The sequence below is a fragment of the Microtus oregoni genome, unplaced genomic scaffold, assembly GCF_018167655.1.
Source record: "Microtus oregoni isolate MIOR12 unplaced genomic scaffold, Mior012 000028F_ref0000031, whole genome shotgun sequence".
NCBI classification, from domain to species: domain Eukaryota; kingdom Metazoa; phylum Chordata; class Mammalia; order Rodentia; family Cricetidae; genus Microtus; species Microtus oregoni.
This window is the reverse complement of record NW_024543087.1, coordinates 26,738,672-26,873,211: the sequence shown is the minus strand read 5'-3', so window position 1 is coordinate 26,873,211 and position 134,540 is coordinate 26,738,672. Positions and strand designations below refer to the sequence as shown.

The window sequence follows — 134,540 nt, the reverse complement described above, 5'->3', positions numbered from 1 at the left end:
AACACACAAAGCTTAATGGATAATTCTAGTAGCATCAACATCATTAGATAGGTAAGAAACCTTTTCTCCACCCTCATCAAAAGCAGTTAACCCAACAAGGGTCCATATTCCCTAAGCCTCCCCTATTCTGTCACATGACTCTGCCCAACCCTTAGACACTCCTGAGCTCTATTGGCCAATCACATGGCATGATAAAGTTGAGCTCCCACAAATAGGATGAGAAAGTTACTACCTGTGCTAGGATTTAAAGATAGAGACCATCTTGGTCAAGCATGCGTGCTAACTCAGTGTGGGTTCTAACAAGTCCTTTTTGCAAAAAGAAATCGCCTTGCTTGAGGTTCTTGCACTTTGAGTGCTCCTTTGTGCCATGCCGAAGTTACTCTTTCCAACAATATGAGGGCTTGTCCTGGATCTCAGATCCTCTGGGAGAGCGTTTGGACCCTGTCCCTTAGTGTCCCATGCCATGGGTGGCTCCCATGTGAATGACATTCTTTTAGATCAGTAATGATCCCAGCATTGAAAGTTTCTCTACAACAACTACAAAAAAGGGCCCCAAGAAAATACCTAGGAGACCAGGTAACTGTTGTGCACAAGGCCAAGAACAGCAAAGTTTTCCTTAGTTGTCTAGTCACCCTGGAGGTTGGAAGAGAGGGAATGAGGCGTGTCACTTACAGAAAGCAAATGTAGAATCCGGACTTAGCTCGGTCCCTGTCTTTGGTGACTTCCTGTAAGTTTGTTGCTCAGAGGTACCTAACACACAACTCCACCCCAGAAAGGAATTCATCAGAGATTGACTAAGTATTAGAAAGCAGAGTCAGAGAAACCTTCCCTATTGGGGATTGAGACTCTCTGATTGGTTAATGCTCATGGAACAAGGATGAGAAACAATGAAAAAGAGAAACAGGTTCTTTGGAATAAAGGGGAACCCATTCCTCTTTCTGGCCCAGAGGCTCCCTGACCCCGTTGACTATACACACCTCTCCTACTCTTAAGGAAAGACTGAGCAATGTGGAAGAGACCTCCTCCAAAACCCAAACTCAACACCCTATCTATCTCAACACCACTCTTGGGACACAGATTCTCTCTTCTTGCCTTCTCTGCGCAGTTCCCTTAGAGAACCGTGGACACTTACAGTAGGCTTAGAGAGAAAACAAACATGCCCTTGGTATGGTTAGGACCTACGCTGGGGTAGGCCATATGGTGCCCAGGCAGTTAACTTTCTAATTATGCAAAAGCACCACACAAGGCTACACAGTGTTTTAAATCAAGATTAACTACTTTTAACAAGTTGGTTTATAAGGGTCTAAAATTCCAGCCAACACAGAAGGTCATAGATAAGTCTGGTCTCAGCACAGGCCACAGTTGGGTAAGACAAAATGATACCAAGGTCACTTCCCCATCATCTTACTGTGTTCCCAGAGCAACAGCGCCACCTATGGGCATCGGGCTCACCTTCATCCCTCTCATTTCTTGAATGGACTCCCTTTCCTAGCAACTGCCTCTATGAACAAAGAGACCAAACCCCGATCCAGACGACATCACTTGGCATTCACTAGTTACAATGTGTGGCAAAAAAATATGTCCCTTTGTGGAGGTTGAAACCCTGGAATTCCTTCCTCTGTTTATTTGCTTTGTTCTTGTTCAAGTCAAAATGCCCAAGCCACATGGATTATCTCCTATTTCTATGCTAACCTAATGCAGGTGTTTGTTTTAAAGAAAATGGAGTAAGTGTCCATATTTAATCTGTGAGGTGGGTGAATCCCATAGGGACTTGTTTCCTGATGGGGTTGGGCTCTCTTATCATGGATCTGAGTTTATCACAATCAAAAGGTAACCACATTGCTTTGTCACCATCTTGACTAGGGACCTGGTCAAGGTGGAGACAGCCATGTGGCTTGGCTGCCATCTTGGCGAGTGATGTCATTGAGATGGCAATAACCATGTCATTTGACCTCCATCTAGCTAGTAGCATCATCAAGATGGGGATGAACAAAGACTTTGTCACTCACAAAACTCCCTGCTACCACTGAGCCCTCAGACAATCATCTCCATCCCCAGAATTTCTTGTCCCATGTCCCAGCCCACTTCTCCCAATTTTTTCCTTTTTTTTTTTTTTTTTTTTTTTACCTTCCTGGGTGTCTAATGGCATCATGGGACTAGGAGACCCAGAGGCGATGCCAGCAGGACCTCACTTGCAGGTGGCAACGTCGATGCATTTTTATGCCAGACTAGGAGGCAACACTAGACTTCCATAGTGAGCTGTTTGGTTTTTTCCGATTTTGACACATTATCGTGCATTGATACACTTACTGGTTTTTAGAGGGGACTTAAGAGTTCCCCTGCTATGTGCCTCCAACACTAGACAGCTTCCAAGGGACTGACCCGGAAATGACCGGACTTGGAAAGCTACTGTGGATTTGTGTCATCCCAGGAAGAACGTGGGAAAGCGCCAATCCTGACTGGCACCGAAAGGGTAGATCACCAGCTGCTAGACCAGCTGCCGCACATGGGCAAGACCACAGCTGGAGGAGCAGAGAATTGAGCCTGTTGAATGGGAGGCTGGAGATGCGGATGGACTGTGGTGGGTACTAAAGCCTGCTCTTTTTGTCCGGCATCTCCAAGCCTATTTTCCTGTGGAAAATTGGATAGTCTCTTCCTAGAGACACCTATGTTCCATGTTTGCTGTCTACTTTGCTCCTCCACACCAAGCCTTGGGCACCTCGCTTTTGTTTGGCCTTTCCACTTCCAATGACACAGACAGGCTACAGAAAACGCTGACGCCATCCCTTGCCAAGATGCCGTGTCACTGTTTTAACAGGGCCTCATTAGCTGAGCTCTGCTGGAGGTTGCAAACGTCAACTCCATGAGGTTTTTATTGACTATTTCTGCTTTTTCCCTGTCTTCCACTTGCACTCATACAAAACCAAAAGCGCATCATTCTCTGGACTGTGCAAGGCACAAAGAGATTTTTTTTTTTTTGACTCTCCTGTTTTAAAGTAGTATTGCACCCTCTAAGCTCTAAGCCAGTGGTTCTCCTAACACTGTGACTCTTTAATACAGTTTTTCATGTTGTGGTGATACCCACCCATCAAATCATTTTATTGCTACTTTATAACTGTAATTTTACTACTGTTATGAATCATAATATAAATGTTTTTGGAAATAGAAGGTTGCTGAAGGGGTCGTGACTGCAAAAGCCAACCAATTACCACCTTCATAAGACCAGCTGTGCCTGCCTATAAAACATCATTACAGCTGGCCTTGTTGATTATTGAGAAAGATGATGGTGCCTGATATATTTTTTTTTCCCAGAATGGAAAAAGAAGAGCACTGCAAAGATCTGAGCAAGTGACGTGAAGGTATATAAAAGATAAGACTCATGGATGATATCAAAACATCAAAGGTTGCCAGCAAAACTCTGCTTAAATGTATGTCTAATCAACATTTATTTTAAAGTGCTTATATTTTGGTCCAGCTTTACCTAAGTATTACACAGTAATTAAAAGTACCAGGCTGGTGTAATTGACCTTCTGATGTTCAATAGCCATATTTAGAGGCATTGAGAGGGGAGAATATTTTCCATTCATCTTCCAAGGTCAACTAGGGAACTGTGGAACATCTTTAAAATGCCCTGTAAATATTCAAGAAGTCCACAAAGACCCCATGTTGTAAGAGGCCGCTTGTTTGTTCCCGGCTGCTCAGCCCTGAAATAACTGCACAGAAACTGTATAATTAAATCACTGCTTTGCCCATTAGTTCTAGCTTCTTTGGCTAACTCCTACATCTTAATTTAACCCATGTCTATTAATCTGTGTATCACCACGTGGCTGTGACTTACTGGCAAGGGTTCTGGTTCATCTATTCCCAGCAGCGGCTACATGGCATCTCCTGACTCCGCCTTCTTTCTCCCAGCATTCAGTTTAGTTTTCCCCGCCTACCTCTATTTTGCCCTGTGCAGGCCTAAGACAATCCTTTATTAACCAATGGATTTCACAGCATACAGAGGGGAATCTCACATCAACGCCATCTCTAACCAAGTCTATAAAGTAGAGGGTCAACACAGAAGAAAATTTCCCTCCATCCCTTCAAGTGAAGCCACAGTCAGGCAAGGTCTTTGACTCATACTCATGTAGATAAAAGGAAGGCTGGAGGAGTCAGAGGTTCCTCTAAAGCCCAAGTGAGTCCTGAGGACCAGATCCTCAATTGGCCTTAACAGCAAAAAGAAAGAGATTTATTTTGGCCACCTGCAGGGTCCTAAAGACTCAGCAGGAAAATATAACCAAATGACTGAAATGACTGGTATGTTTTCTCCACACTCCCTCAAACATTAGGCTTACACGCCTGTGAAGTGTTATCTAAACCACTCCTCTTCACTAGTGAATTCCTTCTCTATCAGAAAAAAAAACGCTGCCCAGATGTGACTTCAGCCCTCGGCTCACTGCAGCAGCTTCCCACAGCCGGGAGAGACAGGCCCACTAATCGTTTTAACCTAAGAAGTAAATGAGAGCTAAGATTCTTTTCTCTTCCTATCTAGAATCCATCTGGGAGGGAACTCAAGGGATTTCTAGCCACTTCAAAAGCTACCTAAGGGCCTCAAAGCAGATCCGGGGCCCTCATGCTGGAGACCAGCCTTGGAGGTCAAAGGTGGGAGAACAAGAACTAGTAAGTGGAGGCTCGTGTGAACCCAACAGGAAATTCAAATGGGCTTTGAGTTAGACCTTTAATTGTATATAGCTCCTCGGGCGTCCCTGAAAATAGATTGTATGTTATGAAAGAAAGAACACTGAGACAATTTCGGACCACCAATCACCTCCCAGATCACAATATGGAGTCTTCTCATTAGTTATGAATGACTGCCCTTATCTTATGCTCATTTCAGGCTAGTTTTTTTTTCTGTCTTTAAATTAACCTGTTTTCTTTTGTGTTTTCCATCTGTTTTTTCTCAAGGTTTGTTACCTTTCTTTCTGTCTGTCTGTCTTACTTTCACTGCTTTTGTGTCTGTCTGGATGGAGGCTGCCTGACTTCTTGCCTCAGGCGTGTCCCCACTTTCTCCTCTTTCCTCTTTCTCCTCCTACTTATTCTCTCTGCCCACCAGCCCTGCCCATCCCTTCCCTGCCTAGCTATTAGCCATTCACCTTGTTTATTAGACTAATCAGGTGCCCTAGGTAGCCAAGGTGAAACAGACACAACACATCTTTCCATAATTAAACACACATCCTTACATCATTAAGGAAATGCAGCAGAAACAAATGTCATACATCCTTGCCCAGTTAAAACAGTATTCCACAACAGAGAATTTCATTTTAAAAATTACATTTATTATTATTATATTAATATTGTGTGTGTGTGTGTGTGTGTGTGTGTGTGCGCACGCGCGCGCGTGCGTGTAGGCCAGAGGGCAATTTTGTGGAGTCAGTTCTTTCCACCTTTTTGTGGATTCAAAGGATTTGAACTTGGGTCATTAGGACTGCTCAGCAAGCATCTTACCACTGAGCTATCTTGGTGGCTCAATATTGTTTTAAACACTAAATGAATTATTGAAGAAATCAATGTGGATTTTTTTAAAAAAAATATCCTAGAATAAAAGGAAAGTGGAAATTCAACATTTCCAAAAAAAATCATTGAAATGCAAATTTTTCTTTAGAACACGGTAGTATAAGGTTAAAATGGAAGCCTCAGGCTTGAAGAATATATTTTCTATTCGACAGACATGCATGATAGAGAACATACAAGGATTACTCAGAGCTCATTAGCATAGCAAATAACCCAATGAAATAGAAGGCACAGTTGAACAGATACTTCATCAAGGAAGACAAACAGATGGCAGAGAAGCACATGAAAAGGCACTTCCCTCATTAAACATTGATGAAATGCAAATTAGAACAATAATGAGATATTGCTGTCTACCTACCAGAACGGCTAAAATTAAACACGCCATTCATGCCAGTGCCAGTGAGATTATAAGTAAAGGGAACTCCCGCCCACTGATAATGGGATCTTAAAATGGGATAAACAGCCGGGAAAAGAGCCAGTTTCTTAGAAAGATAAACAAACGCCGAGGGTGATTGTTAAGCTGTATTTTCAACATGACTCAATCTCACATCACCTAGGAGATGTCAATGTCACCAACTAGGGACGAGTCTTCAACATATATGCTTCATCATGTCCTTTCATGGATCCAGGAATGAAAAAAGATACACACACACACACACACACACACACACACACACACTGAAATACTGGGATCAGAGGTCTGGGATCTTGGATGGAGAAAGCACAGCACTCCAGAAGTTCAGTGTGTTTATCATATGAACTAAGTTGAACAGTAAGACGGGGCTAATACATACAGCTGAACAAGGAGTGGGGCTGTGGCATTCAGAAAAGCAAGGAGGCAGGGTTTATGGTACACAGGTGGACCGGGACATAGGCTTAGCTACTCTTGGTAGGTGCTGTCTCTTTGAGGGTGGGCAGTCCTCAGGGTGTCAACATCCTTACTTTGCTCCTGTGCTAGCCTTTTCATCACTGTGACAAATACCCAAAAGATGCCATTTTTTAATAATTTATTTATTGGTTTTTCAAGAGGGGGCATTGCTAATTGGACTTGATGAGTTTAAATAAATAGATAAAATTATAAAAGGATATCAGGTTGGAAGCAGATATGGAGAGTAGTGGGTATGATCAACGGCATGCAGGCACACATGATTCTGGGGAAGTAGCTGAGATTCCTACACCTTGCAGGCAACAGGAAGTCAACTGAGACTCTGGAAACCTGAGTATAGGAAACCTCAAAACCCGCCCCCACAATGACACACTTCCTCTAACAAGGCCATACGTACTCCAACAAAGCTGCACCTCCTAAAAGTCCCTATGAGATTATGGGGGTAAATTACATTCAAACTACCCCAGAATGGTTACTCAAAAAACAACAGATGTTAGTGAGGACCTGAAGATGAGAGACCCCGTATACACTGTGGGATTGTAATCAGTCCAGCCACTGTGGCAGTCCACATGGAGGTTTCCCAGAACTCTACAGACAGAAGTACCATTCGATCCAGCTCTCCTATATACCCAGAGAATTCTAAACTACCCTATCTACCATATCACAGAGACACTTACATAGCTCATGTATTTGGGCAAAGTCCTGCTGTGCTTTCTGTTGCTGTGATTTAAAAAAAAAATGACTAAAACCAGTTAAAGCAGGAAAGGGTTTATTTCAGCTATAGCCCATCATAAAGGGAAGTCAAGGCAGGAACCAATGAAGAAAACAGCTCACTGGCTCACCATGGTTTGCTCAGCTTGCTTTTTTTTAAAATACAACTCAGGACTACGCGACCATGAGTGTCATTGCCCACAGTAGGGTGAACCCTCCCGTATCAATCATCAATCAAGAAATTACTTACGTCCACAGGCGTAATCTGATGGAAGCATTTTCTCAATTGATGTTTCCTCTTCCCAGATGACTCTAGCTTGTGTCAAATGGTTGAAAACAAACACACACACACACACACACACACACACACAAAACCCTAAGCTAGGCACACTAGCTGGGTTATGGGATAGTCTACATGCCCATGAAGGAAATGTGGTAGATACACCCAGAGTTTTATCTTAAAATAAATAAGAATGAAATTATGTCATTTCCAGGAAAATGAATGGAACTGGAGATGATCAGATTAAATGAAATAACCCAGACTCAGAAAGACAAATATATGTGTGTTCTCTCATGGCAAAGAATGGATTTAAAAAACAAAACATGGAAGTAGAAAGGGGACTGACTTCTGGGAAGAGGAGGGGGCCAGCAAGGCAGGGGTGAGGCAGCAAGACGGAGTTGTGGGGATCTGGACAAAGCACATGATGCTCACGTATATGCTAATAAATAAAAAAGAAAACAAAACAAACATAAAACGAACCTCAGAGAGTTTCCTTGTCCCTTCTGTTACGGAAGGACACGGCGAGGACACGTATGAAATTTCCAAAGAGTAAAAGTTTAAAAACAAACAGAAACTGTATTGAGATCCCTGACCTCACCCCAGTGAGGATGACTACCATCTAGAAAACACACGGTAGATACTAGTGAGGGCGTGGGGCAAGAAAGCCCGTTATACACTGTGGGGACGTAAATTAGTTCAGCCACCACAACGAACCTGCTAGCCACTTGATATTGGACTGCCCGGGCTACAAAACTGTGGAATAAATTGACTACAAGCCAACCAAGACATATATTTACTATTCTTGGTATTCTTATACCCTTATGCAGATCTGAATTTCTATCTTGTATTGTTTTCTTCCACCTAAGGACTCTATTGAATGTTTCTTGTATTGATTGGTTAAAAGAATGTCAGTGTGAGGTCCCGCAGTGCTGATAGCCCCTGTTTTCCCTCTCTCCTGCTTTAGACTTCACCAGTGCAGGACAGTGGGTCACAAATTCTCCTCGTGCGCTCACTGGGCTAGGCTGGGAAGGCCTTAAGCTTCGTTCTACTGCCCAGCCCAAGGACCCACCTCCATGTTCACCCTCCTTGGCATTGCAAAAGGAACCCTGTCCTCCCCCAACTCACCGCTTCATTTTCTGGTTTGGGGTTCACTCTTTAGGGTTCAGCAGTAGTGTTATGTAGCAGTTTCCTCCAGATTACAAAACCCCATCCTGCAGGGAAGCCCCTAAGAACAGAAGTCAAAGAACTTAAAATAGCTCCAGGAAGTCCCTGAAACTGACCACATTCACTAGGACCCTCCCTTCTGTGAGCACACAGTGAAGACTTCAGAGAGGACACACTGCCAAGACAGAGGAGTCCAGCTGCCTGGAAGGAGCAGAGACCAGCTGAGCTTCCTGGAAGAGCCTTAGACCCACTGAGTCACCTGCAAAGAAGACACACTCCAACCCGTTGAGCTGCCTGCAGGCTGTGCAGTGCACTCCAGGTTCCCAGACTTTGTGAGCTGTCACCATGCTGGGGTGGGCTTTGGTGATAAAGCTTTTTGAGTCATTTATGTCCTGTAAGTAACTGGAGTAAAACTCAATTGGTTCACGACGTTGGACTTTGTCTCTGTGCTTTGGTCTGTCGTAGGCTCTCTATCTGCGATGAGCAGATATGTATGTTGTGTCTGCCCAGGAAAAGTCCTGTCACGCAAGGGGAAGCCTTCCTCTCATTTCACATGGAAAGAATAGTAAAGGCTAAGCCGGGCAGTGGTGGCGTACACTTTTAATCCCAGCACTCAAGATGCCGAGGCAGGTGGATCTCTGAGTTCGAGAACAGCCTGGTCTACAGAGGGAGTTCCACGTAGAAATTCTGTCTTGGAAAAAAAAATAGTGAAGATCAAAGGTTAAGTGACATATCCAAGGTGACCCAGGAATTTGTTGATTGAAGTTATGTAAAATTGAAACCAACTGTAGTTTTCTGATCCCTTTGGAGGCGATTTGCCAGTACAGCCATCAGAAATCAGAATCATGAAGTCTATGAACTATGTGTCATGATTCTTTACAAGGGGACTCTGTGAGGGTCTCAGGTCCCCGACGCAGGCTAACTCTATGTGACTCTTGCTGCTCAGAGTGGCCATGACTCGTCATGGTAGTGGGCTTGCCAGCTTCCCAGACAGTATTGCCCAGGTGCCCAGCGCATGCTGAGGAGCAGTGCTGTCTTCACATCGAGTTTCTGCTAATGAATGGCGACAGCACCATCATGAATATTGATGGATTGAGACTCCAGCTCAGTCTGCACACGAAGCCAGGACTTTTGCCAAGGAAGGCAAAGAAGAATTCCCAATAAGCTGGATGCATTCAAACCCCTATGTAGACAAATAGGTGATTGATTCAGGGCATGGGGTACCTCTCTGTTGTCATGGTGACTCTCGGACGGGGAGTGGGGGGAGATTGTTCTTTAACAGCATCCCAGACATCAGGGCTTTGAAGTAATAGCCCTTTTAAAATGGAATCATATTAATAAGCTCTACCCAAATGCACATTGCTTCTTTTAGCTTAGATGCATTATTAACTTGGCTAGCAATAAGACTTCATAAACGCAAAGTGTCTATCTATCCAGTAAGAACACCGCTTCCAGTGTGGGATAGTAAAGATACGTGCCACTCACCAGCTCGGCGGTCCTTGTATGTAAAGAGAAACCAAGGAAAGCAGATGGGCATGAATCTCCCCTCGCTTTACAGGCATCTTTTGAGATTTCAGAGACCTCCCCTCTCCCTGAGGTGCTGTGGGGTATTCACCAGAGAAGACTGCTCAGACATGGGCTTAAGCCAATAGAAAATCTTTATTAGCCAGCCAGTGACAACACTGGGTGTGCAGGATCCCAGGGTAAGTCCTGAGCCTTCTCAGGGTGAGCTTTTAAGACAAAAGCCATGTTCTGGACTGACGTGCTTCAGGTGACAAGAACGGTTTGTTAGTCACAAGCAGAACAGAACTACAGAAGCCAAGAGCAACATTACTACATTTGCAGACTTCTCCCAGAACTACGAATTTTGGTGGATTAGGTCTTTGTTTTAGTTTTGGCAGGTGGTGCTGTCTACATGCGGGGTTTTACAGCCTGAATGGCACTTCCATCATGGAGTCAGTTGGGATGTCCAGACAGAGAGCCTGTTCTTCATTCTTGAGCAGAATCCCAAAAACTCCCTTAGAAGAGGCCCCCTTTACAGGGCCTGCCTTTGTGTCTCTGAGATGGATAGCATTGGAGCTGATAAGCCAAAATCTCTTATGTTTGATCTAAAGTCTCCCACAGCGGAGCCAAAGTCTAGCACACACTTCACAGGGAACAAGGCTTCTGGAGCAAGCTTCATATGTGCTGAATAGTTACTACACATTAGAAGGATCCATGAGCCGGGTGGTGGCACACACCTTTAATCCAGCACTCAGGAGGCAGAGGCAGGTGGATCTCTGTGAGTTCGAGGCCAGACTGGCCTACAAGAGCTAGTTCCAGTACAGGTTCCAAAGCTACAGAGAAACCCTGTCTCAGAAAAACCAAAAAAAAAAAAAAAAAAAAAAAAGAAAAAAAGAAAAGAAAAGAAAAGGGATTCATGAATACGTTGTTTTCAGAACAATGTGGTTGGGTCTCGGAAGGCAGGTCAGTTAGTAAAGTGCTTAACATGAGGGTGAAAGTTTGACCCCTAGGGGGCTGGAGAGATGGCTCAGAGGTAAAGAACACTGGCTACTCTTCCAGAGGTCCTGAGTTCAATTCCCAGCAACCACATGGTGGCTCACAACCATCTGTAATCAGATCTGGTGCCCTCTTCTGTACTGTAGGATACATGTTCTTTCTAGATTTCATTTCCCCACATCTGCCTCGCCTCTGAACTTCACCTCTGCTTTCCTTTTCCTGATGGACTTCCGGGTCCCAGAGGGAGCGGGGATGGGAGTAGGTGGGGGTAGGAGAGTGGAGGGTGGAGGGGCTGCTGTGCACTGAACATTTGTATCCTCCCCAAACCTGCCACTGGGAACTGAGCAGCCAGTGAGTCTAGAGCCCACATGAATGAAATAGAAGCCTGACTGGAGCTAAAGAAGAGAGTGAAGACATAGAGGAAGATGACTATATGACCAGGAAAGAGGCATTCCCAGACATCCAATCTCCTGAAGCCCGATGCTGGACTTTCTGGTTCCAAACTGTGACAAACAGACTTAGTTCTCATTGTTTATAAGCTAGACAGTATGTGACCATGTGTCATAGCAGCTCGAGGGACCAAGATTATGTGAAGAAACTCAGTTTATCTGAAGTCAAACTCTTAGGTTTGGGCGACGTTCCCAGAACTCTACGCTCCAATGGAGGAGACTCACGAAAAATGGCTCCTGATGTAGCTGGAGCTGTGCCAAGCCTGTGGCTGATTCAGGGACACGAGCCCAGACCAACTGACACACAGAAGAGGAAAAGTGGGCAGTGGAGAGCACCCGGGCTTCAGAGAGATGCTGCAGTGTGAGGAAGAACGGCCATGGGCTGAGCTCTTTCTGCTATGGGTCGGAAGTCATTACAGGACTCCCGGTTTTAGGCCAGGCTTCCTAAGAGGCTGGAGGAGAAAGGCTTCCGCTTCCTCCCTTATTGTCACTAGGGAAGGGGCTATCTGAGAAGGGCAAGACTCTCTGGCTGCGAGTCAGGCCCCACTGATGTGACTGTGGGTACAAAGGGCCAGCAGCTAAAATGCATCATTCTGAGTCAGAGGCCAAGTTACTTGACACTGAACGTGGACTGAGAAGGGACATTCAAGAAACATCCTGAGGCTGGAGACAGCCTGTGCCATGATCCGCATGGCAGCCACATAAAGACGTTCACGTGATTGACAGCTTGTTTATCCAGTGCTGGGGATTGAATCCAGAGTCTGGTACATGGAAAGTGTCGATCTGTGAGCCGTATCCTCAGTCCACAGTTAATGTTAGTGCACGTTCATATTTTTGCAGTTCACTGCAAGTTACACTTTTTCAGCGTTGAAAAAAAATTGAAATAGGAAAGAACTTAAGATGCATTTGACCCTGACCGGGAAATTACTCTAATCTGGGAGATCAAGCGTGATTAATTTTTCATACAACCTCACACAGATGGGTTGAACACAAAAGACCATTACCCAGTGGGAGACCAGCGGAACCTGCTGAGAAGCACGGATGCCAGGAGATGCTGCGCCCTTTACTGTCCCTGCTGGGCACTGATTTCCTGAACCACCGCCTGAACCCCTTTGTGCATCTGACCAAACTGAGTTCGGAGAGGCTGTATTAGCTGCTGTGCGCGCATCTGCTCCACAGTAGCCCCTGCTCAAAGGTGTCCATGGGCTCCTTCTGTCTTAAGCAGAGACCCCATGCTACCTTTGCTTTGGCCAAGCGGTTCTCAACCTGTGGGTTGCGACCCCTATAAGGGTTGAACAACCCTTACACAGGGGTCACCTGTCTGATATCCTGCATATCATATATTTACAATATAATTCATGACAGCAAAATTGAAGTTATGAAGTAGCGACGAAGATAACTCCATGGTTGGGTGGGGACGGCAGCACAACATGGGAAACTGTATCAAAGGGCTGAGGCAGTAGGAAGGTTGAGAACCACTGCCCTCGCTGGTCTCCAACAAAGCCTTCATTCTTCAGATCCCAGCCTACTCTATTCCTTCCTTCCTCCATGGAGCTCCGATTAGAACATCCAACCCATAATACTTTCCAGTACGGCTATATTTGCCGCTATCCATCTACCCGCCCACTTGCTCGTCTATCCAACCTCCCCCCACACACTTACCTGTCCCTTCATCCACCCACTCACCCATCCATCTACCCAACCAGTCATCCACCGTGCATTCAACCATCTGCCTCCGTTGCTTCATACACTGACTCACCTGGTCCTTCAGACGCTCACCCACCCCCTCACCTGGTTGTTCATCTACCCACCCACTCTCTTGTTGATTCATCCACCCACTCACCCATCCATCTGTCCAACCATTCACTCACCTGTCTATTCAACCATCCACCTGCCCGTCTCCCACTGTTCATTCATACACTCACCCACGCACTTGGTCACCCACCTACGCCTCCGCTCTCCTGTTCATCCACGCACCCACCCGTCCGTTCTCCCATCCCTTTACCCACCCACTTATTAGCACGTCAGTCTCCAGTCCGCTGTGTCACTCCTGAAGGTCAAGATCAGCTCGTTGTCCTCACTGCACTAGGAATAGCTTAACACCTCCTTGACTGTTGTCGACGCCCTGTGCCCTAAGACATCAAGACCTTTTATTTTCTCTGAAACTTAGAAATCCAGTTTGTAATAACTTAATCATGTTCAGTGAATCCCATTTGTGATCATCGAATCATGTTCAGTGTGATTTCTATCTTGTGAGGAGGAGAGGAGAGGGTCTACTCTGTTTGAGGTGCTTTAGATCAGTTATCCATTGTAAACTGTCTTTGAGATGGCTATACCCCCATTTAGCCATTAGAAAATTAGCATTTGAGGAAGTTAAGCAATGTGCCTAGGGTCACACAGCTAGTGAACGCTGGTCTAGGGAGTGAGGCCCAGCCTTGACAGTTTCAGTCATTTCCTTTTCTGCTCTGCAAAATGCTAGCAAAAGTCACTAGATGGCATTGTGAAGTAACCGCGGCCCTCGCTTCCTTGCAGGGATGCTTGTGGGACGCCGAGTCTACAATCCCCATATTCACCACGAGGGGGCAGGCGAGGGAAACAAATGGCTCAGTGCCATCAAAGACCAGAAAAGAGCCTCACTCACCTGAGGCTGAGAAAGAGCAGCCACTTTCTGATTTTGAACCCTATAGATTCCAGGAAAGGTTACTGAATTCTTCATTGCATATACTGAAGACACTGAACCTCAACCATAATTTCGGATCTTTCCCGTGATTAAGAATATCTGCATGGTTGGTAGAAAACACAGAGTTTATTTTCTAGATTGAGCAACAAAGGTCACCACAATCCATTATTTCCCGCTGGCCAGGTGTTCTACATGCATTGCCTCATTTCACCCTCGGGTTCTTCAGAGCTTCAGACCGTGAAGTAACTCGCTCACATTTACAGACAGAGCTAGGAAGTTGGTGCAATCTGCCTGACCTCAAACGAACTTAGGTTCTCTCCTGTCAAATGGGCTTAGTCAAGACAACCTGTCCCAGGTTGACCTTGTACAAGACTTGGCGAGTGGAGTGTTCATGGTGGAAGGCGGCATGTTGGCTCCGAGGTCTCGGGCGTACTGACTCATGCTGGATTGGCTGTAGTTGAACTGCCACGCAGGTCCCCACGCAGTGTTCCCTCTGCAGCACGGACAGCATCTTCATGGTGGCCTGCGTTTTCATGTCGATTTTCTACAGGGAAACAATAAGATCCATAAAGAGGGAATGGATTGGGTTGAGCTCTCCAAACTGCCTAATGCATGAACTATCCAAATTCATTCACTGCCTGTGATCGCGGATCAGTCCAGTGCTAGACACGGGAACACAGGTGACACAAATATCGGCACGCTATCTTGAGGTGGTCGCCGATTAGGGAAAGGATAGCGCCCTCACTGACCAGTGCCGTCTACCCACTCATTCTGTCACCCATGAATCCCTATCCGTCCAATCACCCGCCCTCCTGCTGTACATCTATCCATGGGTTGTTGAGGCCCCCCACTTCCTGTGGGGAGGTCTTTTCCTAGATCACACTGCTGATCACACTGGTCCTCTTTTCCATATCCCCTTCTCAACAGAGAGATCCTGTCGTGTGACAAAGCCTTTCTTGGGGAGATGCCATACGCACGTCTATTCACCTCAGATAGGGACCCCACGACAGACACATCCAAGTACAGACACCACCAAAGTCCAACTTGGTGAAGCAATGAGTTTTCCTGGGGTTACTTACCGGTGTGGGTGAAAGAACAGGAATAACTCAAAGTCAGCTTCATCGCCAAGGCCCACCCCAGCATGGGTGACACCTCACAGAGGCTGGGAACCTGGAGCACACTGAACAGCCTGCAGGCAGCTCAGCAGGTTGGAGGCTGTCCTCTCTAAGTGACTCCATTGGTCTAAATCTCTTCCAGGCAGCTCTGTAAGTTTTTGCTTCTTCAAGGCAGCTGGCCTGGTCTCAAGAGTCTCCTTCCTAGCTCAGCTAGCGGAGCGCTCAGCTTTTATCCCTTACTCTGTCAGGTTGGGGCCTAGTGAATCTGGTCAGTTTCCGGGACTTCCTGAAGCTGTTTTGAGCTGTTCACCTTCCCTCCTGAGGAACTTCCCTGAAGGACAGAATGTTTACATCGCTGAGGATGCAGTTACCCAACAGCTCCCTGTGGGAAGGAGACCACTGCATGGGACACACTTCCTAAAGGTTTCTCAGATGACACAGCAGAGCTCAGAGTGGGTGCTGTGTGCTTTGGGATTCTGTAAAACAAGTCACCAGGATGCCGGGGGATGCTTTCAGAGCTTTCCTGGCACTGAATTTTTAACTGTAGAACAAGCACATAATTCTCTCTTGCTATTAGATATTCAGAATGGTGATGGCAGAGCTCATTGTAAATTCTGCATTAGCCTGGCCCCCAAGGGGTCATGAGGAAAGGGTGGTGCTCTTGGCTGTGGAGGGACTAACTTGGCCCCGGTTCTTGTCTGCTGGCTTCTAATATCAACTGCAGAATGTCACTGATGTCAATTTTACAAAAATAAGGTTTTCAAGCACCAGAATCTTTGTGTAACCTTGTTAGCAGATACCCAACGATCAAAGTTGTTACTTAACTGGCAGTGACATATGCTTGCTTAATATCATCCTCTGAACTGAATACCAAATGACACAACCGAGTGTTCTACTTAGCAAAACAAGAGGAACAAAGCACAGAAGAAGGCAAGGGGCTTCAGATCTGGGGTACCTGGTCACCCTGCAGGCCTGGAGGCTGCTGGGTGTCAGGTCCAGAGGCAGCTAGTTCAGGCAGGCTGATGGAGAGAGGGCTGGGGGTGGGGCCACCCATTTGCAGGCCTGGCTAGTCAGAATGAAGCAAGGCCTTCAGAATGGGTAGGCATGGTGATTTGAATGTGAATGGCCTTAAAGACTCTTGCTTGAATACTTGGTCTCCAGCTGGCAGAGCTGTTTGGGAAGGGTTAGGAGGTGTGGCCTTGTTGGAGGAGGTGTGTCACTAGGGGGAAGGCTCAGAGGTTCCAAAAGCCACAGCATTCCCAGTTAGCTCTCTCTTCGCTGCCTGCCACTTCTGGATCAGGATGTGAGCTCCCAGCTACTGCTCCAGCACCACTCCTCCCTGCCTGCTCTCAGGCTCCTCATCATGATAGCCGGAGACTCACCTCCTGAAACAGTACGCCCCAGTCACTCTTTCTCCTCTAAGTTGCCTTGGTCATGGTGTTCTGGGCACAGTGATAGAAAAGCAAGTGAGACAGTCGTTAAGCAGTGGCAAACATGAGCCGCCCTTCCCATGGACTTTGTTTTGATTCAGGTTTTGACAAGCTGACAGTTTGACAAGTTGATGGCTGGCTTTGAGCACGACAGTGCCTTGCTGATGCTAATTGTTAGCTTCTGCAGATCAGTCTCGCGTACTGACTCAAGCTGGATTTGGTCTGATCGTCCGCCCTTGGGTAACTGTTTGTTCCAAATGGAGACATTTCCTCCTGGAGGAAGCTGAGATGCTCACACAAAGTTTACAAGACTTAGGAGCCCCTCCCTGAGGTTAGACAAGAAGTAAACAACTGTTGGAGGAGACACTTCGAGTTCTGCAGACAACTCCAGTCCTGTGACATTCGTGTAGCTATGGTAGGCTTTTATTTTGTTTATTTATTTATTTATTTTTATTTATTTATTTTTGAGACAGGATTTCTCTGTGTAACAGCCCTGGCTGTCCTGGAATTCTCTTTGTAGACAGGCTGGCCTTGAACTCATAGAGATCTGCTTACCTCTGCCTCCCAAATACTGGGATCAAATGTTGCACCACCGCCGGTTAAGATAGGCTTTTGACTAAAGCTACTTAAGTAGTCACCCACACTCCTGTGAGTAACCCCAATAAACTAGATTGGGGTCTAGTTTAACTACTTGGTCTGTTGTCGTCAGTTCCCTGTCTGGCATGAAGAGGCAGGTATCTGTTCCCCACTCTGCAGGAAAAGCAAGCGGCACCTGTTTGGTTCAGTTGTCTGGTACTATGAAGAGCTAGAAATCAAAATGGTTATATGATGTGAGTAAATAGAACAAAGTGGGTGCGGGGAGGCAAGCAGGAACTTCAGGAGGGACAGAAAGCTTGCAAGAGAAGCACGCGCCCCAGCACTTAGAGTAGCTGGCGAAGCGGCCGCCAGCATCTGTCAGAACCACTGCACACCGCTTCTTTTCTGCTTTTAAATTTATTCTTCTCTCATATATTACATTCTGACAGAAGTTTTCCCTCCTTCCTCTCCTCTCAGTCCCTTCCCTCACCTTCACCTCTTCCCCAGATCCACTCCTCTGTTTCCCTTCAGAAAAGAGCAGGCCTCCCAGGGCTATCCACTGATGATGGCCTAACAAGTTACAATACGGCTAGGCCCAAACCCTTATACCAAGGCTGGATGAGGCAAAAGAGCCAGAGACACCTCTGCTCCCACTGTTAGGAGTCCCACAAGAACCTCCCAAGCCTGCCATCCTTCCATGGTGTCTTTTGACTCCCTTAGTCAAAATATACTTTCTCTCTCCCTTCTTCCGAATGCTAGTTAGCTTTACTTTATATTTTCCAAACAATGACTGGACCACAGCATCAATTTGTGCTTCTTGTTTATAGACTGGGCATAGCAACTAAGGGTCAAGATTTAGTTGACTTCCCTGGGAAGGCTTTACCCTCTCCGAGAAGTGAAGGGGGAGGAGGTGAGGGAGAACTTTGATTGGAATGTAAAATAAAAATTAAAAAAAATTAAAAAGAAGTGAAGGGGTTACATCTACATTTCTGAAGAGACTCATGTTTTAAAGTATATAATTATCTGAATTCAGACTGAGCAGGAAACAACATAAAAATCATCAAGACTGAGACGTGTTAAACGTCTGTTGTCTGGAGCAATGACCAGAGGAACAGAGGGCATTGATCCAGAGTGGCCCCGCTGGGTTTGTGGGGAAGGGGTGGCAGGCCTTGTTCCATCATCAGCTGTTCTTTGCCCAGATTTTCTCATTAGCTGTGGGAATGTGCTTAAACCTCAAAACCCAGAACGGTTGACTGGCGATAGGAGAATGTCTGACTGCACTCCACCTGCCGGCCACTCCTGGAGTCTGGTTCATCAAGACTTCTGGAAACTCGGGGACTGACAGGTAGGCCAATGAACCATACAGCCTAGGGCAGCCTGCAAAGCCCAGAGGTCCAGGGGAGCTGGAGGGGAGATGGTTTAGGCTGTGGGAGAAATCTTTCTCTAGAGAAGGTGGAGCTGCCCTAACCCAAGCTCTGAAGAGGTCAGGCCGGTGAAGAGGTTGTTCTAGATGAGGCTAAGAGCATGTAGCAGAGGCAGGAACAGAAGGCAGAGTTTGCACACCAGAGGCTGCAGGAGCATGCAGAGGGGCTGGCTTCTGCAACACAAAGGTGCCCAGAGCATTGACTGGAGGGCAGATGGGTGGTTTCCCTACTCCCGCTGGGCAGCTTCCTCGTGGCTGTCTCCTCAAATCTCATCTCGGGTGGTTGTCAGGTGTCCTGACTTCTGCCCCATCCCTCTCCACCACAGGGTTGGGAGACCCAGTTTGGATGGTGATGCCTCAGATCCCCATGGTTCTTCTTGCTAGCTTCCTTTCTGTATCTGACTCTGAGCTTGGGAACAGGGATGGCCTCAGCCTGTGAGGTGGCTTCGTGCTTTCTCTCCAGGAAGACGAAACCTGTCAGAACTCAGATAAATAAGTGTTGGCTGACCTTCTCCATGGTGGCTTTTGCCCAGTGCTCAGCCTGTACAGTTAGTCCTGGTGGCCCTGATGATTTGCTCAGCATGGAGGTGGGTCCTTAAGAACAGGGAGGTCACCGTATTCATCCACAACGGGGTTTGTCACTCAGTGGGGATGGATGGATCCCTCACACTCATGCACACCCATGCCAATTGATAAAGACAGAGGGACCCAGGAGCTGCAAGCTCGGCTTGTCCTAAAGTACCAGGACTCAGGCTGTTTCGGATCTGCGTACTCCCCAGGCCTGGCTCAGGCCACAGGGACCACCCATCTCTGCCCTCAGGTGAGCCCCAGCACGGTTCAGTCTCTGAGGATATAGAGGGAGTAGATTCTTCTAGTCAAAGGAAGAGCAAGTTATGTGTGTTGGTGTGGGGGCGGCTTAATTGGGATTAGATTTACCAAGGGAACAAATAATGAATAATTCAAACACGCAGATGAGTTCAGGGCCAGACTGCACAGTCGGGCTTTCCAAACCCACCATGAGCGTGCCCACCAAGCTTCTCCCGAGGCCCCTGGGAGTCTCGGGGAGCCCCAGATGCCTGCTACAAGCTTCAGGACTCTTTGAAATTACCTGCTTCAACTTAAAAATTCATGGGAACTCTACACTGTACTTCTGGCCTCATTTCAATGTACCATTGGTGTGTTAAATTGCTTTCTGCTGAGACGCCTGGGTTTGCCTGGCTTCTGCATTCTGCTGCCAGGGGTGGGGGCAGGAGAATGCCGCTGTGTTGTTTTTCCTTGCCCTATCACCATCCCCCTTCTGGTTTCTGGCCTCAGTTTCCCTTTTGAGGAACTGGCTTTCTCCACTCTGTCCTCACCGACACTCATAATTTAGGTTCCTCTCCTCTGAGCACAGTGACACTTCTAGGAATGAGCACATGGTCTAGGCAGAGACTGTGAGCATCAACTGGGACTTGTATTGCTCCTGGAGAAAGAGAAGACCTATTCAGCTAAGACGCTGGCAACTTCAAGGCCTTCTGGTTAAGAAAAGCTGCCTGAGAATGAACTGACCCGGAGGAAGCTGAGCTGGAAGACAGAAAGAGGCAAAACCCCATGACACCAGCTTTCCCTGGGTTTCACTACACCTGGGGCCATAGCACTAAAAACAAAAACAGACACAAGACTGTATACGGTTTATTCTCCTGGGGACTGAGAGCATTCTGATAACTCACTAATGGACAGAGGCCCCCTGCTTGGAGCACACACTTAGTGGAAGGGGTCTGGGTGTTGCCCTGGGAGTTGGCAGGCTGGATTGGGGTGTTAGCTCGCTCCACTAGATGCTCCCCATCTCATGGTGTGGTTTTAGGGGTTGGGTTAGGTGATCTTCAGGGTCTCTTTCAGCTTTAAGACTCTCCGCCTGTAAGTTTTACAGCGACGTAAGGAAGGTTATGTTTCCTGTTGATGGGGAGCGAGATTCCAAGCTGCCAGTCTGCAGAGATCCCATAGGGCAGATGGGGGACTCTGCATGAGCACAGCAGCATGGTGACTTTGATACACAGCAGGTTTGGGTATGTCTATCCTCCAGTTCGCCTTCCTATGTCAGCCACTCAACGAGTCACGACGAGAATTTACTGATCACCTACTATGAGTCAGTGACACCTACCTCTGACAAAAACCTTCTTGTAGGGTAGAGAGAGTGACCCCCCAAGCCCATGCCAGACTTCCTGTCAAGTCCCAAACTGCCAGCTCTGAGGAAAAACACACATTCCTGCAACTTCCTCTCAGCAGCCGATGGCCCCATAAGCGGCGTTTCAAACTTTTATTGATGAATAAGCTATTCAGCGTCCAGTCGGTTCCCTTATAAACAGCACGCAGATGAACGCCAGCCTTTATGTGGCGGCTGCTGTAGATGTCTCATTTAAAACCTTAACAAGGCCGTGCCATGGCAACCGTAACACACACACTGCTAGAATTCAAATGGCTTATTATCAAGATAAACATTTATGATATTAAGGTATGTGATATTAGTGTCATATTTTCTGTGTGCTTACTTGTAGCATAGTTCAGCTTGGGGCCAGCACCATATTGAATTATTTAAAGCCATCTCTCCCAGGCTTATTAAAAAGTTCAGTAAAATATATATTAGTATATAAAAGTTTAATACAGAGTTCACATTGCAGTGTTTGCAGGCTCTTGGCCTTTGGAAGGGAAAGCCAGGGGCGGCGTAGCTGCAAGCAGACAATGTCTTGGAAAAGTCAAATGTGTGGGGAAGACACCAAGTGTCCTTTGTCAGGGCCTCAGCAATGACATCACCCATTCTATTTGTTATCAAATAAGAAGACCCTCAGGTCCTTCGGCCCGGTAATTGGGCTACGGAGCACAGGGACAGTGTAGGACAGTTGCCTTTGCTCTCTAGGACCCTGTGTGGGTTACTGCATCAGTTCCTGTTCTCATCTCAGTGACAGAGTACTAATAGGAACAATGCAATGGAGAAAAAGCTTAGTCTGGCTTTGTATTTCAGAGACTGAAGTCCTTCATGGAGGGGAATCTTCCACCATTAGAGACCAAGACTGTGAAGCCATGTAACGGAGAATGAGAAGGCAGCAAGAGCTAGTGGAGGAGTCTCCATCATGGCGGGCCATCGTAAGGTAGGAGAGCTCCAGCTAGAATCAAGTCCTGACCTTAATGACCTACTTCCACAAGCCAGGCCCCACCTCCTAGGAGCTACACAGCCTCCCTAGCACCAACAGTTTGGACAGAAACACTCAAACACGACCTTGGGGAGGGGGTTCAGATCCAACTCAGGAGAAAGTTCATCCGATGTATCTCACACTGCTGTCAACTCATTTCTCTTTTCTAAACAAAAATATTTATTTTTTTAATTTTAAATATTTATTTATTTTATGTAAGAGTTTTTGCCTGCATGTCTCTGTGTGTACCATGTGTGTGCAGTGCCTTTGTAGGCCAGAAGAGGGCATTGGCTCTCCTAGAATTGGTATTACAGATGATTGGGAGCTGATGGGAACTGAACTCAGGTCCTCTAAAAGAGCAGCCAGTGCTCTTAACCACTGAGTCATCTCTCCAGCCCCTCAATCCATTTCTTGAATGTTTATCTTTCTTCTCCAGATTATATTTCCCCGGGAGGGCCTGGGTAGAGCAGCAGTACATTTTTGTTGTTGTGCTGTTTTTTTTTTTGAAACAGGGTTTCTCTATGTAACCGCCCTAGCTGTCCTGGAACTAGCTCTGTAGACCAATGGCCTTGAACTCACAGAGAACCACCTGCCTCTGCCTCCAGAGTGCTGGGTTTAAAGGCGTGCACCACCACCACCAGGCAATGGTTTTAAACATCCTAGTCAAGTTAGGGACACCTGCTTTAGTCCTCCCAGATGTGAGCAATAGCCAAGTTCAAGTCACCTCCCAGATGCCCAGAGCTCCCACAGTATTAGGGGCATTAGACCTTGGTGGCTGGTGATTGGTCACACAAAAGTTGCACTGTGACCATAATCTGGAACAAGTTGTACATTCCTATTTCCCCAACCAAGTACCTGAGGCTGTGAATGAGATGTGTTACCCCACCTAGGTTTCCTGAGGACTCATTCCCAAACCCTGGATGCTGACTTCATCTTTTGGGACCCAGATCAGTAGTAGCTCCGTAGCCCTCAACCTCTGCTTCATCCCCTCAAAAGTTAAATCAGGCTGGACTCAGGGAAGTATAGATGGAGGGGTGTCTCATGTTGCTCGTTTCTCTTCTCCTTCTGAGGAGACTCTGAGGAGGAAGGGGTCATTTATTTCTGGGTCTGGACTCCTTGGCCTCTGGAAATACTGACAGTTTGGGGTTCTCAGCACCTAGGGATGGATGCCTCTAGGAATCCTTCTGCATCACAGTCCTCAGAGAAAACTCTAGGTTGAACATTTAGGTCCTCTGAGATGTCACCCAGAAGGCTCAGGTAGGGGAGAGAAGTGAGATCAGCAGGGAGGGATTTCAAATGGATAATATGGGCAATGAAAGTCTCAGTGATAAGTTGAAGACCAGAGCTGCTCTTCCAAGTTCTCAAGGCCGCAGGTTGCACTGGCTGCCGGGAATGCCCTAGGGAAATGAGTGTGGCTTCAACTATGAGTCAGACTGAGCATTGCCTTGGTACATCAGACTGAACTTTCCTGGGGGAGAAAGCAATGCCAGTTTCTTTGCTTCAGTGCTGTGGAGCAAATGCTAACCCATTTCTGTGGGTGGAGATCACAGTACAGGTCTGAGCCATAAAGAAGGGAAGCCCAAAGTGTAGTACGACAATGAAAGTGAGTTGCCCTCTGGAAGTCCTGAGGGGCTGGTCCAGGCATCCAAAAAAGCAAGAATCATCTGTGCAGTAAGGGAAGAGGGGAGCGTGGAAGGGGGCAAGGGCATGGGGCATCAGAGGGCATTTTTGTTTTTTGGGTTTTTTGTTCTTGTTTTTTTTTGTGTGTGTGTGGGTTTTTTGTTTTGTTTTGTTGGAGACAAAAAAGTCTCAGTGTAGCCCTGGCTGTCTTGGGACTCACTCTGTAGACCTGGATGGCCTTGAACTCAGAGATCTGCCTGCCTCTGTGTTGATGGAGATAGGGCCTTTTGTTTGTTCCGGCCACCCAGCTAACTTACACCCGAAATAACCACACAGAAAGTGTATTAATTAAATTACTGCTTGGCCCATTAGCTCTAGCCTCTTATTGGCTAACTCTCACATCCTGATTTAACCCATTTCTACTAATCTGTGTATCACCACAAGGTCGTGGCTTTCCGGGAAAGATTCAGCATGTCTGACCTGGCAGCTCCATGGTGGTTCTCTTCCTCTGCTTCCTTTCTCTCAGAATTCAGTTTTGTCTTCTCTGCCTATCTAAGTTCTGCCCTATCAACTAGGCCAAGGAAGTTTCTTTATTCATTATCCAATGAAAGCAACATAAAAGTTCCCTACTGCCCATTTCTGCTTGGTTTCCACAGCTGAAAAGGGTCTGTGGACACCTTGATCCAGGTTCCTGCAGCAGTGAGGTTATTTCAGAAGCTTGGGTTGCAGTGGGTCTTGGTTTATTAATAAATCATGAAGTGTTGGCTGGCTCCTAGCATTTCCTCAAAGGCTGCAGCGATCCATAGGGCCCTAAATGAGCAGGAATCATTAAAACCAAACCCGATTGCTAAGTTTTAAAGAGAGCTACTATTATTTTTGACCTATCTGTTCATCTATATTCAAAGAAACAGGCTTCTAACCTATGGCAGAAGGAGAAGGTTCAGGAAGTCTGAGAGCATAGTATCAAGAAGCATCTGGGACAGCCATTTACGCAAATGTTGAGACTTCACTTCCTTCCATGATGAGGAGGCTGGGCCTATCTTGGTGAGAGCAGAGTCTCCATAAAGTGCAAACTTGAAAAACTCTTGGGCACCCTGCAGAACCCTGGCTCTGGCCTGGAACCTGTGCACACCATTCTTTCTCCAGCCCTTGCTTCATATTGCAGCCACTCTCAAAGGGCAAAGCGGCATGGTGGCTAAACAAATCTCAACTCCTGCTCACTCACAGTGCATGATCTTGGGCAAGCTCTCTCATCTCCCAAGGTCTTTACTTCCTCATCTTCAAATCGGGAATGGAAATGGTATCTGTTTCATGGGGGCGACATTTAGAACCGCACCTGGAGTCCTCACAAATATCAACCGCCACCACTGCCATCATCAGTGCTGCTTCTGCTACCGCCACCATCACCACCGCCATCACCATTGCCACCACTGCCATCAATCACCATCACCTCCACCATCATCGTCACCTTCCCTAGATGCAATGGCATATGACTACACCACCAATGCCTGTTGACCCTGAATGGCAGGGTGAAGCATTTCTATCATCCATCCATTCGTTCTTCAGCATCTTTGTAGCCCTCCTGTCTATTGGCTCTGTCTGAGATGATGTATTCCAAGAAGTCCTATGGAAGAGAAAGAAATGAAACTTTTAGGGAGAAGTGAATCATAGAGCCATCTACGCTTTTATCCTGCAATTGTTGAGGCATTGGTTAGACATTTGTCATCTTGGCTGCCCATCACCAGAATCCTCTTCCTGTCCTTCCTGTCTATAGAGAATCCTCTACTAGTCATGTTTGGTGGGAAGAGCTTCCTTCAGTCTCAGAACCTGCAGAGACTGGATACCCTTGTCTGCCCCCTGAACTCTGGGGCAAGAACCCTGAACGAAGCTCAGTTACTTGGATATTCCTACAAAGAATTTCAAGTCTTCAGGAAGTAATGACAAGATACAGGGATGAGTTGGGCATCCAGGAGCTGCTGGCATTGATATTAATATTGACCATGTTTAATGTTAGCTGAGCTCAGCCTCAATATAGGTCTGCTCTGTAGCAACCAAGGAGACAGTAGGGGATAGAGCTCTTAGTCCTGAGGAGGAAGCTTGGTAGACAGGGTTTGTCAGTTTCAGCATTGTGTTCCATGTTGACAGGGCTGTGCATATGATGTCAGGAAAACCCTTATTGTGGAGGGCAGGGAAGTGCTCCAGGACTGGGCAGGAAGTATGAGCGCAAGCACTTTGGGGCACCTGGAGGTATCGGTCCCAAGACTCAGGCAGTGGCATATGGCACACAGACAAGTCAAATCACAGCGGGCCTTCTAAGCAGGTTGACTGATAATTTATCACGTGCACGTTTTTCAGTTAACCTGCTAATTCTGAGATAACTGCAGATTCGTGTGCAGTTGTCAGAAATAATGGAGAGAGCCTGTTCTTCCTGGAAACCACTCGTGAAGCTGTAGTCTGTCGCCATCCACCTGACACAACACACACAAGAGACAGAGCATTCTGTCACAGGGATCCTGGATGGCACCCTCTGCAGCCACACACGCACACCCCACCACCTACCTTCACCGTGCCTCTCTCCCGTTTCTCTTATTTCTTACTTGCAGTGCTGGAGACTGACCCAGGGCCTCCCACACCCTAAGAAAGCGCAGAGATACCTCCGTGATGTTGTCCTTTGGAGACCGGGCTTCGCTACGTGGCTCAGGTGGGTCTAGAACTTACGGGGTCTCCTGCCTCTGCCTCCTTTCTGCTGAGGTCACAGTTGAGCATCACCACATCATTCTCTGTCTGTATGGTCTTGTCATTTGACAATGCTATCTAAGTGGTACTAGGTGCTCCAGGGCAGTTAGGACCGCCATTCCCACAGAGCGAATTCACTGGGAAATCACTTGGGTTGCGGCCTGTGACGGCGTGCGTTCCTGTTTTTATTGCTAGGCAGTAGTCTAGGATGTGCTGCAGTTGGCTAGACCATTCACCATCATTCTCCCCCGCTTACTTTCCCAACTAAAGCTAGTCTAAATGTTCGTGTACAGGGCGTTTGGTTTGGTTTGCTTCTGTCAGTGTTCATCTTCACTTCTCTGGAGTTGATGCTCAGGGGTGCAACTGCAATGCAGGATGGGAGTGTTAGACATGTTTTTTGAGAGACTGCCAGATTATAAAGAGCTTTCATTTTATATTCAAGTTCCTTTGCATTCTTTTTTTTTTACATTTTGTTTACTTTTATTTGTCGTGTATAAGTTCTTGTCTGCACACATGTATGTGCATTATCTGTGTGCTTGGTGCCACAGAGGCCAAAAGAGGGTGTCAGGTTCTCTGGAACTGAAGTTACGGGTAGTTGCGAGCCACCATGTGGGTGCTGAGAGCAGGAACTGGATCCTCTGCAAGAGCAGCCAGTGCTCGTGCTGAGCATCCCGCCAGCCTCGGCTCCTCTTCATTCTTACCAGCATTTGATACTCTGTCGAGCACTGAGCATCCCGCCAGCCTCGGCTCCTCTTCATTCTTACCAGCATTTGATACTGTTCCCAGTTTGAATGTTTTAGCCATTTTGGCGGCTGTGTGGAGACATCTCACTGTGATTTTTCTTTGCCATGTTCCTCCTGGCTGGTGTCATGAACATCTTTTCATGTGTATTCCGCTCAGTTCAGTACAATTCTCATGCTTGTGTGTTCACTTCTTGATTGATTTTTGTTTCTGCTGACTTTTTCCAGCTTTACATAGTTTTCCAAACGTGAATCCTCTGTGCGATGAATATTTTCACTCCGTAGCTTGTCCTTTGATCCTTGGAACAGGGTCTTTAAGGGAGCAGAAGTTTGAAATTCTGCTGAAACGCACCTTGTCCACGATCCCGTCTACAGATCCCGCTTCAGCATTAAGGCTGTTTGCTTTCCACTGGAACCAACCACAACACCCAAGAACAAATGGGAAAATGGGGACAAATCACCCCTGAGGGCAAATGAAGACACGTGATGACATGTCCACAAGCCACGCTTATCAGCTTGTGCTAGGGTGTGAGGTGATGGGAAGTCACAGAGGAAGATTTATGTAGAAATAAAACTGGAGGAAGGAGCCTATGGAGGGAAGGGGAGTTCTTACTCAAAGAGCTCCAGAACATCAGGGCTAAGGGAGGCCTAAGAAGCGGCCCGTTTCACCCACTCCCAAGTTTGCATATTAAACATTGAGATTGTTGCCACTTGGAGACTCAGCATGCAGTCAACTTGCTTATTCTGTGTGCACTTGAAAGAGATGTGAAGTTGGTAGTCAGCCTCTGCTCCTATGCATGTGTGCGTGGATGACAGCAGAGACAGGAAGAGGGTGTCAGGTCTCCTGCAGCTAGAGTTACAGGCAGTTGTAAGTGGTCCAATGTCAATGCTAGGGACTTGGATGCTCTCAAGAGCAGCAACAGCCATCGATTGCTGAGCTTTCTCGGCAGCCCCCAGTCCTTCCAAGTAGGGTAGGAAGAGAAATAAAATGAAGCAAAACAAAAGCCTTCAAAAATGCCATTGAGTTCATGTTGTGTTGGCCACCTACGACTGGGCATGTGGCCTGCTCTTCAGAGTGGGTGTGGACCTGGTCAGACCCCATTGGAAAAAACTAATTCTTCATCTGTGAGCGGTTATCAATTGAAGACAGCATCAGGGCTAGGGACGTGTGGACTTCTGTCTACTTCACTCTCCCACTGGAACCACATCAGGCCCAGACCATGCAGGCTCTGTGCATGCTGTCCGTCTCTGAGAGTTTGTATTACATTGGTCCTATCTCTGTCCCTCTGGCTCTTATCCTCCTGCAGCCTCCTCTTCTGCAGGATTCCCTGAAACACTCCTGAATAATAACAGAACTGCTGGAGGTATCTCCAGCCTCAAATTATACCACAGAGCTATAGTAATAAAAACAACATGGCATTGGCATAAAAGAGATGCCGTCCACATTCTTACCAACTGGCTTATTTACCTTTAACTCGGAGGAGATGGTTGACATCTTTCAGAGTACCATGGATTTGCCTGTTCCTCTTTCCAGATCATCAGAGTGCCCTCCTCTGTCAAAGACTTGTCCTTAGGAATATACACATTTAGAGAATACTGTGTGTAAGTGAATTTTTTGGGGGGCCACAAGCTCCCAAAAAAATGACATGGACACTTATTATTAATTACGAAAGCTAGGCCTATAGCTTAGACTTATCCGTTTAGCTCTTATAAGTTAAATTGTCCTGTTTCTATTCCTCTGTGCTGCCGCCACATGACTCGTGGCTTTTACCTCTCCTCCTGCGTGTCCAGCTCTTTCTGTGTCTGGCTGCTGACTCCACCTTTCTTCTTCCCTGCTACCTCTCTGGGCCCAGAAGTCCCGCCTAACCTCTTCCTGACTAGCTATTGGCCATTCAGCTCTTTATTAAACCAATCACAGTGGCACATCTTCACACAGTGTAAGGGAATATTGTGCCACGTTCATGTCTTTCTGAGGAATTGCTTATTTTCCTCTAGGAAATATTCATCTCTATCTCTGGTCACACACTTTGGTCAGAGATTTGTTTTGCATCATATTAATGTACTCGTTTCTCTTTTTGTTTTAAAACCTACATTTATTAATTATTTCAGAAGGGGTGTGCACGCACAACACAAACGTAGGGTCAGAAGACAACTTGCAGGAGCCGGTTCTCTTCTTCCACCATGTGGGTTCCAGGATCAAATTCGGGTTATTCGGCTTGATGGCAAGGACCTTTACCCACAGAGCTGTCTCGACATTCTCAAATCTTGTGTTTACTGTCTACGTGGCGTGTGTTCTATTTTTAGTTTCAGTCTGTCTCTGTAAAGTGTGGATTTGGTTCTAAAAAATAATTAAATTGCTATAAAGTCCTTTTCTACTTCTTTTTACTTTGAAAGTCCATTTGCATTAGCTTATGCTCATTCCCTTTGTTCCCGTATGTTTCTTCCTGGCAGACCCTTTTAATCTTGGCTAGATTTTATCATTTATATACAAAATTTTATATACTGCTTTGGTTCCATTCTCTATCTGATTTGTTCTGGAGACTGTGCTTCAGCTTTTCCCAGAGTCCTAGATTTTACTTTTTAATTAGAGGATTTAGGTCTTGTACTTTTCTGTATCACAGATGAAAATGAAGATGCCAGGAAGATTAGTTCTCCTTAATTGGCTCGATTTGAGTCTAGTTTATACACAATCAGGTAGATTCATTTGAAGCACACACACAGATTAAGCCGGTACGTTGATCAAGGCTCGGAGCATGTACGCCCCACCCCCAAACCCCACACTTCCTGGCAATGTGCCCAACATGCCCACGCTATGGCCATAAATGCGTTTGTCATTGTGGGTTACTTTATAGTCTCTATTCATCTCATGCTACTAGAACAACACACAATGATATTTCTTCGTGTGTGTTATCCATGTATGTATTTGTATGGTGTGTGTATGCATGCATTCATGTATGTGAGCGTGGTTACACATGTGTGGCGTTCAGAGGACATCTTGGGGGTTGGCCTTTGGCTTCTGCCTTGAGACAGGCTCTCTTTCTTATCCATAGCAGTGTGTGTCAGGCTAACTGGCTGGAAAGCTTCCAGACTTCTTCACATTCCATCTCAAGCAGGGTGTTAGGATCACTCACACACACACACACACACACACACACACACACACTCATTATTATACCCAGGTTTATGGGGGTTCTGGGGATTCGAACTCAGCTCTCACGCTTGGGCAGCAAACGCTTTACTCACGGAGCCATCTCCTGGTCTCCAGAATGACTTCTAAAGTATACTTTTCAACACTCCACATTTTCCTGTATCAACATTACTTTTCCATCTTTACAGCTGAATAGTAATTTTGAGGTTCATCAATTTTGCCATATGTTATGAACAGTTCATTCCTTTTTATTGCTGGGTAGAAATCCATTCTCTGGAAATATTTTATATATTCATTAATTGACTAGCTTTTGGGTTGTTTCCACTTGGGACAAATTTTAATTAAAATTTGTAACATCTTTCATTTTTCATTTCTCTCAGGAAAATATCTGGAAATTTGTATTAGTCGGTATTCTCTAGGAACAGAGTTGACCATATGAATATGTAATGTAAAGGAGGATTTATTAGGCTGGCTCACACAATCAGGGGTGAGGACTCACACCGTGGCTCTCTGCACACTGTAGAGGCTGAGAATCCACCCGAGGTTGGTACCTCGGCAGTCGCAATCTGGCAGTGGTGGCCGAGCACTTCCGTGGTCTTTAGTCCACGTTGGAAGCTGCAGAAGATGGGTCCTGACGTCAGTGGAGGATGGCAGCAGCAGAGGCAGCAGCAACAGGACAGATGCATCTGCCCATAAGGAGCAATGGCAAGCTGGCGAAAGCAATGCCGTCTCTTCCATAGCTGGACAGTGGCACCCATTCTGGAGGAGGGCCTTCTCTCTCAGCTGATCCCTCCTGGAAACACCCCTGCAGATCTGCTCAGAGACAGGTCTCTAACTCCCAGCTCAACATTTAATCATTTTAACCACTGAGTAAGAAGAACCACACAGTTGAATAACCGGATTGTATATTTCTGCGTCTCACCTCAGATCTTGAGAATTTGAAATGTTCCACATCCCCCCAATGCTGACTGGCTCTTGTAAGCATGTCAAATCTTAGACTTCCACACTGTGGCTTTCATGTACATTCCCCAGGGACTGAAAAATAAGGTCCCTGTCACTGTGTGGATCAGGGTTTTCTGCTGTAAAGACAGGAGAGACTTGACTCCACAAAATTGCCCTTTTGCCTCCACATATGCACATGGCATGTGTGCCCCATGGCACACGCACAACAATAACAAACAGTAAAAAGCTTGACAATTATGAAGGGCTTATTTTGGCTGATGAGGTTTTATTCCATTCAGGAAAGCAGAGAGGCTCTCATGGGCAGAGGAAGTATGTGGGGGTGGGGGGACAATGAGAAAGAAGGAGGGAGGGGGAGAAGGGGGAGACTAAGAACCCTAAGAGAGGACTACCACATTGCACTCTGTTTAAGAAAGTCTTGTTCATCCCAGAAACTGAAGGTTCTTTTTTTTTTTTTATTTCTGTGCATTCCGGGACCATTATTGTTTCTGCTTGTCTTTTGTGTTTAGGCATATAGGCAATTTTAATTTAATTTTTGTCTGTGATGTAAAAGTGCTCATTTGTAAATGGAGACTTTTTCTCCTGCCTGTTCCCACAGCTGCTTTTAAAATAACCATTCTGAGGATACTTATAAATGTTTGGTTGATAGCTCAGGCTTATTATTAGCTAGCTCTTACATTTAAATTAACCTATTTCTATTCATCTATATATTGCCACATGGCTGTGGTGTTACCTTATTTTCTACAAGTCTTGCTTCCTCAATGGCTGGCTGGCATCTCCCAGACTCTGCCCTTCTTCTCTTGTATCTCTGCTTGAATTTCCTACCTGGCTCTATCCTGCCTTACTAAAGTCCAAAGCAGCTTTATTTATCAACCAATAAGAGCAACACATATTCACAGGGTACAGAAAGACCATTCCACAGCGCTCATTTTTTCCAGTGTGGATATCAATGAATCTAGCAACATTTACTGATAAAACATCTTTCCCCCCTGAACTGCAGTAGTACCAGTAACTGAGCTTCTAAGCACAGGGCTGTGTTTGGCTTCGGATCTAGTCTCTGGGCTGTTAATTATTTCTTAAGTCAATATTGAACTATCTCAATTATCAAATGCCTTTATCCCTTTAGTGTCTGCTAATGTGGTCCTTTATTTAGTTCTCATTTTCTAAGATGGCCACAGCTATTTTAGGTCTCTTGCATTTCCAAATGAATTAACAATCAGCAAAACATTTTCCTGCATCAGCACTGCTTTTCCATCTTTATGGCTAAATAATATCCATCTTCATATACATATGTGTGTGTGCACATGCACTATACACACATACAGATGAAAACACACACATGCATGCGCACACACATATACTCACTCACCCACAGACCAATTTCTTTAGGTGACCGCTGTGAACATAAACAAGGATGTGGCTAATGACTTCCTATTTGCCGGCTCTTGCTATTGTTTCATGAGCTGCCCGGGGTTGTATTCAGGAAGTCATTGCTTCTGCCCATGTCCTGAAGCATTTCCTCTATGTTTTCCTGACTGTTCACTTTTACATCTTTTATCGAGGTCTTGGATCCTCTGGGAGTTGTGTTATTTTGTTTTTGTTTTTGTTTCCTGTGTTAGAAGGGCCTACCATCAATCTTTGTAATCTTTTTCATCTCTCTTGCGTTACTGCTCTGATTCAAATGTCAAGGTTTATGAATAATGATGGTGAGTATGGACATCTTGGTCTCATTTCTGATTTTTGAAGAAATAGTTTCAATTTTTCCCCAAGTTAGTGTGACGTTAGCTATGTGTTCGTTGCATACAGCCTTTCCTGTGTTGAAGTCTGATCCTTCTGTGCCTAGAGAGTCACGTGATCTTCGTCTTTGCTCCCATTTGTGTGCCACATTAGGGTTATATATTTGTGCGGATTGATCATCCTTGGATGTCTAGAATGAAACCAAGTTGATCACATGGTGTATGACGTCTGTAAATGAGCTGTTGGGTTAGTTTACAAGTGGTTTATTCAGAATCATCACCTCTATGTTTATCAAGGAAATTATTCTACAAAAACTGTTTTGCTTTTTGTAGGTTTTTGGTTTTGCCTCTCTCTCTCTCTCTCTCTCTCTCTCTCTCTTTCTCTCTCTGAGAGAGTGTGTGTGTGTGTGTGTGTGTGTGTGTGTCTGAATTCAATGACCAGAAAAGGCTATCAGATCCTCCAGAGCTGTAGTCACAGTGGCTGTAAGCTGCCTGGTGTGGATCCTGGGAACCAAACTCAGGTCTTGTCCAGGAATGGCCTGAGCTATTAACTGCTGAGTCACCTCCCCAACACTTATCGAGTGTTGACAGCAGGGCAGCGATGGCCAGCCTCGTAGAATGACTTCCTTCCTGCTTTGTGGAATTGTTTGAGAAGCATTGGTGTTCAGTCTTTCCTCAAGATCTGGCAATACATCCAGTCCTGGGCCTCTCTTTGCTGTGAGAAGGTTCTCTACCACATTGGTCTCCTCAACATTAGTTATCGATCTCTCAGGTTGGTCATATCCTCTGGCTTCAATTTTGGTAAGCTGTAAATTTTAGAGATTAACTGAATAATTATAGATTTTTCCAATGGTTTACATTCTATTTGGTATATAGTGAAGTCTAACACTTCAGTTTCCTAAAAAAAAGTCTGTGTGTGCATGTGTGTTGAGTGTGTGCATGTGAGTGTGTGTGTGTGTGTGTGTGTAGAGACTGGAGTGTACCATCACTCTCGACCTGTTTCCCCTGAGGCAGGGATACACTGATCTATACTGATAATCCCAATTTTAGTAGGGTCTCTCAGAACATCCTCTTTCATCTCTGATTCTATTAAATTAGGTCTTCTCTCTTTTGGTTAGATGAACTAAGGGTCTGGCCTATCTTACTAATTTTTTCAAAGAGCCATCTTTCTGCTTCATCGAGTCCTTTGATCTCCAGGTCTCCATTCCGTTGTTTTCCTTTCTGATCTTTGTCACTTCTTTCCTTCCGGTCTTGGGGTTTGCCGTGCTCTTGTTTTGTCAGACTGTGCGAGGCATCATTATGTTATTTACCTGAGATCTCTTTGATGCTCATAATGTTGGCTCTCGGGGTTCTTTGTGTTCCTCCGTTTTGCTTTGCTGGAGCTCATAGATTCTGATTACATTTTCATTTGATCACAGGACTTCTTTAACAATACTCCGATTATTTGTGATAAGTTTTTCGCTTTCCACACGCTTTGATCTGCTTCTCCGTGATGTTGATTTCTCATTCCATCTCATTATGATCAGATCCAATGTAAGAAATCATTTCTGTTTTCTATATTTGCCAAGACTTGCTTCATGGCCTAAAGTATAATGTACTTTGAAGCGTGTCCCAAGAGCTACTGAAAAGAATATGTATTCTGTAGCTCTTGGATGGGACAGTCTGCAAGCTTGTTAAATCTGGTAGATGTGCAGTATATCATTATTTTGCCTTTTATAAAAATTTTACTTATTTATGGTGTGTATGTGTATGCATAAGCATGTATGCATGTGTGTGTGTGTGTGTGCGTGTGTGTGTGTGCAAGGAGTTCTTTGGATGCAGCTTTTGTGAGTTGTTGCCCACACTGGGAAGAATTTTCAGTGGTACAATTGCCTTCAAGACCCCCATGCTCTTGTAAGTAACCATTCACCTATGACCTTCTCAATAATTCCAATAAGCTCACTGGTTCACCAAGCTAGACTGGGGTGGAATCATTTCTCTGGTCTATCATCAGTACCCCATGCAGACTGAGTAGATATTTGTTCACGTCTCCCCAAGCACAGTAACACCACACAACTGGCGCCTGAACAGAGATCAGCAGGACCAAAGGTGAATGGAGGGTGAGCAGCTCTCTGACTCTGTAGTGAAGGATGAGATGGGCAACAGAGGTTGATTTGTGTGAAGTGCAACATCTTTGGGGCTCTTGGTTAGTTTTTAATCTCAGCTCGATGCAACCTAAAGTCATGTGGAAGAGGGAACCTCAACAGAAGAACTGCCTTCATCAGATTTCTCCTTGGTCATGTGTCCGGGGCATTGTCTTGATTGACAATTGATGGAGTGGGCCTAGCCCACTCTGGGCAGTACCTCTACCATGGAGGTGGGCCCGGGTGGCATAAGAAAATTAGCTGAGCAGAAGCCAGTGAACGAACCAGTGAGCATCATGTCACTATGGTCTCTGCTTCAGTTCCTGCTTGAGTTCCTGCCTTGACTTCCCTCAGTAACGAACTGTGATGCATAAGACACCTATGCCCTTTTCTCTCCCAAGTTGCTTCGGTCAGCGTGTTTCATCAGCGCAACAGTGAAGCAACCTAGAACGGAGCATCCCCTGTGGTACTGGATGGCGAGCTTCTTGCTGTTATGATGGTCACATCGCTGTGGTGTATGGTAAAGCATGTTATAAAAGCTAAGTCATCTGAGTGGAGTGTCCTGGGGTTAGGTTCTGGAGTAGGCACCTTTCCTGTGTGCAGAATGGGTAGCATGTCTCACTGATCCCTAAGGTCTGCCTCGTGAACAAGGTTAATGGTCCAGTTAATATTTTGCAATCCCTAAAAAAATACTCATGAAGCACGTTCATAAGCAAGCTACCACAACTGTTGGGTGGCTTTTGCTATGTGCAAAAAGAGATGCAGCTGAAGCCCAGCTGTCTGCTCATAAAGAGCTTGCCTGTGCCATGGTGAAAAGGACCTGCAGGTGCTGGCCTCCACATCGGCCTCGGATCTGTCAAGAAAAGGGGTAACTGCAAGGCTGAGACACAGGTTTCGTTCTGGCATTTTATACAGTTGGCAGGATGCGAAGGACAGCAGGAACGGGTCAGATGTGTGCTAAAGAGGTCTTCAGGGATTTCGGAACCAGAGAGAGTATTCAGACAGTGGGGAAGGAGGGAGAGAAAGAGGGAGGGGGATGGGAGGGCAGATGTTATCAGTTGGAGTGTTGTGGAAGCAAAGAAACCAATAAAAACGTCCCCCCAGGCATAATCTGCAGCAATCCAAGGGAAATCAGTCCCTGGAGCAATGGTTTGTATGAGACACTATTCACAAGGAGACACATTCAGCAACTGTCCGTCAGTGTGCATGTCATGGGCTGGAAGGGAAGAAAGGAATGACAGGCATTTGTGAGGTGACTGAGCACGAAAGATGATATATTTGATGATAGACAAGTATGTATTCACAGGAGAGTTAAGAGCCAGCTGACTTAGCAGGGGCCTCAGGACTAGCATGCAGCCGGTTTGTCTTAGTTGCTTTTCTATCGCCATGGCACAACACCATGATGAAGACAATGTAAAGAAGAGAGCATTTAATGGGGGCTTGCGGTCTCAGGCAGTAAAGCCATTACGACCATCGTGGGGAGCATGGCAGCAAACAGGCACAGAGCTCTAACAGTAGTGGAGGGCTCACACCTGATCCACAGGCACTAGGCAGAGAGAACTTACTGGGAAAGCATGGGCTTTTGAAACCTCAGAGCCCCTCCCCCCACTGACACAGCTCCTCCAATAAGGCCACACCTCCTAATCCTCCTCAAACAGTTCCACCAACTGGGAACCGAGTATTCAGATGTGTGCACCTATAAGGGCCGTTCTCCTTCAGACCAAGGCAGCGTTTTAATGCCTTTGCCGAGCTCTATGATGGGGAAAATCTTTACAAGGTAGGAGAGACTATGACAGATCTGAGTATCTTAGACTGGCATATGGATTGTGATTGTAAAGGACTAGAGAGAGAAGAACAAATTGGAAAGGGGTCTGTCACTTGAAGGCAAGTGTGGCAAGATTCATATGGAGCCAGAGTCCTTAGGGTAAATGTTAACGGAAAGTCAAATGCTGTGTCAGTGAAGCTCCAGATGCCCAGGCACGTCCAACCTGCAGACTGTATGCTGCATGAGGCCCAGGCACGTCCAACCTGTAGACTGTATGCTGCACGAGGCCCAGGACAGCTATGAATGCATCCCAACACAAAAGTGTAAACTTACTTAAACATTATGTTTTTACAATTAACAAAACCTGACTGTGTGATTCTAGAACATGAATTTTGTAGATAAGTATGTTCAGGACATTCCTTGTAAGTTGAGAGTCTGAGCAACAGTTCACAAAAGACAGGAAGGACAGAGCAATGTATCTCAGGGTGGAGAGCTACCCCTCACAGTATGTGCTGTACCCTTCTTCCCACTCCCCTAAGAAAATGCACTGAGGGTTTCTGTTGTTGATGTAGCCTGGGGTCTGTTAGCAGCCGTGATGGAAAGGCAAGGGTCACAGTGCCGTCCTGGAGCTTGTTAGACAGAGCCAGGGAGCTGCCTCCAGCCACTGCACAGCAGGCCAGAGGGTAGCCTTTGGGCTGGAATTGGATATAACACAAGCCTTCCCCATTCAGCCCACCATGGGTACAGAGATGTGCAGAACCCTGTGGCAGGAGTAGAACCCCAGGACACAGAGGCAGGATGGTTCACAGACAATGATTGTGAGGTATGGAAGGATACCTGGATATGGTTGCTTCCGTTGCTGCTGCAGTCAGAAACCAAAATCCAAATATGTATGAATGTTCTGTCTCCTCTCACATCTAACTCCTGGTCAGGACTCAGTACCTCCCCAGTGACTTTCTGTGACCTGACTCCTAGCCCCCACCTCACCTTATCTCCAGCTTCAAACACCACAGTGCTTCTTTGCTGGCTGGTAGTCTGTAACCCTCCACCCCGCCTTAACTGTGAGGTCCGGCAGGAGTGGCCTCGAATCACTACAGGATAGTGCTGTAGGCAATGGATACAAGAGGGAAAGCGGTCCAGGTGGCCCTTGGGGTGCAGTTTTCATCTCGGGGAGGACCTCTTCTCCACTTCAGGATGTCCCTTGCAGTGTCTACGGGTGTCCTAGTGTGCAGAGGTCGCTTTTCCCGACCCGCCCCCCTTCGGGCCTTTGCAGACCTGTGTGTGATCTACAATGGGGTGGTGAGTACAGGCACAGGCCCTACCCTCCAGAGACCCACAGCCTACTGGGTATATGAGGCTACAGGACAGAGGGGACCCAAACCAGGTACTCAGGATAGGGTCCTTGGTGTCAGGAGATACACGCCTGGGAAGGGACGTGAGGAGGTAGTGAGAGAAAGGCTGGTCTCATCCGACCGTGAGAGGGTGAGTAAGGATGGGAATGGCATTGTGGGGGCTTAGGAGCTAGGACAAGATAGTTGAACCCAAACTGGAAGATGGTACGGAGACTCAGATCCTCGGGGCTAGGAGAGGGAGGTCCTTAGTCACTGGCTACCTGGTCTAGCTACTGTGTCCAGAGGAGGAAGAGACTTACCCAAGGTCACTGTGTATAAATGAGGGTGCCTGAGCTTCCTGATCCTATCCCTGAGGTTGTGCTTCTGCAGGAAGCTGCCTTTAGCAACCACAATGATTAAAGCTTTGGAGGCGGCAGCTGCCAGCAGACAGGCAGGTGCCTAGGGCCTGCAGTCTGGGGATGCCTCTTCCTCCCCATCTCCAGTCTTGGGGTGGACAGACACTGTGAGTCTCACATGGGCTCTTCAGACACAAGAGACTACTCTTTCACTTCTCCTCCTCCACTCCCCTTAAGCTTCTCAACAACTGTAAATGTCTCCACTGAGGACAAAGACATCCATCTGGCACTGCCCCAGGGTCTGCTGTGGTGTGGCATATTGGTGGCCGATGCTACTGAATGAATCCTGTACTAGTCCTGACCTTGATCCCTTCCTGCCCCTAACTGCCAATCAGCCACCAGCCCCAGAGAGCCCAGCCCACCTCTTCCTCATTCACTCTGCAGCCATTTGCACTGCTCCCTGGTGGTCACATAGGTTCAGCCCCAGTACCAGGTCTGTTTGGGTTTACCCTGGCTCGCCCTGGTCACCTTGAAGATCTAAGCCTTAGCATCAGGGGGTATGGCAGTCTTTGAAGAACCTGGGCACAGCGTCGTCTTCCACGTCAGGTCTCTGCAGCATCTCAAGAGCTGGGGCTCAAAGGGGGACGGTGGACAGCAGAGGGAAAAGCTGTATGGAGAGGCCCTCCCAGATATGATGCCTGTGGATCTGAGGACAGACCAGCCAGGCCGATAGTGCGGTCCCCACACCCATGAAAGAGCACTTGACACCTGGCTCAAGGACAGAATGACAAACTTTATTAGAAATGTTCCTTGCTTGAAGGTCACATTCACATTAAAGTGGAGGCTGCGCTGTCTGACTCTGGTATCCCACGCTGTGACGATTTCCAGTTAAAGACAAGTCTGGGTGGAGACTATCAGGAACACACCAAAGACGTTGAATGTGGTGCTGAAAGGCGAAGGCAGCGGCAGCAGCAGCAACATTCCGTGAGAGCATAGGTCTCAGAGCCTGCAGAGACTGTGTGTCACCCCCACCCTTCCAGTCCCAAAGCCACACCACGGGCCCCAGCTGATAAATAAACAGCATGTCACACACATATAAGAAACAAGAAACAAACTGTGGAAGTCTTCTAAAGTGAAAAAATAATTTGCTCAAAGAAAGCTCTGTGACAGCCAGGCTTCACCCTGAATATGGTGGTCAGAGTCCTGGACACTAATGGTGTCTCAGACTCAGGGTCCCGAGGCCCCCATCCTCCTTAGCACCTTTGGGAGAAAGCCATCTTCAATACACTCCTCTTCAAAATGCAAAACGCTACTTTAAACGATCATACCCAAGAATAAGCTCTGTCCCTGGGGGAAGTCATCAGACTACTGTCCCTGAATAGACAGGCGGGCGGGGACAGCCAAATGACTCTATCCATGGTGGAAGAGGGAAGGACGGGCTGAGGAAGCCGGCTCAGAGAGGAAAGTCCAGGTTCTTCGCACTGCCGTGGTCCCTGGCGACTGGTCTCTCAAAGTGGTTCTAAGTCTTAAAACGGAAGGATGATCTCCCTACCCTGGCCAGGGGCAGGCAGGGAGGGGACCATCAAGGACTTGTTTCCATCATTCATTATTCAGAAGCTATTTTCTCTCCACCGGCCAATTTTCCCGGGCCTGTCTGCAGTGGGGAACAGGACGCTGTCTCCTGCCAAATGTTTTATTCATTCTCTTGAGAAGGAAATGGTCTCTACACTCTGGTTGACTAGGTGACTTCCTGGTCCTGGTTGATGGCAGCAGTTTGGCCCTGGCAGCCATAGTGGCAACAGGCATTCCTTTTCCAAGTCAGTGACACAATCCTGACGCTCCGGAGCTAGGTGCCGTGTGACCACAGATGACGGCAGGCCTTCAGCCCTGCTCACTGGTACTGTAGATAGTTTTTGAGCGACTGAGGCAGGGGCAAGGAGTCGATGTCCCGCAGGCGCTGTCTGCCCAGGGCTGAGCGGATGGATCTCCGACACAGGTCCATCAGCGGCAGGGGCTCAGCTGCAAAGACAGTGACATGTGAGTGCCCACTGCTCAACCCGCCCAGGTGGCCCACCGCCTACCCCTGCCCCTGAACTAGTCCAGGGCCTCCTGTTCCTTACGAGTCATCCTTGCTTGAAGTAAGAGGCCCTCAAAAATGTTTATGGAAAGGGGAACATGGCTGGTCAGACTAGATTTAGCATAATCAGTGGTGAATAGTGGTGCTAAAAGATTAATAGTGGTATTAAACTTATCTCTAGCAAGGATAAACTCTGATGTGGAGTGCGTGACTCAAAAATGTTTGAAAGTGGCATCCTTTGCCGGGCGGTGGTAGCACACGCCTTTAATCCCAGGACTCAGGAGGCAGAGGCAGGCAGATCTGTGAGCTCGAGGCCAGCCTGGTCTACAAGAGCTAGTTCCAGGACAGGATCCGAAGCTCAGAGAAACCCTGTTTCGAAAAACTAAAAAAAAAAAAAGAGAAAAGAAAAGAAAGAAAGAAGAAAGATAAAGAAAAAAAGAAAGTGGCATCCTTTTAGAAACAGAATAATTTGTCCCAATTACTCAGGAGGCTGAGGCAGGAGGATCATTTAAGTCCAGAAGTTCAAGACCAGCCTGGGCCACACAGCCAGATCCTAGCTCAAAACAAACAAGCGAACAGGTTAGATCCAGCAGCTTTGGAAATTCTTTCAAACCCTCACACTTTCCTATAGTGTATTCAGTGGGCACTGGGAGGACATACTTTCTTACAACGCTCAAGTTCTAGAAAAATCCATAAAGTAAAATCTACCAGGGGGGTGAAAGTGCTTGCCACAGAAAGCTGATGATGTGCTATTGATCCTCAGAAGTCACTTAAAAAGCTGGATGCAGCGGCAGGCACCTGAAAGGCCAGCACTCCTATGTCGAGACGGAAAACAGATGAGAGACCCCAACTCAACATGGTGGGAGGAGGGAACCCACTCCTCAAAGTTGCCCTTTGACCTCCACACGCATGCACACTGTGGTGCACTTACCCAACCCCCAAGAATAAAAAATACAACAAACCATAGCAACCTCTGGATGCAGGACAGTTGACTGATACAGGCTCACTGAGGGTATTCACACTAACACTTATCTCTTCCAGGTCCTCTGGTAACTCTGTGGGGTACAGAGACAACTAAGCCAGGGCCAGAGCCAGCCCTGGGGTGAGCTTGTAGTCTGTGATTTTCTCATGATCTGGGATTTTTAAGTAAATGATGATTTGTTGCTGTTGTTTTTTTTTTTAATTTTGTATACATGGTTGTTTTGCCTGAATGTATATCTGCATATCATCTGTAAGCCTTGTGTTCACAGAGGTTAGAAGAGGGTGTTGGGGCCCCCTGGAACTGGAGTTACAGATGGTTGTGAGCTGCCATGTTTGGGGCTGGGAATTGAACCCTGGTCCTTTGGAAGAGCAGACAGTGCTCTTAACCTCTGAGCCATCTCTTCAGCCCCAGTGAGTGAATTATTTTAAGTGTTAATATGTAAAAGAACTCCTGAGTGCATGGGCAGCTGCTGGAAAGCTTTGAGGATAGAGATCTGAGCAGGATTCTGAAGGGTGGGTAGGAGTGTTATAAGCAAGCAGGGCTGGGCTGTAAGCAAGGAGAACAGGCCAGGATCAGGAAGGCGGAGAAACCAAGGAGGGGAACGAGGCTGGCAGCTCAAACAGGCCAGTGGGGAATGAAGAGGACAGTGGTCCCAAGTCACCTCATGTGGCAGACATGGGGTCTAGATGCTTGCCTTGCAGCTCAGTGTTCTTTTGGTAATGGCATAGGTAAGACTTTTGAAAGCATCCTAAGGCATGGTCAAATCCTTAGTAACAAATACAAAGGTGTCAGCCGTATGGGAATGGTATCAGGAGGGATGGGGACAATGGCAGCTGGGGTTCCAAGGGAACTTTTGTTAGAGATGTAGTTCGAATGGGCCACCATCAGAAGCCAAGTGGGACTTGGCATGAGTGTCAGAAGCTATGGCCAAGGATGCATCTTGCTATCCTCTGGTGAGGCCAGGCTCAGCACCAGTAGCTTGACTTCCTCCTTATCTTTTGATCCTCAAACAAAATGAGGCCAGCCAGGGGACCGGGGCCATGCATCCTGATCTGACCTGACCCTCATAAGCTTCCCACCCCCTACACAGTAGCACCTTCAACCCTCCCTGCCCCTTGGCCCTCACACTGCCAGTCCACATGTTGCCCTGGCCTGTCAATCAAGCCTCTATTCGAATCCCTCTGCCTTCTGCACCTGGCTGGTTACTTTAGCAGGGATTCGAAGGTATAAGATATGTTTGTAGCTGCTTTTTCCTGAAAGATTATTATGTGTCCAACTCACCCTACGCTCTTTTGGGTGGGGCTCAATTCATGTGAACCCCTGGAGGCAATGAATATTATGATTATCATCTCCATTTTCAGCAGAAGCTGAAACAGAGTGAACAAGCCCTTTACCTAAGGAAGCACGGCTGGTAAGCGACAATACTAGAAAGCACACTCACTGATCCAGAGGCAGGAGCTTGCCTTCTATCTCACCCACATTGACTGTACATCTGTTTGGCCTACTGCTAGGCTGAGCGCATCTCACTCAGGTCTTGAAGTAGCCTTCTGAAGTGAATGCGGTTACTGGTCCCTGACTGAGAAAAGGAAACTGAGGTTCTGGGAGGAGAGGCTTGTCAAGAGTTGCAAGCTTGCACATGTCCCTCCCCGCAAACAGTAATAAGAAAGTGGACTCGAGAGGAAAACGGAGGTGAAATCACCTATCTTCTAGACTTCTGGCAGACTGTGCCACAGCCTCAGGCCTCTTACTGTCCCCCATGGCCACTCTCCAGGTCACGGCTGCCCACCTCTCCCACATGACTGGAAGCAGCCATGCTACTGCTCCTCACCAGCCGGTGCCAAAGTCAATAGCACCTGTTCCCAGAATAGAAAACAAATCAGCTCGTCATGGAGGCACCCCAAGCACAGGTAAACAGGGGGACGAGCATCTCAGGGACGAGCATCTCAGGCAGAATTTTAAGCACAAGAAAAGTATGTTGTGACTCCCCCAAACCCCCAAGTTTAAAAGTAGCTGATGATGTTCAGGGTCTGGCCAATGATACGCAGGGTGCAGCGACGGGGGTGACGGTGATAGCGGAAGGTTGCGTCTAGCCAGTTTGCCTTGATGCCGGCAGGAGCAGCTTGAGATCCTATGACTCTCTTCACCAGAAGTTAGGTCTGAAATAAAGTCAGGCCTTCGCCCCCCTACCATGAAGGCCTTCGTCCCCCGGGATAGGGGACAGGGGTGAACACACATGTCAAGCAAGAATAAGTAAGGAGGATAACAGGCGTTTTCACCCAGCCCCGCCAGCCAGCGGCAGCTGGCTCCTCTTCTCCCAGCCACATGTTTCTCATCTGTAAAATGGGACGCGATGGCAGCATCACATCACGGACCGTATGGTGACAAGGACGTGGCATGGCCTGCCCTCTGCCTTAACAAGGTTTGTGCTGAAACACTTTCAAACCATCAGCTCAATAGGTCTCTTTGAAAACAGCCACGCTGTAGTTTGCTGTTCTTCTAAGGATGTTCCAGGATTGCCACCCTACTGACGGTCCCTTTCTGCTCTTGATGAGGACTTACACAGGCCGGTGAGGAATGCCTGGCTCTATGCTACAAACACTCCAGTCCTGTTGAAGCCCTGAGTAGATTTTCCTCAATTACCCATCACTGATCCCTGTACAACCTGAGGGGAACCCAGGATTTCCAGGGACTCTGTTGCCATCTGCAAAAAAGGGTAACTCAGCACCTGGGGTTAAGTTGGCGTTTATCGTCAGGGATGTGGACAGCGGGGATACTGGCACAGAGACTGGTGGCTTTGGCTGACTTCTCAAGCCTTCCCACCTGCCCTGGGACGTGCTAAGACGTGAGTCATCAGTTACCATCACGCCTGCATTCCTGATTTAAGTCACAAGGTGAATGGCAGACAATGGGAGTCAGATGGAAAAGCACTTAGCGACATCCTTGAACGCTGAACTTAAGAAGACCTGGGTGCGGTGCTATTTTTCATAAAGGAAATGAGGAGACACACAGGTGTCTTGCCAACATGTATGTTTGTGCACCACTTGCATTCCTGGTACCCATGGAGACCAGAAGGCACTGGATCCCTTAGAACTGGAGTTACAGTACACCATGTGGGCATTGGGATTTGAACCCAGGTTCTATGGAAGAGTAGTCAGTGCTCTTAATGGCTGAGCCATCTCCCTAGCCCCATCCACTATAATTATTCAAGTATGAGGATGCTGAGAGGAGGGAAATAAGTTCCGGGGGCAGCCTGGGCTCCATGTTGGTGTCCCTCCCAGCTGCAAGGACAGAAAAGAGGTGCACGCCCCCTGTATGTTTATGAATGACACGGCATCTAGCTGGACACTAAGAAAGGCAGCGGCAGGCTAGACAGCTGGGTAGACTCTAGGAAGGCGGAAAGCAAGTGTAGCAGGCTGGAGAGGTGAAGCAGGGAACCTGGCAGCAATGTCCACTAAGGGAGAACGAAGGTTCGTAGAAGACACAGGCGCCGCAGGCCACACATCTTGAGAATCCAGAAAAAGCTGTAGCCCAACACTTGGGACAACGGTATCCCCACTGCTGCCCCAGCAGAAGCCTGAGCCTGCTGTCTGTCTCAAGGGAAGTAGCCTTTAAGGAAGGCCCTACTCTGGGTGGAAGGTCAGCTGAACGGAGCACAAGCAAATACTTCATGCTGGATGGGGGAGAGGTGAGTGGTGGAAAGGAAGGCCATTTCTACAGAGGTAAGAACACAAGGACCTGGCCTCTCCCCAGTGGGTGGCCTGGTGTGACCGCCTAGCTGCCTTTAATGGGTGCAGTTTGGCAGGATGGAACTCACACTTGATTCCTGGCGGCAGGAACCTTGACGGTACCACACCCACTTAGCTTGCCGAGGAACAAATGCACATGACACAGGCGGAAAATACCCAGAAGAGAAATGTGGGGTGGGCCTTGGAGACCAGGGCTGTGGTCGCTAAGCCTCTAGCAGAGAAGAGGCAGACACCCAGGGTCAGCCCCAGGGACAAGCTCGCTTGAGGTAGCATTCATCAAAAGCAAGGCTGCTTAGAGCATACATTCAGATTTCTGCCCAAGGCCTAGTTTAACCACTGGTCTACAGGAGATTCCCAGAGGAGCAGGGATCTATCTTCAGATCTGACCATGTACCCCAGCCTCCTATCTTCAGATCTGACCATGTACCCCAGCCTCCTATCTGCAGACCTGACCGTGTACCCCAGCCTCCTCTCTGCAGACCTGACCGTGTACCCCAGCCTCCTCTCTGCAGACCTGACCGTGTACCCCAGCCTCCTATCTGCAGACTCGACCATGTACCCCAGCCTCCTATCTGCAGACTTGACCATGTACCCCAGCCTCCTCTCTGCAGACCTGACCGAGTACCCCAGGCCTCTGTCCACAGGCCTTCTCTGACTCCTGGCCAGGCTCTTGGGGGTTTGGCCACTTCTGGCTTTGCTACATACCCAGCCCTGTTGGAGCTAGATGCTGGCTAGCAACTGAGCCTCTGCCAGCTGTAAGGAAGAATAGACTGCTCTGCTCTGGTGAGCTCTGGGGACTGCAGCCATATCCTCCTGGCTGTGAGCTCAGCTCTGATGGGCCTTTGCAATCTCTGAGCAGACCTGTGTGTTTGGCTTGGGGTGCGGAGAGATAGGGATGAATGCCTCATTACTTGTCTAGCAAGTTAAGAGCTGGGCTGGGGTGTAGAGACCGGAACTAGAGCAAAGACCAGCACAGCCTGACCTTGGTTCAGAAGCAAAGCCATACTCTTTCAACAGCCGTCACTAATAACAAAAGATGTCAATATATAATCTATGAAGATATAGAAAAATCGGTTCTTGAAATGAAAAAAAAATTTAAACACATAGTTTCCTTCTACTTTTATGCTTCTAAATTCTGATCATAATGATTAATGCTGGTGTTTCTGGTGTTTGAGATGTTTCTGCCCTAGGAAGAATGACGTCACATGTCTGTGGAAGTTGTCAGAATCTAAGTGAAGCCACCTTTGCCAACTACTAACCAAAATAAATAAATAAAGCTGGAGGCTGAGGAGGAGGGAGCCTCATGCATGTGTGGCCCGTAACAAGACCTATGCACCATAGTCCTTGCCAGAAGTGTCACCTCACACAAACGCCACCACAACCTTACCCAGTCCCAGATTCGACAGAGACATCTTCTGGACAACTGTTGCTCCTTCCTATTAATCCTTGTAGGCAGGGGTGATTGTTTGAAAATGTCTTTTGCAATCCTCATATCCCACTTAAAACTTTCCCGCATCAACCTCCTAAACACCCTTCATGTGGCTCGTCTTCCCACGGAATGTCCTACTATTCCTAACTTAGCATCGTTATTCCGTGACTCTCTCCACTTGCTACTGATGCTGACATTCCTCAACTCCGTATTTGCTTAGCTCCTACTCTGATAAAATTAGGGCCACTGTCACACGTGATCTCTCCTGTGGCTCTAGTCCAGGACCCACATTAACTTTGCTAAGTGATCTATGGACCCAAAATGTGGATGGGCTTCACGTGGGGGCCCTTAATCTGGGGTTTCACCCAGACACACTGCATCCAGACAGCACTTAAACAGGACCTGTTATTCTAACACATTGGTCTGCAGGCCCAGGGCAGGCAATGCCCTGCAGAGATCACTATACAATGCAAGGAAGTCAAGTTCCTGTTCCTCCTTAGCACTGTGGATCCCTGTCCTTCAGCCCCAAACACAAGGGTCCTTGGCCCACACCTTCAGACATAACTCTGCATGTTCTTGTCTTTGAATGTCACCCACTCCTAAACCCCTTCCCACCCACTTTCCAAGCACCTGTGTTCTCTGTCAGCTTCTGCAGTCCCTTGGAGCCCTTGGTCTCTTCATGACTCCACTATGAAGCAGTCTCACGTGTCCTTCAACCAGCTCCAGCCCTCCTCCCTGTCCTCCTCATCTCACTCCCCAGCAAGGCCATCATCAGTATGGTGACCAAACCCATTTGAAGCACTCTACTCTCTACCCTACCCTCAGACCTTGTCCTAAATAGGAAGCAGGGGGAAGGGGCATCTGTGCTCTCTGTCCCCAGCTTGCAAGCCTGGAGTTCTTTTGTCACTACTGAATCTCCTTCCCTGGGGACTGTGGCTCCCACAGGCAGGAATGGGAGTCACCCCTGCTGCTTGGTCCTTACTGCAAATGACAAGGCCAATGGGATGGAGAAGCCCAGGTTCTGGGAGACAGAAGCAGCTGCAGTGAATCCTCATCTTTACAAAAGGCACTGAAGCACTTCGAGGCTAATAACAGAAGGGAGTCCTAGCCAGGGAGATGCCCAGTGGGTACAGTGCTTGACACACAAGCGTTAGGAGCTGGGTCCAGAGACACAGAACCCACGTAAAGCTGGATGCGGTAGGTTGCATCTGCAATCCCAGAAAGATGGCCAGAACCTCACAAGCCAGTTAGAGACCCTGTCTCAAACAAGATGAAAGGTGAACATGTGCGCGCACACACACACACAGGTGGGGGGAGGAGAGGAGGGCAGGTGGGAAAGGGAGAGGGGGCTGTGTAGCCCCTTTCATCCAGCCCTAAACTGGCTGGAGAGACTATGGCAGATCCCTTCCTTCTAACAAGCAGAACTGTACTGTACTGTGTAGTGCTAATTCTACAAACTGGTACAGGGATGATCCTTACTTCGATGAACCTGTTAAGCTTGGGTCCTGTCCCAGGGAGCTGCCGGGTAGCTGGATGTGCCAGCCTTGGGCAAGGACATCCCCAGCCACACAGGGAGAGGGAAACTGCCCTCCAGCTTTCCTTTCTGATGCAGCCCTGGGGCTACCTGTTGCTCAGCTGATACTAAGCTAAATATGCCCATCGTGGTGCAGGGAGCCAAGCCTGTGCGTGCAGAGCCAGCAAGTATGGGGTGGGGGTGGTACCTCAGGAATAGGGTTCCCAGGATGCATCTTCTTCCAAAGATGAAGATTGAGGGATATGAGGCAGCCAGACTTATCCACCAAATGGCAGATTAGCCAATGCTATAGCAATGAATCCAGGGAGGCCCTGGTTCCAGAAGAGACAACTAGGCCAATCAGACAAAGGATCTTGTAGGTGTGTACATGAATGCTGAAGATCAGTGAGGAAAGAAGGGGCAGGAATCCGCACAGAGGCACTTGGTCGTTAACGTTCAGATCTTCCGGATGGGTGGTAGATTCAGGCATGTGCATTAAATCTCAAGCAAGTTCACAAACAAATAAACAAGTTAGAACAAAGAGAGCTGGGCAGGGCACTAGTGAAGACAGTGTGTCAGTGGTGAGGTCACAGCTAAGTGACCGAAAGAGCCCTGCTGCCATCAGGACGTTCAGTTAAAAATAGAGACGAGGAGAGCAAAATCGCACAAGAGAATTAGCGTCCCAGTCTAACTCAAGTAAGGGCTTGGCCATAAGATGAATTACAGCTAATTCTAGCTAATGAGTAATAATGAAGTCATTCTTGTCTGCACAGAACTCAGCACTGCCGGGGAGTGGCGTTACTACCATGCAGGAATAGCTGACCTGGGGTCGGAAGACCTAAGCTGAGTTCCGTCTTAATAAAACTGATTTTTGTTTGTTTGCTTTTGTAAAATAGTGACACTCCCTGCTTCACGAGGAGCAGCAGGGGAGGATCAGGTAAGGGACAGAGTGCTTAGGGAAGGTCCTGGCCTTTGTGGCACTCAAACAATGACAGCTACGATCAACATTCCAGAGCAGCCTTGGGAGCAAAGCAGAGAATGGGGCAACCGGTGTAGAAGGAGGCTGCTCCAGGTAGGATATTCCTGTGCTGAAACCACAGATGACTCTGAACACACCTGAGCAGGCCAGAGCAGCTAGCGTGTGCGAGAACCACACAGCAGCCCAGGGACTGGAGCCTCCTGTCCTGTGCCCCAGCCTGTAGTGATTTTAGGGTCTACCTTCCAGTTTCTCCATCAGATACCAAAGCAGGGAGAAGCCCATGACTGTTGACATCTTCAGGTCCATTCGCTGGACTCCTGAACTCGGTATCTAGCAACAGTTACAATAAGAAGGGTTGTACTAGGACTCACGCATCACTTCCCCTGTTAGGGAACATTCTAGTGCTCTTCACGCTCACAACCCGGTGAGGTAGTTGTTTACGTATGCCCATTTAAAGATGTGAGGAAACTGATGCAGAGAGGGACCATATGGCTAGCTCAAGGTTATGGCTGAGCACTGACAATGGGACTGCTGCTCAGGGTCTGATTTGGGATGCACACCCGTGTGTGCATGTGTGCGTGTGTGCATGCGTGCATGTGTGTGCATGCGTGCGTGTGTGTGCATGCGTGCATGTGTGTGTGTGTGTGTGTGTGTGGTGTAAACACAACCTGCCTATCTGCCCTGAGGAGTCTACTAACTGGTCTCAAGAGCCCCCCTTGCCTTGCCTTTTCAACACTGTTCCATGTGGTGATGTCGTCTGGTTTGCTGTGCATGAGAGACTCTTGAAAGGACTGAAGGTGGACCCTGACCCAGGCAAGGCCAGCAATAGGCTGGCAGAAGAGTTGTAAGTTTCGGCCCCTAGTAAAGGAGTTTGCCCAGTGTTAGACAGTGAAATGGGTCCAATTTGCTAGGTTACATATGGGATTTGGATGCCATCTGTGGCATTGCTTTCTCCTGGAGACCCAGTGACCAGAATGGCCTTTAGTCCTCCTTCTGGAAGCAGCCTGGGTGCCACCAGGCTGGCTGGCACGGTTGCCTTCTGTTTTCAAATAGCTAAACTTCCTTTCACTTGGGAAATGTCTCCATGCTAGCCTCTTACTAATCAGCATAAACCCTGGGGGCTTAATATGAAGGCCTTCTAATGGATTTACTATGTTTATTTGACCTTTCCAAGTGTGAACTCAGAAACAGGCCCGAAGGAGGTGGAGAAGCTTGTTTTTCTTAAGTTCTGCAAAAGTGATGAGTAAATTGAATTCTTGGATATGGTCCGCCTAGTTCTCTCACCCTCCCTCTTTCCCTCTCTCCTTCAGCCAAAGGCTGCAATTAGGCTCAGGAGGAACCAGCATTTATGGGACAGCTCACTCCAGAGGAGAAAGAGGCGTCTGCCCAGAAGTGGTAAGTGGTGAGGTCTGTGCACAAGTCTGTACACCACACAAGCACCACAACGCAGAGCAAGGGTCACCAAATTCGGAAGCGCTGACTCTGTTTCCCCTTCTGGCTTCGAGGCACGTGATGTCACGTGTTACCTAAATTTAAAAACGTTCAAGCCCAACGCACAGGTGAGAACAAGCTCCAGGGGCACAAACACTGTAGACCGCAGCATGCAAACTTCAACCCTAGGAGTCCAGGAATCTTCTAGGTGCACCCCGAAGAGCAGGTGTGGAGAATATGGGTGCAGCCAGCAAACCAGGGAGCAGACACCAGGGGACCAGCACTTGGGTCCAAGTAGGACTGTGGATCCCAGGTTACGGGGTACCTCCCCAATGGAGGTAGGGACTTGCAAGCAGAGGGGTCACGTGATTTCCAGGCTTACCCAGTCTTCGAAAGGACAGACAGAGCTTTCGAGCTCCGGGACTTGAACTCTACAAGACACCACTCAATGCCGAGAAAACTGATATATTTGATATAAAATGCCTGTAACATCTGTTTTCCCACAGACCCAAACATTTTATTTCTTATTTTACTACAGACAAGGTATGGCAGACATTAAGGGTTTATGAGCCAAAATGTATTGGCAGGAAAAAAACTTGACAGAGAAAATCAACTTTTTTTTTTTTTTTTTTTTTTAATGTGCTAACTAGGTGGTGGCAAAACCAGTTTCCTAAAGTGATACAGACTGAGAACCCTGTTGATCCTGATTGGCCATTGCCCAGGACCTGCTGCAGCTGCCCTCGATGAACCCTGCCAGCATACCACCTGGCCTGACTTGGTTTACACTCTGCCTCTTGCTAGATCCCACATTCGTCCCAGACCCGATACCACAACCCTGCTTGACCACTCAGAGGACTGAGGGGAAGAGAATCTGGCACCTCCTAAATCCACGCAGGGTCACCAACAGGACGCTCAGGTGCGTGGGCAGAGGGCATATCTGTGAATTGAGTTACACAGTTCAGTGGTGAGAGACAGATACCACAAACTCACTGAGAGGAATCCACCCGGAGCTGGATCCTCTGGTATTTCTGCTGCAGCAGGGGCCACTGTAACCCTCTAGAAATGGCCTCCTCTACTCCTCACACACCTAGCATCTTCCATGACAGGGAAGGAAGGTCCTGACTGGCCTCCACACCCAAGGAACCTCTGGGCTTGGGAGAAGTCCCTGGGGAAAGCCACCCACGAGGAAGTCTTAGCCCAGGTCCTGGTGGCCACACCCTGTAGACTGCAGTTCTTCACCAGTAGAAACGTTGGTGGGTCTCTTCTTCCAAGGGAGCAACAATTTTTTGACAATGTTAACAGAGTCCAGAGCAGTGTAGCATCTAAGGAGGAAGTGGCCTTGGACAGTGGAGTCCTAGGTTCCCACCATAAGGAAGGAGCCCAAGGTCTTCCAAGGAACTTTGGCTCTGCCTTGCCAGCTCCCTGACATGAGAAGTGAACGAAGACAGAGCTGAAGACTTGCCGATGGGAAGGCCACACTCTTGGTTTGGATTTAATTGGGGTGAGAACACCACAATACTTATCCTTATGAAGCACGGTCTTTTCCAAGGACCTTTATAAACACCCCATTTACTGCAGAGTGAGCCATTCCAAAAACTCACTCAAGGAATAATGAGGCCCCAAAGAACGTCTCTAGTCGAGCATGGGACACTCAGGAAACTGGGAGAGCTGCTGACTTGGGTTTGCACAGGCAGTCAATGGCCTTTTTGGCTTTGGCTTCAGTTCCTATAGCAACCTCCTACAGTCCCTGCTCCTTCCTGACTCAACAGCCCAGCCCGGGAGTCAAGGAGAACCATGTTTTGCGCATTCGCCGGGCAATGGACACTATGTTCAGAGACTTGGCCGCAGCGTTTTCCTTAATCTTTAAAGAGAAGCCATGTAAAGACTGAATTGAACACCACTTACAAAGTTCCATAAGAGCACACAGCAATGGATATGCTGGCTTTCCTGGTCTCAGCCTCAGTTCCCTCCAGTCGCAGGAAAATTATTTAACTTGGTCTGTTTTAATGAATGAACCGTGCTAACCCACCAAGTACGAATGGAAAGGACTTTAAACAATCACAAAAATGCTGATGTTTCTTTAATATGTTCAGTCATATATGTCCCTCATTCCACTCTGGCTTTAAGGGGGTATTTGAGGAGAGGGGGTGGAGACTGGATATAGAATTCTGGCCCTTAGAAGGACAGCCTCCTGAGAACTCGGATCCCTGACAGACCTGTGACAGGGCAGAAGAGATATTCCCAAAGGCTGCACTGCAGAGAGCCAGGAAGGTTGGGTAGGTTACTCAGAGCTGGGGAGCAAAAAAGGAGGTTCTTCCCCTCAAGCAGGGAGATGAGGGAGTGAGGAAGGGGAAGGAGTCTCCGTGAGGAAAATGTGGATGCCCATGGGAGCTTGCATTAAGACCCCATTTAGCAACACCGATTAAGGAGCTATAAATAGCACCTGGCTTGTCTTGAAGGCCATAAAACACACTTCCCTGCATCGCTCCCTTCAGCCTTCTCTGCTTAATTGAGGCTCAAAATAAAATACCTGGAAGGCCACTTTCTGACAGAGCACCCTTGTTGTCATAGTGACCAGTCATCGGAACCAAGACGAGCCAAGGCTTGATGAAGGGGGGTGGGGGGGCAGCAGAAAAGGAGGAGGAAAGGATTGTTAAAAAAAAAATCACCGAGGAAGCCTGAAATAAAATTCTACACTGAAGATTGTTGAGATGTCAGGCTACTGCCTGTAACGCTTACAACATGGCAGCCTTACTTAACTGTCACCTTCTCCAGCTCATGGCTTGACACACTGTGATCAAGGAGTCAGGAAATGGACCTACCAGGCCTTTGAGGAGAGTTTGAGTTCTGGCTAAGTCCTTGGACGGCCAGATAACCTTGAGTCTGTGCCTCACCAGCTCTGCACCTTCTACTGTGTCTAAAGAGTCCACCTTCCCACCGTGTGGTGGTGGCACACACCTTTAATCCCAGCACTCAGGAGGCAGAGGCAGGCGGATCTCTGTGAGTTACAGGACAGCCAGGGCTCTTACACAGGAAACCCTGTCTCGACAGAGCCCAGCTTCCAGTACAAGTGAGAGGCTGAGCTCTCTGAGCTCCTGATCGCAGCTGGCCAAAGAAAGCGGAGCTCTCCAGGTGCTGAGTCACCTCCAAGGTACACACCAGGATGTGGGGTGCACCCCGCCGCCTGAGGAGAATAGTCAAGGATCCAACTACCTCAGTGGCCTCTGGGAAGGGTGGCTGGACACAGAAGTGGGCAGACTTACCACTGTCATGTTTTAATTAAACCTTATGGATGCATTTAAATAGGGAAAATCTTTAAAAATTAAAACAAAACAAACAAACAACAACAACAAAAAAACAACAGAAACCCACACGCAGCTCCAAATGCCCAAGTTTTGATAAGTAGAGTTGACTACAATGGCAAGCTCAGCTTCTCTCAACCCTGGAGAGATCTTGCCGAGCTCTCCCGCCCACTTGCTCAGATCTCTTGCCCTTGACTGTCTTTTTAAAGCCTCTGATTCTTTGTACACTCCACCCGTCCTCTGAAATGCTTTCCGTGGCTTTCTCATGGAGCAGTCTCTTCAAAGCTCATTCCAACACTCCTGCCGTGTGCCCCTCCACGGTTCCCTCACAGGCGCGAATGGTCATTCTCTCTCCGCTGTACTCCCTACCCCTTACTGATGCTCGCCTGACCAATCATAATTTGGTGGCTGCCCCAGCAAGCTGGGGACACTTTGAGGCAGGTCATCGGTGTGAGTATTAGCGGCCTCTGAAAAGCAAGCTGTTCTCTGCAGTCCTCCACACAGATAGGCCATTGTTAGGCTGATTTTCTTGTTGACTGTCCACCAAAACCCCGGGGTTCCTGCTCTCATCTGACCTCTGGCCTCATTGGCATGCCAGGCGAGTTGATGATTAACATCTGGAGCAAAGCACAGAGAAGAAGGGATACCCCCTCAGCAGTAAATAAACACACTAGATACCTGCTGAGGGCTTCTCACCCTTCCACACCGGGGCGGGGGGTGGGGGGTGGGGGAGGGGCAGTTCACTCTGTAGCATGCCCACGGTAAGGAAGGGTGTGGGCCTTCACCTCAGCTGCCTCCCTGCTTGCTGCCGGTGATAACCAGGCATCCATGCAAAGGAGCTGCTAAGCCTAGGATCCCGGTTTCTGCGATTTAATCAGCTGTGTCACGTAACTAAGACCAGAATTATTTGCAGTTCCCATTTTTAGTACAAGGTCCTTGGCCCAGAGGCTCCAAAAACCTAATCACTGGACCCTGTATCTAAGCTTCTTTTTTCTTTTCTTTTCTTTTCTTTTTTTCTTTCTAGTAGTGGGAATAGGACTCAGGGCCCCTCACACCCTAGGCAAGGACTCTACCGCTGAGCTACATCCCCAGACTTATTTTTAGCTTTCATTTTGAGATATGGTCTCACTTAAGTTATGCAGGCTAGACTGGCACTCTCCGTGTAGCCCTGACAGGCCCGTGCTGTGATTACAGAGTCCATTCAACCTCCGCTCTGCCACTGAAGACACCTTCTTGATGAGATGGCCCTTCCAGGCCGGCCGAGATTGTCCCTTTGGTTTACATGAGAGCGGAATCATTCATAACGTTTTATCCTGCTCTTACGCTGGTTACTCACGGGCTTCTGTGAGTTTGGCCTGCAGCTTCCTTATGCTCTCTTTTGGTAAAATGCCTGCAGGTGCCTGCAAGGATGACTGGTGAGACTCCGCTCTCAGCTCCAGAACTGAGCACACACAGCAGCACATTCTGCCCCAGCCACAGTGATTGGTTCAGTGTGGACACGTGACTGAAGGGACCCAACCACTGCACACTTGGGCAAAGCTGATGCAAACTTAGGGCTCAAAGTTGTTTTTGGGATTTGATCCCAACCATGCAGAACAGATTCAAGTGGGTATACACTCCTGGGGCAGGAGATCCAAGGCAGTAAGGAAACACTGTGTTCACTTGGGGAGCATTATTTCCTGTAAGATAGGAACATGGTAACTTAAAGCTTAGTCAGACACCTCAGTAAACCAGGAGGGAAGGGAGACCAGGACTATTCAGAGATAGACAGAAAAACAGGCCCCAGCAGAACGTACTGAAGTGAGATGTAGCATCCAGAGCAAGGTTTCGCCTCTCACTACTTAGTGAGAAAAACACATCCATTCCTTTCCTAATTGTGGCACGCCGGGTCAGGTGTTCTGTTCCTTAGAAGAGAATAAAGCATCTCGCTGTAGACCCTGACCTTGAGCTATAGTCACAGGTAGGTGTCTGCAGAGCCTGATGCAGTGTGGTGGAGGACCTCTGTTCTGCACTCTGGAGGCAGGTCGCCGCATGGCTTTTATGTCATGGAGCAAGCCTGTGTTGAAACACTGTACAAGCTGGAGTGTGAGGTCCTGGGGCAACAGACACGATGGCTCAGGAAGGGCGGGGCAGTCATCTGAGGGCTTGCTTTCTCTCCCACTTTTAGCCCATCGTAGCCTCCAGCCTATCAAACGGTGAGGCTCGCACTTAGGATGGGCCGACCCTTCTCACTTGCTCTACCAAATATCAGTCCTCTTTGGAAATGGCCTCCCAGAGGTGCGCTTTGTGAATTCTAGGTATCTCTCCATCACCTCAGGTTGACCATCAGCCTGATTCCAATGGGCAGGGGATGCGAAGTGACCTAAGGAGCCTGGCATCAGAGGACAGCAGAGGACCAGCCCAGGTACACTGTTACAGGAGGAAGTGGGATTTTTTAGGACTTAGGGACTCATGGAAACCACATTGCCTTCATCACCCTTGCCTCAAAAGCCATCTGAGCGTTTTCTTCGTGTTCACTTCACAACAGAGCATAGCAACAATGTGTTGGAAGGAACACTCCAGAAAGATCAGACAACAAAGAGCTGCAGAACCAAGAATCCGCCGCCTAGAAAGCTGAAGGGATAGCCCCTCTCTGCACCTGTGACTAGGGCGCCATACCGACTGGAGCGCTGGGCTCCCACTTTCAAAGTGGAGCCTTTCCCGTTGGCCCCAGGCTGATGTCTAGCTGTCTTTGCTCTTATTTACACTCCCTGCTAAGCAAAAGCAATGCCACCAGGTGGCAACGAGGAGTTGCCTCCTGTGGAGTGGAGTTGTAAGTGGACTTCGTGGATTAGCTTTCAGGAAAATGTATTTTGACTTCAGCTCCAAAGGTGATTAGAATATATAACTAATGATCAATTTGATCATCGCTTCAGTAGCAAACCACTGGATCATAATGGTGGACTATATACACGGCCTTACCCTCCTCTTTTGCTTCTGTGCTGAGGATCAAACTCAGGGTACTGCACACGCTGCACTTCTGGTCCCGCCTTATGTCCCTCTTTCTAGTCCTGCCAATGAGTGACCAGACTCTGCCAGACGCTAGCTGTGTGTCTCTGGCAGGTCAGTTATCTCTGAGCACAAAGTCCACATCTGTCATGGGGGCTTCATGCGCTCTGCACGGGGCATGGGTGCCCAGTAAACCTCAGATGAACGAAGGCAACAAGGTGCCTAGTGAAATATTCGGCATAGTATCGGAAGTAACCAGTGAATGACGCTAAAGGCAAAAGAAGGGGAACAGCTCTAACAAAAAAAAATGAGGCAGACCACAGGCAGTAAGAAAGGGGACTTTGCAGGAGGCAGGGCGACTCCCTGGGAGACCAGAAATCACAGTGCATGGGTGGCTGGTCACAGACTCACCACGGGAGACTAATCCATTTCAATTTCAGGTTAAAACATGCCCTCCCTGCCAGGTATTTTTGTGCCAAAGCCCTTCTAGAATGCTCTCTACCTTGTGGCTAACTTTGCAGGAGCGTTCCCACACTCTGCCCTCTGCGGGCCTCATTAACGGGCCTCATCTATGGGAAAGTGAGCCTAGAAAACATGATGCTCAAGTCTCAGCTGACCTTGCCACCAGCCTCATGGCCTCGATATCTTTTCTCTATCAGCTGACTTGGAATGGCAGGCAGTGTCCCTCCAGGAGGGAATCCGTAGTCTGCCCTTCCCCCTAGAACCACAAGGCCTTGTCAGGGGCACAGGCTTCTCTGCAAGGGAGCACTGGTTCAGTTCAGACCTCCTCAGCTGAAGCAGGACAAATTACGTGACGCTTTATTTTCCCCAGCTTGCAGGGGCAGAACTAGCACCTCATAAAGTGACGGGGAAATATGTGGCTGGTTTCGTAAACGAGGGCTACAAAGGCTCACTTGTGCCGGGCCAGCCACGCAGCCTGTGCAGGCTCCAAAGATGCTTCACAGGCCTGCCCAGGTCTGGGTAGTGAGGTCCACAGACAGCATGGCCCGCCTGACACCGGCCACCTGTGTGCAGGCCACGGGACCTGGCAGCAGCCCCTCAACCCTGCCACGCCACCTCCTCTAATGGACCTGCAGAACCCCAGCTGCCAAAACCAACAGCCACCAGGGCTGCGCAGAGGGATCTTTGGGCTGTGCTTGGGAGGCCTCAAAGAAGCTTCTATGGCTGGTCAGAGGGAGCCACCCAGGAGCTGTCCGCAGAGTGGCAGTGTCCGGGTCACAGGAGGCTCTTGTAGGCTCCCCTCATAGAAACCACCCACGACTTCCCTCCTGCCAGCCTCCTGCATTCCCTCCCCTCCCCCAAGAAGCGAAGGCTGTATGGCCTCAGAGCCATTGCTCCCGCCTGGCGTGCCTGGAGCATCTTCACTCTGGACCATTCTTGCCTGTACCCGTCCTGCACAAGGGCTGTAACTCTGCACCCACAGGGATCGATCTTACCCACAAGCTGACAGCCCTCGCTGCCTGGACCCCTCATTCAGCAGCTAATCAGGCCCTTCTAGGTGAGGCTGATTATTTAATGCCGGGATTATTTATTTCATTGACACCTCACTCACTTAAAACTGCCGGATAAAGGGCCTTTTCAACATCGGTGAATTTTCCTGATCAGCTCTCTTCTTAAGTGAACAGTGTATTTTTAGTTTGATCTCTCTGGGAGGGAATTTTCTAAAATGCCTATGCCCTCGTCTTAAACCGATCACTCTAAATGACTGGCTCCAGTTTGGAAGGCTCAGTTTTACAAGAGGAAAAGGTCACTTTGGGTACCATGTCTTGCTCTGAGGTTGGGGCGGTGTGCTGCCTTTCCAGAAGGGCCTTCCAGGACGACTCCCAGAGGGTTCTTGCTGTCTATCACTGTCCTTCCTGGAGAGAGGTAGTCAGATTGTGGGGCAGCAGTGGCCAGGTCCACCTCTGGCTTTACCCGCTCATATTCTCGCTTGCAGCTTCTACTCCGAGTACGGGAGGAAGGTAGCTTGCCTGTGAACTTCAGAGCGTCTCTGGGAAGACTTTTTTTTTTTTTTTTTTGGTTTTTCGAGACAGGGTTTCTCTGTGGTTTTGGAGCCTGTCCTGGAACTAGCTCTTGTAGACCAGGCTGGTCTCGAACTCACAGAGATCCGCCTGCCTCTGCCTCCCGAGTGCTGGGATTCCGTGCACCACCACCGCCCGGCTTCTGGGAAGACCTTTAACAGACTGCAAAGTAGAAGCACGCTCCTTCCAAGGCCCCGAGGAACTCTTCCAGCCTTCCTAGTAGGCACCAGTAAATAAATCTGTTTCTGGGTCCACACTTCCTTAGTCAGGGCTCCGCTGTGGCCACTTGGGTCTGACCTGAATAGCTCAGACATCTGTCCCGAGTGACTCGCTTCAGGGGTGTGGCTTCCCCCGAGTCCTCCACTGTGGCATCCTGCTCAGGATTAATTGCATTTTGGAAGGGCACCTTGGACTAAGACTGGGTGGTATCAAAGTATGCATGCCCTGGCTCCATCCGCCAGCTTGCTGTCTTCGGAGGATGCGCTTGAACACCTGTGGGGACGCTAAAGCTTGTAGCAAAGAGTGTTGTGATTCCCGATCACAGGAAGACAGAGGTGTCAAAGAGACTTAAGAGACACCTAGTACAGACACAGCCACTTGGGGCCATTTCTGGTTTTTATGTGATCACATCTGATATAGCCCAAGATGGAGTCGTCCTTCTACGTCCCAATTGAGGGGTTAGGCCAAGAGTGGGGTCAGGGCGGTGAGCACACAGGCAGACAGGATGCAGGGGCTTAGAGCAGGAGGGCCTGGGGAACCCTGGAGTGCAGGTGAGAGTCCTGTGGGCAGGGACATGGACAAGTTGTGCCCATCTGAGCCCTCCTGGGTGATGGCTCTCCTTGGGCAGCCACTCTGAAGACAAGGCATTCAGAGGTACCACACCTGATCCTGAGCAGCACTAATGAGAGCAATCCCACTCGTCCAAAGCATCCTCACTGGAAATTCCTCCAAGCTGAAGGTTTAACTTCCTGCATGCTTGCCTTGGCATCTGGGAAGCAATACCTGTCCCCTCGGCCTCGTTTCCTGCCATGTTCCCTGCATGCCACCCACCACCATCACTTTCGCTCTTACCTCAGGACCTTTGCCCATGTTCATCTTTCTCCTGTGAATACCTCGTCTTTTCCCATCTCCCTTTTACTAGTTAAATCCTCCTCTGTGCCTCACAGGGTCCCTTGGGAGCCTTCTATGACCTCAGGATAGACCAGGCTCTCCTGTCCCACTCCCCTCCTAGGTCTAGGTCTCCCACATGCTACTCACCCTAGAAGCAACTACATGGTAATTTCTGCAATTAGTTAAAGGACAGCTGTCCTCTGCTAAGTTTCCTGCTTGGGCTGGATCTCTCTCTCTCTCTCTCTCTCTCTCTCTCTCTTCCATGCATCGTCATCAGTGACAACAGGGCCTGGCACCAAGCACACACATGACAAGTGACATGAACTCTGCCAGTCAGTGACCATACTTTCCCCTTGTCTGAGCCACTTCAACCTCTTGCCTGGGTTCCATCCTTGTCCTAACTCCAATCCTTGGTCTTTCTACCTAAACATGCCTTTTGCATCAATTTCTTTCTTATTACTATGGTAAAACACCATGACCAGGGCAACTTAAAGAAGGGGGAGAAGGGTGTTTGGGGTTTACAGTTCCAGGAGGATAAGAGTCCATCACTATCACGGTGGGAAAGTATGGCAAGTGGAAACGTCAGCTCAGAGCTCACATCTTAAACTGCAAGCAGGAAGCAGAGCCCCGAACAAAGTCCACCTGCAGCAACATAATTCCCCCAACAAGGCCACACTTCCCAAGACTCCCCAAACAGAGCCACCATCTTGAGACCAAGTATTCAAATGCCTAGGCCTACAGGGGACAGTCATCTCATTCAAACCACTACACAGTCCCTGCCCAACTCTTGCCCTTTGACGAAGCAATGAATGAATCAAGTGAAGGCACAGAAGAGTTAGAACACCAGGTAATCCACACGAGAGCCACAGGAGCCCTAATGCCCAGCTGGCAAGACCCCAAGACATGCCTAGAGGGGTATCCATGGATCCCAAGGCTCAAGGGTAGGCAGATTGCCCACCACAGCATAGTAAGTTGACAAGCATCCATCTAAGCACTGGGGGAATTCCTGAAGTGTCTCCAGTGCCCCATGGCCAGTGGGTGAAATGAAGTCATCAGGCTGACGTAAGACACAATGCACTATTGACATGTTCCATGTTTAGCAAGCCATGTCTGTTTAGCTTTTTTAGAAAAGATGAAAAATATTCACAGAGGGCCAGGCAGTGGTGGTTCATGCTTTTAATCCCAGCACTCAGGAGGCAGAGGCAGGCGGATCTCTGTGAGTTCCAGGCCAGCCTGGTCTCCAAGAGCTAGTTCCAGGACAGGCTCCAAAACTACAGAGAAACCCTGTCTTGAAAGACCAAGACATATATTCATAGAGTGGGAAGAACATAGTTGTCCATCATTTGGGGAATTAGCAAGTTACAAGAAGAGCCCTTAACAGAGATCACTCCGTGTGTTTCTTGGCCCTGTGCTGGCAGTTATGCCTATTACACTATTTGCACCGCAGGAGAACTTGGGCGGGCATGAGCTGTTTCCACTTTAGATGGCTGAAGGAATTTGTCTAGAGATCCAGAACCAGCATGGCTCAACTAGTTGGCCTCTGAAGCTTCTGTCACAGCTCAGAATGAGACGTCAGGCAGTTATCCTCAAATCTGAAGATGCACGTGCTGCCAAAAAAACTGGGATGCCAGTCTCTGGTGCTGTCAAATGCGGTCCTCAGAGTCTTTGGTCAAATCGTCCCCAATATTCCATACTAGGGGTCTAGAGTGCTTAGGGAAGACAAGGAAGTGGTCCCTTGGGCTACTTGGCCCTGGGCATTACAGAACAGCAGGGTCAGCCAGGAGGAAATGTGGCCATCTCTGAGGGCTATCAGGTTCACCTTCCCTTCTACAAAGGGGCTCTTCTGGGTGGTATTTCTCTGGGTAAGTGCCCTTGAGCAATGGCAAGCTATTATTGTCACAGGCTTTGGAGAAAGCTACTCTCAATGCCCTGCTTGGCTGTGCAGCATCTCCTCACAGAGGAACAGTTCCTGCGTGGGCCCTGGAAAGAAGGCCCAGACCACTTCACAGCAGGGTTGGGAATGCTGCACCACAGTGTTCAGGGCCGAGTTACTATGTCGTTGCTCTCCAAGAACCGTGAGTATCCGTGACACTTTCTCCTTATTTCTTAGGCCACGTTCACACCCAGGGCTACTAGGTCTCAGAACTTGAGGGACCCAGTCCACAGACTCTCCTCCCTGTCCACCCACATTGACCCTGGATTTCATCTAGTCTAGCCATCTTATCCACTCATCTAACCCCTCTGCTTATAAGGTTGAGCGCCACACAAGCTGGTTTCCTGGGGATGTCAAAACAGTGTCACAGCCTGGTGCACATGAACACCCAACAACAGAAATGTGTTGTTACAGCTCTGTAGGCCCACAGCCGAAGGTGGAGGCACGGTCAGGGGTAGCATCTTCTGAGGGTTATGAGGGAGCCTCTACTGAGCCTGGTCTCTAGCTTCCAGTGGCTTATCAACCATGTTTATTTAGTATAGCTTGGCTGGTATATGCAACCTGGGGGTCTCTGGCCTCTGCCTTCAAGTTCATTATCCACGCGGGTTCAAGTTTCCCTGTCTCCCAGGGACACCAGTCACAGAAATGAAAGCCCTCCCAAGTGATCTCATCTCAATTCACTACAACTACAATGACTTCATTTCTAAGTAAGGCCATTTTCTGAGATACCGGATGTTAGGGCTTCAACATGCGAAGTCAGGAAAGACGTCAATCAGATTCACAGAGCCTCTGTCTAGGTGAAGCGAGAGCAGAGGCGGTCCTAAGGGGAAGTCATCCCGGAAGCAGGTGGTGAGGTTGACAAGACACCTTCGGCAAACCATGAAGGGAAGAGGTGATGTTTGTACAGCTCAAAGGTGGCCACGGGAGCCACTCACTGCATGCAGTCAGCACAGCCGCTGCCACAGATAGTGGTCTTTTGAGCCTGAAGTATTCAAGATATTGCTGGGCACATTGCTGACTGCTGTGTTGTTCATACCTGTCCCTGCCAGAAGGGGACTCTCGGAAGGAAATTGACCAAAGCTATACCTCAGCTCAAGCAAAATCAGGGTATCAGGTCTGACCTTAGCATCAGCCAGTTCTGATGCCATGCCTTGTTCTGAACTAAATCTAAGTTCACAACAAAAACCTGCTCCAACAATACTAGCAAATAAACCCCACAAGGTATAAATTCTCCTCCAAGGAAATGTTCCCCAGCCTCGGGATTCTGTAGAGACTGACTGCCTTCCAAAGCTCAAAAGTGTACACTTTAAGTTGGATTACAGAGAAATCTGCAAGACCTGAAAAATCAGGTGTCAATCAGTCTCGACAATCTTGAAACAGCTCACGGGCTTGGGCTCATTGTTTTCGCTTCTAACAACTTACCACGTTGATGCAAATTCAATAGAATAAACAGGAGCAAGGAAAGCATTCTGTGTAATGTTATCTATAAGAAGGAAAGTTAGGAACAACCTCAGTTAAGTTATAGTGCAACCAAATATGACCTGTTATTTAGTCATTGAAAAACAATGAGTCCACAAACACCACTACTACTTATCTCATTGTCCAAGATTAGCCAAGCAATTAGGCAAGAAGGGGAAGACAAGACTGTCATTAGCTACAGACAATACAGCAGTCCGTCTGGACCACCCTAGAGACCCCTAAGAACTTTACTAAGGAAGTAAGGATTCAGTGAGGCAGTTCATTACAGCCTGCTGAGATCTGCTTCCCTCTAAGATAAACAACATTTTAGGAACTCTAACGGAGGATAGGATTCCTTTCATAATAAAAACACAAAGATCAACTACCTGGGGTAAACATGACAAGCATTGCCTAAGACTCAGGAGAGTAAAAATGTAAACACACCGGACGCCATAATGGAAAGCCTGAAAGAGGACAATGTATTTTATGCTTGGATAGGCATGCCCAAGGACTTGATACATCGCCTACCCCCAAGAATAATGTATAAACACAGTATAATCGCAAAATACCAACAGGGCTTTGGAGACCCTAACCATAACGGATTAAAGTTTATCTGGAGAAGTAAACACAAAGGAAGAAACAAAAAAATGCTGAGAAAGGAGGTAGGAGGGTCCTACCTGCTATTGAAACATATAATCGTGGCATTACGGTAATTAAAGTCATTTGCTACTGAGCGCTGGACAGGACTGGACAGACTAACTAATGGAACTCAGCCCTTCGACGGGAACTGGTAAACACCTCTTTGGCTGGTGTGGTGGACAGTTCAGCCCAACTCCACATGGTCAGTTCACACCCACTGGGACAAGTTTTACACGTTCTAACACAGTGATTATGTTGTCACCAAGTGTGTGAGGTAGGACGAAGTGTCGAGTCTCTGTCTGGCCTCTGCCTTCACGTTCACATGTTGTCCCCATGTCTGTCCAAGTTTCCCCGTCTCCTAATGACATCAGTCACAGAGATAAAGGCCCACCCAAGCGACCTCATCTTAACTCACCATACAGCTATAATGACTTCATGTTTAAATAAGGTCACTTTTAAGAGTCCAGATATTAGGGCTTCAACATATGAATTCAGCACCAAGTAGAATAGGCAGAGAGCACAGCGAACATAGAATCAGGAACCCAGTGGTCTCCAACATCTAGCGAGTCTGGCCCTGGGCCTAGATAAAATCCATTAGGGATTTCCAGGCCTTGACTCCACAGCAGACTAGAGGCCAGACCAGCTCACAGCAGTCCCCTGGCTGTCAACCAAGCAACCCCAGATTCACACTAAGGTTACATGCACACCCTGGTCCCTCCCTCAATGTGGAAGAATGGTTCTCTGCCCTCAGGGTCAACTCCACCTGACCTACTGCTAGCCCAGCCTCCTGGCTCTGAGGATCTCCTAGAGGGACTCTCCCTGGCATCGCGGGTCCTAGCTGCTCTCAGGAAACGGGGAGACTCCAGCACTATTCTTCCTCCACCACAGGCAGAGACAAGCAGCCTACCCGCCCAGGGGTTGTTCCTCCCAGCAACAGCCAGCAGACATAGCAGCAGTTGAGGGTTTGACGGCCTGCAGTCTAGTAAAGCTGGGGGCAGGGAGCAGGTGGGCAAGCGGGTCTGGGTGAGTTCACTGGAGCCCCTGGCCAGCCTCACATATTATGCGTTTGTGTTCCCCGTAGCCATGGCACTCCAGGCAGTGACCCAAACAATACAGAGGACACAGCTGTTGCGGAGCTCATGGCCTCACATTTTCCCCCTCAGAGCAGCCCGGAAATCCCTTCCTGAACATGCCAGTGTGAGGACTCCCTCCCAGGGTGCAGTGCAGGTCTGGTGGCATCCTCGTGACTAACATCAGCTGCGTGCCCCACAATGGCCCAGGGAGGGTCCCCACTCTGCCCTTCAACAGGCCTTGTTCCTCATCCTGTCCCTCTCCTACCTGGGTCCTGACCCCAACTCAACCTGCATAGCATTCCTCGCCCTGGCCCCACCTGCCTTAGCCTCTTCTCCAGCTTCAAAATCAAATAGGAACCATGTAGTTCAGCTAGCTCGGCCTCCATGCTAGCTGCCCAGATCTGCTCCATCTTACCCCTCCCGTGTGATTAAACACTTCTCCATCGCTTCAGGCCAGGGTGAAACCCTTCAAAGGCCCTGGTTTTCTGTAGAACGGTTCCTCTAAGAAGGCAGAAAGGCAGGCACCAGGGCAGCTCTCAGGCTAGGCTCCTGCAGTGACTTCGACAGCTGGGTCAGAGCCACTCAGGAAGATGCCCTGAGGGGTAGAGTTGGGGTAAGGACAACCTGACAGTGACCAAGGGCTGCTCTCAGGGACAATCGGTGATAAGGGAAAACCCTGAAAACCCTAGGCCTAGAAGAATGTGCTGGAGTCTGCACTGGGCAAGGCTCAGGGGTGGGGTATGAGTCAGTATCAGGGGCCCTAAGAATGAAAGAGCCTCAACTAGCCAGCATCCCAGCCTGGCAGGTAACCAGCTTCCTCCTGGAATGCAATCAAATGTTTTCCACACAGCTTTGAAGGTAATTAAAAATCAAAAAGGCCTTGTAGCAAACACAAGCTAAAACCTGTCCTCATCAAGGCCCTCTCAGGAATAGTCTTCCAGTGGCCTCTTGCCCACCCGGCATTCTCTGAACAGGGATGGCTCTCCCTGGGAGATCGCGGCAGCCAGCACAGAATCAGATACAGCCAAGTTCACATTCAACGATGCATTCATCCCCCAGCTTCCCGCATGTTTGCTCTGTTTACCCCGGGCTGGATATCACAGGGGCAGCTCAACAAGGCTCACAGTCAAGGCAGGGAAGTAACAGAACGGGGATCAGTCCGCGGCAGTCAACGAGGAAACAGAAGAGGATATGGGCGGTGCCAGCCTCCAAAGGTGGCCATGCCTACTTTCCCCAGGTGGTGAGGCTGTGGTAGACACTGCTCTGGAAGTACAGAGAACACACCCAGCTTCCAACCAAGTCACTTGCCAGATGACTGCTAAGTTCTGCCTGTATCTTTTATAGACACCTCAAACTCACCTCTACTGCCCAGAGAGGAAACTGAGGCACAGGACAGGGCTATGGTCAGAAGAGGAGCTGTTAGAGGAGATAATTATTTGGCTCAGGTTCAGCAAGGCCTAGCTTGGGCTCTGGATGGCAGGGAAGTGGGCGTATACTCTCTGTCAATCAACAAGGACATCCTGATTTGTGCCTCTGCTCATAAAGCCATTCTCGGACCCGAGGAGTCCACATGGGAAGAGGGCAACACAACCAGCCTGGCAGCTGGCCCACGGCATCCTCCCGCAAAAGAGGATGGTGACTAGTCCACTACGGTTCTTGAGCCTCTTGGTCACCAAAGATGGAGCGTTCTGGAGAATCAAATTATCCCTCAGGTGAGCTGGATTTTGGAATATGGCCTGCCTAGGTTTGGATCCTGACTCCGCTACTTATTCACTGGGTAATATTGGACCAGCAAAGTGTCCTCTGCCAGCCAGGGTGACCTTATCTGCAAAGAGTAAAATAAAGAAACACCTACTCTTACCTTGCAGTTCTGCTGGGAGATTGGCAGCAAGCAAACGCTCCCTACAATCCCCGGTATCACTAGAGACATCATCATCGTCATCCCACCTTAGCTGGCATTTCTGGGTTTGGTTCTAGAGAGTCTGGATCCCTATAGATGCCATGAAAGGTAACTGCTTCATTTCCCCGTATGACCTACATAAGCGTTCCCATTTCACTGTGGCCATACCCTGCCTTCAGCCTCTCTATCTCCTTGGATAGGAATTTAAGCTTGGCTCTATTGCCACCCCAAGCCCATCTCTAGGGTCTGTGCTGCAGGTGGTGAGCAGAGCCTTGTCGGGGTGGGAGGATGGATAGAACAGAGATGGAACATCAGACTGCCTTGGAAACAACGTGACCTTGGGTATCTCACTTCACCTCTCTGAGCCTCATAAAATGGGGAGAACAGCCCCTCCGTGCTGTGCTCAGGACAAAGGGGAGATTAAGATATACAGTGCGTGCTACGCTGGCACTCTTTGGGCTCCCGTCCCTCTCCTTACTTTAGGACAGGGCCTAGGCCATTAATTCTGCCTCAGTTTCTCTCCCTACTCTTGGGTGCTGAGATGCAGTCACCAGTTCTAGGAGGCCATTGCAGGATGCTGCACACCCCATGGGAGGAGCCTGATTTGTACTGGGCGTCTGGAGGACCAGGTGGTACAGCAGAGCCAGCAGCTGCCTGGGTAGAGCCTGGAGAGGGGCCTGATTGCTCAGCATCGCCCTGCAGCATCTGGCTGGTCCCAGCCAAGTTGAGGCTGATGCACAGGGGCATTTGGATCAGCTCCATCACTGACGAGGGCTCCAATGTAGCAAGTTCTGACCAGTCCTCCTTGACTGGTGATCTGTTCCTGGTAGAGAATAATACACAGGGTGAGTAAAGAAAAAAGGCTACGGTGAGCTCAGACTGATTATCTCTTTCCCTTGCTAATAATGCTAATACCAATGGCACTGTCATTTGCTCAGTCTCTTGACCAGCCACGATGAATCTTACTGCGCGGGAGCAGCCCCTGAACTGGCCTCTCTGCTTCTCCGCTGTTCCTCTACTGTATATTTATAACAGAGTGACCCCCACGCCCTTAAAAAAAATGTATACTGTCACTTCTCATCCCAAAAGTTTGTGGTGATCTTACAACCCAAGACACTACACTTGGTCTGTCAGTCTCTGGGCCCGGCTCCTCTGGCCCCATCCCTCATCTCCTCCCTCACACATGAGCCTCAGATCCTCCATACCTGCAGCTTTGCCTGCTGTCACAGCCTTGTCTGCTGTCACAGCCTTTCCCTGTGACACCCAGATGACCCATTTCCTCTCTCCAGTTTGGGTTCTTTGCTCACATGTTTCTTTCTCAGTGAGGCCTTCCTTTCTTAACTGCTCACTTAAACCTGCCAGGTCCAACAGCTTCCAACCCTGTTCCTCTCCCTGTCTTTTGTCTACAATGCCTACCATCAGCCAAAGTTTTGGTGTGTCTTTACATTGACTAACTATCTCTACTGGTAACATGGAAGCTTCCTGAGGACAGATGGTTGTGGCTGGTTTGTCCCTGCAGGTCTGTATCCTCAGTGCTTGTCCAACTGCACACAGAAAGGGCCCACCAAATAGCTGCAGTACACTCAGGCATTAATCCTGCCATAACTTACAGAATTAATGCAGTACCTATCAAAACTGCAGTGTCATATTCTACTGACTTAGACAAAACAATACAAGAATTCATACCAAGCCACAAAGGATCAGAAATGGCCAAAGGAATCCTAAGGGGTAAGAACACTGTTGGAGGTATTACAATGCCCAACATCAAATTATACTATAGAGCTACAGTGATAAAATCAGCCTGGTACTGGCATGAAAGTAGACCAAGGGAATAGAATATAGGCTCCAAAACGAAATTAGCTGGGCCCACTTAACTTTTGACAAAGGAGGTAGAAACAAACATTGGAGAGAAGAGCGTATTCAACAATGGTGCTGGCAAAACTGCATCTCTACCTGCTGAAGAATGAAACTAGATATACGTCTTCGCCCTGTGAAAAATCAATTCAAAATGGAAAAATACCTTAATTTAAAACTGGAAACACCGAGACTTAGAAAACATAGGGGATGCCTCCAAATATTGGGGTAGGCAAGAACTATTTAAAAGGACGCCAACAGCACAAGAACCTGCCACAAGTAATCGACAAATGGATTCCATGAAAATGGAAAGTTTCCGCACAGCAGAGGAAGCAATCAGCAGAGCCTACAGACAGTCCACAGGAGGGGAGACAAGTTCTACCAGCTACATGTCAGACAAGGGGTTAATATCCAGAACTCACAAAGGACTGCAGACACTAGACATCAAGGAAATAAAACTGCCCATCACCAAATGGGCAAATGAACTGAACAGACAGTTTTCAAAAACAAAGGAACACAAATGGCTAATAACTGCTTTTACAAGCACTCAATATCCCTAAGCTATCAGGGACATGCAAGTTAAACTACTCTGAGATAGCCCAATTGTATGGCTGTCATCAACAAATCTGGCAACAGATTGAAGAGGGTGTAGAGAGAAAGAGGCTACTGTAAGTGTGGACAGGTGTAAAAATTAACACACCACTATGAAAATCAAAATAGAACTATCATAGCCCCACCTATTTTATTCCTGGGCATATACCCTGAGAAAACTATATTCTACCATAGAGATATTTGTACTTCCATGGGTTTATTGCTGCTTTCTTCATTAAAGCAAAGAACTGAGGTCAACTTATCTATCCACCAATGGATGGATGGATAACGAAAATTTAGTATACACACACACACACACACACACACACACACACACGGAACACTAGTCAGTGCTAAAGAAAAACAAAATTTTCCCAAAACATGGATGGATTTATAATGGTAATAGATATTAAGAAAGGTTCCACAATCTCAGAAGAAAAACCTCTCATGCTCCCCCTCATCTGTGGAGTCTAGCTACTACCACATGTACAGATGTAAACGAACATACATGTGAGTAGGCTGTAACATGGGTAAAAGAGAACAAGAAAGGCTAAAGAGGAAGGGATGGGATAAGGCTGGGTGCCGGCAACAGATACCAGCTTGGAAAGTGATATACGGTGAATTTTTTTCTCTAGATCTAATTCTGTCACAGATTTTTAGTTTGGGTGAGAATTAAGTATATGAGAATGTATTTGCTAATGAACTTGTAAGACCTATCGGGTGAAGCACCGTGGCTGCAGAATGTCTATCCAGAAGTTCACTGAAATGTGAAGACCTTGTGTCTGGTTCGTTTTGGTATGCGGTGTTTATTTTATTTGCAATTTTTCTTTTTAATACACAAGAAAGTTCAGGCAGGCAGTGGTGGTGCACACCTTTAATCCCAGCACTTGAGAGGCAGAGGCAGGCGGATCTCTGTGAGTTCAAGGCCAGTTAGGTTTACAGAGTGAGTTCCAGGACAGCCAGGGCTACACAGAGAAACCCTATCTTGAACCTCACCCTTCAAAAAAAAAAGTTTATTAGAAAAAAAGAACATATGGATAAAACTCACCCACGAAATGGAACGGGTTGGTGAGAGTAGAACTGGGTTTGAATTCTGGGCAGACCCCCATGTGGGAGTCAGGGCAGGGGGTAGCATATGAATTCACGCTCAGCTTCTTCAGTTAGACCCATTTGGCAGGGGGGTAGGTGCAGTGGCCAGTCCTGCTCACCTCCACAGGGCATATGCTCTGACCAGCCTGTCAGTTGCAAACAGGAAGGAGAGTGCTCCCACAGCAGGCCCTGCCTGAAGGGACTCTCCCAAGGTCACAGTGCTGATTAATAGCCAAGCCGTCAACACCCACAGATTCTGGACTGATTCCTGTGAAATCCATGAAAATTGGTTTTTCAAAGATAACAAGCTTTTGACAAATTCCCCAGAAAATAAGGTAAAGCCTGGTCCAAACGCATCCATCCCTCATCTGGCTCCTGACCCTGAGGCTGCTGGCAGCCATGGGCCAGCAGCCAAGATATTCGCTACAGGGAGTTCACAATAGGGCTGGGGCGTTGGGGAGGCCTGGCTCCGTGGCAGATCGTCTGCCTAGCATGTGAGTTCCATCTCTCCATCCCAGCATTGGGAGAGGGAAAAGCCACTTCCGTGTGGTCCAGGAAACGACAGGCAAAGGGTCCTCGAGAGCTGCTCGGACTCATTCAGGACCCACCCTAGACTGTGCTTTTGGCAGCTACCTCACTCTCCTGACAGCCCAGGTTCTTCCCAACACTGCCCCCACTTGGCAGGATAGACAGCCTCACCACCTCTGCCCACTCCAGACTTTCTTTCCTTTGGGTGTCCCCTCTCTGAGGCCTATGGTACCCAGTATCCCTCTGGGCTCTTTTGTAGGCTGGAGCAGCACTGTGCATATGGACACTCTGTTCAGCCTTCATAAAAGTAGGGGAAACATGATCGATGCTGGGCTGACCTCTCAGAAGGGACAGGGATTGCTCATATCGCCCCTTCCTTGATGGCCATCCTTTAACTGGTTTGGTCTTGGCCAAGACATGTGAGGCTCAGAGTGTCAGAAAGGCCTGTGCACCAGCCTCCCAAGCTCCTACAGAGTCTCATTCAGCCACCGGGGAAGCAAGCTGCTGATGGGTGAGTTCAGCCCTGTGTGCCCTGAATACCAACCATGTGTATGGAGCCGGCCTCTGTGTAGCCCACTGGAAGCTGTTCCACAGGGCGAGTCTTGGCTTGGATGACCTCAACAAGGATATGGGAAACTATAGTTTGGGGAGAGGACCTTGTAAAATAAAATCTGAGTTGGGGAGACCAGGAAATGAAGCAGGCAAGCAAGGGGGAATGAACGAGCTGCCCACAGCAGGCAGCAGGCACTCCCTTAGAGTTCCTTTGAGCCCTGGTGCAGAATGCCCCACAGAGCTTCTGTACAAGAGCCCGTGTCCCGCGTTGGGGAATACAGACAGTTAACTTCTTAAATCCAGGCTTCACTTTGTTGGCGAGGCACTGTCTGCAGAAGATGTAGCAGGGTTGTAGCCACAGGGCTGTGGTGAGCGCACACAGACCATGTTGGGGACATTCGACTTCTTGCCTTTATATTACTTTGTACACGTGGATTTGGAAATCATTAAGAACATTTGGTGGACTTTAGGAAATGGCTCAGTTGTTATGCTCCCACATACATGTAGATACACACACACACACATACTCACACACACAGATGAATAGAGAGAAGGCATGTGATGGAGGAAGGTCATTGGCTAATAAAGGAACTGCCTTGGCCCATTTTATTGGTTAGAGGATAGGTGGGAGGAGTGGACAGAGCAGAACGCTGGGAGGAACAGGAAGTGAGCTCAGTCTCGACAGCTCTCCTTTTGGGAGCAGACGCCTGAGAGAGACGCCATGCCCCGCTCCCGGGATGAAGCTCTGACCCAGGATGGACATAGGCTAGAATCTTCCCGGTAAGCGTACCTTGGGGTGCTACACACAGATGATTAGAAATGGGCTAAATTAAAATGTGAGAATTAGCCTAGAAGAGAATGGGCCAAGCAGTGTTTAAGTGAATACAGTTTGTGTGTTGTTGTTTCGGAGCATAAGCTAGCCAGGCTGCCGGGGTGCTGGGGATGCAGCCCCGCCGCCTCTTATTACTACAGATTGGCGCCCACGTGGACAACTGAATCCACAGAAAGCCGGAAAAAGCTTGGGAAAGAGTAAAGCATGTTTTCTTGATAGTGACAATGTCTCGGATCTACTCTGCTTGCTAGAGGCAAGCAAGCGCCTCATCTAAGAGAGGCTTCCTGACTCAGCTTTAGCTGCAAAGCCTGCAGCTCATTAAGAGGTCCTGCCACGAAACACTTAAATGGTGTTGACGAAAAGCTGAACGCATGCTTTTCGGTTTTCAGCCGTAGCAGGAAAAAAGCTGCGCCGTTTAAAAATGCCGGCTTTCTGGGCTGTCCTGCCAGGGCAAACTCTGACTCTTTTACGCAGGTGGTTTGTGCGGTTTGCAAGCACAGGCTGCTGAAGCTTGCTTGCTGGCAGTGACCTTGAAATGCCATAGAGTTGTGGCAGTAAACATGCCTACAGCCGGTACCTCAGCCATGAGGCTGGAAAGCTAAGGAATGGACTGGATCTAGCTGGCAAAGCCACGCCTTTAATCCTACCCATATTGCTCAGTAATTTAAAGGCTCGTGTGGTCAGAAAAAGAGAGATATACAGTAAAGAGAGATTCAAAGACAGAGAAAATTTCTGAATGGTTTAAAGTGTGTTAAAAATATATGCAGACTAAAAGTTGAAGTTCTTAAAGTAAAAAACAAAAAAAAGGAAGAGAGTTGTTGTGTGTGGTAGCACACGCCTTTAATCCCAGTGCCTAGAAGGCAGAGATAAACAGTTCTCTGTGAGTTCAAGGTGTCTTAGCATACACCTTTAATCCCAATGCCTGGGAGGCAGAGACAGGCGGATCTCTGAGAGTTCAAAGACAGCCTGGTCTACAGAGTTACTTCAGGTCAAAGATACAGAGAACCTATCTCAAAAAGCAAAAAGTTAAAAGTAAAAATAAACAAAATAGAGGTTAAAATAAAATGAACAAAGATGGAAAATACACAGAGAATCTTGATACTGTATGCTATTATGCTCTCTTTGAATTGTTTGAATGCTGAGGAAGGAGAAACAGCTGCTAAAAGATATTTATTTATAAATGCTGCTGAACTAATCCAACATAGATATTTTGATGCCTTGACTTTGAAATTTGGATCTAAGGGCATGATACTTTGGAAAGGAGTTTCTTATTTTGTTTTCACAGAGGGTGAGAGTCTATGGATTGCTTCCATCCCAATGTGGTATGATAGACCACGTCTTCCTGAATGGTTCCTGTGCACGCCTTCAAAAAATTGCTTCGCTCAACTGCCAACTGAGATGAAACTAGCACACAGGTTATACCATGAAAGACCTAATTAATGACGCCCCCATTCAGCAGGAAGCAGTTTGGAGAGAAATAACTGTGCCCATATTCCCAAAAAATGTTTATAAATGTTCTTTTACATTTAAAGGGGGATATGATATAGATATGAATAATTTGCATTAATATAGATTTTGCTTTATTGATAGAGATTTAAGGTCAATTTTGTTATATGTATAAGTGTTTCTCATTTTGATTAAGGTATTGTGATTGTGTAGTTCATTTAAATATGTACTGTATAATTAAGAAATATAGGTTATTAATGGATAATCATCGATAATAGTAAAGCTTGTAGTCATGTTAGTTAGATTTTCTAGATATATAGAGATATATTTTAGATAGACATTCTTCATGTCTTTCAAAGATTATAGAATAGGACATTTAATGTTTTAATAACTGAGGACTTTTCATGACAATGAGACACTCTGCTCCTGGCAGCATCAATCTACTTCAAGAGGAAGATGGGCATCAAAGAGGCACCTTATGGAGTTTGATAGCCATTTGGGCAAGAAACTGCTCTTGCCTGGACTATTGCATAAACTGGACACAGAGAACCCGCAGAGAGAGGACTACTGAACTTGCCTAAGGTGAGATGATCTTTTGGGGTTCCTGATTCATTTTGAAAGAGTCTGTGAGACATTCTGCAGGACACAACAGATAGTGACTGAACTGACTTTGAATTTTCCTGCTTTATGGAAATGTCTCCTGGATACCATGGGCCTGAAGGCTGAAGATGGATGCCCCAATGGTACAGAGGAACCTTGGATGACTGTCCAGGCAGCGAGATGTCTCTGTCATTTCTAGAGTTTTAAAAGTTGCTTTTTTTCCTGTTTGCTTAGGTAGTATTGTATCTTTCTGGAGTCTTTGATGGAGTTAAGAATAGTTAGTTATAGTTTTCCTTAGTTATGATAAAGATTATTGTAACTTTTACTTGATAACTGTTTTGTTATATGTAATTTTGCTATGTTAAAGTTAAAGCTTTTTTTGTTTAAACAGAAAAAGGGGAAATGATGGAGGAAGGTCATTGGCTAATAAAGGAACTGCCTTGGCCCATTTTATTGGTTAGAGGATAGGTGGGAGGAGTGGACAGAGCAGAACGCTGGGAGGAACAGGAAGTGAGCTCAGTCTCAACAGCTCTCCTCTTGGGAACAGACGCCTGAGAGAGACGCCATGCCCCGCTCCCGGGATGAAGCTCCGACCCAGGATGGACATAGGCTAGAATCTTCCCGGTAAGCATACCTTGAGGTGCTACACACAGATGATTAGAAATGGGCTAAATTAATATGTGAGAATTAGCCTAGAAGAGAATGGGCCAAACAGTGTTTAAGTGAATACAGTTTGTGTGTTGTTGTTTCGGAGCATAAGCTAGCCCCGCCGCCTCTTATTACTACAGGCATGAAAAAGTAGGAAAAGTCAGCTTTCATCTTCCTGCCAGGGACAACCTTGGCTACCCTTTGGCTAACCTGTTTGAAGCTGAGTTTAAACCTTCCTCGGTGTTTCATTTTCTTCAGTTTTATGTCTTCATTGTCTTAAAAATATTCAGTGGAAAACTCCAGAAGTGAACCATCCATACAGTTTCAATAACACTTACTACAGTGCCTTTCCAGATTGTCACTGATTTTATTTTGGTCTCCTTTTTGGGGTGTTGTCATCTTCAGCCTTAAACTGTAACCCAAGCTAGCCTACAACTTGGGGTGACCCTACTGACTCGGTCTCCGAGTGCTGGAATTGCAGGTGTATACACTCACACCCGACTCACTTGTGCTGTTAATTCTCAAAGCATCTAGTTTATAAATTAAATTCTGCCATAAGCTTGTCTCCTGGGAAAGAACATAGAACACACAGGGTCTGGTGTGGTCAGCATGCTCCAGAGTCTTGGGATGTACCCCTTAGATAAGGAGGTCCCTAGGTGTCCTGGGGGCAGGACTTCCCATGATGTAGGCTTTTGTGGTACCTGTCACTCTGCGCTCTTTTGTGCCCCTCGGCAGCCTGATGGCAACTTCCCTGAAAGCCAGTACTAACAGCAGGCAATGTGAGTTTGAGAGCCCCCCATTTCCAAGACAGGCCTTGGACCCTGATGGCCTGCAAGCTGGGATACCAGCGGGCGACTCCTACCCCACAGCAGAAGGCAGACTCAGCTCCTCTGACTGCTGTGACCCTGGCTCTTCCCCCATGGACAGCACAGCTTTAAATCTCAGTCCCAGCTCACTTCCATTTTCCTGCTCACTGAGCAGAACCAAACTTTCGCTTCTAAAGAAAACCCTATCATTTAGGGTTTTAAGTACAAAAGTGTCCCGCCCTACCCCTCCCACAGACACAGAACCGTAGCTCAGTTCATCTAAGCAGGTGGCTGGAGACTGCCGGCTTCCAGGCTTCTCTTACATGAAAGAGAAACAAACATTTAGTTTTGTTTAAACCAACATATTAGTGGTTTGGGTCACAAGCAACCAAACTCAATATCCACAGACACCGTTTGAAAGTCCCAGGAGCTTCCCGGCTAGCTGCTCCTGAACTTCAGCAAGCTGCCTGCCTTGTGCCTGCGCCCTCCACACGCTATGTCTGCTGTCAGAATCCTCCATCTCCTCGGCAAATACCAACCTGTCCACCCAGACCAGCTCCTGCCCGCTACAGTGGCCACCCATTATCCCCGCACTAGGGAGGATGAGGCAGAAGGACTGCTATGAGTTCTAGGGCAGCCTAGACAGCCTGAGATATGGGTAAAGAGCCTGTCTCGAAAACAAAGCAAAACAACCAAAAGAGCCAGCCAACCTCAGGAAAACTGCCCTAGATTCCAAGGTTGACATGGATTCAGAGTTCCCATGTGCTTTCGGTCTCCAGGTATCACCCGGCCCCATCACTGCTCATACAGTCATCCAATGTGTGCCTTTCTGTGCGAGTCCTAGTAACAAGGATGTTGCCCAGTTCTCTCCAGGGCCCTAGCAGAAAGTAGAAAGTGAATGTTTATACAAAGAATCAAGCATAGATGAAGACACACCCAGAGGGACCAGGGAGGGTGTAAGGCCAAGGACGGCTTCCGGAAGGTGGACTGAAAACTGGCCATGCCAGTTTGGGCAATGAGCCAGGCTACTGACTACGGCATATAAAGCAGACATTGCAGACCCTCGGGAGATCGTCACATGACTTAATGAAGCCTATCCACAATGCCCCGGAGAACCTAAGAGTGGTCCCAGCCCCCAGCGGCTGTTGGTGATTGACAGGGGAGCTGCCTACAGGAGCCCGAAGCCCATGGCAAGGAGGGGGGTGACAAGTACTGTGGGCTGCTGAACTCAGCTTAAAGGATTGCCATCTGGTTCGGGTCAAAGGTCTCCGGGGACCATTCTGATTTATAGGCTGGGGCAGTCACCAAGGCGGCATGAGGGGCTTGTGGAGAGAGCCTGTAAAGGCGAGGGGGAAGGAGAAAGGAAGGACCGCGGGGTGGGGGGGAGGGGTGTTGAGGAGGTGGGGAGAGACGTAAGTTCTGAGCAACCACCTGCTTCTGAGTTCAGCTTCTAGCTGTTTTCAGTATACAACACAGGAAAAAGAAAGCACGGGATTGAAAAAGCCAAGAAGCAGGTCAGGAGAGACGGCTCAGTGGTTAATAGCACTGACTGCTCTTCCAGAGGACCTGGTTTAAAGCCTGGTACCCACATGGCTCACAACTGTCTGTAACTCCAAGATCTGACACCCTCACACAGACATACACGCAGGCACAATACCAATGTATACAAAATAAAAATAAATTATAAAATGATAATAATAATAACCTTTTAAAAAGAAAAGGCCAAGAAGCATTTATTGTGTATCTACTATTTCCCTTGCCTGGCACTGGGCAGAAAAAGCAGGTCACATGGGTTGTAGGTGGTAACACTTGGTCTTTTCCTTGGAGCGGCTCAGCCTCTCAACCTGATTGCCATATATGACAGATGATACCAAAGGGCTGAGTTCTACAGCTTGCACTGGCACAGTTATATGTCTGGATCAGGCTTCCTGCCCAGCCACAGACCTTTCCTATGCCGTGAAGGGCCTCAGGAGACCTGGCACTCATCGGAGGAGGTGAGTGATGGCCTAGTCCCACGTACAGGGTGTCAGACCCCCTGGAACAACTGCAAATGTGTTCCGCCAGCCAGAAGTACGGACTGGATCACGAGAGAGAACTTTATAAACATTATGCAGACATCTCAGAGTTTCGGGGAGGACAGTTTTTGAACAGATGGAGGAACAGGGTGACATCCAGGCAGGGAGCAGAAAAACAGCAAGAGTGGAGGCCAGGTTGGAGGATGAGGTCTGGGAGGCCACGCACCTGTATGGAAGAGCTGGGGACATGGGCCCTGCTGAGGGAGACCACTCACAGTTCCCACCTCCCTGGGTCTTCTTAGGCAAGGGCCTAAGTGCCCAGCCACAGTTCTCTAGGGGCAGAAGGAGTGAAGGGCTGGAGCCTTTAGTGTGTACCCTGCTGGACACATCCAGGGACCATAAACACTACCGTTGGGGTCATCTGGGATGGAGGAGTAGGAACGTGGGGACAACAGAGGTCCCCGTGGACATCAAAGCCAGCCTTGGGAGGCCATATATACGGAAACTCCCTGGATATGCAAATAAGCCAGGCAATCCATTGTCCAGAGAGGTCCAGGGTTCCAGACCTAGCTCTGGCCACACAGGACAGCTAAACGCAGCCTTAAAGCTAAATCCAGAGAAGCCCTAATTACCAGTCTAAAGCCAAAGCAGGGATGATGCTGTGGGAGGAAGCCACTTGGGTGAGCAAGGCTCACGGCCCAGAGCGGAGGATCAGACAGGTCAGACAAACATCAGTTCCGATCAGAGATGAGCCAGCATCTTATGGCCTGTGTTATTGTACATGAGACGGCATATCAACATGCTGAACCTGGAGTTACAAGGACACTGGGGGTCGCTGATTGCTGTTGCCAACTTAACTATACCAGCGGTTTCCCAGGCAAGCGATAAACTCCCTCTGTTTTATTTGTCGGTGGTAGGGACTACAGGAAAACCAGCTCCAGACCCGAGCAATAAACTCAGGTGGGGGTTGTAGTGTAGCCCAGCACCTCAACAAAGCCGGAAGAAATGCCACTTCCCACCAGGACTACAGATGCAAGGCCCAGCTCAGCCTGGGGAGGGCAACAATGAAACCTGACTCCAGGCTGCTTCCCACCAAGACATCCCAGGGGAAACACTGGCGAGGCCCAGCTCCGGCCTCTGACCTCTGCCCTGGATTTGTTTATACAAGGCAGGGTTAGAGATCAGAGCTGAGATGAGCCACGGGTTTAGAAAATGACAACCAGACCCAGCCAGATGCTCAAATGTGTTACAGACAAGGATAGTGTTCAACAACTCTCAAGCATGAATCCCAGGCGGGAAGGGCACGGGGTCAAAGGGGAAGAAGAAAGGCAATCGGCCTTCCTGTGCAGCGGCCGGTGGTGCCATCTGTTACGGACTAAGAGAGGCTGATGGGTGTTCAGGGCTGTGGGGACAAAGAAACCTATGTGTCTCCAAATAGGCTTTAGCCCTACTGAAAAGCCAAGACAGATACCCTAACATAGAAGTGTGTGAGACCATAGCTTGAAGTATGGTGCTTTTTGATAGCCTAACCACGCTCACAGGACTCTTGGGGTCTCGTTTTGCTTTCACCCCAGAATGCGTCCTGCTCACTCTTCTCATCCCACCTACAGAGACAAGAGGCTCAGTGGGCTTAAGGACTTGAGGGAATTACAGAACTAGGTAAGCTAGCGAGCAATGCAACCTGGGTTCTGGGCAGTCGCAGTTACACTGCAGCTGGGGCCTCATCGCTCCAGGCTGCCGTGGAATTCCTGGGATTCCTCCTGTCAGTCTCCTCCCCACCTAGTATATTCTCTAAGGTTTCCTGTCTCGACTGGACAGTCTTCTAACTCTGGCCTTCCTTGACTGGCTCCTGAGCCCTGGAAGAACTCACGAGAGTGTGGTGTGCCTAATGTCCATACTGTGCCTTGTAGCCTCTAGGGGAACGGTATCCTTTGCTCTGTCCCTGAGCCCTCAGTCCTCCCAAGGGTCTTGAAAGTCTCCACTCCTGGGTGGTGGCGATGGCCCCTATCTCTACTGTTTAATATGATGGCTACCCTCTATGCATGTTAGGAGACAGGAGGATGTAAGCAAGACGGTCAATTGTAGAAGCCACCTACAGTCAGTGGCCACCTTATCAGATGGCATGGTTATGAAGAGTACGTATCAAGCAAGTGAGATGGTGCCGACACCAACATCAGAGATGACAGAATGGCAGAGACCAGTGAGGTCATCTTGTCCAAGCTTCTTTTTTGCGATGGGGAAACCAAGGCACAAATAGAGATCATTTTCCCTACCTGGAACCAGCTGACCAGTGTCCCAGCTCCCAACCCAGGATACTTTTCAGGACCTGTCCCGCTTCTCCTTCCTTATCCAGCACAAACTGGATATGGATGTCAAGTTAGTTCACCTCAAGAGCACGTTTTAATTTTCACACATCTGCACAATCCATTTCTCTTCGTCAGTCAACGAAGGTTGCCTGTGTCCGTCAGAATGGAAACAGAAACCGCAGCCCACCAATTCCACCTTGGGTAGTTTGAGGTGAAAGATACCCAGGCTCCCCTTGGGGTTCTCTTGTCTCGGAACGAGAGTAAAGTGTGTCTCAGCAGAACCTCGGATTAACACTGCATTCCCAGGGTCTCTCCAAGAACATAAAGGGTGAGAAGCGGTAGACAAAGTTGGCTTCTGCCCAGGCAATGGGGCAGGCTCGATGCCCTGCATCACCTGCCCACCATTCCAGACGGGAGAAACTGAAAGCAGCCCCGGCTGAGGCACACACTTGGGAATCCTCACCCTGCCGAGGCTTCTGTGGGCTGGACCTCCAGACGGTTCTGAGTAAACCTAGTGAACTTTGTAACAAAACAAAACAAAAAAAGCAAAACAAAAAAGCCCAAAATTTGCCTGGGAGCAGCAGCAAAATGAGAGGACCAGGAGCAGGGTTTTGAATCTGCTCTGTGGCTCACTGGGACCCTAGGTTCCGCAGACATTGATTCCCCAGCCAGTTAGACAGTGAACTGAAAAGCATATGCACTTTGGCCAAGATGCCTCTGCAACAGCCTTCCCACAGGCTCTTCTGTCCAATCAGGAGAAAGCGCAGGTGTAAGGGAGACGAGAGATCCTGCTCACATAAGATAATAAAATACCTTTCTATACATAAGCGACCCTAAAAACCCTACCAAAGAATTCCTACAGCTGATAAACACCTTTAGTAATGTGGCAGGATACAAGATCAACTCCAAAAAATCAATGGCCTTCCTATACACTAAGGATAAGGAAACAGAGAGGGAAATCAGAGAAGCATCACCTTTCACGATAGCCACAAATAACATAAAATATCTTGGGGTAACTCTGACCAAGGAAGTAAAAGATCTATATGACAAGAACTTTAAGTCTTTGAAGAAAGAAATTGAAGCGGACACCTGAAAATGGAAGGATCTCCCTTGCTCTTGGATTGGGAGGATCAACATAGTAAAAATGGCAATTCTACCAAAAGCAATCTATAGATTCAATGCAATCCCCATCAAACTCCCATCAAAATTCTTCACAGATCTGGAGAAGACAATAATCAACTTTATATGGAAAAACAAAAAACCCAGGATAGCCAAAACAATCTTATACAATAAAGGATCATCTGGAGGCATTACTATCCCTGACTTCAAACTCTATTACAGAGCTACAGTATTAAAAACAGCTTGGTATTGGCATAAAAACAGAGAAGTTGACCCATGGAATCGAATAGAAGACCCTGACATTAACCCACAAACATATGAACACCTGATTTTCGATAAAGGAGCTAAAAGTATACAATGGAAAAATGAGAGCATCTTCAACAAATTGTGCTGGCAAAACTGGATGTCAATCTGTAGAAGAATGAAAATAGATCCATATCTATTACCATGCACAAAACTCAAGTCCAAATGGATTAAAGACCTCAATATCAGTCCGAACACACTGAACTTGATAGAAGAGAAAGTGGGAAGTACTCTACAACACATGGGCACAGGAGACCACTTCCTACGTATAACCCCAGCAGCACAGACATCAAGGGCCTCATTGAATAAATGGGACCTCCTGAGACTGAGAAGCTTCTGTAAAGCAAAGGACACTGTCACTAAGACACAAAGGCAACCCACTGACTGGGAGAAGATCTTCACCAACCCCACAACAGACAAAGGTCTGATCTCCAAAATATATAAGGATCTCAAGAAACTAGACCGTAGCCGGGCGGTTTTGGCACACGCCTTTAATCCCAGCACTCGGGAGGCAGAGGCAGGCAGATCTCTGTGAGTTCGAGACCAGCCTGGTCTACAAGAGCTAGTTCCAGGACAGGCTCCAAAGCCACAGAGAAACCCTGTCTTGAAAAACCAAAAAAAAAAAAAAAAAAAAAAAAGAAACTAGACCGTAAAAGCCTAATCAACCCAATTATAAAATGGGGCACTGAGCTGAACAGAGAATTCTCAACAGAAGAAGTTCAAATGGCCAAAAGACACTTAAGGTCATGCTCAACTTCCTTAGCGATCAGGGAAATGCAAATCAAGACAACTTTAAGATACCATCTTACACCTGTCAGAATGGCTAAAATAAAAAACACCAATGATAGCCTTTGCTGGAGAGGTTGTGAAGAAAGGGGTACACTCATCCATTGCTGGTGGGAATGCAAACTTGTGCAACCACTTTGGAAAGCAGTGTGGTGGTTTCTCAGGAAATTCGGGATCAACCTACCCCTGGACCCAGAAATACCACTCTTGGGAATATACCCAAGAGAGGCCTTATCATTACAACAAAAGTATATGCTCAACTATGTTCATAGCAGCATTGTTTGTAATAGCCAGAACCTGGAAACAACCTAGATGCCCTTCAATGGAAGAATGGATGAAGAAAGTATGGAATATATACATATTAGTGTACTACTCAGCAGTAAAAAACAAGGACTTCTTGAATTTTGCATACAAATGGATGGAAATAGAAAACACTATCCTGAGTGAGGTAAGCCAGACCCAAAAAGAGGAACATGGGATGTACTCACTCATATTTGGTTTCTAGCCATAAACATAGGACATTGAGCCTATAATTAGTGATCCTAGAGAAGCTAAATAAGGAGAACCCAAAGAAAAACATATAGGCATCCTCCTGAATATTAACCTTCATCAGGCGATGAAAGGAGACAGAGACAGAGACCCAATTTGGAGCACCGGACAGAAATCTCAAGGTCCCAATCAGGAGCAGAAGGAGAGAGAGTACGAGCAAGGAACTCAGGACCACGAAAGGTGCACCCACACACTGAGACAATGGGGATGTTCTATCGGGAACTCACCAAGGCCAGCTGGCCTGGGTCTGAAAAAACCTGGGATAAAACCGGACTCGCTGAACACAGCGGACAATGAGGACTACTGAGAACTCAAGAACAATGGCAGTGGGTTTTTGATCCTACTGCACGTACTGGCTTTGTGGGAGCCTAGGCAGTTTGGATGCTCACCTTACTAGACCTGGATGGAGGTGGGTGGTCCTTGGACTTCCCACAGGGCAGGGAACCCTGATAGCTCTATGGGCTGACGAGGGAGGGGGACTTGATTGGAGGAGGGGGAGGGAAATGGGAGGTGGTGGCGGGGAAGAGACAGAAATCTTTAGTAAATAAATAAACGGAAAAAAAATACCTTTCAATCAAACAGAAGGAGGTTGTGAGGCAGTGCTGACCCCCTCCGTCTCACGGTGCTCACTTCCCAGTGTGTCCAGGGCTGTTGGCAACGGGCTCAGCCCCACTAAACTCCTCTCCAAACAACCTTCACCGACCACCCCCACTGCATCATCTCGGTTCCTCTCAGTCCTTCTCCACAAGGAGTTCCAAGTAACCATTGTCAGTTGCCCTCTCTCACACTTATAATCTCATTTCTCAATATCCAGATTGATCATACATAAGCATTTATTTAAACGCATTCAGTCAGTCTCTTGCTCAAACTGTCATCCCAGTGTTCCTGAGGCTCGACACATAGCAGACAACGGAGCAAAGAGTTATGGAGTGGCCCAGTGAAGAAACCAACAGGAACAAAACCCAGTCTTAATCTTGACCACAGGCTGGACAGCGGTGGGAACCAGGCCTACACAGCACAGTTCGCTGCAGCCGTCTGGATCTGGCTGGTGGCAGTATAAACACCAGCACAGACAGATGATGAGGTGCCAAGCCACTGGGCAGCAATGACTGCCCAGATCATGTCTTTGCCCTAGTATCAAGTTAGCAGCCGTGTGTGGAGTACAACTAATGTAAACTCAGAATTCTCCACTAACTGACAAGCTCTCCAGTTTCCTTCCCAGAAGCACCGGCGTGGTGTGTGTGTGTGTGTGTGTGTGTGTGTGTGTACACCTACTTCCTGCAAGTGCTGTGGAAAGAGAGTACTTCCCCATGAATTGGTCACGGGTGCTTTTCATACCACTGTCCCAACTCAACAAGGGATCTGAAGCATTAATCTAATTCATTTTAATCTGCAAAAATTCGGGAGTCAAATATTGGGGTAAGACTTTTGGGTATATATCCAAAGGATGCTCAATTGTGCCACAAGGATATGTGCTCAACTATGTTCATAGCAGCATTGTTTGGCATAGCCAGTTCCTGGAAACAGCCTAAATGCCCCTTGACCGAAGAACGGATAAGGAAAATGTGGTACATTTACACAATGGAGTACTACACAGCAGAAAAAAATAATGACATCTTGAAACTCGTAGGCAAACGGATGGAGCTAGAAAATATCATTTTGAGTGAGGTAACCCAGACCCAGAAAGACAATTATCACATGTACTCACTCATAAGTCGTTTGTTAAACATAAAGCAAAGAAATCCAGCCTACAAATCATAATCCCAGAGAACCTAGACAACAATGAGGACTCTAACAGAGACATACATGGATCTAATTTACATGGGAAGTAGAAAAAGACAAGATCTGAGTAAATTGGGAGCATGGGGACCATGGGAGAGGATTGTAGGGGAGGGGAGCAGAGAAAAATGTAGAGCTCAGTAAAGTCAATTAAAAAAAAAGGAAAAGAAATAACATATTGGGGCAAGAACCTGAAAGACCGCCGGGCAGTAGTGGCGCACACCTTTAATCCCAGCACTCGGGAAGCAATGACAGGTGGATCTCTACAAGTTCGAGGCTAGCCTGTTCTACAGAGCAAGTTCCAGGACAGGCTCCAAACTCTGTCTTGAAAAATGAAGAAGGAGAGGGGGAGGGGAAGGGAGGAGGGAGAAGGAGAGGGAGTAGCTGGAAGATCAGAGAACAGCGAGCAGCCATCAGTTGCTTCCTACTTCTTCCATTCCTTCATTCAAAGGGTTGAGACCCTCTCTCAGCCCTTCCTTAACCACTTCCTGTCTCCTCTCTGTCTACAGTCCTCCAAACCTCTATAGTCATCTAGCTCTGCCTTCTGACTCCAAGCAAGCTTTAGTTGTCAGAACACAATCAAAATATCACACAACAGGTATTCATTTGTGCGACTACCACTTACTGAGAACCCACCAAGCATCAGAAGCTGGGACACAGAACAAACAGGATGGTAAGGGGATGCAAAGACTTGAGGGCCTGAGAATGGACCCACATGACCTTGAAGGTACAGAAGGCCACACGTGAGAATGGGATTGTTTCTGGGACCTGGCTCTGGGCAGTGCTTCCACACATTGCCCATCAACCTAGAGGCCTTCGGGATGTCCGGAGGAGACACAGGTGGAGTGTGAACACCTTTCCAAACAGTGGTACCCTACACTTCACTTAGGCGCATACCCCATCCCTTTGGAAAGGAAAGCAGCTGAACTCTGCTGTGGTTTGAAAAAGAAAATGTGCCCGGCACGACTACCACAATGCAAGTCTAATGTGATCTAATGTTGGTGTCCCTCATAAGGTGTCCCTCTTCTGGGTTCTAGATTTCAAAGAAGCCTTGACATAAACATCCCATTGGATTCTCAGCAGGTGGACTATGTTCACCACTCTAGGCTTTCACTGAGGGGCAACCACCTACACAGCTCTGCAAGCAAGGCCTAAGACTAGGGCAGAATAGTCATCTACCTCACTAAACACCAGATGCAAATCTGCGTCTTCCCTGGGGCACTCCTGTGAAATGATTTCTGAAGGGCAAGCTCTGGAACTCAGTCTGGGTCCAAAGAGAGCTACTCAAAAGCACGCACTGGGTCTCAGAGAGTTAGCCCAGAGGTTAGGACCATTTGTTGCTTTTGCAGAGGACCTAGGTTCCCAGCACCCACATGGCAGTTCACAACCATCTGTAACTCCAGCTCCAGGGGATCATGGTTTGCCCTCTTCTGAACTCTGCAGACCCTAGACATAAATGCACACATGCAACACACACACATGAACATCAATCATCTTTTTAAAAAAATGTATGTCCTGAAAAGACTCCGAGGCCGGGACAAGATCAAGTTTTAGTATATCTGTCCTCCACTGTATCACAGCGGCATGCCAAGTTTGGCAAGGAGGAGACAGGGGCCACGTGCTGGCCAGGTGCCATCTCGAGGGCCTGTGGTGGGACAGCCCTTGCCTGTCAGGGCTCCCAGCAGGCAGGTCACGAAGCAGGGTTCTCACAGTTCTATTTATAGAAGGTGGCCTCTGAGCAGGATGAACTGGGAAAGCCAGCGAGGCAGTATTTTCCAAGCTCACACTGTCTTGGCTTAATTTCATCCTAGGCAAATAAATCATTAAGGAGGCCCTAAGCCCTGGAAGATCTGACGAAGAGGGCCATTACACAGCACAGCCTTCCCTTGAATTATGGAAGGCCTCTGACAGCAGCCTTATTAGTGTCTGGGCCAGACTGTAACTCACGCTAACCACCCCCTTGCCATAACCAAAGGACGAGACAGGGCAAATCAGCTGGCTCCCTGATGGAAGGGGGAAAAAAAGCTGCTGCCAGCCTTGCAGGCTGCAGCTCTCCCTGTAAACATGCTCGCTCATTCATTGCTTGCCCAGCACCTCCTGCTCAGAATAGTCACCAGTGCCCCGGGATGAGCTGAGAACTAGTGCCGTGGACAGGTGCTGTGGCAGTGACTAAGGCCAACCTCAGCATCTTCATGAAGCCCACGAGAGCCAAGGCCTAGCTGTCACCACAGAACACTGGGCATGACCCTCAGGGTTCTAGTTTGTGAATTACAGGTAAGTACTAGATAGGTCCATGAGCTGCCTTCTCATGGTCCGGAGCCTCCGACATCCCATGTGCAAAATGGGCTTGTGGATGGGAAAGGGGGCATTCAAGGAGAGTCGGGGAGCCACCAAGCAGAAGGCCCTGACCGGCCCCGGGTATGTTGGGGAGCTAAGCAGTTGGATTGCAATCTTTTCCCGGTCATCTCACAGGGCACCTCTGCCACAAGTCTGTGAATTTCCCAAGTAGCAGATGGAGAGGGAAGCACAAGATGAAAGTGAGCTGGATAGGAAGGAGAAGATGCTGAGGTCCAATAGGGACAAGGCGCAAGGCCCAGGACCTGCCCTGGCATCAGCTGGCAGGAGAGACTATGGGTACAGGCAGGCTGAGCAGCACCAGGCTTGGCTTTCATGGGCAAGCATGCCATTTCCACTAGACCAAACTATGGAGGAATTGTAGACTAGCAAGTCTGCAGGGCCACCTGGAAAGGAAGAGGCGAATGGGAGGTGGGGGCTTCTGGGGACAGCATGGTGGTGAGGATGCCCGCTCTGTTCCACACCTGTGTGACATGTAGCGTTATGCGCATCAGCCCAGAGTGTGTTAGAAAGTCAGCATCTTGGGCCTCTCACACACCATCTTCACTGTCAAAGGTCCCTGAGACAAATGTCATCACGGCAGTCACCCTCCAGACGAGGGTTCCGAGAAACACAGAAGGCAGAAAGTCCTCACTGACCTTGGCATCCCAACCTCCCCTAGCCTGCACCGTACATCAGCTTTCAAGGCCTGAGCCATGAACCATGCTGGTGATTCACTCATCATGTCTTGCCAGGAACATCTTCAAAGGCTTTGGAGCCTGGGTTTTGACTCTGGTTCTGCTGCTCCCTGGTAGGTGACCTTGGCAAGTCCTCCCGGTTCTCTGAACCTCTCCACAACCGCCTATCCAATGTGGCTACCAACTGGCTGCCGATCCCCACGCTTTCCCTCCCGAATGCCTCAGAGACACGCTGCCTCCTCCCCGTTTCCCCACAAATGTCCAACAGTGGCTAGGCCCTCCACCTAGCGTCTCCTCCTGACTGGTACACACATGGCCACAGGCACAGTGGTGCCAATTGTTCACATGTCCTTGCTGAGGACAGGTTCACCAGGCAAGTTACCACTGGGAGACACAGCCTGTTGGATACTCAGTGGGAAACCTCTGAAACAGCTCACGGAGAAGGCTTCCCTTGTGTGAAGAAGTTCAGCGTGCACCAGCGTTTACTAACAGCCGTTGTCCACAGTGATTTTCCAATCCATGGAACAATATTAGCACTTTTGTGTCCACTATGTTGTGAGTCCCTACTGTGCGCCAGGACTAGCTAGGTCACTTTTGATGTATCACCCATGATTCTGAGCAGAATGTTTTTCTTTCTCTGAATAACAAACTGAGCTCAGAGTTAAAATGACTCACTCAGGTGACAGCTAGGTAGAGCTCAGACTCCTGGGTGCCACGAGTTCCTGAGGCCAGATCTACCTCCAAACCATGCTGGCCCAGTCCCACCCATACCCGGCTCCGGACACTGGCATCTACATGTCAAAGGCCTTGGTGAAGACAGGGCTATGAGGGACTGTTCGTAACTATTAAATGTGACAATTCCCTCAAAGCAGGACTGTGGCAGCTGAGCAAGGCTCTTTCTCAGCTGAAAATCTGTTCCTTTTGTGGAGAACAAAAGGCAGGGGGCCAGTTTCTGAATGCCAAGGTCCTGAATGGAACCGCCTGGCCTATCACACAACCTCCAGCTGGTCTGGATGTGGGGACAGATGTGCCATGCAGAGCAAACAATGGGAAGCGGGGACGGGTCACGCTGGGGTCAGACTGCAAGAGGGCTGGCAGTGATCACAGGCCGCTCCTTCTACTCCGGCCCATTGTGACTCTGTCCCCGCTGTGAAGGAAAAAAGAAAAGCCATTCAGGTAGCGAGAGGCCATTCCGTTTCTGTGCACACACAGCAGCGCATCTACAATGCCATCCGTGCAGGGGTGCAGCGCATCTCCTATACCATCCGTGCAGGGGTGAAGTGCATCTCCTATACCATCCGTGCACGGGTGAAGTGCATCTACTATGCCATCCGTGCAGGGGTGAAGCGCATCTCCTATGCCATCCGTGCAGGGGTGAAGCGCATCTCCTATGCCATCCGTGCAGGGGTGCAGCGCATCTCCTATGCCATCCGTGCAGGGGTGAAGCGCATCTACTATGCCATCCGTGCACGAGTGCAGCGCATCTCCTATGCCATCTGTGGAGAGGTGCAGCGCATCTCCTATGCCATCCGTGCAGAGGTGCAGCGCATCTACTATGCCCTCCATGCAGGGGCACTACAAGAGAGGTATCTCTGAAGACGGAAACGCAGCTCCCACTATGCAGCACCTACTGAGCACTTCTGCATAGGGTGCCCTGCGGAGGACCAGACAGAGGCTAACACAGATGCCATGCCGCTCCCGGTTCAGAGTCATCTCCCTTCAGCAGCCGTGTCACCACAAGCCATACATAGCGCGGTCCACTCTGTGCACCCAAGGGCGCCAGGTTCTTATGGTGCTGATGGACATCCTGTATTTGGGTCGGCTGGACCGGACAGCTGAAAAAAAAAATCTCAGTGCAATAAGGTGCTTAGGGCTTTCTTGGCAGCAGGGCCATGTAACTCTACTGTCCTGTCAAAGAGAAACCCAATCACCCACGGTGCTCACTGGGTGCCTGAGATGAGCTCAGTGGAAGGATGGGAAATGCATATGTGTGATGACGGCTCGCATGGGTACACCCGCAGTGGCCACCTAAGTGCTGGGCCAGGCTCCACTCTTACGTCACTTTCACAGCGCTTGGCGTGGTCGTCTAAGTATCCCACTGCCCAGATGGAAAAACCGAGGCATGAGAATGTTGAGTAGCGGGAAGGGGGAATGAATGGAATTCAAATTAAGATTAAAAGTCTATTCTTACAGGAAACTGACCGGCTCTACAAAAATAGGGATCTGAATAATTAAATCATTAGACATCCATACTATGAAAATACATGCAACTGTTAATAAGAAATGAGGGCCATTCTACCATAACTGATGTTTAAACAATTGCCAAGATCCATTAAGGTGGGGGGGGGGCATGATGCAAAGCTCCGCTTACAGTGTGATCTAAAAATTCCCTGTCGTAAGTATTTCTGGAAGGATACACAAGAAACTGCTGATGGTGGCTGGTGGCAAGGATGCGAGGGGGCCGGGGACTGGAGAATGTGGCGGGGATGCTTCAACGTCCAACTCTGTGTATCGCTGACAGCTGCTACCCAGCCTCCAGCTTTACCTATTAAAAGGATCATAAATGTACTAAGTTCCCACTGTTTCCACCTGTCACAGATGCCTCCCTGGCCACTAGCCCTTGAGCAAAGAGGACAAACCCCACTGAGTGGGGCCTGGGGACAGGGTCTCTCTGGTCTGTAGGGAGCTGGGGTGACAAACAGAGAAGATGAGGGTCTCAGACACGGACCTTGGTGGAGGAGTCACATTCTGTCATCAGGGAAGTGGGGAGGACCTCGCTGCCCACACAAGCCTCCCAAGTGTTGAGCAGGAGGGTGGTGGGCTCCACACAGAGCAGGAACACAGTCTGACAAGGGGAGGGTGCCCTTGCAGTCATCCTGTGGAAAACCTCTCTGGTCCCCATCAATACCGGAAGCGCTGGCTGGCTGCCAGCCTCCTCTGCTGCACTGCTGTGCCCATAAATACTTGTTGGCAAATCGATTAAACCATCTAGGAATGACGACTAGAAATATAGCTTCTTCTGCTTGGCACAAATAGACAGGCCTTCACGGCCAGCTGGTCCCAGGACACTATACCTGTGCTTCTGCTCTTCAACCGAAAGTCAGTCCTGAGCATCAATGGGCCCTCTGTGCACAACAGGCCCAAAACAGCACAAACCCAACACCCGAGTAAAATCTTTAGCCTACGGTACAGCCCAAGGGTTTCCCTGACAAAGAGAACCATTAGTCACCCTGTATCAAAGCTGCTGAGGCCCCCAAGGATGTTGGCCTCCATCTGGGGCTCCTTGCCTCCACCCGTGTCTCTCATGTCGCACTCACCACGCAGGAACTCCAAGACAACACCCTTCTGTTAGCACTCAGGCACCAGAATTTGGAAAGAGGAAACTTCAAGCCAGGGAACAAGTCCAGACAAGGCCAGGACAGCCCAGGGGTGAGCGTGAGAGTAGATGAGGCATCTTCCCCTGCTCAGGGATAAAGCGTAGCTGATTCTGAGCAGCAGAGTCGGCCCCTGCACCCTGCCTCGCTTTCAGCGCACTCTGCAGAGCTCTTTGAGGGCCAGGAAGGAAGCAACGGAAGTAGAAAAAGCAACAGAGACAGCACGACAGGATCTCAGCTAAGTTTACCACAGAGGGCCACAAAATCAGGTAGAGCCAACCCTCCTGAGTTGTTGGCTCCCCCTGCCTTGTCTGCTAGGGTTCCCGCAAGAGTCTCACACCATTTGCCTCAGCCTGAATCCAGGTTCCTCGGCTATGAGCTGTGTGGTTTTGAGCAACTTGCTCAACTTCATTGAGCATCAATTCCTTCAGGGTGAATCAAAGATGATTATCCATATATTCACTTAAAGAGTACTTGAATGATTACTTTTATGAAGGGCTTAGAAAAGAGCCCAGCAGGATGAGATACGTCTAGCTAGTAGTATTATTGGTATTACTAGGTTGGGTCTGGACAACTGACACAGCCTAGTCATGTGCCTGGCTTGGTCTGTGTACACCTCAGCTACACACGCCTCAGCTGTCTCAGTTACAGACCTTTGAGCGTCCTCCAGGTCTTTGCAGGAAAACCCAAGATGCTAAGCCATATCATTCTGCGGTGTAGTGAAAGAACAATTCTACCCATGAGAGGTTCCAGGGCATCGTGCATTTGCAAGAGGAAATTGCACTGCCAGGAGCTCTTGTCCCGTCCAACATGTGCTTCAGGGTTCAGTGTGGTAAGACCTTTTAAGGCTTGCTTTTACAGTCATAAAAATCATAAATTGAAAAGGAGTTATCCATTAACAACTCCCACTGCATTAGAGGAAAATGCTTTACAGAGGCTACTCTGTATTCCATCTGTGACCCCCAGAACCTCCTCGGCTCAGCTGGTTAATTGCAGCAATGGACTCCAACTACTAGGTATCTGCTTAGTGGTGGTGTGTCTGATCACCCCAAACTGAAGAGGGGACACTGAGGCTTTGAGGAAGGAGTAACCCCAAGGGGCAGCCCTTTTATTCCCAGTTATGCTTTCATTCCAATCCTGATACCCCAGTCAAGTTACCACATCCACAATCAATGAAGGATCAGAATTCTTTCAACCCATAGATCTTCACGTGGGACTACCTTCCCAACCAAGGGACTCTGGGGTCAAACCATTTCCCTCCATGGGAATGCGTGGTGAAATCTGGCCCAGATCACCCTCTATATATACAACATAGCTCTTTCCCAATCACCTCCCAGTCCTTGGACCCCACTGTAGCACAGACTACCACATAATCAAGGCTTATCCCAAGATAAGCTTCCCTCTCTGCCATCATACCTCTACCCAAGGTAGAGGATGCCAGTCTTGTCTGGAGGGCAGTCTAGCACAATGCCAGGAACTCACCTGATCATCACATAGGAGATGCTACAGGCTCGCATCATGACAGCCTGCTCCATTATCACAGCCCCTACCCTGTACTCGCCTTCACCTCCCTGGATCCTGTTCCGGATTCTGCTGACCTGAAAAACCCCAGCCACTGGAGAAGGAGATAAAACCATCCAAAAGACCCATGAGGTCAAAATGCGTCAGACACAACTGTCTTTCCCACCCAGCCCCCTTCAGTAACGCAGGAGATCCCCGACTCTAACAGCCACAAGGGAGCCACAGGGACAATATGTTAGTGACTTAGTTTTGTTGTTGAATACCAACCAATAGGCCGGAGTGGTCAATAACCGAAAGGAAATATTCTTTTTTAGGCTTTCATAGCTCCCCCTGCTGTCAATTTCAGACATTTGGTGCCAACACTCAAACTAAGAAAGGGATCCCATGTCCCATTTTACAGATGAATAGAGTGGATGTTAGGGAGTTTGAGTGTCGCACTAGAGACAGAACCACTGTGCTGGGGATGTCCAGAGGACCGGGACAGACCCTCCAGAGCGCCAGCACAAGCACAAATTAATTCCAGCAGTAAACTTCCCAGCTGGACCAGAGAGCTCACTGGTGCCATTCTCTCCACATCCCTAGGGTTTGCATCGGCATGTCTACCTAAGAGGATTCCGGACCCTTCCTACAAAGCACCACGATGATCACCTTGCTCGGAGCAGACTCATCTGCTCCAAGGCTTTACAGGTCAACAGAAAACGGAGCATCATTCCACCGTTAACCTTAGTCCAACAACCACAGAAACAGATGCCAGCAAAAATGCTGCCAATTATCCCGGAGTTAGGAGCTCCGGCCACTTTTGTGTTGGCCTGCCACCCTCAAACCAGCAGCCCACATTTTGCTCAAGCAAACACACGAGTCAAACCTTGCCCGTGGTTCCTTTTCTGGAATGTTACTCTTGGGCTGTCAATTGAAGAGGGGAACATGGGAAAATGGTTGATCTCAGAGGCCAACAGACCTAGGAGGACCCTGCTCATGGTTCGGAGCTCTGTGCTTTAGGTTTTTTGTTTTCTTGTTTTTTTTTCTGACTTTCAAAAAAAGAAAAATCGGCCACACTGGCTGGCAACTGAACCTCTCATTTAGAATGAACCCTGGAATTGGGGCTGCAAGTGCTCATTTCTGTAAGATTTGGTAGGGAAGACATCTACAGATGGTTGCTGGGAGACCAGCACACTGTCACTTTTCTCACTGCTGTGACCTAACCCCTGACAAGAAGGAACTTCAGGGCAAATTCATCTTGGCTTAGGCCTCACAAATTATGTGGTCCCCATGAGAAGGAAAGTATAGCAAGCGGCAAGAGCAGGAGGCAGCTGGTTCCAAGACATCTGCAGTCAGGAAACAGAGAGCTGACATAAAGTGAAGCCAGGTTATAAAAACTCAAGATCTGCCGGGCGGTGGTGGCGCACACCTTTAATCCCAGCACTCGGGAGGCAGAGGCAGGAGGATCTCTGTGAGTTTGAGGCCAGCCTGGTCTACAAGAGCTAGTTCCAGGACAGGAACCAAAAGCCACGGAGAAACCCTGTCTCGAAAAATCAAAAAAAAAAAAAAAAACACTCAAGATATGCCTAGTGGTTGTGGCACACGCCTTTAATGCCAGCCCTTAAGAGGCAGAGGCAGGAGGATCTCTGTGAGTTCAAGCCCAGCATGGTCTACAGAGTGAGTTCCAGGACAGCACAGCTATACAGGGAAACACTGTTTCCAAAAAAAAAAAAAAAGAAATCCTTCAAGATCCCCTCCCCCCACCACCCTATGATCAACTTCCTCCCACTTCCTGAAGGGGATGATGGTTCAAACATATGAGCCTGTGGGGGACACTTCATGTTTAAACCACAATAGCCGATATGTGTGAGCAAGCCCTGGGATTCAAGATGGGCCACATAGCCATGTTTACTTTTCCTAGAGGTTACCCTTCCTCCCGAGTGCTAGGATTAAGTAAGGGCCTGCACTGCTGCCCACCGCCACCCGGCATTAATTAACTTTTCAACTGCCTGCCAGGTTATGCATTGTGAATAAAGGAGGCCTTGGTGCCGCTAGGGTGAGACCTACAGCCCACAGAGGAGCTTCACTTCAACCAGATCGTTAGCAGTTGCCAGGATCTAGATTTCTGGTTGTCTGGAAAACGGGCCAATTCCATAGTCCAGGGCTTCATTTCCACACGGCCACAATCCGCTGGAGGGGAGAGCATTTTACCTCCTTTGACAGCTGCCAGAAGGGGCTGGGATCTGGGTGTTCAAAGCTGCATCCAGGAGGCGGCAATAAGTAACAGTTGCTAACACTATTTCTTATCTGACAGCTCGACTCCCACCCAGGGACCGGGCAGTGGTGACGCTCTCCAGCCCGGGACTAGGTTGGGTCATTCCATAAATCTCTTTAGCACTCACAGACAGCCCTTATCAAGTGCATTTACTATTATAAGCACACATATGATTCTAGGTGACCTCCTGAGTGCCCTGAGCTAGAGTATGGCCATGTGACACCCCCCCCAGTTGGAATATGGCCATGTGACCCTCCTGAGTGCCCTGAGTTTAATCATGACCACTGTGCCATTTAAAGATGGGTAAACTGAGGTAGAGCCTGTAAACTGCAAAGCCTTCGACAAAGTCAAAATTCAAAACCATGCTGATCACTGCTAAAAACGGCAGGGTTCCCCAACTGCAGCTCTCCCTGCACTGCTTACCCGTTCCCCAACTCTTCTGGGACAAGAGGCCTCTGCACCCCTTGCCACCTAGGCCAGCACACTTACGGTCAAGGCCATTGATGTAGCGCATGGTGACTTCGCAGTGGCCCCACACGGCACTCACCACCGGGTACAGTTTCTTGCCCTTGAGGCCACGGAAGGCCACGCCCAGGTACTGGCCGTCCACGATGAAGCTGAGTGTGCCCTCGTCCATGTCCAGCACGACCAATAAGGAATCTGGCAGAGCGAAGGCCTCATCCGGCCCCAAGAAAGCAGGGTATGCCACCCCAGGTCGGTTCTTGCCATCGTGGTAGAGGCGGCTGCGGCCCAAGTCCCAGCCCCACGACTCGGAGTCGCTGCCCACCAGTGCGGTGTAACCCACGGAGTGCAAAGGGGCACGGGATGTGGCCACGCCCACCACAGCATGGGTACCCCGCTGCCTAGCCGGCCAGTGGATCTGCCATGCGTGCAGGCCCCGGGCATGGCCCACCTTGCCGCGGATGCCATCCGTGCTTTGGGCCACAGGGTGGCGGTGGAAGGTGAGGCGGTCATCATCCTTGACGAAGACATTAAGCGAGCGGTCCTCGGGGTTCCAGGCATGTCTCAGCTGCACAGCCAGCCCTGCCGCAGGCATGTCCAGCAGCTGGTCTAGCCGCGCTGGCCGCCCGGGCTCTGAGCCTCGAAGCTCCCGCTTGGCAGGCCGAAGAGCTGGCTCTCGCACCTCCACAGACTTGAGGCTCCCCGAGAGCTTCTGACCCATGGCTCACTATGGGGAGGGGACCACTTCGGGCCACTGCTACCTCGTGGGAGCCTCCACTCCCCACAGCCAGGGATGGACCCCGGGGCTGGGAACCAGGCTTCCTGATGGTTGATCTCTACAGCCTCTGCTGGGCTGTGGCAGGGGCCCAAGCTCCTGGAAGGAAGCAAAGGGCACAAGTTATGATAGAAGCATCAACAGTCAGCTACTCTCCCTTCATTTATACCTTGGCCTTGGAAGGGCCCTTTGTAAGGCCCGACCACATAATTCATGCGCATAATAATGAATGGTTCTTCATATCTGGTACTTTCCAAGTATATGAGATATGGCAGACACTGTCCTCCATGATTAAGGTTTCCCCGTTCCTCTAAATCTTAAAGAAGTCACTGATTAGCCAGTCTCACAGGTAATAAGTGACTGAGCCACGAGTCAAACCAAGGAACTCTGCTCTCAGAGTCTGTTCTTGGCACCAGAGTAACCGCTGGAAATCGCTGTCGCAAGAGGAACTGAACCCCAAGAAACTGGAGTGCTGAGACATGGGGTCATACACACTTAGCATGTGGCTCGTGGGTTTGCAGCTCCAGTTATCTAGAGCTTAAAAAAAAATCTTAAAATGGAACCAGGTTTGGGAAGCAAGACACAGAGCAAGTGTTCGGTGGGGTCACCCAGGGACAACTATTTGAAGATGGTGGTGTGTTGTCGCCATGGGAAAATAAATGGCAAAGAAGGAGAAAAAGAGAGCTGATCCATCCAAACTGTGGAGCCAGACATCACTAAAACACATCCCTCTGTATCTCAGGCCTCTCCTGGACTCTACTTTCCTCCTCTGTAAGATGGGATACAACACCTCCCATTCGGGTGGTATGATGAGAATCTGAAAGACGATATGCTAAAAGCTCAGATCTGGTTCTCTTGGCTTTGTTCTCCAGGCATCCCACAGGGAATTATTTCTCTTGGACACACCAGTGTTTTCCCTGGGCATAGAAACATTATTGCTAACATTTATCCCAGTTAGTATCCCTTGCTGCAAAGACGGCAATTTTCCAGGAGGTGGAGGAACTGGACACAGTAGGGTCATTCGGGCCCCAGGGACTTTGGGGAGCTTAGATGGCCCTAACTATGGGAAGAGGAAGGCTGAGCTTTGCCCCATCTGACTCCTGCAGCTGACAGAGGACAGGTGTGTGCCTTCTTCTTCCTTAGCCTGGGGGCATCCTGGCTCGGGACTTCTCCAGGACAAATGAGAAGACAGGATGCTACCATGTTCTGTCTTACCTACCCATGACTTCCTATTGGTGACAGACAGTTCATCGTCACTGTCAATTTAAGACGCACCTATGTGATCAGTAAAGCTCACTTCTAGGTATATCTGCCAGGACGTTTCCAGAAAGCACTAACCAGGGGTAGACGACCCACCCTAAATGTGGGCAGCACCTTTCCATAGGCTGGCAATCCAGATAGAATACAAGGAAGAAAAGGGAAAGCTGCCAACTGTAGGCACGTTCTCTCCCACACCTTCGTGGCTGCCATCACCATGATGGGAGTTGCTGTGCTGGGCCACGCCCTCTTTGCCATGACAACTAGAGAAACTTCTGCAAGCGCAAGGGAAGGAAATCCTTTCTTCTGTAGGGCATTCTGTCACGTTTTGTCACAGCACAGAGAGCTGACAATCGCAGAAAACTGACACTGAGGTGTGGCTGGCGCTGTGCCTGTATCTGATCACGTGGTATGGAAGCTCGCAGAACTAATTTGCAGGAAGAATTCAGCAAAGTTTGGAGAAGCCAGCCAGAGAAATCCTAGAATTCTGTAAGTGCAGCTGTATGGATGATTCTGAGACCTCAGGAGACCAGGCTGCCGAGAGGAACGCCAACAGCAAAGACATCTATCTCGTCCAGTTCCAGGCAGAAACAATGTCTCATGGGAACCAAACCGAGGCCATTTGTGTTACCCATTGGTACGGAAGCTGTGCACATTTTGTCCACGTCCTGAGACTTTACAGAGGTTGAATTTAAAGGTGAAGGATGAATTAATTTCATTAATGAATGAATGAATGAATTCTCAGGGCAGCCCAGTATCCAGGCTGTGGCTAAGTTTGGCTCTTCGGCCAGATGCACAGTGAGGTCTGGGAGCAAATCCAGAGCAGGAAGAGCCCGACACTTAAGAAGACTGCCCCTCAGTCCTGCCACCCAGCTTTCTCCACCACCACGAACTGTGTCAAGCGGTAACAAACCCTTTCCTTAAGATGCTTTTGTCAGGGTTGCCAGAGCAATGAGAAAAGTAACAGAACAGAAGCCATAAACAGTGAGGCCTCTAAAGAGATCGGAGCAGTGGTTCTCAACCTTCCTAATGCTGGGACCCTCTAAAAAAATAGTTCCTCATGGTGTGGAGACACCAACCATAAAGTTATTTCCATTGCTACTTCATAACTATGATTTTGCTGCCATTATGGACGGTAACGCAAATAGCTGATATGCAGGCTATCTGATTCATGACCGCTGTGAAAAGGCCGTTTGATCCCCCAAGGGATCACGACCCACAGACTGAGAAACACTAGGTTAGCGCCATTATGAGGGACATCAGGACAACTAGAAAGATGCCATGAGAGCACCTCAGGAACTGGCTCCAGAGTGTGAAGGTTTTCACTTATTTGAAAGACTCTGTCCCAAGAAGCCATCTCCAGGACACACTGCCTGCGCCCGGTACCTAGGAAATCTTCTCTGTTTTCAATCATCAAGGCACTCACGGGCCACTTCAGCCATGACTCGAGGTGCTCCAGCTATCGCTTGAGGAGGTAGGAAATCTAGCATGACCCACCATGCTGGCTTTGCAGGCATGCAGGATACAAGAACTATTGGATTATGGAGGCTTAAGCCTAAAGTACAAAGGAAGGCCTAGGTGACTAGACAGACAGGCATGGAATTCCTACAGGCAAGGGATTCCCAGGAAAAACCCAAGTGATTTCTCCAGGAGGGTGATGTATGAAACCGTGATGGTGAAGCCAAAGACGCAGGAAGATGGGATGTCTGCTGAAGAAGGCAGCAGGCAGTGTGCAGAGACGGCCAACAGAGAGGACAGTGTCATAGGCCCAAGGGTGCTGGGTTGACATCATGACACCTTGTACCTCGTGTTTTCGCTAAGAAGTTTCAGTCTCGCTTTGGTTCCGTCCTCTCCATTCCCCGACGCTGTCTACTGAAACGGGAATGTTTAGTCTGTGCCATCAAATCTGGAAGCATGTGGCTTGTTTTTGATTTTGCAGGGACCCACATGCGCACGGAGGTTTGGAGGATAATCTGGACCTGAACAGTGCGGCAACCGTGGAGATTCTGGGGGGAGGTGAGAGAGACTAAAAGCATGTTAAGACATTGTAAGACAGAATTGAGCCTTTTGGGAGCCAAAGGTGCAATGTTGTAGCCTGCATAATAATTGATAAGAGGTGAACTTGTGATAGTTACTTCTTTTTCTCGAGTGTGTGTACGCACACCTGTGCGTGTGTAGGTCCGGGTGTATGCAGGTGCATACGCACATATGTGTAAGTAACCCATGGGCCAACCTTAAATGTATTCTTCGGGTGCCACTTGCCTTATTTTTTAAATAAGGGTCTCTCATTGGCCTCGGACTCACAGAATAGGCTAAGCTGGCTGACCAGCAAATCCCAGGGATCCATCATCTTTTCCACTTCCCCAGGGTTTGGATTTAAAGTACAAACCACCATGCCTGGCTTTTTTTACATAGCTTCTGGGGATCAAGCTCGGGTCCTTGTGTTTGTACAGCAAACACATTATCACCTGAACCATCTCCTTGGTCCCATGATAACCGTGAGTGTCACCGTCACTGTACCAAAAAGTGTCTGGGAGGACAGACAGGGACACCTCTGGTACTACTGCAGGCATCCCCTGTATGCTTCTGGCCTCTGCCATCGGAGCCCCCCTCCTCCCGCACATGCCTTCTGCCACAATGAACTGAAACTCGGGGACTACGAGCCAAAACAAACCCTTCTCTCAGGCTGTTGTCTCAGGTGCTTCTCACTGACAGGGAAGTCTACTACTCCTCCCTGACAGAAACACACCCCCATCGGAGTGAAGAAGGGACGGAAGGACCCCCGCTGCCACTCAGCATGGACACACATGTTTTTAACTCTCCAATTTTAGTGTATTCTCCCAGGTTCTTCCCTTTCTGTTGTTAGGCTGGCATCAACTCTATTTGGAAAAGTTCTGGGTGACGTCTGATCTGAGAGAATACTCGATCACAAATATCCCCAACACTCGATAGTTGAAAGGCGGTAGAATAAAATTACTCATGTTCTGATCTAAAATCACCCAAAATCAAGGAGAAAGAAATCGAAATGCAAAGGCCCTCTTCGGCAAAACTGGACACGTTTGTAACCTAAACCACAGCTTAGGAGGGAAGGCTGCCAGACGCGATCAGAGGTGGCCCAGAGCAGCCAGGATCAAAGCTGGTCTAACACACCTGAGAAGGCTCCTTGCGGGTCAGGGTTGTGGGAAAGCCTGTAGAGCAGGCGAGCGGCTGGGATTCTTGAAGGACGACTCCAATGGTCTAACCAAGGGCACCAGGCAGAGGATGTGCAGTCTGGTGTCAGGAACTCTCAGGGAATGGGAAGAACAGGAAACAGAGGAAACCACAGCCTGCCTTCTTCCTTCACAGGCAACAGAGCAAAGGCCGGGCAGGAGAAGAGAAGCCCACAGCTACTCTGCTGGCTGAAAAATAAAGAAACTACCAAAATAAATCACCACCCCAGTCACAGTGCAATCCTGCACTCTTTGTGTAATTTCCAGCACTTCTGCAAATATATCTGCAAAATCCTCAGCGTAGACAGCCCCTAGAGCAGAGAGAAACATACCTGGATGGAACGAAGACACCACTGGAGAACGGCTCAGTCCAGAGGGTGCTTGTCTCCAAGTCTGAAGACCCAAGTTGGATACCAAGACCCACGTGGTAGACAGAGAGAACCAATTCCCAAGTTGTTCTCTGACCGCTTACGCACGCTGGGGCACACTCACACACCACAAACACAAAATCAGTAAATTTCATTTAAAAATTTCAAGATACTATCGGAGAAACAAAGGAGAAAAAAAGACCAAGAAAAGGTAACTGGAGAAACGCTGTCATTTAAAGCAGCTGCCGTAAAGCATCTAGAAACTGTGATAGAATCGGTAAACAATCTTTGCAGTTACTCATTTTAGAAGGCAGGCAGTCTAAACAAAAGATTAAATTCATTCTACATAGTTATTCTAAAGATAACTTCCCCAACTAACAATAAAGCACAAACCTTCTAAACTGTCAGAAGGAAGGCGGCACAAAGTAAAACAGACCGTACCCCCGAGGGCTTTGTTTTAAGAAGCTATTGAAGCAAGAAGACGTCAAGACAGAAGATGTGATAGTAAAACCGAGACCGAAGTAGTAGCCATGTCAACGCACAGTCATAACAAACCACTCAAAGGCAAAGACTAAAGCTAGGAAGAAGACAAAACCCCCTGCCTCAGACAACACATGAGAGCCATCCCAAAGAAAAGTGAGTCAGAGCCAAAAACAAAACAATGGAAGGACAGACAGACAGCTGTGCATAAGTTCATACCTAGAACAGCCTAAGCAAGAGGCAAGCAAAGTGGATTTCAAAGCAGAAGTTTTAAATGAAGCAAAGGAGACTAGTTTGCGGTAATAAAAGAATATGATCCATAGCTGAAGATCAAGCCACATCAGATGGCGCCCGCCATTCAGAGCAAAAGCGAGAGGGACTACAGGGCAGGTGATTTTAATTCCCATCTTCTAGCTCATGAGTGATCAGTTGACCAAATGAAATAAAGACCACAAAACGGCAAACCCTGCATGATTAATACACAAGATCTAACTGATGTGTGGATGGTGTTCTGTGTCCCAAGTGCAAAGAAAGCATGTTCTTTCAGATGTCCATGGAGCCATCAGAACTTCTCCCGCTTGGCAGCTCATACAGCCTATAGCTCAGTTTTGGGGATCTGACACTTTCACAAAACATACATACAGGCAAAACACGAACGCACATGAAATAATAAATAATTAAGAAAGCTTCTCCTAGCTTCTGTAAAGGAAAGGACACAGTCAACAAGATAAAACGACAGCCTACAGAATGGGGAAAGATCTTCACCAACCCCACATCAGGCAGAGGTCTGATCTCCAAAATATACAAAGGACTCAAAAAATTGGTCATCAAAAGAACAAATAATCCAATAAAAAAAATGGAGTACAGACCTAAACAGAGAACTCTCAACAGAGGAATCTAAAATGGCTAAAAGACACTTAAGGAAATGTTCAACATCTTTAGTCATCAGAGAAATCAAAACAACTCTGAGATTCCATCTTGCACCTGTAAGAATGGCCAAGATCAAAAACACTGATGACAACTTATGCTGGAGAGGTTGTGGGGTAAAGGGAACACTTCTGCATTGCTGGTGGGAGTGCAAGCTGGTACAGCCTCTTTGGATATCAGTGTAGTGATTTCTCAGAAAATTAAGAAACAACCTTCCTCAAGACCCAGTAATACCACTTTCGTATATATTCAAAGGATGCTCAATTGTGTCACAGAGACATGTGCTCAACTATGTTCATAGCAGCTTTGTTTGTCATAGCCAGAGCCTGGAAACAACATAAATGCCCCTCGACTAAAGAATGGATAAGGAAATGTGGTACATTTACACAATGGAGTACTACACAGCAGAAAAAATAATGACATCTTAAAATTTGCAAGCAAATGGATGGAGCTAAAAAACATTATTTTGAGTGAGGTAACCCAGACCCAGAAAGGCAATTATCAAATGTACTCACTCATAAGTGGTTTTTAAACAAAAAGGAAAGAAAACCAGCCTATAAATCACAATTCCAGAGAATTTAGACAACAAAGAGGACCCTAGAAAGTCATACATGGATCTAATCTACATGGGAAGTAGAAAAAGACAAGATCTCCTGAGTAAATTGGGAGCATGGGGACCTTGGGAGAGGGCTGAAGGGGAGGGAAGAGGCAGGAAGGGGAGCAGAGAAAAATGTAGAGGTCAATAAAAACAGTAAAAGAATTTTAAAAAAACGATTAAAAGAGAAATCTTTTCCTATATATTAAGATACAGATAAAGCCTCAGAGAGTGAATATAGCACAGTGTCTGGTAACAGGGGGTGGGAGTCACTGAGAATTTTTTTACATTTTCTTAAACAATTTAGATTTTAAAATTTCATATGCAAATGCATGGTTATCTAGAAAGTAACAGAAAATTCATCTGTTAAGTTTGTGGGATGCCTCTGACACAAGGAAGTCATAGATAAAGTGCTTACACTAACAACTGGTTTCTTACATTTGTTCATTTATTTGGGGTGAGGGGTGCACACACCGAGGTGAGAATATGGAGATCAGAGGACAGCTCATGGGGATCGGATCTCCCCTTTCACCGCAGAGGTCCTGGGATCAAACTCAGGTCATCAAGCTTGCTGGCTCGTACCTCCATCTTCTGGGCGAGCCAGCTCACTGGAGTCCACATTGTTACAATTCTTAAAATGAAAATAAATAAACTAAGCTCAATTAGGTAGAAAAATAACAGAATTAAGAGAAAATCCAAAAGCTAGTTTTTTTTTTTTTGTGGAGAGAGGGATAGTTACCATAAAACTAGAAGTAAACCACTAACTAATCCCATTTAACCCATCATACTGTGTTTTCTAGCAGCCATTATTGCCTATTACGTGATCTGTCAATGCAGTCTACGTGCATACCCAAGAGGTACTTTTTCTGTGGGTTCCTTCTTCCACAAGCACAGGAGTACATTCTAATCATAAAGATAACAGAACAAATTCCACTTGGTGGGGCAGGGGACCCAAGATGCCCAACCGGCACTCCTCCTAACTGTCAAGGTCATTAAAAAGAAGAAGAAAAGGTCAAGAGACTGGGCCAACAAAGAGGAGCCCAAGGAGACACCATAACATGGCTTCCCTCGTGGGATACTGGAACCAAAGAAAGGACTGTGGGCAAAAACAAAAATCATTTGGATAATAAAAATGTAGCAATATTGGTTTGTTAACTGTGACAAATACATAATACTAGTGAAAGAGTTAACTGTAGAGGAAGGAGTGCGTATGTGGGGTCAGCAAATGAAACCTCTCTATGTTGCTTTGGTCCTCCCCTCCCCCACTCTGCTTTCTCTTTCCTTTCCTCCCACGGTGGAGATTAAACCAGGGCCTCATGCAGCTAGGTAAGTGTGGGATTAGTTTTTCTATTAAGTCTAAAATTATTCAAAAAGTATAATTTGTAAACTGGGGAGTGGTGGTGCATGTCTTTAATCCCAGCACTCGGAAGGCAGAGATGGGTGGGTCTCTATGAGGTCGAGGCCAGCCTGGTCTACAAAGCGAGTTCCAGGACAGGCTCCAAAGCTATAGAGAAACCTTGTCTCCAAAAACCAAAAAAAAAAAAAAAAAAAAAAAAAAGTAAAACGTAATTAAATCTTAAATCCGTTTCTCAATTTGAGAAATACCAAAAATGTGCACTAACCAGACTTTCTATCTCTCACCTTCTATTTGCTCTCCCTGGATACTGTGCCATTCAAACAATGCCGAGTGTCACGTGTATAAAACGTTGGGCACCACTGGGAGCACAGCTAAATACGTGGGGAAAATGAAACTGCTAGATTCAGTGCATCTGCCATTTTGAAAGATGGAGTTCATTTACCATCCCCTGAGTTGACCAGAATACACTCAGGTCCATGATGTACAAGGCTGTCCGCCTTTCTACACTCCTGCAAGGAGCCATTTGTCTATTGGATCTTCACTGAGCTGATAAGACAAAAAAAAAAAAAAAAACAAAACCGACTTTCCACTGCAGTGAAAAGTTGTTTCTTAACAGCCAGCTAGAAGATAGATTAAAATAATGATCAGCCTACCTGCTGTGGGTTGAATGTGAACTGTCCCCCATAAGTTCCTGTGTATGAACACTTGATCCCTGGGGGTAGCAATGTTTGGGATGTCTGTGGAATCTTTAGGCGATAGAACCCTTTGGAGAAAATGGGTCTCAGGAGGTGGGTCTCAAGGGTTTACAGGCCAATTCCACTTCCTATCCACTCTGCTTCCTGACTACATATACAACATGACCTGCTGGCTTCCTGTTCCTGCCACCATGTCTTCCTCAGTGTGACAGACTGTAGCCTCTTGAACTGTAAGCCAAATTGAACCTTTCCTCCCTTAAATCGTTTCTTGCTAAGTGTTTTTGCCAATAGCAATGACAGAGAGTAACTAATACAGAACACGGTAATGAGAAGTGAGGCCACCACTCTGATAAATCTGGCCATGTGGGTTTAGGCTTTTGGGATTTGTCTGAAGGAGAAATTCGAAAGAGTTTGGAACACTGGGTTACAAAAAAAAAAAAAACAAAAAAAACAAAAAAACAAAAAAACAACAACAACAAAAAAACCTCTAGAACACTGTAGCAAAACTTAAAGTATCCTGGTGGGAATTTGAAAGGCCAGAATCCTGACAGAAATGTGGGCAGTGGAGGCCCAGCTCATAAGATATCAGAACAGAACAAGGACCCTATTGGGATCTGGGTTAGAGGCCATGTGTGTGCTATTCTAGCAAAGAATATGGCTTCACCCTGCCCCTGTCCTGAGAACTTGAGTGAGGCCCAATTTAAAAGTAACACACTGATGTGTTAGGCAGAGGAAATTCTAAGGAGAGGTAACTTTCAGGCTATGGAATTATTGCTACTAACTAACCGATCTTATCCAGGTCTGCAGTGAATGTTAGGGACAATGGGGCAGGAAAATATTTTTTAAATGTGCCCTCTGGCTAGAAAGTGAATGAGTGTAGTAGTTTGAATGAGAATGGCAGGCCCATATATGGGAATGCTTTGCACACACACACACACCCATTGTTAGAACTGTTTGGGAAGGCTTAGAGGTGTGGCCTGGTTGGAGGAGGTGTGTCACAGGGGGCTGGCTAGCTTTGAGGTTTCAAAAGCCCACGCCATTCCCAGTCTCTCCCTCACCCTCTCTCGGCCTGCTGCTTATAGGTCAGAGGTAAGCTCTCATCCACTGCTCCCTTGCCATGCCTGCCTGCTGCCACGGCCCCTGCCATAATGAGCATGAACTCTAACCTTCTGGAACCATGAGTGCCCAAACTAAATGCTTTCTTTTGTAAGTTACTTTAGTCATGGTGTTTGGTCACTGCGACAGAAAATAAACTAAGGCAATGAGGACGTTTAAAGTGGCAGAACAGGCAGATGCAAAAGGAGAGAGGCTGGAACTGTTAATGCGGTTAACTCCATTAAAGAAAAATCTCCTGCTCTATTACTAGGACAATAGGAAAGATCCGTGCAAACAAGACACCACTCATCACACACGCCAACTTTAATTGAAAGGAGAGAACCTGAACCAAGAAAGCAGCTAAAGGGATTCCCTGATCCCAACAACTTCCTAGAAAAGCAGCCCCAGATCTAACGAGGCATTACAGAGGCCACTACAGCTATGACCAAGGTGACCAGGCTATATCTCAAGTTGATAGTGTTATTTTATTCGGGAGGTACTAGTTTTGCAGATATTAAAGATAACAGAGGCTTGCTCTAAGGTCCCAAAAAGCCATTGTATGGGAGTGGCAAAGTTCTCACAAAAAGGCCCAGAGAGGCCACTGCTATGCAGCTTTGAAGGTAAAAAATCTATGCTTCCCTGGAGAGCCCAGGAGATGTCAAAACCACGGGACACTTACTGAGCAAAGGTATAGCATAGATCTGGCCTAAGGGAGATGCTGCATGCGTTGAAGGTGGAAAAGTTGGAGGACTGGGCTAACCTAAGCTTTTTGGAGCCCAGATGATTTCGTCATGAGTCCCAGGCACTGGACACGGAGCTATAGGATTTGGCATCTTCCCTACTCTTTCCTTGATATTCCTCCATTTCTCTCTGTTGTCTCAGCTTCCTGGCTGCGGATAAAAGGCAACCAGCCCCTTTCTACTCCTGTAGCCTTCTCTTCCCCACCATGACGCACTGTGTCCCCTTGAACTATAACCTCAAATAAACTCTACTTATCGAGTTTCTTCTTATCAAGTATTCTGTCACAGCACTGGAAGAAAAAGTAGCTAGCACACATCTTACGAAACACTATGAGTAAAAAGAATGTACTGGTAATGGAAGAGTCAAAAGACAGACGGAATCCAACAAATAAGGAACATTAGCATGGAGGAGAGAGTTCAGGAGGTGAGGATAGGGTCAACGATGGGCCCCAAATGTCGCAAAAGTGGATGCCCCCAGACAATTTTAGGAGATCTCTTGCTTTTGTCCACTAGTCTTCTACTGGTTTTACCCATCCCTTGAGCCTCAACCAAGCTGTAAAAGATACACCAATATTTGTGTGTGGATCATGGGGCCCACAATGGGGAGGGTGCAACTGCTGGACCCAACATGAGTCCAAGGACACACCTGTGAGTCTGTCTATACACGGCTGCCAAAGGGTGTAGACTGGGAGGCAAGAGAGCTGCAACCTGACACTTCCACAGTTCATGAGTTCTGCTCCTGTAACAACAGTCTTGGAACTGAAGCAGTGCGGGTGGGATGCTGCCCAGTCAAAGAGACATAGCTCAAAGATGGCAGAACTGGTCCCATCCTGAACTCAAAACCTCATCTGCTTCCGATCTCTCCTGCTTCTCCATCACTACGCTCAAGTATCAGCACTAGGAAAGCGATTCCAGATCCAACCACCATGGTGCACAAAGGCCGCTACAGCTGTGGCCAAGACCACCAGGCTATAACTGAAGCTGTCGGCACTGCCTATGAGGTACTAGGTTTGGAGGCACAAGATTAAGTGGGTCATAGAGGTTTGCTCCATGGCTCCAGAGAGCCACTGAAACCAGGCAATGTGTAGCAGGATCAGAGTTCCCACAAAGAGGCCCTGAGAGGCCACTGAATAAAGCTATGAAAATAAAGCCTATGGATGCAGTGGAAAACCCAGGATGCTACAGATGCCAGTCAGCTTGTCAGCTTCCCCACGGGCACCATGAGGCAGACAGCATGCTCCTTCATTCAAAGGAGGACACAGCTTCAGAGACACGGTATAATGTGAACGGGGTCACATACCTAGTCAAACAGCAGGCCTAGGGTGGCTGGTTGTGCAAACCTGGGCTATCACATCCTCCTCCATACTGTTTCACCAGTTCCTTCCAGGGCGTCATCACCACTCTGCATAAATGACCCCATCGCCTCCCTGTTATATCCACTTATACAGCATGACAACTTTGCAGATGTCCCAGAAGGTTCCCTGGGACAGCTCCTTCCCAGCTCTTGACTGTCCCATGCTGGGTCATTCTGGCAGAGTCTCCCTCCAAGTTTTTATTCCGATTAGTGGCAGACAAGTCTCCCACTGTTCATGGTATCTAAACAGGCGAGCATCTAAACAGACCCAGTACAGGGTCTTCACATGCATTCATGTCAAGGCTAGAGGAAGCCAGCAGCAGTACTACAGGACACAAGCCGGGGGGCCTAGATAGGTTGACTTCTGCCCATCTGCCGGGCACTGGGCAAAGACTTAACTGCTGAGAATCCTCACTAAAGCAGTTGACTCCCTGCTTGTCTGGTTACCAGCAGTATCCTCATCAGGAGTCCTGTGAAGGACAGGGTCCCTTTAAGCTGTGTGTGTCCCCTGCCACTGCTGCCGAATTCTGCCATGGCGTAAATATCTGTGCTAAATGCTCAGAATTTGCAGTGTAGAGGTATTTGGAGGCGGGGTCCCTGCATGGTGACTTCTTTCACTTCTCTTGGGAAACTGCTCTGATCCACCAAGTCTCTGGTGGCCTACTCCAACTTCTGTGCACCCTAGACTAGTCAGGAGGAACATCTTTCTAGACCTGGTCATCTGATTTTTGCTGAGGCCACCTACCCAGAAACAAAAGCTGTCCTTACACTTCTGTGTCCCCCAGGAAGCACCTCCTGTCTTGAGAAATGCCCTCCAGGGACTGCACACAGGGCAGGCACATAGATAGGCTGTCGCAAGGAGGCCACCAGTTCGGGGAGGCTCTCAGTGCAAAGAACCAGAGCATCACTGAAGACACAGAGCACTGTCCATGCCGTCTTCTCTGAGCAGCTCTTCTTGACTGTCACCTGCCGGTCTACTCCACACAAACTGCTCCTCTCTCTTCTGCTTCTTTTATCCATTGAACAAACATGCAGAAAATGCCCTGTGTGTGCCAGGCGCTCTGCAGCTGAGAGCTGGGGACACAGCACCTCTGCGACTCTACCATGCTTCGTCCCCACTCCTTCCCTCTAGCCAACCCCATTTCTCCTCTCATTTCTATTGCAGCATGTGGCACATGGCCAGGCACATGGGACAGACAATAGAATCTAACTTTCTGGTGGGAACAAACCCAGTAAGCAAAGAAGTACACCAAAGAGTACCGAATCCGTTCCCACACCAAAGAGTCCCGAATCCACTTCCCACACCAAAGAGTCCCGAATCCACTTCCCACACCAAAGAGTCCCGAATCCACTTCCCAAACCAAACTGAATGAGTATGCCATGCTCCAGTGGCGACACTTAAAGACATTATCTGAAGCATTCACTTCATTCGGAGGCTTCAGTCATGACCGAGCAGGAAAACAACAACTCAGATTGTCGATGGCCCTTCCCGGGACCCTAGTGGGTGTTACTACTCAGCAGGGCAGCGAGGCAGCATGAAGCAGCCTTACCCCACTCTTCCAAAAGCCTCGGTGCTTTGCATGTTATACTGTGCTTTCTACAGTCAAATAAGTCTAAGTGGGCTGGCTGGCTGGGTTCAAGACGGGAGAGGTCTGTCTGCAAGGGCCCTGATGACCTTAGGCATTTGGTGACAGCTGAGTGACGTGCCCTCCCTTCAGTGTGGCCTCGGGGTTTAGCCTTGTTGGGGTCAGGGACCAGGGCAAGTTTCATAATTTCCTTTAACTAGGGGTAATGCTGTCCCCCTAGGGATCCACAGCTAGAGGAATGTATAAAACCCAATTACTCCCCCCTAGGGAAGTACACCCATGGCAGCTGTGAACAATGACAAGGACTGCAGAAGCAAGGCAGTTTAACACCACTGAAGCCCCTTTAGTAGGTGGGAAGGCGCTTTCATAAAAACACAAACCAGACCAGACCACGCTCTCTGCTTACTCCCACCTAGGGATTTTTATTTTTTTTTTTTTTTGGTTTTTCGAGACAGGGTTTCTCTGTGGTTTTGGAGCCTGTCCTGGAACTAGCTCTTGTAGACCAGGTTGGTCTAGAACTCACAGAGATCCGCCTGCCTCTGCCTCCCGAGTCCGCCTAGGGATTTTAAGAGAAGGTTCCAACTTGAACCCTCCCAGGATGTTCAACAGTTCTTCCCCAGCCCACAACCCTCATTGGACCCCTTCCCCCATCACCCTGGCTGGCTGCCATTGTCCCTCCCTGTCTCTGCACGTCTACCCCCTGCGCCATCTGAGAATTCCACTCGGCTTGGCCATCAACATCTCTTGGACAAACACATCCCCTGTCTGGCTCCAGGCTCTCAGAGTTCCTGTGCTTGTCCCTATCACAGCACCTATCATGAGGAGCCGGACTGGGTCACCTCCAGAACAGGAACTGAGTTTCCCAGATGGAGTTTCCTAGAACTTCATCCATAAGGGTCTGGTATAGACAAAAAGATGGGTGAGTGACCTGGCAGCTGCAGTAGGAAGACATACCTGAAGCATCACGCTACCTCAGGGCTAATGAGACCTGCCTGGGCCCGGGGCCTATGGACGGTCTGTGAGCTTTTCTTGCCACAAACACTAAAATGGATGGGTATTTTATTAAAAGATGATCACTCAGAATGAACCTACCAGCAGTGAATAAACTATGCCCCCCCTCAGGGCTTTAATCAGAGATGTCCATTAGATTCTCCCATAATACGCACAGGGAGCTCACTCTACAACTGGCCTGCCTGCCTTTTTCCCCCAGCACTCACAAAAGCAGCCATCTGTCCAGTCCAGGTGGGGCCGGCTCCTGACTCCTGCCGGTCCCATCTTCTTAGAGCTCAATCAATGAGGCTTCCCCGGCCTCCCCTCCTCCTGGGGTTTCCATGGGAATCCTCCTCCCACACAGAGTCAGAGGCTGGGGGGTGGGAGGGAAGATAAAAGCTCAGCTGCAAGCCAGCAGGAAGAGCAGGAGCTGGGAGGCAGGAGGTTTGCTGGGTGGTAGTGACCAGGCTGGCATGCTGTACAAGGTCATTTGATAGAGACATAGGTCAGATCCAGAGGGACCATGGGAAGTCCCAGTTGGCGGTGCCGTGGGGACCTGTGGTTTTGTTTTGTAGCACAGCTGTTCTCTGTGAGGCCAGCATTGGTTCACAATGGGGCAAAGCATGGGAGAAAGAGGCTGAGGAAGGGCTGCCAGGGGGGACCCTCGGGGAAACCATCTATTAAAGGAACCAGTCATCTGCATGTCTAACCCCTCATTTCTCTCCCAAGATGAGTGTAACTCATTGCACATAAGCACTTGTCTGAAAGCAGCGTTCCTGAGAGAGAAGCAGGACCATTCGAGCATCCAGGGAAATCTAGAGGACTGCAACAGGCGCTTAGGAATCCCTCTCATGAGCCTGGGGCATCTCTCTGGGTGTGCTGCAGACATCAGGCCTGGAAAGAGGAAGGGAGGAAAAGGGAGATGCAGGCAGACAGGAGGGACCCGCCTGTGAGAAGCGCTCCACCCCTAGGACTCTTATCCTTCCCTCACTTATCGCACAGACTGTGGCTAACAGGTGGGAACGCCTTTACGGGCCAGCTAACTGGGCCAAGCTCACTCACCTCTCTAAAAGGCAGAGGTGTGGTCCCCCATAAACGCAGTTCACAGGATCACAACCCACGAAGGTGATGCTGGAGCTGCCCTGCACTACTGCAAGCAACGCATGGCACTCAGAGAAGTCACACCAACTTTCCTGCCTGCTCTACGCGTGCAACATCTCAAGGCAACATCTAAGACTCTGTCCCCTCCTCTCTGTGCATCTTTTCTTAAATTTGTCCTTGCATCCCTCTGCAGATGTCCCTAGCCCTGCCTGCCCTCCCTCACCTAGCCTCTGCAGGTGTCCCTAGCCCTGCCTGCCCTCCCTCACCTAGCCTCTGCAGGTGTCCCTAGCCCTGCCTGCCCTCCCTCACCTAGCCTCTGCAGATGTCCCTAGCCCTGCCTGCCCTCCCTCACCTAGCCTCTGCAGATGTCCCTAGCCCTGTCTGCCCTCCCTCACCTAGCCTCTGCAGATGTCCCTAGCCCTGTCTGCCCTCCCTCACCTAGCCTCTGCAGTGTCCCTAGTCCTGCCTGCCCTCCCTCACCTAGCCTCTGGCCATTCTGGATGCTCCTTTGATGACTCTGTAGTGTGTCTTTCCATTCTAAGCTTTCCACCGAGCACGTGGCCACCTTCCCAACACTGTGGCATATCTGAGAATCACGTGACCTGGGCTGAGCTCAGCTTCCTCCATCTCCATAATCCAGGTTCCTCTCTGTCAGTCGCTCCCACTCAGTACCTTCTCGTCCCCCTTGGTTTCTACCTTAGTGGAATTACTGGAGCAGTCTCCCAGGGAGGATCTATGATTCTCATCTTGGAACTCTAACCAATCCAGTTACCCACCACTTTCTCATTTAAGCATGCACTCCTTAGGCTGACACCCAAGGGCTTCACAGTCAATCCCTCCTTATAGTCTTTCTCCAAGCGGTGATACTGAGCTCTCAAGTCGGCTTACCCCTTCTCACCCCAAGCTTCGGGGACTTGCTCTCTGCCACTGCCTACTGACACCCTCGCACACCTCCGTGCACCCTTCTCTGCATCTCTCTGCCCCTCGATGTCATCCTAACAATCTAGTCCCACGGATGTCTCCGGCATCACATGCTTCTTTCTAGAAGGCTAACCTGTGTCCACCTGACGGCCACCCATCTTCTGGACCAGTCCTGTGCACACTACCTGTCTGCATTAAGAAGTGCCTGTCGGGCAGGTGTGATGGCCCACACCTGGAGGGGTCTGGAAGATTGAGAGTTTGGAGCCAGCCTGGGATCCACTGTGAGGTCTAGTCTAGCATGGGCTGTAAGGTGAGAGAAAAAAAAAAACTAGAAGAAATGCTTGATGGACTGAATCATTTGTATTTTTACCAAAAAGAATTTTTTTTCCACAACTGAGGTATGCATTTGAAATGTGGGTTACGTTCCACATTCAACCTGGGAAGCAAGAATCAATCCCATGCAATCAACACTCCACAAAGTTTATGACAGCTCATTTGGGGTCTTTCCCAAAGGATGGGCCAGACAGCTGCTTCCTGCAGCCCCAGAACAGACGCCTGAAATAGAGCAGCATCAGGAAAGTCTGTCGGCTCATGCAGGGACCATGTTTTATTTAAATATGCTGCTAGATTTTTAATTTTTTATTATTGATCTTTTTGCCGAGTATGAACGATCATGCTCACACAAGTTAAGTGCATACATTAAGTACCTTTTAAAAAAAAAAAAAAAGATTACCAGGAAAGACTTCTGATGACTTGGACCTAGGTCCTTCCACCCTCCTGATTTTCCACATCCAGCTTCTTGTTCTATCTAGGGAGCTCCTGGAGATCTTTTGTTACTGTGCCAACAGAGGACGGCCCTTTCAGGAGCACCGATGTGTGGCAGTGAGCCAGACAGCTTAGAAAAAAATTAACAAACTGGAGTACGGCGAGTTGCACTGAGCCTTTTCCTCAAGGGGCAAAGACCTTGCCTTGGGCCTGAGCTTTAGCCACAGTCACATCCTGGGAGATGAACCAAGTCTCCAGAACAGATTTCCATGAAGGATGACAAGGTTCTGGACCTGTGACCAACTGGGGTGGGGTGAGAGTCCGGAGAGGAATAAACCCTGGGAGTGCTGGAGCAAAACCAAGATCGTAGGCCAGGGTCTCAGGTGGGGGAGAGACGGAGAATGAGAAAGAAGGTGGTGCCCGTGGAAGTCAGGCCTACAGGGCATGCTCAGTTTTTACTCCTGGCAGCCTTGAGGAAGTTCTAACTAGGGAGGAATTTGGTCTGTTTACGTTTTTAAGGATAAAGGCTTCTTACTGGTGAACGGTTATTACTATTTGCTCATCTGATGTCTGAACAACCGAGTCTGATGGCTTTTGCACACAATTTTTTCTAACTGAGTGAGGCAAGGCACACAGGTTTTCGTGTGATTTCTGTTTCACTCCGTGCGCACGAATTGTCTGTAGCCTTTGTCCTTTGGGGCACTTGCTTGTCTTGAAGATTCTTTACACATTTTGGGCTGAGGCTAGAGTTCGGGGGTGGAGCACTTGTCTAGCCTGCACAAAGACCTGGGTTCCGTTCCCAGCACACACCCCAAACCTGTTACGAATTGGAAGATATGAACCCGTCGCAGTAAGTAGCAACTCTTTCCCCAGTTTCTCATGGCTTTCAACTGCTTTTGGCAAGTGCTTTTCCCTGCAGATTTTATTTCTATGTCACTGACTGCATCAGTCTTTAGAATTAAAGAGCAACGCAAACTGGGGGGCTATTTGGGCGGCATGACTGGTGAATTTTGTTTACAGCTTGCAAAAGGCTTGAGTTCTTTTTACTGCCCTTGCTAATAATGGAAGCTTAAACATGAAACTGGCCTGTGTGTCTCAAGAACTGTGGCCTCCTGTAAAGTCTGTTTCTATCACGCTTTTGACATTTTGTTTTTTCTCCGAAGTGAGCTTATCTGCAGCCCCAAATCAATACTGAATGGCTTGGGGAAGGGTCTTGTGGAGAGAGTCTGAAGGATCCTCCATCAGCCTGAGTAACAGAAACAGCAGGCTTTAGTTGAAAGACCCGAGTGTCAAAGTGAGGAAACAAATCTGAAGCCTCAGGGGTGAGTGCTTCCCACAGGGCAGGGTGCAAAGAGTTAACTTTTCCCTTACCCACTTTCAGATCTAAATAGTCTCAACAACTTTGGGGGGGGGGAGGATGAGTGGGAAGATAACAGGAGGAGTTCACACCCAAATCCTGGAGTAGGGAGAGAGAAGAGTGGGGAAAGGAGGCACGGAAGAGCTGCGAATCTTAGAGAACCAGCTCAAGGTCACACCCTCGGGCTGGTGCTGGAAGCAGAATTCGAATTCAAGCCCAGGACTGCAGTGCCAAGAGTTCTAGAGACAGCTGCACAAATGTGTCTCTTCTCTCTTCTTGGCTCAGCAGCCCGCGCTTGACCATCGGGCGGTGGGAGCCACACTGCCTGGCCCTCACCAGCCAGATGTTTGGGGTCCCTTGTTTTTCCTGGCTCAACCAGGGTGGACATATTCGTCACACTCTGGGCTTTGGTTTCCCCCCTGCTTCCCATAGCTCCTCGCCCAGGGCTGATTCCCTATTCTCTCCAAGTTTGTCTCCCACGGCCGCGAGCCGCTCTCGTCCGGCCGAGCAATCAGTCTTCACTGCCCCAGTGTCGGAAATAAACCATAATGATCACCACCAGCGCCTAGTGAGAGCGAGGTGCTTTGCTTCCGCAACGACGAGCGGACCCCCAGAAATTACTGTCCTCGCCACACAGCTGAGGCAGCTGCCGCAGCTCCGGGAAGTTGAATGATGTGCTGGAGCTCACGAGGCTAATATTAAAGCTAGCTAGTGTCTGACTGAGTGCTTCCCGAATGCCAGGCGCAGGTCTCCGCACCACCCTGCAGTTCCTTCCAATACTCTAGTAAAATGGGCAAAATCATAACCCCCATCTTCCGGATGAGGAGATCGAGATTGTGGTGCTTGGCCCAAGGTCACCCCAGAGAGTGACGGATGTACGACCGAAACATAGCCGGGTGACTCGGGAGCAATTTTTTGTGTTGTCTCAAACCCACAGTACCAGGGGCTGGCTTCAATGCCCCGGCGCAAACCAACCAGCTTGGATTGTCACAATTTGCAGAAACATTCCCGTGGACCGCGACCAGAGGGACCCCAAGAGCACCGGGTGTGACCGGTGCCGGCCGGCGAGCACCCTTTAGCAGGAGCTGGAGAACACTTACCATAAAAGAGAGGGCGAGCGCCTGCCCGGGAGGAATCCCCAGCGCTGGCAGGTCCGGGACTCCCAGGAGAGAGGTCAGATGCCGCTGCTGCCCACTCAGGGGCGCCCGAGCGACCCCGCGGATGCTGGCTTCTCCGCCAGCGGCGCGTCCTCTCGGCTTGTGCCCGGCAGCAGAGCCCTCTCTTCCCGCAGGGTGCCCTGGAGTTAGGGACGTTCTTGGCGAAGTTGGCGCTCAGGAGCGGCAAGAGGGCTCCGAGGTCCGGTCCCGGGTGGTAAAGCACCCGACTGCACCGATCTCAGGGGGGCGCGTAAGCCGGCGCCCTGGCCTCCCCGAAGCTTGGCGCCTGACCCGGAGAGTGGCGAGTCCCGCGCTTAGGGCGCACGGGCCGCACTACGGCCGCCAGTCCCTGGAGTGCCCGGCTTCTTCCCTAGCGCCCCGGGCGCACGCCGCGATGATTGCAGCGGTGGCCGGGGCCCGGGCTGCGGTGCGCTCATCGCCTTCCCCAGGGGCTGAGCGCCTTTGTGCGCCGGGCGCGCCGACTGCCAGGGCCAGCTCTGGATGCTGCAGCCGCCGCCTCCCCCTCCTCCTCCACGGCCGCTCGCTCCCCGCCTTCCCGGCCGGCCCGGAGGCTGCAGCTGAAAGCCGATCCGGCTGAGCTCATCCCTGAAGGCCACTAATCCAATAGCCGCGGAAGGCGCGGCCGCCGGGAACGCCCCTTCCCCCACCATCCCGCGCCCGGGCCGTCCCAGCTCGGGCCGCTGCCGCCTCTGCCACCTTCTGGAGGCCACCAGCTGGCGGGAGTGGGAAGTGGAACCCGCGCCCGCGCCCTTGAGCCGAAGTGGCACGGACGCCATTCACTCATCTGCCGGCTGGCTGCCCTGGATACTCGCTCACACACGCGTTCATTCATGCGCACGGGTCTTTCCCCATTCATTCAAGCGTGTCTGGAGAGCTGAGGTGGATGCTCCTGGGGGCGGGGGATAAAGAGAGGAGACACCACCGTCACCAGAGAGCTTTGGTTTCTGTACTCATGGCGTGTGGGAAACAGCGACGTGGAAAGAGAATGCTTTAATATAACCCCTTGCCTTAGGCACACACACTTTATTTCTGAAGCCAGACTCCAACTCATCTTTCAAAGCCAATTTCATGCCGCACCTGCTCCAAGGCGCTTCCCCCCCCCCCCCCCCCCCCCACCTGAGGCCAGAGAGAAGGCTCTTTGCTTAGAAGACTCCAGGCGCTGATATTGGGCAGCTCCCTAGCCTGAGCTCAGAGATAAGGAAGAGGGTGTGGCCAAAGCAAGGGACCCTCTGTACTTCTTCCACGTTTGTTTCCTTGACGAAAGTGAAGATTCCTGGCCAGGGCAACCTGCTTGCGATCCCAGACTTAACATCAGATCCATCCCACAGTCCTAACTGACCTCACTTCTCTTTGATGGTCTTCTAGCAAAGACTCTAGATCAGAAAGTGTCCGGGTTTTTTGTTTGGTTGGTTGGTTGGTTGTTTTTTTTTTTCTTTTTTTTTTCCATAGACACAGAAGACAAGCAACTGTAATCCAGTCCTGTGAGGAAAATGTGTTGATTCAGGCTCTAACGTTCCTGTCCCAGACTGGAGAGCGCGATTTGAGAATGTTTCCTTGTGGAAGTGGCTGCATGAATTATCTGCTAGACACGGAAGGCACGATAGTCTCATGTAGGTACCTGTAACAGCTTGTGGTATGGCTGGAACCAAAACAGGAGGTAAGATGAAACGGGAGGGCTACTTAGGGTCTTGGAGACTATCCAGAAGGCTTGGCTTTTCGCCAAGATCAGTTAGGTAGGCCTTTTGACCTTGACAGATTTGCTGTCCAGAAAGATAGCCCAGGGGAGAGTGACTAGATAGATGGATGGCACAGGCCAGTTTGGCAGCTATTACAGAGGTCTGAGCAATAGAGGTGCTTTAGCCATCAGGACTGCTCAGTGGTGAGGCAGAGGGGTAGACGGGGCAGGTACGCACAACACTTATGATTTTGCTTACACTGCTACATCTATGTTTGCAGGTCTGTCTGTCTGTACCTGTGTGTCTCTGTATACCCTTTTGATTGCACAGAAGAGCTACTGAAGGAGTATGACCCGTGCACACACTGACTTGTTATCCCCTCCCTCCTCAGGATGTTTCTGGAGCATCTGCTCTGCCAGTCGCTGTGGTACTGACAGACCTGGACAGCATGAGACGGGAACTGAGGAAAACCCCACAAGAGAGAAGACTTGGATGGTGAAGAGTGCTGGTTGCTCTTGAAGAGGACCAGGGTTCAGTTCCCAGCCATTCAGAACTTCAGTTCCAGGGAATCTGATGCCTTCTTTTGACTTCCACTGGCTCCAGGTACATACATGGTACACATGTATTCATTCAGGCAAAACACTCATGCACTTAAAACAAAATAAACCTGAAGACAGCAAAATACCCAAGACTCTCCAGCTGATGGTTCCTCTCCTTAGGAATGGCCAGCATCCATTCCTTCCTCCTTGCTGGAGGACTTCACAACAGTTTAAGAACAAGGTGGGGGGGGGGGGGGAGACTGGAGAGATGGCTCAGAGGTTAAGAGCACTGACTGCTCTTCCAGAGTGTAGTTCCCCAGGAGAACTACGCTCAGAGGTTTTCTGGGGAATAACACAGAGGTCCTGAGTTCAATTTCCAGCAACCACATAATGGCTCACAATCACCTCTAGTAAGATCTGGTGCCCTCTTCTGGCATGGAGGTTACATGTAGGAAGAACATTGTATAAATAATAAATAAATCTTAAAAAAAATAATAAGGTGGGAAGGGTTCAGGAGCCATAATTTGAAAAAACTACCCCCTTCAAACACACACCCATGTGCCTGCTAGGTTCACTACACAAGCATTTACAAATGTGACTGTGATTTGGGCATCAAGAAATGGGCACAACAGCACCCCCAGGTATCATTGAAGTTCCCCAAATCCTCTACCACCACCCCCAGAATAACATGGACATGGGAGGTCCCCAGCTTTGAAATGTGAACAGATGTCTATTCATTCCAGATAGGGTATCCATGACAGACCAGAGGAATAATTCCACCCAAGTCTAGTCTGAGGAACCAGGAAATTTGTTGGGGTTACTAATAGGAGCATGGGAGGCACAAGGCTATCACCAAAAGCCCACTCCCATGTTGGAGGGAGGGCCTGCTTTTTGTCCCGGCTGCCCTGACTAATTTACACCCGAAATAATCACACAGAAACTGTATTCATTTAAATACTGCCTGGCCCATTAGCTCTGGCCTCTTATTGGCTAATTCTCACATATTGATTTAACCCATTTCTAATAATCTGTGTTCACCACAAGGTTGTGGCTTACCGGGAAAAATTTAGCATGTCTGACTCTGGCAGCTCCATGGCGATTCTTCTTCTGTCCTTCTTCCCAGCATTCAGTTCTGTCTGCTCCTCCTACCTAAGTGCTGCCCTATCAAAAGGCCAAGGCAGTTTCTTTATTCAACCCATGAAAGCAACACACAGAGAGAAGAACCTCCTACACCACTCCCATGTGGATGACAGTGCAAGAAAGCCATATCGCTGGGGCTCTCTGCACAGATGGTAGTGTAGTCAGAAGAGTTTCTAGGCCCCGGCTTTTACAAGCTTGAGAGGGGGCCTTGTGAATCCTGTAGCTTTCATGAGCTTTCTGGGCCTTCTAAGTTGTATTGCCTTCTGGAGTCTTATTGAACCTCTCTCCTGCCTCCTGAAGAGAATGTTTCTATTCAGAGGAAGCAGCCACACAGGAAGAGGAAACAATTCGCCAGTTGGGGAAACAGCCTGGATAACCTGACCAAATGCTCTCTAAACTGAAGTCTTCAGCCTATAAACTGCCCTCTGGTAATCCCTGACCCTGGATAGCCCCATCCTGCCCCCTCCTCTGAAGTGTAGGCTGGACTTGCTGTCTTGATTTTCACAAATAGAACACAGTAGGACAGACAGGATGTCCCTCCTGGGATTGGGTAATGAAAAGACCAGAGACATTCAATGTCTCTCTTCCTCTTTTGGCATCGTCCCCTGAAGGAAGCCAAGTGTTGTGGTATGAGGAAACCTGGTGAGGGACTAAGCTCAGCCTGCCACCATGGGAGCCTTCATGCTTCCCATCAGGCTGCAGTCCTTTTGATGTCTTGACTACAACCTCAAAGATACTCAAATCAGAGGTACAAAGTAAGCTATACTGATTGTTGAGTGGTGGAAATGCTAAGAAAATATTTGTGGTTTTAAGCTTCTGAATTTGGGTATTGTTTCTTAATTGGCATCGGATAACTAAGATAAGATATTCTTAATTGCCAGGGAATACCTCTAAAATAAATCCTGGATGAACTTGGCATAGTTTCGTTCCAAAGAATGCACAAGATTTCATGGACATATATCCAATCAGACAGGGGCTTAAATCTCAGTTTAGAGATGTTTGCTTTGAGCCTTCTCATTTGAAAATTAGGGACAGAAGAATTTCTTTTGAGTATGGTGTTATGTTGTAGCATATTACAAAGTAGGTGTTTAGTAAATCTTTTCCTTATGTTTCCTACTAGGAAGCTAAAATTTGTAGCATTCTTAGAATTTTTGAATGAGGAAGAATCATGCGTGGAGCAGAAGGTCTATGAGATGGTGTCCAAAACAGCCGTTTTAGATTTTTCAGTCATACAGACTTATGTAGCACAGTGTCATAACTGGACACATGAAAGTCATGAATCGGCCTTCTTTTGCCTCTGCTTTTCCAGGTCTTGGTTTACTATCGACTACCCAGGTGTCAGCTGTCAAACCTGAGACTCTTGGTCTTACAGAATACTCACCACAGTCTTACAGCAGCTGAATAAAAGTTATGAGTTCTGTGGCATTTGGGAGCACAGAATTTGCCGGAATAAGGTTTGTGGCAGGGCGGGAACAAGGGAGTGTAGCGCTGCCTGTCTTCACTGGGAATAGGCCACTTACCTTGATCTACAGTACGGTAGGACCCTGAGGGGGGTGGCTCACCATGAAGACCCTGTTTTCCTCAGCTCAGGTGCCGTCATCTCCACTAGGTGTCTTGAGCAGTCTTCTTAAGAGATATATCATGATGCATCCTTCAAGGCCACTCCCATGCTCCACTTGATGGTCTTAGTGGTGCTTGATCTGCCCATTCAGGTAGCCTTACCTCTTGTCATCTAGTTCTGGGACAGAACATAATGGGCCACAGAATTCCTGAAGTGTACCGGCTCATTCTCCCTGACACTGGCCTTGACACACACTGACCCTTTCCCTTTGTGGACTTACCCCAGGTAGCTCTGACTTGCCTCTAAGCCTGCTTTCTGGACCACAGGTGACAGATGACCCCCAGTGAGTGGCTTTTGTCTCTCCCCCCTCACTGCTGCTGTTGCCTCTTTTCTTGTCCCCACTCAAAGACAGGAGCACTTCACGGGCAAAGTTGTCTTTCTCATCTTTATACCTTTTGTAACAAGCCTACATGCTCTTCTTGTTAATGTTAATTTCCCAAGGTACAATGTTCTATATGTTTTCCTTAGTAGCCCTGGTTGGGTGATGTCCTCCGCTTTGAAAATCCCACAGCATTTGTTCTGACATCATAGACCCTCTGGGGTGTATCAGATCACATTCTTGCACCTGCCAGTGACTCTTTTTTTTAAAAAAAAAAAGAAAAAGAAAACAAAACAAAGCAAAGCAAAACAAAAACAGATGAGCCAAAATGATATTTGTAAATATTTATGGCCTACAGTGTGATAATTCAATAAAGACAATGAAGCTTTAGAACTGTCCGATTCATCCCAATGCCTCTGGCATTCTGCTTAAGGCCTGGTACGAAGTAGAGAGCCAAGAAGGCTTTGAGGGTGAGTGATTAAAGACAAAGCCAAGGGAAATAGAGACAAAGGATGGAAAAAGGTAGGGAGGTTGCCTTGGCCAGCTTCTCTCTTTGCTTGTTTCTTTCATATTTAAGATATTGCATTAGCAGAATGGAATTAACCGTAGTCCAAGTTCATGGCACACTGCAATCATCAGTTTAAACTTGCCCTTTCTGTTAGGTACTTCTCCATTGCCATGATGAAACACATGTCTAAGGCAGCTTACAGAAGTGTGTATGGGGGCTTGTTTATAGTTTCAGAGGGTGAGTCCACGATCGTCATGGTGGGGAACAAGGCAGCAGTCAGGCATGGCACTGCAGAGCTTACATCTGATCCATAAGCATAAGTGTGCATGAGCATGAGAGAGAAAGAGAGGGAGAGAGAGAAAGAGAGAGAGAGAGAGAGAGAGAGAGAAACAGACACACACACCACAGCACATGAAGGAGGTCCAGAGCTAAAGCATCGTTTGTTTTTCCTACTCTTCTTCTGGACTTTTAAATATATTTTTTAAAGATTTATTTATTTAAGTATACAACATTCCTTCCATGTCTGCCTGGAAGAGGGCGCCAGATCTCATTATAGATGGCTGTGAGCCACCATGTGGTTGCTGGGAATTGAACTCAGGACCTCTGGAAGAGCAGTCAGTGCTCTTAACCTCTGAACCACCTCTCCAGCCCATTAAATATATTTTTTACTAGAGTTGTAGATTTGAACTGGGTCCCTTTTCTTTGAATTGGGCCAGCAGTGCAGGATGCTCTTTTTGGTTGAGTCACTTTAAGTAACAGCAGAAACCAGACTAGATGAGACAAGAGGGGGGACTTTTGGAGTTACCACTGAGAAAAGCCCCCTGGAGCACTGGAGAGAGCTGGCCTTGGGGTCAGGGAAAATCAAAGTGAAGTTAGGTGGGGTTTAGCCTGATCTAATCCAGGACCTCTTTCGCTAGCGATCTACCTACTTAAGAATTACCTATCATCTTCCATCTTTCCTGGCATCAACTGTGGCCTTGAACTGAATAAATAGGAGAAATCAAGCTGAGCTGATTACTGATTTCATTATGGATGCTGGCATTCATTGTCCTCTGCTTCCTGAAGGCAGACGCCCTATACTCCCACTGCCAAGCCTTCCCGCGGTGGTGGACCGTACCTTTCAACTGTAGACCAAAACAATCCCTCCTCTCCTTCCTTCCGTTGCTGTTGTCTGATAGGTTACACAAGCAAGAAGAGCAACTCATGAAGAAAGCTGGTGCTAAGAAGTGAAGTTGTCATGAAACTAATCACATGTTTCTTAGGCCTTGGGAACTTGTTTCTAGAAGGAATATGGAAACGTTTGGAATTCTGGATTACAAAAGTCAAGAGTGTGTATTGTAGCTGGGCAATGGTAGTGCTCACCTTTGATCCCAGCACTCTGGAGGCAGATCTCTGTGAGTTTGAGGCTCGCCTGATCTACAAGAGAAAGTTCCAGGACACCTAGGGTTATACAGAGAAACCCTGTCTTTAAAGAAAAAACAAAAACCTAAACAACAACAACAACAAAGAATGCTTGTTGCATGACGTTTTTTCCTGGGGTAGATGCATTGTGCACGTCTTCTCACCCACAAAGGGATCCCACAACACAGCAAAGTACAGCACAGACACCAACCAAGTTGTTAAACCAATGTGTTTTATTGGAGTTGTTTACAGGATACGGGTGATAAGTTATTTACAGGAGCATAAGTGACTCAAAGACAGCTTCATCACCAAAGCCCACTCTAGCCCAGGTGACAGCTAACAAAAGCTGAAAACCTGGAGCACACTGCACAGCTTGCAGGCAGCTCAACAGGGTCGAGAGCATCCCTTCCAAAGGACTCAGTCTAGACCTCTTCCAGCCAGCTTGGCTATTGTCTGCCGCTTCCAGGCAGTGCTGGTCTGATATCAGAGTCTTTTGCTGCTTTTGCTCTTCAGAGATTCTTTTTTGCTTATTTGGGGTTTTTTTTTTTGTTTTTGTTTTGTTTTGTTTTTTGAGACAGGGTTTCTCTGTGTAGCTTTGGAGCCTGTCCTGGCACTAGCTCTTGTAGATCAGGCTGGCCTCGAACTCAGAAATCTGCGTGCCTCTGCCTCCTGAGTCCTGGGATTAAAGGCCTGCGCCACCACTGCCAGGCTCAGAGATTCTTCTTTGCCACTTGGCTTCAATCATCTGAGGGGGACTCTTAGATTTTATTGCTTACTCTGGCAGGGAGGCTCTTAGTGAGTCTGCTCAGTTTCAGGGACTTCCTGAAGCTATTTTTAAGTTGTTTAACCTTTCAGTTTAAAGAGCTTCCTGCAGGTTGGAATGTTTCAATCTTGGAGGAAACTGTTACACAACAGTGTTTGAAACAAAACTTTTCAGGTGTTCCTATTGGAGTCTGGAAGACCAGAATGATGAGAACTGAAGATTCAGAAGGGAACAAGGTCTCCATCCTGAGCTGGTCTAGAAACCGTTTAAGTTATATTCTGAAAAGACTGGTTTCATTCTTGCTAGCGTTCTGAGATGTGACTGAGAGTGAATCTAAAAGTGAAGGAGACCTGTGTTTGGCAGAATGGCAGGCTTTCTGACTGGCAAGTGCTCGCTGTTATTGTTTATCTTTGTAGTGAGAAAAAGAAGAAAGTTGAAAACTGTGAACTTCCTGTTTTAGAGGCAGCAGGAATGGTGTGCTGAGGGCAACCCCTCACCAAAGGGTCAGACTTGTGAAAATGCAGTCATTTGAAAAGAGAAAGCAGAAGCCGGGCAGTGGTGGCACAGGCCTTTAATTCCAGCTTTCAGGAGGCAGAGGCAGGTGGATCTCTGTGAGTTCGAGGCCAGCCTGGTCTACAAGAGCTAGTGCCAGGACAGGCTCCAAAGCTACACAGGGAAACCTTGTCTTAAAAAAACCAAAAAAAAAAAAAAAGAAAGAAAGAAAGAAAGAAAGAGGGCTGGAGAGATGGCTAAGTGGTTAAGAGCATTGCCTGCTCTTCCAAAGGTCCTGAGTTTAATTCCCAGCAACCACATGGTGGCTCACAACCATCTGTAATGATGTCTGGTTCCCTCTTCTGGCCTACAGACATACACACAGACAGAATATTGTATACATAACAAACAAATATTTTTTAAAAAAGAAAGAGAAAAAAGAAAAGAGAAAGCAAAAACTGAGTGCACCTTTGGAGGATTCCTTACTAGAAAGCTCCCCCACCCCCACCCCATCTAGCACCCTTTCCAGGTTCAGCATACAGGCTAACACACATGTGGTCTGCATCTCAAGCTAGCAGTGCTGTGTCTGTGGTATTGGGTTTACAGGAATGAAAGATACAGGAGTGCATGGCTCCCAAAGGCTTGCATCAGAGTCCCTAGAAGCTTGTCAGGCCCAGGCAATGTGTGGCAGAGTTGGAACCCTTGTGCTGAGGCTCTCAGGGGCTTTGTGTGAATCTGCGAAGGTAAAACCTAAGTTACAGTAGACACCACAAGGTGTTGATGCCAAGACTGTAAGATCACCCCCACAAGGAACCCACCTAAGAGATGGTGTGTGTACTGCAGGTAGCCTGAGCTGGAAGGGTGGAGATAGTCAAGCCTATAGGTTGCTTCACGAGCCCTTGAAACTGGACATAGAGCTAAGAGAGTTGATGTTTCCCCTGCTTGGTTCCAGTCTTCTTGCTATTGAATCTTCCCTTGCTGTGGCCCCATTTCTCCATGTTGGAATGGGAATGCTGATTCTGGTCCATTGCATTACAAAATCTCATGGTGAAGAGATGGCCTTGAGTCTCCAAAGAGAGTTCATGAAATCCAGAGGTCTCAGCATCTAAGGACTTTGGAAACACTTGATCTGATCTCTTGTAAGAAAGACCGCCAGGGGTCAGTGTCAGAGGCACCCGAGTTCATCAGTGAGCACTGAACTTGGTGCAGGATGTTGATGCCCAAATCTAGCTATGGTCTAGAGCACTCACGTACGTAGAGACCTGGGGACATTGGGTTGTGACGTGAGGGGGTGGTCTGGCCAGAGAGGGTGGCACAGGATATTCAGCTTTGATTTTTTTTAAAAATCACCTTTGTTTTTCTAGGGTTAAAGGTGATGTATATAATGGTTTGCCTGGTACTTCCTCTTCAAGCAGTGATCTCCTGTCAAATGTCCAGGAGCTCAAATTGCAGCCCATAAAATGGAACTCATAGATGTCCCTTCTCTGTGACATTTGTCACTTCTGCACATAGGGCGGCTGAACTAGCTTCCTAGACTTACAGGATTCCCTGCTGCTACTGTGCCGTTCAGTCTTCCCGGCAGCAGCTTGGCAGGACCCTTTTGGGTCTTTGAAGCTGGAACCAGCTACTCTACAAACCCAGGAAATGAACAAATCCATGATGATGGACAGGGTTGGCAATGGCCCTTCTCATTAGCAGTGATGTCTCCAATGACCAGAGGCCAGGGCTGGCCTCAACACTTGACCGGTTGGTCCGGAGGTATGATGGTAGGTACGTGCTCTGAATGGCAGTTCCTATCTCCCCCTCCCCCATCTGTTTCTCCAACCTTCTCAAATGGTCCATGATTTCCCCAATTTCCTTTTTTCTGAGTCTGCTCGCAGAGTGAATTGCACTGATTGAGTTTTGAGTGTGGAAGTCGTTTTCCATTCCTGCTGTAAATCCCACTTAGTCATGGTGCATTCATTCTTTTTTTTTTAACTTGAGAAAAATGTTTCAAGAACTTTTAGGCAGTACTGTCCTTGCATCATTCCCATCCCTCCCTCTCCCACCTCAATGCTTCCTCTACTCCCGACCCCCCTCCCAACTGCATAACCTCTCCTTCTGAACTATTACCATTACATGTATACATATATACATACAACTCATGAGGTCCATTTGGTGAGTGGTTGGATTCTGTTTGTCTGCTCGTGAGGTTTTATGTGGTGGCTTTTAGCTGTGCTTTTCTGGTAACATCTTGTCCAGGGACAGCACCAAGCCAGTCTGACTTTAAACAATGAATACTCCCTTTTTCTTCTGTTTTCTGGAGAGATTTGTGTAGAATGGATGCTATTCGTGCCTTAAATGTTTCATAGTCTGGGCGCGGAGGCACATACCTTTAAACTCTAGCACTCAGGAGGTGGAGGTCTGCAAAAGGCCAGCCTGGTCTCTATATCTGGTTGTAGGCCATCATGGCTACGTAGCGAGACCTTATCCAAAAACGAAAAAGTTTCATAGAATTTACTGGTGAAATAATTTGACCCTGGGGTCTTCTCTATGGGTCTTCTACCTTTTAAAATAGAAGGTAATTATTTTTAAAAGATTTATTATAGCTATTCTGGCTATCTATTTGTTTTAGGGCAAACTATGGTAATTTATATTTTTCAAGAAATCGTTCTATTTCATGTAATCTTAAAAAAAATATTAACATCAAGCAAGGCTTACGATTTCCTCATTATCTTTTCAAATACATGCAGAATCAGCAACAATGTCATTTCTCTCCGTCCCGATTTTGGTAATTTGACCTCCTCCTCCTCTTCCTCCCTAGCCCTCCTCCTCTCCTTCTTTCCCCAGCCCTCCTCCTCTCCTCCCTCCAGTCTCATTAAAAGCCCATCATTTTTATTGACCTTTTCAAAGATTCAGTTTTTGCTATAATGTGTTTTCTGTTTTTCTGGTTTCTAATTCATTAACTTTGAAGCAGAGATCACTGATTTGAGACAATTTTTCTTGTCTAATATAGGTACTTAGTCACACAGATACCCTTCTAAGTGTGATGTTAGCCGCATCCCGCAGATTTTATGCTGTTTTCATTTTCTTTATGTTGAAAATACTCCAATTAAAAAAAAAATGTGTTCTCTGGCTCCCAGTTGCTTTGAGTTGTGTTGTTTTATTTCACAACATCTGGAGATTTTCCAGACAGCAGAGCAGCATTTTTCTAGTTTGACTCTGTTGTCGTCAGAGAACATTCTTTGTGTGACCAGGATTGTCCTGAATTTACTCTATGGCGCTTGCACTATTGGTATATTCTGTGTCTTTACTCTGTGACCCTCTTTGTGCCAGAGATTGCTCATCACTCTGAAATCTACCTGCTTTAATATTAGCATATACATTCTAGGTTATTTTTGAAATTAGATTAATGTGCATATCTTTTCCAATGCATTGATTGTGGGTTTAAATGGGTCCTTATATTTAAAAATAAATTTAATTTAATAGCTTATACCTGTGACTTATTTATACTGTTTGTGTAATGTCTGCTTTGTAAAGGGTGTTTAGAAGATTACATTTAATTAGATTATCAGTTATTGGAATAAAATAATTGCTATTTGTTTTGTTTTATGCATTAGTTTCTTTGTCATTTTTCCTTTTTCCTGACTTTATCTTTGTTGTTGTTGTTGTTAATTCCATGTAGTCCAAGATGGCCTTAAGCTTGCTAGTTAGCCAAGGATAGCCTCACACTTTCATTTTCTAAGTATTGAGACCAGTGGCTCTCAACCTTCCCACTGCCGCAACCCTTTAATACAGTTCCTCATATTGTGGCGATCCCCAACCATAAAATTACTTTCATTGCTACCTCATAGTTAATATTGCTAATGTTATGAATCATAATGTAAATATCTGTGTTTTCCAATGGTCTTAGGCAACCCTTGAGAAAGGGTCTTTCAACCTCCAAAGGGGTCTGAACCCACAGGCATGGCATATAATTTTTTAAAATGTCCTATTTGTCTTTATGAGTGTTTCTGCCTCAGTGTGTGTCTGTGTACCACATTTGTGCTTGATACCTGTGGGGTTCAGAAGAGGGAATTAGGTCCCCTGGAACTGGAGTTACGACATTGTCAGCTGTCTTGTGGGTGCTGGAAACAAACCCAAATGCTCTTAACTGCAGAGCCATCTCTCCAGGCCCCAACCATGGCTGCCTTTAACTCTTTCTTCACCATTAATTCCACTCCCAGTGATTGATATGGGTGTGTCTTGTGGAGTTGTATGTGTTCCTTCCTCCTCCTCCTCCTCTTCTTCTTCTTCTTTTTCCTCTTCCTCTTCCCCTTCCCCTTCTCCTCTTCCTCCTCCTCCTCATTCATCCTCCTCTTCTTCCTCCTCCTCTTCCTCCTTCTCTTCCTTCTTTCTTCTTCTTCTTTCTTTTTTTGTTTTTTCAAGACAGAGTAAAGTCCTAGCTGTCCTGAAACTAGATCTTGTAGACCAGGCTGGCGTCGAACTCACAGAGATCCACCTGCCTCTGCCTCCCAAGTGCCGGGATTAAAGGCATGCGCCACCACTGCCCCTCTATATGTGTTTCTTATTCTGGGGTTTCATTGAGCATTTTGGCTCTCTGAGACAGTAGTTTTCATTTCAATGGGAATTTTCCTCCTTCTTTTCTTTTTTTTTTTCTTTTTTTGGCAGGGTCCCACTGTAGCTCTGGCTGTCCTGGAAAACTCACTGTGTAGACCAGGCTGGCCTCAAACTCACAGAGATCTGCCTGCTTCTGCCTCTGCTGGAATTAAAGTTGTATGCCACCATGCCCAGTTTCCTTGGGAATATTTGCAGAGGACATTATTTTTTTCTGCCTCCTCTATTAACTTCCAAGAACGGTACTTACCCTCATAGGCTGCCTGGAGTTGCCCGTAGCTGTTAACTGGTACCTTTTTATCCTTTTCCTCGTGGGCTTCATTTTCCGTTGTTTCTGTGTTTGTGTCTTCAAGATCTCTGCTTGCTTCTGCAAGTCCAGTCTTCATTAATCCAACCCACTGTAGTCTTCGCCTCATGGCGCTGGTTCAGTTCGGTTTAGGTCTTTAATACATCTTTATGCCTCTGCTTGACACATGTTCAGTTTTCCCTCGAGCTTCTGGGATGTCTGGTACACAGTCACAATACTGTTTTGTTTTTGTTTTTGTTTTTTATTTCATCATCTGCTAATTCTACTTTCCATGTCTTTGGGAATCAGTTCCAGTGGTTGGGTTTTCTCTTCATTTGGGGCTGTGTACGCCTGCTTTCTTGCACGATTAGTAAGTCTTTTCCCACTGAGACTTCTTGATTATTCATTTCAGTGAAGATCCAGTCTCTCAGGAGAGAGCTTTTCTGTCTTTAGTTCTGTTTGCGTTCCAGACTGATCCTCTGAGCTTCTCTAAGGCTTTGGTACTGCTGCTCTGGACTGATCAGCTGAATCCTCCCCGGAGAGCCCTGTAAATCTCCACGGCCCTCCAAAAGACTTTTTCCTCTTGCAAATGAAGTCACCTTGGCCTCCTTGCTCTGTGTTCTGTATTCTCAAGTCCAGGACACAGATGAGCTTGGTTTGGCTTCCCCTGCGACTTGCAGATGCTCTCTGTACCGCAGGTTGTATCACTGTAGATGTCACCATGGTTGTTTGGAATCGCAGAGATCTGTCTCACTGCCGGTCGTCTAACAGCTGGAGGACCATGGCCTCGTGTATTTCATTGGCTTTCCGCTATTCCGCCACACACACATAGAGAGGCACATTTAGATGCTACTCTTCTGTCTTGGTTGGAGGTAGAAGCTGTCCTTTCGGACGGCCCAAGTAGCTCTCTGAGGATTACCATGGAGAAGCCTGGCTAAGACGTGGTTTACATGAGTAATGTGAAGAATGACTGACGGAACATATGCAGAGAGTTGGGAGGGTCCCAACCCCAGGCAAATGTTCGGTGGACGCTGATGATGTATTAGGCTGCTTTTGCTGTGGTTACAGGCGACCTCCACATCCCAGTGCTTACAATAACATTCCAAGTGGCTGCATCTGCCAGCCTGTGGGTCTGAACTCTGGAAAACTCGGCATCGTTTGCCCCGAGCCCCAGGATATCTCATTCTGGGACTAAGGCTGATCGTAGCATGAGACAGGGCATGAAGCCAGAGAAGGAGAAGCCGTGGAAATTGACCTCATGGTTTTGCCCTGATGTTGTGTCCTTTCTTATGTCACTGCCTAAAGTAGGCTACATGTAGTCATGAAAATCTGTGGGAGTCTGCTGTACTCCACCCAGAGAGTCCTGGAAGGAAAAGGATGTACATCCGAAGGAAATGAAATAGTACCTGCTACCACAGCCCATGTCCTTGCTATCGACAGATGCTTCTACAAGTAAATTTCCCTACACATTCCTTTAGTTAGTTAGTTAGTTTGTTTGTTTTTCAAGACAGCGTTTCTTTGTGTAACCACTCTGGCTCTCCTGGAACTAGCTCTGTAGACCAGGCTGGCCTCGAACTCACAGAGATCTGCCTGCTCTGCCTCACAAGTGCTGGGATTAAAGGTGTGTGCCACCACTGCCCAGCTCCCTATACATTTTTTGAAAATAGCCGTTCTTCATTCTGAGTAGTAGAGCAAACACATCTCTGTCCACTGGGCTTCTCTTAGTCTCTGGCATATAGCAATCAGCCCTGTACCTGGTCTGTTATTGGCCAAGGGTCTCCGTGGACCTATGCTGCAGTGGGAAGAGGATTCACCTATAATGGGTCTGAAAGGCTACCCCAAAGGGTGGGTAATGGAAGTGCAGCTTGAGGAAGATAGCATCTGTGGTCTGAGCATGGCGAGAAGACAGAGCTAGGTTATGTAGCTTTCACTGAAACAATTTTCACCCCGCGTGTCTGAGCCTTTACTCCTTAACATGGGTATAGAGAAGGGCTTGGGGTCAAAGCTCCTGTGTTGCACCTGAGAAAATCAGCCCACCCCGGGAGAACACCAGGGCCTTCCTCTGTCATCCAGCAATCTTCTACCTCCTCCAGCTTGAAAGGCTCTGCTCTACAATCAATTCTTTTTTTTTTTTTTTTTTTTTTTTTTTTTTTTATTTTTCGAGACAGGGTTTCTCCGTAGCTTTTGGTTCCTGTCCTGGAACTAGCTCTTATAGACCAGGCTGGCCTCGAGCTCACAGAGATCCGCCTGCCTCTGCCTCCCGAGTGCTGGGATTAAAGGCGTGCGCCACCACCGCCCGGCTTCTACACTCAATTCTTAGAACCTTGCTTTGGATGGCATTTCACTTGGCAGCGAATTACAGGCTGTCTTGTAACAGGTCTCCCGTTATATTATTTAACTGCCGTGTGGTTTGACGATGAAGGAACTCAGATTTTCCAAGTGCTTGCTCTGTGCCAGGCCTCTAACATGAATGGCAATTTTAAAGCTCGAGATGGCAGGGGTACCAGCGGCTCTATTTCTGCATAGGCTTGGAAAGAGGGGCTAAGTGGTTGTTTAAGGCCCCAGGATAGTAAACGGTGGAGCTGGAATTTACCGCAGTTCTGGTGGCTTGGCATTGTGATCGAGGGCATTTTTTAGTTCTTGGAAAGCAGGAACCAATGATTCTTATCCTTTTTATTTTTATATCATTAACAGAATCCAATAAGAAGACTGGGAACTGGGCGGGTATCTAAAAACACTTGTTAATTTTTCTTTAGGAAGAGAGAAGCGGGTGGCTCAATGTTCCCTGAGTCCTGAAAAGTATGCTGAGCATGAGGTTGGGGGAAAAGTATAGTTCTTCTTGGCTCTTGTTCTCTGCTGATCTAATCCTCAGCTGGCTGATGGATATTAGACAGACGTCACCACGGAGTGAAGAAATACATGGGCAGACAGGGTTTGATTGGGAATTCTGTGAAGTCACAACAGGACGTTGATGCAGATAGAAGGACCTGAGGTTGGATTTCAGTTCATGTATGTGTGTTTGTGTGTGTGCATGTACACAGATACACACACACACATACACACACAGACTGAGAGAGAGAGAGAGAGAGAGAGAGAGAGAAATATATCTAACTCTGAAGTCTTGAGTGTAGCCTGGACATCCTGGACAGCACTGCCTTGATGAGAGGAAGTTAGTTAGGTCATACCCTCACTGAGGAAGGTTCGAGTTGAGAACATGAGGAGTTAATATCAGGGAAGGTATTCCATCCATATACGGAAAGTCATCCGCACTACTCTATCTGCTCTATGGCCATCTGAGGCCTCTTTTCGCCAGCTATTACCCTGATACAGTCAACGTTTTATCTACTTCATTGAATTATCCTTCCTGTCCTTGACATTATCCTTCATTCTCTCAGAAACAAAACAAACAAAAACCCAAAAGTGAAGCAGGCTAAGGTGAAAACTGCAGTTCCCGTGGCCTCTGCTAACAGGATCTGTGAATGTATAATGGTCAGTTAGGGGAACACAGGCTATATTGGCCAAAACTACCCGTTAGAGGTAAATTTGGAGTAATCATTTGAACAACAGCATACACTAGCTCATGTGCTTTCTCCTGGAGCCATAGTGGCCCATGCGAGGCTCAGGTGAACAGTCTGTCCAAGGCCAAACATCTACTATTCTCCAACTACTGAAGGGTGCACATTTGAAGTATGTTATCCATGAGGCAGAGATAGGTGAGTTTACAGAGTCTGGATGGACTTAGCTGGATTCAGGTCTCTGGTCACTCTCCTGGGCCAGGCACTTTCCCTGCAGCTTGGGAGGCTCTTCTCTCCCTCTACTCCCCCTTTTCTCCCTCCTTTCTCCCCGTCTTCTCATTCCTCCAGCATTCTCCAGACAGTTTCCAGTGGGATGTGGCCAGTACTCCTGGCTAGCCACTGAAAAACCTCCCCATCTTTTATATTAATAGAACAATAACTTTCCATTCCATCCGATAGCAAGCCATTGAACCTCAGAAGATAAATCCTGAGAGGTCTCAGCCAACCCTGCCCACATTTCCCTTCGCCAGTGATTGATCTAAGAGCAGACAATGGCCAGTGAAATTGTCAATGAAATTGAAGAGGAAGTCTCCTGAGGCCTCCAGAGGAAGGTTTTTCTCCATGGAAAAAGGAGAGGGGAACACTCCACTTATTCATGTCCTTTCCTTCCAATGTGAGACTTTACCTTGAAACAATATGATGATTGAAGGCTGGGAGACTTAGAGATGCCAGTTCAGTATCCTGATTGCATTGAGCCAAAGTCAACCACGGCTGTATTACCTTCACACCTGCGTACTCGCTCTCCTTGCACTAAGGATATGTCAAGGGACATCAGTGACTTTCATCTTTATAGAGTTTAGACACTAGGAGGGAGAGTTAGACATTCAGCATCACATAAGGGGAAAACACGAGAGGGTGACAAGCATTGTGAGAACAGAGAAGACTGAGGGAGACTGTAAATACTGGAGCATCTTAGAGAAGGTGACATTGAAGCAAACTCCTAAAGGAGGTCAGCCAGTGGACCACGGGTAGGGGGGCATAAGGTGGGGCTCCAGGGGCTAAGGCGAGGCCCTGCTTTGGGACTATGCCAGTGTGTTTGCCAGTGAAGAAACAACATGGCTGGCCCTCCACTGGACCGCTGAGCCACACAGCAGGGTGGGAACAAAGCCATGCTGCTGCTACAACTGGGATTCCTGGTGCCATGAGCTCTTATAGCACAAGAAGCAATTCCACAGCTTTTCCGCCTCGGCCATTAACAAGGGACTGATCTGCTGATTGACATCAACGGATTCCGGATCATTGCTAATGCATGATCCAGTCACGTAGCCGCTGTGCAGAAAATCAAAAACAAAAATGTTCTCGCTTGGCTTCCCACTGAATGAAATGCATACTTCCCGACTCAGCATAAAGATTCTCCATGAACGAGTAAATCCCCAGT

General features: G+C 48.1%; 1 protein-coding gene across 1 annotated transcript; it reads right to left on the bottom strand.

Moving 5' to 3' along the window:
- Window positions 1-39,232: 39,232 nt before the first annotated feature.
- Window positions 39,233-116,766, bottom strand: Spsb4 (splA/ryanodine receptor domain and SOCS box containing 4). The gene is made up of 3 exons (XM_041677312.1): window positions 116,169-116,766; window positions 95,524-96,370; window positions 39,233-40,467 (listed from the first exon to the last, which is right to left on the bottom strand). The coding sequence occupies exons 2-3, from the start codon at window positions 96,215-96,217 to the stop codon at window positions 40,340-40,342; spliced, it is 822 nt and encodes a 273-aa protein (XP_041533246.1). The 5' UTR covers window positions 96,218-96,370; window positions 116,169-116,766; the 3' UTR covers window positions 39,233-40,339.
- Between the last annotated feature and the right edge of the window lie 17,774 nt (window positions 116,767-134,540).

Bases quoted from the DNA above. Each gene is read 5' to 3' on its own strand.
- Spsb4 (XM_041677312.1), bottom strand. From the start codon at position 96,217: ATGGGTCAGAAGCTCTCGGGGAGCCTCAAGTCTGTGGAGGTGCGAGAG. The intron at 40,468-95,523 runs GTAAGTGTGCTG...CTGTCTTTGCAG, and splicing joins CTACATCAATGGCCTTGACC to CTGAGCCCCTGCCGCTGATG.